Raw genomic sequence first — 144,179 nt, 5'->3', positions numbered from 1 at the left:
TGTTTTGTACATAGAGAGATACCATATATCCTCTGTAGGTAATTGTGAATGATTGCCAAAGTAAGGCATAAATTCAGAAGAAGCTTAGACCGGTAGGAAGCAAGGATTGTAAATCTGAACTTTCTGACATCTAAGGTTGAATTCTCAGCCCTAGTATTTCATAGATAATTTTATAAAGAAAAGGATTTTTTTAGACAGACTGTTGCCCAGGCTGGAGTGCAGTAATGTGATTATAGCTCACTGCAACCTCAAACTCCTGGGCTCAAGAGATCCTCACCCCTTAACCTCCTGAGTAACTGGGACTACAGGCATGTGCCACCATGCCTAAGATTTTTTATTTTTATTTTTTGTAGAGACAGGGTCTTACTATGTTGCCCAGGCTGGTCTCAAACTCCTGGGCTCCAGTGATTCTCCTGCCTCAGCATCCCAAAGTGCTGGGATTACAGATGTGTGGCACTGCACCAGCCTACTTAAGTACTTTTAATGTATTACAATAACACTGTAACTCTCTGCTCTGGCAAATGACTTAACCAAACATATAATATGAAAGAGACAGTAAGAATCCCAGTCAATGGAATGAGTCTTGTGTGTTTTCTACTAAAGATGAATGTACCCTGATACAGGTGTCTCTAGAACCTTACCATAAAAACAAGGTCTATCATAAGTTAACAAGCCTCACCAGTAATATCTATTAGTGTTTCATTGCTATGGGGGACATTGAAGTTTCTAATACCAAAATAAAAATGGCAACCATTTATCAGACACTTACTTTTTGCCAAATGCAATATTAAGAGTTTTGTAAGATTTAACTAACTTAAAATCCTACCATATCCCTGGAAGAATGAAAGTGCCATTATCTTCTTTTTACAGATGAGGGCACTGAACCTCTGATGGTTTAAGCAACCATCATGGTTAAGTCAGTCACAAAGCTAGTAAATGGTAAAATTGGGTTTCAAATCTGACTTCCACGGATGCAATACCATCTTTTAATTTTGCTTTTTAAAAAAATACCATACTTCCTCAATTTAGAGAAGCCAATAGTTATAAAAAGCATTAAGCTGTTTAAGAAGAAGAGGTGGAGGGCAAGAAAAATGATTGCAACAAATAGAATAAAAGCTGCATGTATACCTAACAAACATTCAAACGTGAAACAAAGTGTGTACATTTCCAAATGAATAACTATGACCATTCTTCATATATTGGACCCTGATAAAGTAGTTAACTCAGGGCATTACCCATCTGGCTGGCTGCATGAATGGCTTCATTGTCCTTATGGAAAGTCCCATGGCTTATCTTTCACTCAGTCTCCTGGTCCCCAGTGACCTCCTCCATCACTGGGCTTCAGCCATCCACTCCCAGGGTCCTAACCGTGACAGCTCCACCTCCAAAAATCACTAACTCAGACACACCACTCTGGCCTCATCTCTTCTCCATGTAACTGTGCTCTCCCTGGGACTTGCCTGACTCCATGTTTCTGCCTACCCTGAAGGACAGCAGGGACAAGCAGCAGCCTTTGGGGCTTGAGACCAGGGCACAACCTGGTTAGTCTGGGTCCAAGGGTGCGACTGGACCCATATGTCTGTGAATTTTTACTTGACACCTTCACATGGGGCCTGAGGTATCTCCACTTGCCCCATTGGCCCCAACCCTCTCACCTGATTTCATCCCCGCCAACGTGCTGCAGCTAAGCATGACCACACTGGGGACAGATGGAGGGAGGGTGTGTTTCCCAAGCAGGACTGGCCAAACTCAAGACTGACTCTAATGACAAGCCATGCTTCCCAGGTGTCCCGGGGAACGGCAAGAGAGTGTAAGGAATGCAGAACAGATGAAGGAACCAATGCAGAAGCCCTCTGCTGGAGGCCTGGGCAAGTTTAGGGAATCCTGCCAGAAGATCAAAAGGGATACCTTGGAAACACCATGACCGCCAACCTCACCAAGGCGGAAAGTAGTACCTCACTGTGTTTTTTTTTTTTGTTTTTTTTTTGAGACAGAGTTTCGCTTTGTTGCCCAGGCTAGAGTGAGTGTCGTTGCGTCAGCCTAGCTCACAGCAACCTCAAACTCCTGGGCTCAAGGGATACTCCTGCCTCAGCCTCTCAAGTAGCTGGGACTATAGGCATGTGCCACCATGCCCAGCTAATTTTTTCTATGTCTATATTAGTTGGTCGATTAATTTCTTTCTATTTTTAGTAGAGACAGGGCCTTGCTCAGGCTGGTTTCGAACTCCTGACCTGGAGCAATCCGCCCGCTTCGGCCTCCCAGAGTGCTAGGATTACAGGCGTGAGCCACCGTGCCCAGCCCTCACTGTGGTTTTAATTTACATTTTTCCCTCATGATTACTGATATGGAGCATTTTTTCATATGTTTGTTGGCCATTTCTATATTTTCTTTTGAAAAAAATCTGCCCACTTTTTGATAAGGTTATTTGGCAGGGGGTTTCTTACTGATTTGAGTTCTTTGCATATTTCTTTGTCAGATGTATAGTTTGCAAATATTTTCTCCCACTCTGTAGGTTGCCTATTCAGTCTCTTGATTATTTCTTTTGCTGTGCAAACTATTTAGTTTCATTAAGCACCATGTATTTATTTTTGTTGTTGCTATATTTGCTTTTGTGGTATTAGTCATACATTCTTTGCCTGGGGCTAGGCCAATATCCAGAAGAGTTTTTCCTACATTTTCTTCTAGAATTTTTATGGTTTCAGGTCTTACATTTAAGTCTTTAATTCATCTTGAGTTAATTTTTGTATATGGTAAGAAAGAAGGATCTAGTTTCATTCTTCAGCATGAGGCAATCCAATTTTCCCAGCACCATTTATTGACTAGGGCATCCTTTCCCCAATGTATGATTTTGTCTGCTTTGTTGAAAATCAGTAGCTATATTGCTTTATTTCTGGGTTCTTTATTCTGTTTCATTGATCTATGTGTCTACCTTTACATCAGTACGGTACTGTTTTGGTTACAGTAGCCTTACAGTATAATTTGAAGCCAGGTGATGTGATACCTCTAGATATCATTTATTTATTTGTTTGTTTTATTTTTATTGTTTGTTTTTTGTTGTTGTTTGTTTGTTGCTTCAGATTGCTTTAGCTATTTGGGCTCTTTTTTTATTCCGTATAATATTTAGCATTGTTTCTCTAGATCTCTGAAAAAGGACCTTGGCATTGTGATGGGAATTATATTAAATCTATAATTCACCTTGGGAAGTAGGAATATTTTAAAATACTGATTCTTCCAATATATAAGCATGGAACATTTTTCCATTTGTTTGTGTCATCTATAAGTTCTTTCATCAATGTTCTGTAATTCTTGCACAGATCTTTCAGCTCCTTGGTTAAGTTTTTCCCAGGTATTTTATTTTCTTTGCAGCTATTGTAAATGGTATTGAGTTCTTAATTTGACTCTCTGCTTGATTGTTACCAATGTGTAGAGATGCTACTGATTTTTGTACATTAATTTTGCAACCTAAGACTTTACTGAATTTGTTTATCAATTTTAGGAGTCTTTTGGAGGAGTCTTTAGGGCTTTCTAGATACAAGATCATGTCTATATCTTCTAAAAGGTTTATTTAGACAGTTTACTTTCAATGTTAATATTGACATGTGTAATACTGTATCAGTCATTATGTTGATTGCTACCTAGCTGCTTTGCTTTTTGCCTTTTGTTCCTATTTTGTAAGATCTGTGAGTTTTTACTTCCAGTTGTTTTTACACTGTTGGTATAAATTGTCCTGTTCAATGTTTAGAGCACTTTTAAGGATTCCTTAAAGTGTAGGGCAGGCCTAGTGGGGATAAATTTCCTCAGTGCTTGCTTGTCTAGGAAAAACTTTATTTCTCCTTCATTTAAGAAGCTTAGTTATGCAGTATACAAAATTCTTGGCTGACAGTTATTCTGTTTAAGAAAACTAAATATAGGACCCCATTCCCTTCTATATTCTCTTGTCTTCTGAGAATTCTGCTCTTAATCTGATGGGTTTTCCTTTGTAAGTTACTTGATGCTTTCATCTCACAGCTTGTAGGATTTTCTCCTTCACTTTGACATTGGCTAGTCTGATGACCATATGCCTTGGAGATGTCCTGTTTGCAATGAATCTTCCAGGAGTTCAATGACCTTCTTATATCTGAATGTCTAAATCTCTAGCAAGACCAGAGAAGTTTTCCTCCGTTATTCCCTCAAGTAGGTTTTCCATGTTTTTTGTGTTTTCTTTTTCTCCCTCATGGATATCTATAATTCTTGTGTTTGGCCCTTTTATGTAGTCCCATAAATCTTGAAGACTTTGTTCATTCTACTTGATTTTTTTTCTTCGTTTTTGACTGACTGAGTTAATTCAAAAACTATGAAATTCTTTCTTGTGCTTGGTCTAGCTTGCTGTTAAAACTTTTCATTGTATTTTGTACTTCCCTAAATAACTCTTTCATTTCCAGAAGTTCTGTTATTTTAAAATGATCTATCTCTTTAGTGAATTTTTAATTCATACCCTGAAATTATTTGTTTGTTTGTGTTGGTTTTCAACTTTCTAATGGACCCCATTGGGCTTACTTGTGATCCATATTTTGAATTTCATATCTGACATTTCAAAAATTTCCTTTTGGTTGGAGTCTATCCCCCGAGAGCTAATGTGATCTTCTGAGGGTGTCAAAAGAGCCTACTTTGTCATACTGCCAAAGTTATTATGCTGGCTTCTTCTCATCTGGAACCTCTTCTCTCAGCTCAAAACAGACAACTTTGTGGTTCACCTATTCTTCTCTGCATGTAACTCTGCTGCCCAGCATAGAGAGGGAATAATAGAATCCAAACTAATATCACTTACTTATTAACAAATACAAATACTTATTAATGAACTTTATAATAGAAAAACCTGAAAAATACTATCTTAACCAAATGATAAAAGTTAATATAACCTGAAATGTGACCTTGTCTCTATCCAGAAATAGGGCAGAATATAGCCCCCTCCTCAAAGTGTTTCTGACAAACATGCATAATCAAAGAACATTCTATGATATAACTGACCTATACTCAGAAAAGTCAAAATCATGATAAAGAAGAAAAGACAGGAGTTGTTCCAAATTGAAGAAGACTAAAGAGACATTATAGCTAAATGAAATACATAAATCTGAATTGGATCCTGAACATCATTAGGACAACTGGAAAAATTTGAATGGGTTTTGTGAATTAGACAGTGACACTGTATCAATGTCACTTCCGATTTTGATGGCTATAGTGTGGTTATGTAGAATTGCCCTTGTATGAAATATGCCCTAAACTGGTAGTCCCCAACCTTTTTGGCACCAGGAGCCAGTTTCGTGGAAGACAATTTTTCCATAGATGACAGAAGAGGGATGATTTCAGGATGATTCAAGCGCATTACATTTATTGTGCAATCAAACGTCTCTGCTAATGATAATCTTTATTTCCAGCTGCTCTCCAGTGCTGGCATCACTGTCTCAGCTCCACCTCAGATCATCAGGGATTAGATTTTCATAAGGAGCCCACAACCTAGATCCCTCACATGCGCAGGTTACAGTAGGGTTCACGCTCCTATGAGAATCTAATGCCGCTGCTGATCTGACAAGAGATAGAGCTTATGTGAGGATGTGAGCCATGGGAAGTGTCGATAAATACAGATGATGAAGCTTCGCTTGCTTGCCTACTGCTCACCTCCTGCTGTGCAGCCCAGTTTCTAACAGGCCATGGACTGGGACCAGTCCTCAGCCAAGGGGTTGGGGACCACAGCCCTAAAGTATTTAGAGGTGACAGGCAGCAGGTCTGTAACTTACTCTCAAATGCTTCAAGGAAAAAGAAAGTAATAATATGTACTTTATATGCATTTATAGAGAGAGAGCCAGAATGATAAAACAAATATAAAAAATAGCAACAATTGCAAATCTGAGTTAGGGGCATGCTGGAGGTTTTTGCAACTTTTTACAGGTATAAAATTATTTTTAAAGAGTTAAAACCCACAAAATTGACACAAATAGAAATGTCAACCTCTAGTTCTTTCCAAGCTGGACAGTCCTATTCTCAACCAGATTATGTTGAAAGACACATTAAGAGACACAATAGTGTTTGTGTGCGACCTTGACATTTCTCAGGATGTGTGAATTTTGAGCAGAATCCTGATACAAATTTACTTTTTTAAATCATGGAATAATATCTTTACATGTAGATTTATTTTCAGGGAGAACAGTTATGGTGTTATTGTCATTAACATTTAAATGTTTTCCCTTTCCAACTGTGAATCATAATTGGAAAGAAATTTTTCTTTTGTACATAGTTCCCTTATTAACAGTTTAGTTTTGTAGCAGAACATGAAACATGGTGCATACAGATGGAGAAGTCATTTCCACTGTAAGCAGAGAAAGTACCTAATCTTCTCTCATTTTTGGCAATGTTATCATTTAGATTTTTCTTTCCCTTTGAGGAGAAATAAATATGTTTCTGAAAAACAACCAAAAAAATGCACATGCTGTCAACTCCTGTATATCTTAATGATTTGCTAGAGTTTTCTCCTAATCATATAGACAAATTTGTTCATTCTGCTTGCCAAAATACAGGTTTATTATGACTTGCAATGTAGTAACTTTCCTCAAAGAGAAAATTTTTACAGCCTTACCCAACCATACATCTTTATGCACCAGGCAACAACACAAATCACTGTCTCAGGAGTCACTGCATAAATAGAAATGCTAACATACTGGGTCACAGATGCAATTGACTTAAATGTTTCTTTGATCTGCCTTTTAAATCCTGCCCTCTTTCTTGTGCCCTTGTGTCTATAGATCACATTTCTCTAAATTTCACATCATGGTATATACTCAGGAATAAAATATGCAGATATGTAATTATAATTTGCTGGAATAGCATGTCAGCTGGGAGCATTCTTTTTTGTGGTTGTCATTATTGTTACTCTTAAGCTAATACCACTTAATACTTACATGGCATTTAATACATGCTGAAGCATCTCTGTCCCCTAAATGTTACCCTCCTCCTGTGTCCTCAGTCTCAGCAAAGTTTTCTAGCCATTTGTACATAAAGAAACTTGGGAGTCATATATGTTTTCTTCCTCCTTCCCCTGTTGATTCAGCCTTCACAATGTCTCTCCCATCCAACCCTCTTGTATATTCCTGTTGCCCTGTCTTTGTCCAGATATGCACTCTCTCAGCCCTCCCTGTGTGATATGTCTGATGTCCCTGCCAGCAGACTGTCCCCTTCATAGTGTGGGCAGATTTACAATATTCTGATGATCACATCAGTCCCTCCCTTAAGCCTTTTAAGGACTCTGTTTCCCTACAAACTACACACTCCCTATCTGATCTAAAATGATTTTCAGTTTCCTCTCCAATCCTGGTTATTTCAGCATGTAACCTTAGGACTCTATATCCCTAGACTTCAGCTATCATGAACATCATGCCTTTTTCTGAACATGTTCTACTTCCATACCTACATTAGTCTCTCTGTGATACCTTTACTCCTCATCACTGACCCAGTCCACTTAAGTAGTTTACCATCATAGTATCTCTTCTACTTTATTGTACCTAGAAGGTAGCATTGTCTTATCACCACTTTTGAAGCCCTAACATCCATAAACAGTACCTGGCATATACTAGTCACTCAATATGTAGACAATGCCAATTCTGTACCTCAAAGTCTAAACTGGATGTTTTCTAAGTGACACCAAACTAGCTGGGCTATAAAGTGACCTGGTTAGGGTGCTAGAGATGCCTAATCAAGGTAATAACTAGACACTTTAGTCAGGAGTTAGGATACCTAGGAAAAACAATTGAGAAATTTTAACATAGGGACACAAACTCAGAAATAATAGTCAAGGATATTACCATGTAGAAAACCAATGAAAAAGCAAGTAGAACTAGAAAATAAGATATATGCAAAAGACAAAGGCCAAGAGTTCATACCAACCTGGAAGTATGGCCTGGACAAAGACAAATTTGGAACATATAGGACACAGGCCATGCATGGGACAGAGCTAGCAACTATGTGAAGCCAAGAACCAGGAAACTGATGGAAGGAGTTGACCAGAGGCAGACAGAAGGACAAGAAGCCTAAGGACAAAGGCTCCTTCTGGGGTGGTGGCTCAAAGAAATCTATCCTGCTCAATGCCTTGACTCAAAAACACTTCACCTTCATGCAACCAGGAAGCTAAATCACCTTCAATATGAGCATCTTCACTCTTGGAAATTCTTCATGCTTTGAAGGTTTGATTTTCTTTTAAGCACAAGGTTATTCAATGCCAAGTCTAGTGAATGAGATGGGTGACCAAGTTCACAGACACTCTTTTTGTCAGAAACAAGCTATGATCTTAAAGTAATAAGATTGATTTTTCTCTATATCTCTGGCACTAAAGGGAATTCCAAAAGGATAGTTTAAAAAAAAAATTCAAACTTTAAACATCTTAAGATTTAGAATAACATCACTGGAATAAAAGTCCAGCCTCCCAAGGTGACTTCTTCCAAATGGGAAAGAATATACTTGGATACACATTTCGATGTGTTTGCTAAAAAATTAGTTGCATTACCATTAGGGACTTTGCCCAGGATATACACTACAGAACAATAGTGCCATTGATATCAGGCAAAAAGAATGTTTCTGTGGACATATTAGTCTGGGAAATAATGAGTTAAGTCAAGTCACTTTCCTGGCCTATTTTTCCTGGTCTTTTATATGCTGACAACCTGTGACTCTTCTCACAGTACTAGGATGCTTAGTTGGTGATTTGACCCTTTCATAGAACATCTCATAGGGCCACTGATCCACAGAACATTCTTTGATGAAGAGCTTCTATGGAAAAAAGATAGACCATAATCAAATTCTGAGTTTTAAGCAAGTTATTTTCCAAAGTAAAAGTCAAAATGTATGGCAAAATTATATAACACATTAATCTGTGCTTCACTTCCTCATCTGAAAAATTGAGATAATAATGCCTACTTCATAGACATATTGCTAATTAAATGAGCTAATTTATGCCAAGCACAGTGTCTATGAGTGCTCAATAAATGTTAGTTACTTTTATCTTTATTGAAAGTAAGGAGAGCGGGGAATTGGTACTTGGAGCCTAATGAGAAAGTCAAGACTAAGGAACAAGGAAGATGAAGAAGAGAATGCACATGCTTATAAGAGGTAGGGAAAACATGGAACATATAAGAAAAGCAGAAAGGAAAAGCAACAGTAGCCAATGCTGTTTCACACCTGGACTCAGACATACTTCATCATGGCGGGTCAAGAAGCTAAATTACCTATGACATGAACATCTTCACCTTTGGAAGCTCCTTATTCAGATGAAAGGTTTGGGCACTTGTTGTTTTTCAGAGAGTTGTGAAGATTATAGTTATTGAACCCTCTAACTTTTCTAAGCAAAGCTTGCTGAATACAAAGGCATAGTCAGTAGCCATCCATAAAGTATGAGTTGAGGGGAGATGAGAAAAGGCTTTCCCAACAAACCAGAAAACCTCCAGAACTTGCCACTATAAATTAAATGTCTGCTCAACATTGGAACTATTCCTTAAAAATTAATCCACAAGGAAGGGAGGAAGAAGCAGTTTTAGTTTTGCAAAATGAAAAAGTTCTAGAGAGCTGTTGCATAACAAGGTGCATGTAGCTAACACTTCTGTAAAATACATTTAAAAATGGTAAAGATAGTAAATTTTGTGTTATATGTTTTTTACCATAATAAAAAAAATTGTTAACCCACAGGATCCTCTGGCATGTGTCAGAGTGAGCAGAATATAAAACCTGCATTTGAAAAGAGGGGTTGATTAAGTGGAGGAGAGAGTAAGAGAGTGTAAGTGTGGGTCATTTCCCACTCAGAAGGAAAATTCTATGGAAGGACCTAGGCAGCCAGCAGATCATAGGAAGGTACTAGGTGTTGTTGGGGATGAGAAAGTGGGAAGGATGGAAGGGAAGTGGCTAGTAAACAGTGCAGGTGAATCAATTCAGCATTTGTTATCCTGTTTATTCAGTTGACTTATCTGAGGTCCTCTTCCTCCATCCATCTTCATGTATATCTTTACCAAGTCTATAAAAACTAATTTTCCAATGTAGGAACACCATTCTTTGAACAAAGATATGGAAATAGCAATCCCCTGCTGGGACTTCCAAGTAAACCCTCAAGCCCATTTGTTGGAATCCATAGAAACCACTAACATTTTTGCTTATGTAAGTACCTACCCTATATTTTAAGTTTTGTACACCTTATCTCACTTAATTTAAAAAAAACACTATTATCATTATTATTATTTACACATTTATGTAAGGAAACAAGATCAGAGAGGTTAGGTAAATCTATTCAATATCACTAAGTTAAAAAATAACAGAGCTGAGAATTAAATCCAAATATATTTGACAAAAGTCCATGGTTCATTCCATTAATGGACAAATACATAATCATTTGTTAAGGAATATTTGTTGAGTAGCTACAATCACCAAGTATTATACAAAGAAGCATGCCTTGTGGAAAAAACAAAAACGTATAAATCTAATGTGAAGCTGAACTATACACCCATAAGAAGTTGGTTGCCACAAATTCAAACCAATAATTGTCAATGGCTGTATCCATTATTACTGGCACAATAGGCTGCCTAACAAACTACTGCAAAATGCAGTGGCTTAAGACAATTGGCATGATTGTCACCAGTGTGTTGGTCAATGATTTAAACTGGTCCTAACTGGACTAACACCCACGTCTGGTAGTCAGCTGCAGTTTAGCTGTTCTGGGATGGCCTCTGCTTGGATGGCAGGGGGATCTGGCATCTGTTTGTGCCATTCTCCAGCAGTTCTCATGGTGGGGCACAAGAGGCAGAGAATAAATGCAGGAAATGAAAACACATATGCACTTTTTCAAGCCTCTGTGAATATCCCACTTGCCAATGCCAGCTGGTCACATGACTGGACTAGGATGAAATGTGGGGGTCATAGGCTCCAGCTCTGTAGCCAAAGGAACTGCAAAGTCACGTGGCAAAGAGCACAGACATGGGAGGTAGAATTGGGGTCAGTAGCGCAATTGTCCTCCCACAAGAGCCAATGATGACTTTAATAGATAGTCTGAGCATTTGCCTTATGGAGGGCACCATTCTAAGCATTTGCCTTATGGAGGGCATTATTAATACATGGTCTCTTAAATAATTCTCAAACCTATTCTATGAGGTAATGATGATTATCTCCATTTTATAGATAAGGAAGCTGATGCATAAAGAGGTCAATTATTAATATATAGCCAGTGTCAGTAAATGGCAGTGCCCAATTTAAACACTGGCATATCTGACTCCAAATGCCTCTTTGTTTCAATTTGGACTTAAGAGAAAATTATTTAAAACAATGTTCAGACTATACCTTTTAGGGATCATTTCTACAGCTCATTAAAATAACATTAAAAGGGTGACTTAAAATTTAAAACCAGTTTGAAAAAAAATGAAATTTTGTAAGAATTCTAATCCATAAGCTCTACATTTTCTAAAAAGATATTTCATAGCTCTTCTTTAATAATATTTGATAAATACATCAGGCCATTGAATATTTGTGTTGGACATAAATGTATCACCTTATTTGCAAAACTTTTCATGAGGATTAATGAAAACAACGGTAAACCTAACATAAATACCAATTCTCTTCAGGCCTGGAAGCTAGGAAATATTTGAGGTTTATAAACTAAGCAAATGATAAAAAGCACCTGAGAAAATGTGCTATCTGGCATGGTTTTACATGTGCAAATTCAAGAAGGTACTACAATGTATCTTTTTAAATGAAATTAAAGCTTCTCAAGTGGTCAGAACACCATCACATTGAATTTATAATAGAACAACCATAAACAGGACAGTCACTGGCCATGTCATTTGCCAACACAGTCCATTACATTTTGTTCATTACTGTGTGTAGTTATTACCAAGAGCAGTAAATCATTGAGAGCTATAGGAAAATCTGGCTTCTGAAACAGATGCAGTGGCAAAACTTAGCACAAGATTGGATAAGGCACTTCCCACACAGCTAAGAAATTGTAGCTCCCTTTTGGCAACAGCACACTTTGAGTTCCTTTTCATCTTTTTGTTTCTTATACTGCTGTGTTTGTATCTCTTAGTTTGTGTTACACTCCCCCAGTCTACCTAGCAACAGGCTTGGGGGGGGGGGGGAAGAGAGGAAAACCCTAAGATTCTTAAATTACTGGTCCTGTAGGAAGTGCTAGAGGCAAGAAGGGCACAGAAGGACTTTCAAGAATGGGATTCTGGTTTGCAGTCCCACCAGCAGTGTAGGAGTGTTCCTCTCTCTCCACATCCACGCCAGCATTTGTTATTTGGAGACTTTTTGATAAAGGCCATTCTCATTGGAGTTAAGTGATATCTCATTGTAGTTTTGATTTGCATTTCCCTGATGATTAGGGATGGTGAGCATTTTTTCATATGTTTGTTGGCCATTCTTCTGTCTTCTTTAGAAAAGTTTCTGTTCATGTCCTTTGCCCACTTTTTAATAGGGTTATTTGATTTTTTCTTGCTGATTTTCGTGAGTTCTAAGTATATTCTAGTTATCAGCCCTTTATCGGATACGTAGGATGCAAAAATTTTCTCCCATTCTGTAGGTTGTCTGTTTACTTTCATGACTGTTTCTTTGGCTGTGCAGAAGCTTTGTAGTTTCATCATGTCCCATTTATTTATTTTTGTTGCTGCTTTGATTGCCTTTGGGGATTTCTTCATAAACTCTTTGCCTAGGCCGATGTCTAGGAGAGTGTTTCCAACATTTTCCTCTAGAATTCTAATGGTTTCATACCTGAGATTTAAGTCTGTTATCCAGCGTGAGTTGATTTTTGTGAGAGGTGAAAGGTGTGGGTCCTGTTTTAACCTTCTACAAGTTGCTATCCAGTTTTCCCAGCACCATTTATTGAAAAGGGATTCTTTTCCCCAGCATATGTTTTTGTCTACTTTGTCAAAGATTAGATGGCTATATGAGGATGGTTTTATATCAGGATTCTCACATCTGTTCCACTGGTCAATGTTCCTGTTTTTGTGCCAATACCATATTGTTTTAATTACTACAGCTTTGTAGTATAGTTTGATATCTGGCATATTAATGCCTCCCAATTTGTTTTTGTTGCCTAGAATTGCTCTTGATATTCGGGGTCTTCTTTGGTTCCATACAAAGCGTAAGTTCAACCTCTGTGGAAAGCAATATGGAGATACCTTAAAGCGTTACAAGTGAATCTACCATTTGATCCAGCAATCCCATTGCTGGGCATCTACCCAAATGATCCAATGACACTCTACAAAAAAGACACCTGCACTCGAATGTTCATAGCAGCACAATTCATAATCGCAAGGCTGTGGAAACAGCCCAAGTGCCCATCAATTCAAGAATGGATTAATAAAATGTGGTATATGTATACCATGGAGTACTATTCAGCTCTAAGAAACAATGGTGATATAGCACATCTTATATTTTCCTGGTTAGAGCTGGAACCCATATTACTAAGTGAAGTATCCCAAGAATGGAAAAACAAGCACCAGATATACTCTCCAGCAAACTGGTATTAACTGAGTAGCACCTAAGTGGACACATAGGTACTACAGTAATAGAGTATTGGGGAAGGGGGGGAGGGGGGGCAGGTATATACATACATAACGAGTGATAGGCGCACCATCTGAGGGATGGTCATGCTGGAGACTCAGACTTGTGGGGGGAGGGGGGAAAGGGCATTTATTGAAACTTTAAAATCTGTACCCCCATAATATGCCGAAATAAAAAAAAAATAAAAAAAGAAAAAAAGAAAAAAGAAATTCCCACAACTTCAAAAAAAAAAAAAAAAAAAAAGAATGGGATTCTGTCTCTGGTTCCCTGGGTGGACAATTGCTTAGGCAACAGCTTGTTGATAAGCCCTGCATTTTAGATAGCAAGATAGAGACAAGTCTGCTACAGAGCAGCCGGCACTCCCTAGGTTTAGCCCGACAAGAATGGTGAGTATTCCATGGGCAAAGTGGATCTCCCAGATGGTAATTGGCTTGAGCCATCTTGCCAGTACCCACCCAAGAGAGCTTCAAGCAAAGAGAGCTTACTGAGAAAGAGTCTTTGCAGTAGCCTTGGGAGCTAAACATGCTGACTGTGCATAGGAAGGGACTATCCACAGAAGGATCTCACAAATCTCACTATATCCTCCAAGGGACTTACACATTTGCCCCAAAGGAGCCAACAGTTGGACACTTGCGACAGAAAGAACATTGAACAGCAACACCTAACACAGGATTGCAATCCCACGTAAGAAAAAGAAAAAATGTATTTTCTCCTGCCATCTCCAACCCCAGAGAAGCTAGAGACACAGTGGAAGGAGGAGAGGCACCAGCAGACCCTGCTCTCTCTCCATTCTGAATCCTGCATGCCATGTCTGGCCCGTACAAGGAGGAGACAAGATGATTACCTACATTAAGACTGACGTTTTAAATTGGCCTAGCCTAGAGCGGCATTGTTAATAACTGAAAGTGACCGGAAAGCTGTGGTATAAACCTGAGATGTCATAGAGGAATAGGAAAGGCAGGTTCAGCTGAGCATGGATGAAGGCAAAGATTGGAGAAAAAAATAATATGATTTCATCTCAGTTCCCTTCCTAAATCAGACTTTTCAATAAACCTGTGACTCTTATCTGGATCTAAATTTTCTCCTCTCAAAATCAGCCCCTTTCCAGTTCTAACATTCTCTAGGAGCCAGGCTCTTTATCTACATGACCATGTTTTTCATGTGACAATTGGACGTTCTAATGCTGTATATAATGTGTAAAATAGCCACGTTCCATCTTCAAATTCCAGGTTCCGCTATAGTTAAACAAAACTAGCAAAATTAGTATTCAAAACCATCAGAAATGAGTAATGAACATTCACCAATGTTGACATCATCGTCATGGACCTCACCCCCTCGGAGTGTGAGAAACTCATCCAGGTGTCAAAACATGATTAGCATTGGTCCTGCTTCAGAATAAATTAAGTTCCTTAGTTTCCCTAACTCTTCAACCCAATATATGCAATTAGGCTTCTGACAGTTGTTTAACAGATGTAGTGAAATTTTACAATGTTCTGTTTATGCAGCTAATAATGCTTCTTGTGTCGAGTTTTCCTTCTGGGGGTGATTTCAGTTCTTCATGGAAGGCAATAATGAACCATTGGTCTCCCACTAATAAGTAACAAATCACTTGATCATGTATTTCCCTCATGACTATTTCTGCCTTTATTAAAAAGTGATAGCAGAACCTATGTGTTCTGAGTTCTAATGGGATCCTTTCACTGGTGAGAATTCACTGCTTTTTTTGTGAAAGTCTGGCAAAGTTACCAATAAATCAAGTATATATATATTCATGTTTGTGATTAAAAGGAATCCCATATAAAATTATTTTATAAAGCAAACCATCCCTAGTCTATTTTCTTTCCTAAATTCCATTTCATATTCATTGGGATGGCCCAAAAAATTAAGCTCAGCTGATTTTTAATGCGTTGTTGTTATTGATTGAGCTAAAAAACTACTGGCAGCTCAACTACAGAAGAGGTTGTTCTAGAATCGGGCATCTCCCTGGACTCTGGGATAGATGAAACAGAGCACACTGGAAGGGTGAGCCTGAATTGTATTTTCTTTCCCAAACCTAAAGCCTAAGAGCTGATAAGGAGTTCATAGTATTTTGGAAGGCAGAGGCCCTTGTAGCAGGTCAGCCTGTGAGCAAAACATAATTGAAGGGGGTGGCCTTAATGGCATAGGAGTAAGTGACCTAATAGATCATGTTCACATCCATGTAGGCATCCATGCATGACAGCAGTAGTGCCTTGGAGGAACCCATGGAACATGGGGATAAATGGGCCATTGTTTTTACTCAGCTATAACAGGTTTTATATTGTATAGTATAAAACAACTCAGTTTATTTAGGATTATTTAAGTTTTTCCTCTCTAAAATCCAATCTAACTATACTTACACATTATAAGTATAATGGTTTAATTCCTACCATTTAAGCAAGTAATGATAGATAGACCCTCAATACATTTTTATCGAATGAACAGGTCACCCAGCCCTGAATCCTGGCCCAAAAACTTTGCATTAGTAAGTAGAAAAGATCTGCTTCACACCTACTGCAGCTACTAAGAGCTGGGCTCACAGGGGCTGCTATGGCTTGAATGTGTCTCCCAAAAGTTCATGTGTTGGGAATATAATCTTCGATGCAACAGTGTTCAGAGGTGGGGCCTGACAAGAGGTAATTAGGTCAAGAAAGTGGCTCCCTAATGAATGGATTAATGTCATCATACAAACTGGTTAGTTATCATAAAAGTGGGTTGTTATAAAGTGAGTCCAGCCCTTGGTCTCTCTCTTTTTCACACATGCTCACCTGCCCTTTTGCCCTTGTGCCCTTTCACCACGGGATGATGGAACCTGAAGGCCCTCACCAGGTGCTGGCCCCTTGATGTTGGACTTCCCAGCCTCCAGAACCAGAGCTAAATAAATTTCTCTTCATCACAAAGTATCCAGTCTGCGATATCCTGTTATAGCAACAGAAAATGAACAAAGACATAAAATCGGTTCTGAGATTTGAGGCCGTTGCTACAACATATGCCTGAAAATGTGAAAGCAGCTTTGGTGATGGGTAGAGGCTGGAAGAATGTAGAGGAGGAGGTTAGAAAAAGCCTGAATTGCCATAAACAGAGCATTAAGGGCAGGCTGGTGAGGGCTCAGAAGAAGATGCCAGAACTAAGGAAAGTCTGAATCTTCCTAGAGATTTCCTAAGTGGTCATGACCAGAATGTTGGGAGAAATATGGACAGTAAAGACCATTCTGACAAGGTCTTAGAAGGAAATGAGGAGCAAGATATTAGAAACTGGAGTAAAAGCCATCCTTATCATAAAATAGCAAAAACCTTGGCTGAATTGTGTCCATGCCGAGGGCTTTATGGAATGCAGAACTTAAAAGTAATGAGTTAGGATATCTGGTGAAGAATTATCTAAGCATCAAAGCATTCAGGCTGCTACCTGGCTACTTTTAATCACACACCGTAAGATGTGAGAACAAGGAATTTCTTAAAGACAGAATTTATAATTAAAAGGGAAGCAGAGTAGAAAAATTTGGAAAATTTGTAGCCTGGCTATATAAACAGTGAGAAAGCCTGTTTGGAAGAAAAAACTAAGGATGTGGCCAAGCAAGTGTTTGCTAAAGAGATTAATATGGCTAGAAGGGAGCGGGCATTATTCATCAAGACAATGAAAGAAAGACCCTGAAGGCATTTCAAAGAACTTCCAGGCTGCCCTCTCATCACAAGCCCAGAGGTCTAAGAGGGCAGAATGGCTTCAGGGGACAGGCCCAGGGTGCCCTCCACAGGCTTGCTGCCCAGAGCTACCTCCGGTCTCTGTTCCCCACATTCTGGTGCAATGATCCCTGCCAGCCCAGCTGTGGCTGAAGCAGAACCAGGTGCAGCATGACCTGCTACTCTGAAAGGTACAAATGGTAAGCCTTGGTGGCATCCACATGGTATAAAGTCTGCAGTCATACAGAATGCAAGACTTATGGGGACATGACTTCCTGCACCTAGATTCAAAGGATGTCATTGCAGACAGCCTGGGTGCCCAGGCAGAGACTTGCCACAGAGGTGGTCCCATAGCAAAAAGCCCCTACTAGGGCAGTACCTAGTAGAACTATGGGGGTGATGGCACCCCTAAGACCACAGAACTGTAGATCTACCAGCATGAAACACCAAACCAAGAGAGCCAAAGCGTGGGCCAAGCCTAGCAAAGCCATGGTGCAAGGGTGCCTAAGGCTTTAGGGGCCCAACCCCACCACCACCAGTGTGCCTAGGAGCCAGAACATGGAGTCAAAGGAGATTATTCTCCAGCTTTAAGACTTAATGTAGTTTTCCCTGTTGGGTTTTGGACTTGCTTGGGGACTGTGACTCCTTTCTTTTTGCCTATTTCTCCCTTTTGCACTAGGAATGGACCTATGCCTGTCCCACCATTGTGTTTTGGAAATTGTCAACCTGTTTAATGTCACAGGCTCAGAACTGAAAGAAATTTGCCTCAAGATGAATCAGGCCTTGTGTTTCATGAACATCTGATTATATGAGACTTTGGGCTTTTGAGTTGATGCTGGGATGAGTTAAAGGAATGAATGTATTTTTTTACTGTGAGAAGGACCTGAATTTGGCAGGGAGGCAGGGGAAGAAGGCCATGGTTTGAATGTGTCCCCGAAAAGTTCATGTGTTGGAAACTTAATCCCCAATGCAACTGTGTCAGGAGTTGTGGCCTAACAAGAAGAGCCCTCATAAATGGATTAATGTCATTATCATAGGAGTGGGTTAGTTATCATGAGAGTGGGTTATTATAAAGTGAGTCTGGTCCCTGGTGTCTCTCTCTTTTTTGCATGTGCTCACTTGCCCTTTGCCCCTCTGCCATGGGATGATGAAGCCCAAAGGCCCTCACCATATGCCAGCCCTGTGGACTTTCCATCCTTTGAAACCATCAACTAAATACATTTCTGTTCATCATAAATTACCCAATCTGTGGTATTCTGTGACAACATCAGAAAATGGACTATGACAGGGGTTTACCCTCCGCACTCTCAGGGAAGAATTCTCTTAGCCATCAAAGGTCAACATCACCAAGAAATCCATGTGGCTCAGTGAGCTACAAACATATAGCTACAATAGGTAAAATATTAAAAAATGACATAATCATGGTGCTATACTCATTACTGAAGAAGTAGTCAGGTACAGTGGGGGTTAAAAAAGCATTCCAACCTATGCATGACTTCCCACTTAGGACTAGACGCTCAAAGGATATATTTTCATCCAAGGACCAGATAATTTCAGCTCAAGGTTGTCCTCTTGAGCTGTCTCTTTTTGAGTCTCCCTAGCTTACACTCAAGAGACACCTGACAGTATTAGTACATCATTTAGACTGTGATATCCAGGTATTACTCTTCAGTTAGCATAAGTGAGGCTAATCAGGTTAGAGACAGGTAGACAGACAAGCAGAAAGAGAGGATATTATGAACACAGGTAACCAAGGGGATACTGTGCCTTACAAGTTAGCTTTTAAATGAGCAAGTCACCCCCGGGGTTCCTAAAAATCAGTGCAGCTACTGATGTCAATAAAATATATTGTTTCAGGGACTGTACTACTAAACCACTAAGGCAGTAGCCACCACTTGGGGGATCACCCTTGTGCTCTGAATGCAACAACAACCCCACCAGGTAGCCCTACACATACAGTGTTGGGTGATGTGATTCTTGCCTGTCTAGAGTGGTGAAGGCTGGACCTGCTCCAAAGACAGGGGACCAGTCAGCCTGATGGCTCTCTCACTTTCCAACTTAGAATCCCTTCATGCTATGATCATCCATCACTATAAAAACATGTGCTCTCTGTGCTACTTGAAACCAATTTTTTCAAAACTTTTCATTGATTTTTCAAAGTGAAACACAAAGAATAAGCAGTAAACCCATCGTTTATTGTTGGTGAAGCATGTAGGGAGTGTCACATCTAATTTGGGTGAAAACTCCAGTTTAGTGGTGTTTGGTATGAGTGTAAGCAAAATGCAATGATGTTTTAGAGCTGAGGGGACATCCTCATTTTACAGATGAGGAACCATGCTCCATAGGGTAAAGAGGTCCAGGCAATGAGCGTGTTGCAGAACTAGAACTGAAACTTTGGTCTATGTACTGCTCATTCCCAAGCCTCTGACACCACTTCAGGCTGGCTCCACCTGTTCCACAGGTTAGATCTACCACTTGCTAGTGGAGATTTTGCTCAGCCTCTTAAGCAACTCCACCCTGGCCTGAAGTATATGCTGAGAGCCACCTAATAGGGTCACCCTCTCCCTCCCTTTCCCACAGTCATGTTTCCTTAAGACTATAGATTGATACCTATGAGCTAGGAGATTCAAAGAAGGGTCATCCTAGATCTCAGCCCTCACATCTCATCTGGCCTCACCAGATTTTTCATAACTTTGATTTAGCAATAGGTTTATATAACATTCTTTCATTATACCTTCTCTTAACTATTGGGTTCAACGAATATGAATACTTTTTCTACTTAGGGCTCCTGTTCCACAATGTTAAGATTTCCACAGGAGGCCTCAAGTAACATTTCTCCCAGACTGACCCTATCTGAGGTTCATCTACCTGATTTTCCTAGTGCAATATTTGCCGTTGGTACTTGCCATGGTCTGAATGTTTGTGTCCTCCCCAAATTCTTGGAGTCCTCATGAATGGAATTCATTATAAAGGAAGCTCAAGAGAAATCTCTTGCCCTTTCTGCCAAATGATGACACAGCAAAAAGACAGCAGTCCATGAATCAGAAAGCAGGCCCCCACCAGATACATAACCTTCTGGGACCTTGATCTTGGACTTCTCATACTCCAAAATCATATGAAACAAATTTCTGTTATTCATAAGCCACTCAACCTATAGTACTACTTTGTTATAGCAGCCCAAACAGACTAAGACAGTACCCCACCCAGATCATCCTTACTACGCTGATATATCCACCCAGCTGTTTAGAGTATACGAAGTTGCCCCATCTCTGGATAATTACCCAGGAGGCGAAGAGAGCAGAAGGATTAGTCCAAAGCCAATGATTGATTCATGGAGCATATAAGGCCAGCCCTTTCTCAGGGGTAGACAGCAGCTATAGTGTGTGATTTGGTTTAGGTTCTTAATCCTCTCTTTCCCCATGGACCATGGACCATGCCAAAACTACTGAGTCTTGTAGGAATTTTGATTCAAATTCAAATTCTGGGATTTACTAGTTACCTAGAGTTGGCCAAATTATTTAACCTTTGTAAGCTTTAATTTCCTCATCACTAAAAGTAGATACTAGTAGAGAATTATTGTAACAATTAAAAGTTATAATGCTGCTAGACATTTCTAGGCTGCTGCTAAACACATTTCCTCTGATATGTTAACATTAGTAGTAGTAGTAGTAGCTAATATTTCTTGGGCACTTACCAAGTTCCAAGCCCTGTGTTAAGCACATTAACATTCATTATTGTATTTAATTCTCACATCAGCCCTTTGAGGTTGGTTCTACTATTACCTCTACTTCACAGATAAAAAACTGAAACCTCCTAGCACTCTGGGAGGCCGAGGCGGGTGGATTGCTCAAGGTCAGGAGTTCAAAACCAGCCTGAGCGAGACCCCGTCTCTACCATAAAAAAATGGAAAGAAATTAATTGGCCAACTAGTATATATATATATAAAAATCAGCCGGGCATGGTGGCTTGTGCCTGTAGTCCCAGCTACTTGGGAGGCTGAGGCAGGAGGATGGCTTGAGCCCAGGAGTTTGAGGTTGCTGTGAGCTAGGCTGATGCCACGGCACTCACTCTAGCCTAGGCAAGAAAGCTAGACTCTGTCTCAAAAAAAAAAAAAAACTGAAACTGTAATTTGACCAAAGTCTCATACTTTGTAAGTGGAGGAGCTCAGATTTGAACCCAGGTTGTCTGATAGCAAAAGACATGGCTGCACTTTGTCTCCAGTAGCATGATATCTGCTTTCTTGTAGCCACATCTTCCCTCTCAACTCCATTCTAAATCTCCAATTCCTGTGTCTCTTAGGACACCCTTGCATGTGTAGTACTTTACAATTACATGTTCACATTATCTTGGTCTCCATGCCCCAACAAAACGTAACACTACTGTGTCCTGTCCTGCATTGGCTAACTTTGATGATCCCAGGCTTGCACAAGTATTATATGACCAAAGACAGTGGTTTTATGTGTATAAAGCCCAGACATCCTTTGTGCTTTAAACTTGTCCTTCAATGACACCTCCCCAAGAAGTGCATAATGTCATAATGTCAGGCATCTCGATGGGTCAGTAGAAGACAAATATTAGCGGGCAGGCTGTTTATTCCCAATATTTCACAAATCCTCCCACGTTGGTGATTGCCACTTTCTCTCTGTAAAACATTCCAAGCCAAACCCCTGCCTCAGAGGGATTACTCACCTGATCACTGTGGGATCAATTTTCCATTAGCTCAGCTGGACAGCTCCTATTCAGTCATCCATGCCATCATAAACATTATGTATTCCTTTTTTTTTTTAAGGCAGAAACACATTTTCTGAAAAGCACCAGAGTCAGCTTCAACTTTTTCCTTACAAATAGGGGGAAAGAGGAAGAAAGAGAGATGGAAAATAAAGATTAGTTAATATCCTCTCTTTGATATTATGTCTCATTTTATTTTAGTTCATTTGCACCAATGTCTAGATTATGCTTAAGCAACAAATCTCTCTTCTTTTGCAGCTTCTTGTAGACTTTTGCATTAGGTAGAGAAAAGAAAGGTTAAGAAAAAGTTCCTCTGAACGAATGAGCCTTTCAATGGAAATTTTCGTTAGGCACACAGCTCGTTGAATCTAATCAGAGAGATTTAAACGAGGGTCACACTTGACCTCAGCCCTCTTCCACTGGGGTAGACAGTGGGTGCTCAGCCTGGCCCTCAATTTCTGAATGTCAATTAGAGCAGAAATGTCCATAAGACATGCTTACATGGATTATGCGTAATGAAATGGGGTCTTTAAATCTGTTTCTTCTTCTTCTTCTTCTTCTTCTTCTTCTTCTTCTTCTTCTTCTTCTTCTTCTATTCCCACAGGGAATCCAGTAAGTTTCCTTAATAATCAGAAAACATGCTTAGCAATTCCAAAAAGCATTACATGATCACATTTCAGATATAATGGCTAAAAATCACAGCAAATAAGCCAGAAAACAAGAGCCTCAAAATAAAAAAAAATCAGATAACAAAAGTTAATAGCCTTAGATAATTAACTTAAAAATATAGCCTTACAAAATAATATGTGTTATTCATTTTGGTTAAAAAAATGCATATATTTGTATAATACAAATGTGGTTTTTAAAAAGATCTGAAAAAATATGCAATAAAGTGTTACCAATAGTTATCTCTGAGTGGTGGGAACTTAATTTTTTGTGGGTTCAATTATATCTCCCAAAAATATATGTTGAAGTCCTAACATTAGGTATTCCTAATACCTTGGAATGTCACCTGATTGGACATAGGGGCAATGCAGATGTCATTAGTTAAGATGAGGTCACACTGGAGTAAGCCCTTAATTTGATGACTGCTATCCTTATAAGAAGTGGGAGAAAGGCATGGAGGGCAGGGGGCCATTTGAGGACAGAGGGAGAGATTGGAGTGATGCAGCCACAAGCCAAGGAACACCACGGATTGGTGGCCCCGTGAGAAGCTAGAAACAGACAGGGAGGAATTCTCCCCTAAGTGTTCCAGAGAGCCACTCTGCCAATCCAACACCTCAATATTATATTTCTGGCCTCCATGACTGTGAGAAAATAAATGTTGTTTTAAGCCACTCAGTCTGTAGCACTTTGTTATGGCAATCCTAGGAAACTAACACAATAATGTTTTTTAAACTTTTGCTTGTCTGTAAGTTCCTACTGTCAACAAACCATATATACTGATTTTGTAATTTTGAAATGATTATCTTAATAAAAGAAGGAAGGAAGGAAGGAAGGAAGGAAGGAAGGAAGGAAGGGAGGGAGGGAGGGAGGGAGGGAGGGAGGGAGGGAGGGAGGGGAAGAAAGGAAGGAAAGAGGGTGAGACTAAATATTCTTATTGTTAACCCCCTGGGATGATGCCATGGGGAATATTTAATAAAAGGATAATAAAATCCATGGCTGAGATGCCAGCAGCATAGTTTGTGAGGGTCTCTCTTTACCCCCTTGGTCACTTCATTCACTGATGCCTAACTATGTCTCACCCTCTGTTAGTTCCTCCGAATGCTAGCAAAGTGATCCCTGATCTGCTACTCTGAAACTCTCTCCTACCCACTGTCAGTCCCACTGGCCCAAGACCCTGCTGTCTGCATGACAGCCTTTTATTTATTCATTCATCAATCATGTAGCCAGCACTATGCAGGGCTATGCAACGGGCTGGAGATGTAAAAATAAGTAAGAACAGCCCTTGTCCACACAGAGTTCACAGTCTAATGGAGCAGAAAGGCAAGAAACAGAAAGCTCATTAGAGTGGTGGAAGTGACTCGATATGTAGAGTCTTGCAGAGTCGGGGGAGAGTGGGCTGGGGGCCTGGAGCGAAGCCCCTCTCCAGACCTGGAAGGGGTGGAGGCTGCAGTGGAGCCAAGTGTTCGAGCTCATGTTGGGTATCAGGCCAACAACAAGAATAGAGGGAATTTGCAAATAAAAAAAGGAAGCAACCTGCACATCCAGAAATGCAAGAGACCCAGGGTGAATTTGGAGAAAGCTTGGGATGCAATTGGGGAATGGTGAGTGAGGCTGCTGGAGTTCCAGGAGCCAGGGTCAGAGATGGCCTGAACTTGGCCATCAGAGAAGGGCTCTGAACTTGGCTCTGCTGGCTGGAGAAAGCACAGGTGGATGTTAGGGAGGCAGGGGTTACAGGACCAGAGTCGGGTTTTCGGAAGATGACTCTGGGCAGTGAGGGGCAATATTTGGAAACAGCAAGAATGGAGGCAGATGGAATCATTGGGAAGCCAGGCAATGGTGATGGAGTCAGAGAGAATGAGCTGCAGCAGTTGCACACAGCAGTGTGGCAGAGAAGAGTAATTCTCTGACACATCCCAGGTGTGAATCCTAGTTCTGCCATTTACTTTTTGCATAAAATTGGACAAAAACTGCTTATCTTTTTGTGCCTCAGTTTTGTTACCTCTAAAATGAGAAGAATTATAGAATTTACCTCATTGGGTTATGGTGAAGATTAAATGAGCTAATATGCATCAAATGCTTTAAAACCGACTGTCGTTTATTATATAGTCAACAAATGTTGTTGTTATTAATACACACCCACTCACCTATGTGTATGAATCAACAGGCCCTTGTGAATGAATGTGGAGAATGAGGGTAAGAGACAAATTCTAATGCAATTCAAAGTTTTAACCTGGGCACTGGTGTCTACCTACCTTGCTTCCTTTGTCCTGGCTAACTTTGTTCAGGCATTTTCTTACACGTGACTTCCTCCAGGAAAGCCCTCCTTATTGCTTAAGTCTGGATTAATTAATCATCCCATGAGCACAACACACTGTCCCATCACAGCAGTGACCACATGACCCTAGAATGGTTCTTGCCTTGTCCAAAGCGAACCCTTCACTGTACTACAAGCTCCTGAGGACAGGACCAACGCCATGGTATCCATCACTGTATTCCAAATGCCCAGCTTGGTACTGATGTTTAATATATTTATAATGAGTGCATGAATAATTTAATTAATTAATCCAGAAGACGAGTAGAAGACTGTAAGGTCAGGATTGAGGTATCTGTATAATAGTCAAAGGACATTACCTCATAGACAATTGAAAACAGGTTTATAAAGCTCAAGAGAGTATGTTTGGACTGACAACAGACAGTCAGCATTAGCAGCCTCTATAAGGTATCAGAATAATGAGAAAATTTGGGGAGAAGAGGTAGAAATATTAGAAGAGATTGAATGAGTGAATCACAGTGGGTTGGTCTGATGTCTTTGTACTGTGAGGTGTTGCCCTGACATTTAACAAAACCAATGGCAAATCTCTTACAGATGATGGAAGTTTCCAGAAATTCTTTTTGTACATGTAACTATCTTGGAGCCCCTCAAAATACACCATGTGGACAGCCATGTAGTCTACCTGTCTTAGTTCAGGCTGCTAGAACAGAGAACAGATGGTGTTGCCTTACAATGGTTGAACTTACAATTTTTGACTGTACAATGGGCTTATCAGAATGTAACCATATTGCAAGTCAAGGAGCACTTGCACCATGGATTAGGTGGCTTATAAACAGCAGAAATTTATTTCTCACAGTGCTGGAGGCTTGAAGTCTGAGATTAGGGTGCCAGCATGGTTGGGTTCCAGTGAGAGCTTTCTTCCAGATCTCAGACTTCCATCTTCTTGCTGTATCTTCACATGATGAAAAAAGAGTGAGAGAGCTTCCTGGGGTCCCTTTTATAAGGGCAATAATCCCATTCATGAAGTCTCCACCCTCATGACCTAATTATCTCCCAAAGATCCCACCTCCTAAAACCATCACATTGGAGGTTAGGATTTCAATATATGGATTTTGGGAGGGGACACAAATATTCAGTCCATTGCTCTACTACCTATGGATTAGCCTATCTCTAGTACCTAATACTGATTGAGTGCTTGATATGCACCAGGTACATGCTTTACATGTATTATCTCATTTAATCCTCGCACTACCATGAGGCAGGTCATATCATAATCCCCATTTCACAGATATGGAAACTGAGACACTGAGATACAGTCTATTGTGATTTCCTCTTAAATCATAATGGTAGCCCTCTAGATACATCAGAAAACAAAATTGTCTAGTTGCTAAAGCCAACTATTCAGAGAATGAGAAGATTCTCCAAGTCTATGAGTTCCACATGGTTTTCTAAAACATCTGAAGGCTTCATCCATTAAGAGCAAAGCCCCATCCTCCCTTAATAGAAATGCCTCTTCTTGATTTTGTTCACTGGCAACATTTCCCTGGCACCCATTCCTGACAGCTGATTGAACACATTAAATCAGCCCACAGGAATAAGTCAAACTCTATTAGTCACTCTGCAAAAATGCTAAGTCTATTTATTTATTATGAGTTATTCATAAACATCAAGACTAGACTCTATAATTTAATACCACCTGCAATGATTCCTGAAAGTGGCTGTATTTTACCACTACGATCTGATTAATTGACCTGTTCAAACAGAGTTCCAAATCAAGCATAACTTCTCTTTGACAGAAGTGTATTCATCTTCATCTCAAAGTCTCAAAGCCAGCCTTCTTGACTCATCAAGGAAGAACAAAACAGGTCACCTAAGGGAATCTATTAAAATCATCTGAAATAATATAGACATTCCGCTAAAGAAATATTTGTAAGTTCTTAGTATTTCCTTTCTAAAAAATATACAAAGGAGTACACACTTTATGATTTCAATCATATATGTTCAAAAACCCACAAATGTAATTCGTGCTGTCAGAAGTCAGGACAAAGGTTTTTCTTGGTGGCAAAGGCTGGGAGACCCAATACATTGGGTGGGGCGTGAGAGTGGTCTCCGAGGGACCAGGTATGTTCTGGGTGTTGGTTTCATGGCTGTGTTCACTGTGTGCAAATCCATCTTATGCATACCTTTCTTTATATATGCTATATTTCAATAAAAGCTTCCAAAAGTTACGGGGGGGGGGAAGTAATTCATACTCAGGCAGCAACACCAGCCAAAGTCTTAACTAAAGATGATACTGTCCCGATTCTTGCATTTGGATGGGCAAGTCATGTTAAATGAACCTCAGTTTGCTCACTTGCAAAATAGGAATAATGCCTATTTCATAGATTAAATATGACTATTTAAATAATACATAGTCATACTATATATGACTATATGATACATAATATATTAAAAATTAAATATATATGTGATATGTATGTTTATTTATACAATCTGTCAGCTTGTAACTTGCTATGTAAATTACATGTTTTTGATTAATATTATTATTATTATAATTATTATATAATTCTTAGTTCCAACAATGGTGCATACCACTCTTCCTGAGTGGTTAACATGTTGATTTTTTAAAAAGTTAACATGTTGATCTTTTAAAAAAATTTTCTATGTAATAGTGAGAGGGTTTAACTAGAAACCGATATTTTGCCATTGTCTATGATATTGTAATCCCACTGTTTGTGACAGTCCCAGGCAGGGCTAGCCTTTTACCTGTTCAAGTTAGCAGTCCCTCTCATAGGACTCTTCCAGACCTTTATTTAAAGCCCTGACCTAAAATTTAAACACGAGTGATTCCTTTGATCGACAATAGAGAATACAGTTCACAATTTGGAAGACAGGCTCCAGCAGACCTTTCTCAACGTTTTCTTAAATTACTAACCTTTTCTTAAACTATTAAATTGTCCAGCCACTCACCAGGGAAGCAGGATCTGGGTGAAGAAAAATGAGAAAGGAAGGTTTGTATCTCTAGAAGATCAGATAAATGCTCCACAATTATATACTGAATGTGTAGGGGCCAATATCTCTCATCTTTTTTGTTCTTAGGTCATTTCCACAGACAACTGCCTTCAGATGGACTCATTCTTTTCAACGATATGTTAATACAGTCAAATAGTCAGCAGCTTTCATTCCACAAATGATTATGAATATGTGTCATGTGCAGAGATCACTGCTGAGGAAAACCAACAAGCTCCCTGCCCTCACTGGGCTTACAGTCCAGAGGAGGCTGTCGAAGGGTTTCATGCTCAGGTAAGTGTGATGACAATTGCATACTGGGTCCCCCTTAGCAAAGAGTCACACTATACATTAGGGGTAAATGAACTGAACTCTCTTCTACCATCGTGTTTCAATCTCATTGAACACTTTGATCTCAGCAGACCCATTAATTCTGGAACCCAGAGAAACAAGTCACATAGATTAATATAGTTCCAAGAATTCAGGAAAATATGAGAGTAGTAAAGTCCAGAGTAGTCAGAAAGGCTTAAATAGAAGAAATAAAGCTTTTCCTGGATAACTTGATTCTTATTGTCAGACAGTTTGCCCTAAAGCATCAAGGATGAGTTTCAGCCTCCACTCTATTAAACCCCCAATGCAAACAAGCTTAGCCCTTAGCTGACTCCCCAAGGAGGTAGCTGACCCAAGCCCACCTGCAGGGCAATCTGGCCATGTTTATCACTTGACCTTCCTAGAATGAAGCAGGAACCTCAAGGAGGAGGCCTAACAAAGGAGTTTTTCTACCTATAAGAGACCTTAAAAAATCATCTAGCCCAGTGTTTATGAAACTGTGATTGCAACCTATGAGTGAAATCAATTCAGTGAGTGTCAGTCAGCCTGTTTTTCTCAATGAGATAGGATGGAATAGAATGGATTAGAAAATATCAGCACATCAGGCCCAGAAAGAATGATTATTTTCTCACGAAACATTAATTTATGTTTATGCATCTATGCATACACACACACACACTTATACTAGGTTATAATGTAAAATGTATTGCTTACTATGAGTTGTAACCAAAATATTTAAAAACCAGTGGTGCAACAGAATACTCTCTTTTTATATGTCAGTATACTGAAGCCCAGAGAAGTAAAGTCACTTGCCTAAAGACAGATAACCAATTAGTGACAAAACTATAATTAGAATCTAGCTCCTCTAACTCCTTGTTAGGTGTTCTTTGCATTACACCAACTATTCAAAAACAAAATACACCTCATTTTCACCTTTTAAAATAGCACATTCCTGCCTATAAAACTTGTTTAAAGATGTATTTACAATAACTCTGTCTCATTGCCTTAAACAAAACTCTAAACAAGGTAATAACATCAACCTTTGCTGAGATCTATGCCAGATAGACACGGAGCCTGAGGCAAAACCTGAAGGTGTTTAATTTTTTCCTTTGTAAATTTTCTCACTGAATATGACAGAAGGGAATATAGCTGGAAGCGCTATAAAACTCCCATTAAAGAATGTATCCCTTAAATAGGTACTGCTTACAAAATAAACCATATAGTCCCATTTTCTCCTTTATGATCTAATTTTCTTGTCAGCAGAGCTTATATATTTTTTTGTAAGAAGAAAAAAGATGATTTCAGCTGCAGTGGTGACCTTACCCCCCAACCAACGAGAACTCGTTATAAATAATAACAACGTGATCCTAAGGTTTATAATGGCCTAATTTAGATAGCACAGAATTCTCTCAAGAGACTAGAGTCAGGGAAAAAAAAAACTGAAAATATTGCATTTTCAATTAAGCTGCTTACTGGCAAAATTTGCTAAAAAAGGAGGAGGAAAATGAATATGGGTTTTCTTTGTTTCATCTTTCTCTTTAAATCTTTTACAAATAATTATGCAAAGAACTTCAAGCTCCTTAAATTGAACTCTGAGCCTGCAAAAAATGTTTACGCTCATGTCTCTGAAGAGAAATTCTCTAAAACAATACCCAGCACATAAGAAAATCCATGCTGACAGGTATTTCAAAGGCAAGAACTTTTATTTTTGTTTTGTTTTTGTCCCCCAGGGAAAGTTTGTGAGCCATGATTTTTTCTTGCAAGATTTCTCTCCTCTGGGGTGTTCCACATATAGACTATAATAATAAATGAAATAGATGCAAGTCACAATGTATATAAGGAGGAATGTGGACAGAATAGGTTGCATCAGGATCCCACAGGACTGTCCTGTGTGATGGGAAGACTTTGCACTCAAATGCCCACTCCACTGAGTCTATGTTATGTCCAGAGGAAAAAGATCTGTCCACCCAATGTCCATCCTATACCTGACTTGCGGGCCCACAGAGCAATTAGGCTAATTAATATGACAAAATGACTTTGAATAGATCACTCAATAGAGCCTGACACAGCTCCAATAAAGACAAGTCCAGACTTTTCAACATTTGTCTTTCAAATGTTTGCTTTTAATTTGTTTATTTGCTGCTAGACTCTCATTTTCCCATTTAATAAAAAAAAAAGTGCAATGCTCATAAAAATATTAAAAATAACAATGAGTTAATATTTATGAAGTACTTAATTTGTGCCAGTCATTGTTCTAATTGCAGTACATGTTTTAACTCATTTAATTTTCAAAACAGTTGGTAGAGTAGATAAAGGCAAGTTCCAAGTGGGCAAAGATTTTTGTCTGTTTTGCTCACTACTTTATCTCCACCACTTAAAATAGTGTCTGGCACATAGGAGATGCTCAGTAAATATCTGTCACCAAAAATCCCCATTCTATGGATGAGAAAAGTGAAAGGTCTTGTCTAAGGTCAAATAGCTAGGAGATGGCAAAGCCCAGATGTTGTCAAATGAGTCCACAACACACACCTGATGGCTCACAGGGTTAGTCCATGGTGGCTTGCTACCAGTTATTTCTATAGGCTATAGTTTTCAGAACATTGGTTTCAATTGATGTTTGGGTTTTTTTGTATTTAAGAGCTCTTACCATAGAAAATTTGGGAAATTCTGAAGATATAGAAAATTAAAAATTGCCCTTTATCCTATGCTTGAAAGAAAACCACTGTTAACATTTTTTGAACTGTTTCAACATCTCTGTTAAATTTCTATGAGTGTAATTACTGGATTAAAGGATATGATCTCAAAAATATGCATTCTGAGTTTGGAATGAACATGACAGAGAATCCTGTCTACATGAAAAAGCAGGAATAGCCTTGCCCAGGGATGGTGGAGAAGGTGGGTAATTGCCAATGCTTTGCTAGATGCACATCTGTACAAACAAAGCTAACTTTCTCCTATAGTCAGGATTCAAAGTGTCCCAGCAACCATTCATATGTATGAGCCATTTTTAAGAATGTTATTTATAATGGAAAAACCGCCTTCACTAACAAATTTAAATAATGTGAAAATGCTTTTAGAGCCTAAAAGGAGGACTGGGAAGATTGGATATAATAGAGAGACGTCCTGATACGTCAGCCGACACTAGAATACAGGCTTCTGACTTCAGATTCAATATTCTTCCTACTGTGTTGCTTTATGTTAGTACAGGATCATTAGTACACATACAGTGTAAAGGGAATGTGGCCCAGGTACATTTTGATGGGTATTTTGACTTCTTTGAAGAAGTCAGAACTAAAGTCTAGAGCTTTGAGAAGGTTACTGAGTGGCCAAACACATGGCTAAAGGCCTCACACAAGGACAGCAAGAAGCAGTGGGAGAATACACTGCTCTGTTTCTAAGTGCTGATTGTCCTAAGCAGGGACCTGAGGGTGCCCGGCCAATGAGTAAAACACCAAGGTCAGCTTCCAAAGGCAGAGATGAGCACCAAGAGGAAGAGTCCAGCTGCCACTGACCCACCTATCTGAGAGCGACTGAAATTAGATCGCCAAGTAACTGAATTCAAGTTGCCAGGAAATTAAGTTAGTATCAAAATGTGTGCAGACATGAAGAAAATGCATAAGGATGTTCAGTATTCAGTCACTGACACAGAATTACACCTGCGGCCTCCAATTTTATTGTTCACAAGTATCAGCAAAATATTTTTAAGCAAACATTTTTAATATAGGCGTTTTCATTATGACATATATACATGGATCACTGTATTACTATATTATAGATAGTACATATTGCTTATAAACATTATAAGCAATATTTTTGATGACATGAAAATAGTTTAAAAATATTTGTTTGCCTTTAACACATCATTTTTCCCCAGAAGTAGATTTTACTGGGGAAATGAAATGAGAGGAAGAGTCCTTAATACATAGATGAAGGATGCCCTAAAACCCTTCCAGAAGCTCCTCACAGAAGAAGACTATAAGCAGTGAGGATGCTGTCCTGTTGGTCAAGGTAACATATTCCAAGAGATGGAAGTTTCAAGAATGTCAAATGATGCCCCAAAGTAATCTTGTAACTTGGCACTATCTTATTTGTCCATGTCAAAGAGCTTTGCTTAACTTGAAACTATCACATTCATTTCCCTCTTGATAATTTTTAAATTACATTTTTGAATATTTCCTAGGTATTACTTATAAAAATCTTATGACAAGAGTTATTTTACAGAAGAGGAAACTTCTAGTTATGTAACTGTACATTATGACTTTAAGATTAAATACTGAACAACTAATTCTGAATTCATTAGTTTTCCTATTATAATCAGCAATCTCTTACTGATGATGTTTAATGTTAATACATTTGCCTTTAGTTATCATTTAAAAAGTAAGTGTTAATATTTTTCCCACATACCAATGGATCACTGCACATTATAGAATACACTACCTTCTATTTGGAAACCACTGATAGGTTGAATGAGGCCATCTATGTTTTTAACTAGTATGCTTGTTTCTTTTTAATCATGTTATCTTTGTCTTAAGGTGGGTGGCCTTGCTAATGGTAGTAACTATCATTTAATTTTTTATGATCACAATCTTGCCTAATCTAGATTATTTCACACAAAAGTCAACCATTGGCTGGTCCGAGTGCAGTGGTGTTTATAACTAACTGATCACAACCAGTTATAGATTCCTTTATTCCTTCTCCACTCTCACTGCTTCACTTGACTAGCCTTAAAAAAAAAAGTTAATAATAGCCAAAATGCTATACTAAGTCCCACATCACAAGCTCATTTCATGTTGTTCCCCAAAGCCAGAAGAGATTAAGAGAATTCTCCTCTCACAAATCGAATGAATATGTAATTTGCTACAGGCAGAAATAGGCAATTCAGAGGAGAAATAAAAATAATCAATCAAATCATGAAAAGAATAGCTGAAACTATCTTGAAAAAGAACAAAGTTGGAGGACTCATACTTCCCAATTTCAAAACTTACTTCAAAGCTACAATAATCAAGACAGTGTGGTACCAGCATAAAATTGTACAGTAGTGTCTCCTTATCCTCAGGGGTTATGTTCCAAGACAACAGATCTCTGAAACCTCAAATAGTACCTAACCCAACTGCCATCAGTTGGAACATGTTTCTGATCATATCTTCCACCTGCAAATTTCATGCTTTTTTCATCCTAACTAAGCACTCATCATGCACCGTGGCCATACTTTTGCAGTTTGAGGTGCAATAGCAAAATCAATACAGATTTCTTTTTCTTTCTTCATAATTTCACAGATAGAAGATTTATTCTTACTATAAATCTTAGCAACCTCAGCGTACATGGTTTTCTTACCCCCACCCCCTTTCCTTATTAAGTAGAGAATTTTCACATTTTCACTTAAAGGAAGCACTTCACAGGTTCTCCTTGGCATATGCAAATTGCCAACATTACTACTCTTGTGCTTTAGGGCCAATACTAAGTAGAATAGGGGCAACTTAAACCCAAGAACTAGGATACCACAGTAGTCACTCTACTAACCTAGATGGCTACTAAGTGATTAACAGACAGGAAGAGTACACAGCATGGATCCACAGACAAAGGAAGGATTCACGTCCCTGGCGGGATGGAACAGGATGGCTGAGATTTCATCATGTTACTCAGAACAGCAGGCAATTTAAAACTTATGAATTGTTTTCCATTTAATATTTTTGGACTACAATTGACCTTGGGTAACTGAAATAGCAGAATGCAAAACCATGGATAAGTGGGAACTGCTATATATATATCAATGGACTAGAATTGAGTATCCAGAAATAAATTCATACATTTATTATTATTTTTGGTCAATTGATTTTCAACAAGGGTGCTAAAACTACTCAGTGGGGAAAGAATAACTTTTTCAACAAATAGTGCTGAGACAACTAATTGTTCACATCTCAAAGAATGAAGTTGGACTCCTCTCTCATGAAGAGCTAAAACTATAGAACTCTTAGAAATTATAAAAATATGTTTAAAATCACTAATAATTAAAAAATTTAAATTTAAATTATGAAAAACTATTTTTCCATTTCTCTAATTGACAAAAGAAATTCTAAAGACCAGTATAGGCTAGGCTTGGAGGAAAAGAAACTCTGATACACTTTTTTAAATTTTTAATTATTATGAGTACATAATAGTTGTATATCTTTATAGGGTACATGTGATGTTTTGATACAAGCATACAATGTGAATTAATCAAATCAGAGTAATTGAGGTATGCATCTCCTCAAGCATTTAACATTTCTTGGTGTTAGGAACATTCCAATTCCATTCTTTTAGTTATTTTAAGGTATACCCTAACTCATTGTTGATTATAATCCCTTTGTTGTGCTATCAAATATTGTTCATTCTATGTAACTAATTATATTTTTGTGACCATTAACCATTGCCATTCTATACCCCACACACTTACCCCACTATATCATTCTACTCTCTGTCTCCATTAGAGCAATTGTTTTTAATACTTAGCTCTCATATATGAGAGATTTGTCTTTCTATGCTTGGCTTATTTCACTTAACATAATGTTCTCCAGGAACTTTTATACCTTTTTGATGGTTATGTAAATTGGCACCTTCTAGAAAGCAGTTAGGCAACATAAATCAATGTTGGAAAGTGCATGCACTTTGATTCAGTAATTCCACTCAAAGGAAATTATCCTAAACCATAGTTGACAAAGATACAAAGTTGTATACACAAATATGCCCACCTAAATTTTAAAGAAGAGCAAAAAAACAGAAGTAAAATAAATTTCTATCAGTTAGGGTTTGGTTAAACATAGATATACAGGAATAATAAGCAATTAATTATTATTGCTAAATTATTATTGCTATTTTTATTATATATTAAAAATTATTGATTAATATGTATATTTGATTGACATAGAAAAATGTTGAGAATTTATTATTAACGTAAAATAATTAGACAACTAAATTAGTATTTAGTATAATCCCATTTTTGTAAAAAGACAGACTCTATCTCAAAATGTTAAAGTTGGTTATATCTGGATACAGCAATTAGAGGTGATCTTCATTACCTTCTTTTACATCTGATTTTTTTAGTTTTGTGCAATGAGTTTATATTACATTTATAATAAAAAATATATGAATGACATTCAGAAAATAATGATTCCTTAATAAATAGGTATACTGCTATATATATATATATGTATATATATATATATATCTCCTCCTACATCTCATTTGCAAAAATAACATGGAATTGGAAGTGTCTCCCTACTCCTACAATTCTACCCTCCCAGTAACTGAGACTGAAATTTCTTTAAGAGAAAACAATACCCTAGAGCTAGATATGACTATAAAATTACATTTTTCTAGGAAAAGCAACACCTAAGTCAAGGGTGTATCTTATCTTATTCTTACCCATTCTTCTTAACATCTTTCTCTCATGCCTTCATTCCCTCCTCAATACCAGTATACTTTGCTCAGTTAGTGTCTATTGCATGAATTAACAACCTCAACATAATATCTATAATCACAGCATTTTCTTAAAGCTGATTTTGTCAGGAAGGTATGGCAAGAGCCCAATGTATACCTAACACGAGGAAAAGAAGAAGCACCACAGAATAATAAGAAGCCATTACAATTTTTAATGAATATGTACATTTTTATCAATATGAAAAGTGTCCACAATTTATTATTAAAGTAAAAAAAAAAAAAATGCATCCTGGCCCCAGATGGTGAATACAAAAAAGGGAATTGGGTGCTCCAGTGGGAGCACCGAACGTGCTAAAGTTGAACTTAACTTCCTTCTCTGTGTTTTCTTGGGGCAAACCTGATTCTAAACTTCCTTTAATATGCTATAGTTTGATTTTCGTCTTATAAATATTTTCAAAAAGTACATCATGCACTCCAAACAGCTTCCTGGCTAGAAGCAGTCTGTACATTGAGACCAACAATTATAGGCTAATGCAATAATTTTAGATTGGCTGGTAGATGCCTCGGAGCATCATTAGACAGCTTCTTCCTGTTACTCTAGCCTATGGCAAGAGGCTCTAATTTTGGATAATTGGGATTGATGACCCTGAGTTACTGGATAATCCCAAAGACTCTAAATCACTTAATGCAAAAGAAATAATAACAGCCAACATTCTCAGCTAACTGGTGGTAATCCTTTATAGCATAAAGCATGAGCCTAAGAAATCCTTCCATGTTCACACTTAGTTGGAATTCTCTGGAGAAAGGGCCTGTCTGACCCAGAGAAGAGATGTATTTTTTTCCCTCCCAACAAATTCCCAGAAGACAAGTATCTGTCAATACAACTAAAGCCTAACCCACCCCAAATGTAGCAAAAATCAATAGCTTTTCTTCCTATCTCCTTCTAGAGAGTGCTTAGAGCATTAAAATAGCCCATAAAAGATTAGAGATCAACTGTTTTATCACTTGTCAGCTGCTTGAGCTACATTTCATAACAACTTTGTCACACCTCCAACAGCCACACAAAAAAAGGTCCCTAGATGCACCACATTATGCAGGTGTTCAAGGTACCAGGCAGCTTGTAAAGTCCCAGAGTGAGAAAATGCCAAGGACCCAGCCACCTGTCTCAAAGGCTCCCCTTTCCCTCAAGCTAACACACACACTCGGATAAACTATCCGTGTATCGCCTGGGCACAAATGGGACTGACATTTCAGGGAATCAGCCAAGTGTATACTCAGTTTCACTTCTGAAATGCTCAATTAAATGTGGCTACAACTTCTTGAAATTTAAAACAAAAAACAAAACTTGAGAAAAGTGCATGTTCCCAGCAAGTTTCATATCTCCAAGTGTCAGCTATTTCCCAAGGTGGAAGAGAAAGATTGTCGTGTAATTTTAATGAGGAAGCTTTAACTTTCTTTATTTCATCATTGTTTTTTTTTTATTTCAGCATATTACAGGGGTACAAATGTTTAGGTTACACATATTGCCTTTGCCCCACCCAAGTCAGAGCTACAAGCGTGTCCATTCCCCAGACGGTGTGCATCGCACCCATTAGGTGTGAATTTATCTACCCCCTACTCCCCCTCCACCTATATGGAATGTTACTACTATATGTGCATTTAAGTGTTGATCAGTTAATACCACTTTGATGGTGAGTACATGTGGTGCGCATTTTTCCATTCTCGTGATACTTCACTTAGTAGAATGGGCTCCAGCTCTATCCAGGATAATACAAGAGGTGCTGGGAAGATTTAACTTTCTATTTTGTCCCTGTCATGAGAACTCTGGCTCTTCTGGATCATTGGTTATGCCAGCTCAATTATCCTCAGATATTTACATACACACACACTTTTGTATTTTATCTTTTTCTGTATCTACCCTTCCAATGGATGGATATAGGACATGGAATTTTTGAAGAGAAACACTACTTAGTTGCTGCAGTTGGGGATAGAGGTATTTAATAGTGCTGCATGGGAAGCACCTGATGCCCATATTTCTATCTAATCGTGGATATTAGATAGAAATATGGGCATTTTGAGCTCTAACCCTGATCAGAAAGTTATTTTTATTGTCAACAGTGGTGAAAGGAAAGGGCAGATCATAGAAAGTACAATACAGGGGCAGATGGCCACAGCCTTGAGAGCAATTGGAGGATACAATGAAAAAGCTATAGGGACAAAGAGCTATTATTAGAATTATCCCATTCTTGGGATAATAGTAATAAACAACAGACAGTTTTCAGAGTTAGCTGTAGGTAAGGAGCTTCATTAGAAATACAGTGTTTAAGAACTATAAATAAAAGAATATTTTGCTTCTTTTTAAAAACAAAATCTTTTGTTTTTCTGCCACTGGGTCCATGATAGAAGCAAGTGAAATCTCTGGATATATCAGTATGGGGGGAAAAAAACAGCTTAAGAAATTCTTCACGGGATGATCATGTTTTATGCAATGGAAGAAGAGATGTCCAGACAATACAAGAACAGGGCCCCTTCCCTTTACATTCACTCATAATTTTTTCTTAGTGAGGAAGAATTAGAAGTTTCTACTAGAACCCTACTATGATCACTTTTGATGTGTTGTATGTATTGAAGTATATAGAAAACCCATATGGCTTTCACTCCAAAGCATGAGTTCAGTCATTATGAACGAATACATCCTCACAAATTTCTGAATTACAGGCTACCTCCAGAGAGCATGGGAGGAAGATATTTGAACATGGGGGGCCCAAATAACTACAGCAGCCTAGATTCCAGCACCAAGAGGGATCAGCGTCAATTGCATAAAGAATGTTACTCTAGAATATCACCCACCTCCTAATATGTTACCCTAACAGGTTTTTAATCTGTCTGGGAGGACTTTTTGCATTTAGTTGAGTTGCTTAGATGACAAAGATGTGATTCTGATTCTTCTTTCTAAGCAAAGCCTAGAAAAGAAGGCCTGTTCTTAAAAACCTTATTTGCCTGTGTGAACAAGCAAGGTTTCCAGCAGAGCTGAGATCTTTGTACTTCTTAAGAAGTAACTCCCTTCACAAGCATAGCTGGTCTCCGAGCTAAACAATAGTTTGAGAGGTACCTGGACAGGCAAAACTTTTCAATGATGTAGCCACAGTTTTTTTCCTTCTCCTCCTCTTCTTCATCTTCTTCTTTAGTGCGTCATTATTAATGTTCAAATACTGCCTCAATTTCTAAATCAAATGCCAATTTTTTTTTTGAGACAAGAGTCTCTAGCTCTGTAGCCCCGCATGGAAGGTAGAGTGCAGCGACGTCAGCCTAGCTCACAGCAACCTCAAACTCCTGGGCTCAAGCAATCTTCCTGCCTCAGCCTCCCAAACGTACCAAAATGCCCGGGTAATTTTTTCTATTTTTGGTAGAGATAGGGTCTCATTCTTGCCCAGGCTGGTCTCGAACTCCTGAGCTCAAGAGATCCTCCTGCCTCAGCCTCCCAGAGTGCTAGGATTACAGGCATGAGCCACCACGCCTGGCTACTAATTTTTATTGTCTGATTTATTAATTTAATTGTCTGATTTGTTGATTGATTGATTGATTGATTTTATTGTCTGATTTATTGATTTAATAATTTTATTGTCTGATTTATTTATTAGATGAATTGTGTTACTGCTGCATTTGGAAGAAGAGGTAACAGATCGGTGTTTCACCAGCTTTTTGTAGCTGCTTTGCTCAGAGGTCAGATTCTTGCCCCTTTCTAAAAGTATCAGTAATTGTGCAGTAGATCCCTAAGCGTCTCATCCAAGAAGCTTGTGTGAAATACTACTATGTGCTAGGCACTGCATGCATAAAATTTTATATGCATAAAAATGAGAAAAACAAAGTGCCTCCCCTCCAATAACCCTATGAGAAATGGTCAAAACACAGACTGCGCTACAGAAACATTAGTGCCATAATACAGTTAAGAACAAGGTCCACGAGAATACAGAAGAGTTGGGGATAAGAGTGGCTGTTCCACTGTGGTTTACTAACTATAGATAATATTTTGAGGCCTAAGGAATATTTTTGTGCCGTTGCTCAGCGTTCTGCAGGAACGCATGCACTTTCCCTAGGCAGGATTTTACTGCCGAATAGGATTTTACCGGCTCGGATCAAGCATAATGCCATTATTACTATTCATCAGGCGGGAGGGTCATTTTTCTTGAATTCATCTTTAGGTATCCCCTGTGCTAATTCAATCTCAGTGAAGTCTTTGGCTCCATAAGGATGTGAAGCAATAGAGTTACGCAGGCTGGTAGATGAAGAAAAAGAAGTGATTCCAGATCGTAGAGTTAGAGAAATTAGGATGAAATGGGAAAAAGAAATGAGGAGGGTGGTTAAGAGCTCTTTCAGAAATTTATTAATAATGTGCTCCAAACTGCTATCTGTTCAATCATATCTCCATTTATGTATTATATGCCACCTTAAAAACTGGACTGTGAATCAATATTTGAGTTAAATTCTATTTCAAATGTACCCCCAAAGCAATGGAAAGAAATAATTCGGAAAATTTCACTGTAAAGCAGAGATTCCTTTATCGTGCAAATAATCACTTCCTCATTTTATGTCTTGTAACTTGGAGTTTTGTCAGCTTTGCTTAATGAAAAGCAAACTGCACTTTATATTTTATGTTAAAAAAAATAAGTAGTATTGAGAAAATGGTAATATGCCAGCAGACTTTATATGCAGTCTAGTCATCAGGTTCATGAGATCAGTTCTAGTTTTGGATCACTTGTGCCAGATAGACCAGTATCCCAGAAAATAGCCAGAATGGGAAAAGGCAGACTCTTCCCCAGAAAATCTCAGTTTAAAAGAAAAAAAAAAGTATCATCAAAAAAAAAAAAAAGCCAGCACTTCTCAAACTTTAGCACAGACATCAATCACCTGGATTTTGTTTAAATGCAGGTTGTATTAATAATTCAGGAGGTCTGGGGTAAGGTACAAGGTTTTGCATTTCTAACAAGTTCCCAGGTGAAAATGCCAATGCAGCTGGTCCAGAGACCATACTTTTAAGCAGCAAAAATCTAAGCTAAACTGCTGAAATAGACAGCTAAAAGGGGGCTGGGCATGGTGGCTCATGCCTATAATCCCAGCACTTTGAGAGGCCAAGCTAGGAGGATAGCTTGAGGCCAGGAGTTTGAGACCAGCCTGAGCAATGAGTGAGACCCCCGTCTCTACTAAAACAATAAATAAATTAAATTTTAGAAATAGACAGTTAGAAGCATGTGTTGTATGTTGTACTGTGCACAGTTTACTGGCAACTTGAATGCCCAGGCAAATATCTTTGAGGTCTCCAAACAATATGAGTAAGGGAAAAAGACAGAAAAAAGGGGATCCACTGAGGCAATATTTCCTGTTCCTCATGTGTTTTCTCCTATTGCACTCTCATCCCCACCCTCACTTTTGGGGGGAGGGAGGATAGGGTGTCAGCTACCATAACATTCCAGGAGGCAGAGTCATCCTATTTCAGAGTCATGCTATGAAAAAGCAGGGCATACAGGGAATGGTCAAAGGTTTTAGCTTTGATCTTACTCTATGTCATTCCACTGTGCCTCTATGCTCACTCTTTCAAAAATTAATGCAATGCCTTTTACTCTGGCTTCTTCCTCTCTGGAGGTATCTCTGGAACAATAGTGAGATGCTGGATATGTAAAGTTTTTCCTTTGAACTGAGGCAAGGGGAGTACATAAGCCCCAGAACACCTTTGGACTCTAAGCACTGTATCAACTTTGAAACTAACAAGACTATAGTTCTGTATTTTTAGAAACACATCTTTACTGAAAAATTGTAAATATGCCATTGTACCAATTTTTTAAAAGCCATGGCCCAGATAAAAGAACATAAGGAACTTCCCTCTATTTGGGCCTCGGGAGAACTTCTATATGTTGGTTTTCTCGATAGTCAAAGAGTGAGCAATCCATAAGAAGATGTACATCACGTTGCCAGTATAAGGCTCCCTTTTCTCCTTGGGTTAGAAAACTCCTTAAAACCACACATCAGCCATAACATTCCACAGTATTAAATTTCCAGTCAATAGAAGTAAACTGGCAGAAAGGGTATTCAAAATCAAAATATTTCCACTTAGAAATTGCAGACAGGGCCAGGCACAGTGGCTCATGCCTGTAATGCTAGCATTCTCAGAAGCCTAGGCAGGAGGATTGCTTGAGGTCAGGAGTTCAAGACCAGCATGAGCAACAATGAGACCCCGGTCTCTACTAAAAATAGAAAAAAAAAATTAGCCAGGCATGGTGGCGCATGCCTGTATTCCCAGCTACTTCGGAGGCTGAGGCAGGAGGATCGCTTGAGCCCAGGAGTTTGAGGTTGCTGTGAGCTAAGCTGATGCCATGGCACTCTAGCCCAGGGCAATAGAGCGAGACTCTGTCTTCAAAAAAAAAGAAAGAAAGAAAGAAAGAAATTGCAAATAGCCCTTCTCCAACCTGAAAAAAGAAAAACTTCAAGAGGAAAAAGTCTGCATACCAGAATTGTTGTTTCAAAGATATATCAGGCAAAAGGAGGACACAAGAACAAAAATTCTTTCACAGTGGTATGCCATGCCAATTAATTCTATGTTTATTTCTTCTCAAAATCTCCTTTTGTGTGATGTATATTTTATGCTTCAAAGGAAAGCCAGGGTATACAAAACAATTTCTATTACTAAACATTCTTTCTGTGTTCATAAAATTACTATAAGGGAAAATATAAGTAAAACCACTGTAAGAATATATATATTCACTTAGTATATATATCAATATTATACATACAATATTCTCTAGATGCTTGTAAATATTAGAGATATGCAGAGAAAGATCCAGGAACATAATTTTTACGTTACATTTTTACTCACACAGTCTTTATTGTAAAACATAATGTGTGTTTCAGTAGATATGACATATCTGCCCTCTGGTGGAAAAATCGGGATTAGCATTGCAAGCTCACTATTTCGGTTTCCGCAACAGAAATTTGCCTGCAACTAGAGGGACATCTTTACTGAACAATTACTAGCAGAAGAGTAGGGCTCCATCCTGACTTGATGCTATGTTGTGCTAAGAAAAAGGCACATCTGGGTATGTCTTTCAGGCTAGTTGTGTAGGTTCTGCAGAGATATGAGATATAAAAGACACAAGAAGCGTGGTGGCTCACACCTGTAATCCTAGCACTCTGGGAGGCCGAGGCGGGCAGATTGCTCGAGGTCAGGAGTTCGAAACAAGCCTGAGCAAGAGCGAGACCCCGTCTCTACTAAAAAAAAATAGAACGAAATTAATTGGCCAACTAATATATATATAGAAAAACTAGCCGGGCATGGTGGCGCAAGCCTGTAGCTACTTGGGAGGCTGAGGCAGAAGGATTGCTTGAGCCCAGGAGTTTGAAGTTGCTGTGAGCTAGGCTGACACCACGGCACTCATTCTAGCCTGGGCAACAAAGCAAAACTCTGTCTCAAAAAAAAAAAAAAAAATACACAAGAAGTGGAGAACCCTTGGGTAAGAACTCATCCTATGAGAAGCCATCACAACCACACACAAGGTCCCATGACAGTGTCCTAGAATCCAAGGTGGGGATCATTTTGAGTACTGCAGGTATCTTTCACTCCAATTGTCCCTATGGCACAAGGAGCCTTATGTTAGGATTTTAGAAAGCTGAGAACTGCTTATGAAAACTGAAGATTTATTTTCCATGTTCTTCTGGGAGCAGAATGTTGCGCTGCCCTGGAACTAAGGGGGTGTGACACAGAACAGGGGAAAGGATGTCCTCTCATTTCATCTGTCAACATAGCATCGTCACATCAAGGGGGCCAGACAGGAAAGGCCTTCAGCAGTACCAGTGTTTTTAGCAGAGGGCTAAGTTATGCCCTTTAAGGTTGACATGGCACTGTTTCAGGAGCCAAAAGCTAATGTTGGTAACCGGAGCAGCTGGGCCAACAGCAGCACCAGAAGCAACAGCCACAAGGCATCGTCACAAGGTTCCACATCACTAAAGACAGTGGAGAATATGTTAGGATATGTTGTTGAAAAGAAGGAAAATGAAAATGCCTTATAGGGGATAACATTGTATTCATGTATAAGATTTCTAGAAATTTCTGAAGATTTCTAGAAATTACTGGCTGTTGGAGATCCTGAAATTGTATGATAGGAAAGAGCCATAACAGTAGTATTAATATTTGCACTATTAATGTAAGCAAGCTAATGAGGCCTGATAAAGAAACCCACATCAGTCTTGTGCACAATCTGTAACCTTGCCCTGACTCACCGATATGCAACATAAATATTCTTGGTGATAAAACAGCAACAGTTCTGATAAATGTACATGGATCAAGAGCCAAGGAAACAGAATAAAGCTGGAAGAAACTAAATAGTTCAGTTAAGACTGGAACAACCTAAGATCTATAGAAACTAAACCCTAGAGGATCTTTAATTGTCTAAATCTCAAACATACAAGGAACCTGTCAGCATCTTCATTGTATTTAATCATTTCCACCATGGGAATTCGTGTTCTGTGGGTATATTTCAATCAGGCTTTTAATTTGGGTATCTGATTGCCTCCTTCCTCCAAACTCCTTATCATCATTCATGTGACATTTATCCCACAAGTTTTCACTTGTGAATTTTTCCATACCACTTGTAAAATGCTATTTCCTCCACAATATCTAGTACAGAGTCAGGGGCCAACATGTTTTAAATAAACATATTTTTATGAGTTTATTATTTTCCCAAACACAGAAGGCAAACCATTTTATAAACGCATGTGGAAATCAGGCTTTGGCCGGGCACGGTGGCTCATGCCTGTAATCCTAGCACTCTGGGAGGCCGAGGCGGGAAGATTGCTCAAGGTCAGGAGGTAGTAACCAGCCTGAGCAAGAGCCAGATCCTGTCTCTACTAAAAATAGAAAGAAATTAATTGGACAACTAAAAATATATAGAAAAAAAATTAGCCAGGCATGGTGGCACATGCCTGTAGTCCCAGCTACTCAGAAGGCTGAGGCAGGAGGATCGCTTGAAGCCCAGGAGTTTGAGGTTGCTGTGAGCTAGGCTGACATCATGGCACTCTAGCCCGGGCAACAGAGTGAGGAAAGAAAGAAAGAAAAAGAAAGAAAGAAAGAAAGAAAGAAAGAAAGAAAGAAAGAAAGAAAGAAAGAAAGAAAGAAAGAAAGAAAGAAAGAAAGAAAGAAAGAAAGAAAGAAAGAAAGAAATCAGGCTTCACCTCACTCTCCCTTTTTCTATCTATCCCTTTAGAATTAATAGCATATCAGGACTATCCCAAGAATGAGACACATCTAAATCATCATATGTTAAGATTCTCATCCATAATTCCTGCATTATCCAAGCTTTCTAAAAAATAAGCACGTATTACTTTTATCATTAAAAAAGATACAAAAATATTGAATCCTCCCTGCTTGTCTTCTTCCAAGCATTTCCACACGCTCCCAATCACCTAGTGTCAAAACCTTAAGTTTTTCTGTATTCTTCCTCTCTCTGTTGCTCACCACCCATACACAAATGGTCTCCAGATTTTGTTTTGTATTGTTTATTTTTCCCCCTTCATGAAATCTCTTGCAAACATCTTATTTTCCATTTTCTCTGCCACCACCCCATTTAAGATCCTATGACCTTATGATTAGATAGGTGCAAGTTCCTGTTACACTTCTAGCTTCTCCTTCCACATCCTGAAAATATTGTAAGGTTAAACTTAATTTAAAAAAACAAAAACTACACATACATATATATTTGGTTTTGGTTTTGAACAAATCACTCCACTCCAAACTATCACTGGTCCCTCATTGCCTTGAGTAAAAATACCAAATGTTCTAGCCTGACAATTAAAGTTCTCTCCAGCTTGGCATCAACCCCCCTTCCTAAATCTACACTCCCCTCATCTACACCCCCTCTACCCTCATCACCACCTTTTATGAACTCTCTGCTCAAACAAATAGGCCTGCTTTGTCCTCTGCACAAACCATCTGAGCTTCCCCCATCAGATTCATACTCACTCCTTTTCCCACACTTCAGCACGCTCTCCCACCTCTTCTCACCCATACAATCCACCTCTTTCTTCAAGGCCTAGATCAAGGCGCCCCTCTTCAGAGACTCTCTCCCTGAACCTCCAATTTCACAATGATGCTTTCTTCTCTAAACCTAGAACATGTATAGTCCACATTACACAACTGGCTGTCTTCATTAGTGAAGCCATATGTTATGACACAGTTATGGTTTGTACTTGTATTCCTGGTGAAATACTTAACAAAACCCAAAAATGTCCCAGTCTGGATGATAAAATGTGATCATCCTATTTATCAAACCCACCTTTGCAAAAATTCTAGCTTCCTAGCTGAGCTGTAAATGACTCAATGATGGGACTGTGTCACATTCCTCTGTACCCCTTCTGCACATGCTGTGCTTCGCCCAGAGGAGCAGCTCGAATGGCACTTGAAAATCAACTGATAGTATTGTCCTTGATAATGGGGAATGCTCATTTAGCTTAAAAACAGATAATTCTATTGTCACCATCCTCTCTTACAGACAGAGAGAGACAAAAGGAGAGAGGAGAGAGAGACTGGCCAGAATACAAAGAGAATTTAAATGTCCATAGACACCATCTTATTCTGCCTCTCCTTCCAGCTGGGCAAGGCAGGGCAGGGATGGGGATCCTTTGTGCCTTGCAGAGCACAGAACCACACGTCTAGATTTCAAATGTCCTTACTAGGTTTGGTCTGAAGCAAAATTGCAATAGACAGTTTGTCATCAGTAACACTCATTTCCTCTCTTAGCACATCCACTGCCTCCTTCATTCACAAAACAATGAATGAACATCTGCCATGTGCTAGATACCAGAGGAGGTGCTGTAGACCCGAAAAATCAGCAGGCAGCCTTTCCCTCTAGGAACTTACAATTTGGTGGCAGAGAAAGAGAGAGACACCCAAACAGTCAGAACTTACATGGTATGAGCTAGTGAGAAATGTATCCTGTGCTAGGGGAACACAGAGGAGACAGTACCTGATCCTGATTGGTCTTCTTGGATGAATTGGGGGAGGTTACACAGAAGTAATATGTGACCAACTAGAGATTTAGGGGGAAAAGGTACACCAAACAGAATTGCAAGGAAAAGGTCCTGGAAACATCAACTGATTAAGTGCATAAGCAACATGCCAGGCTAGATGGGGGGGGGGGGATGGACAGAAAACATGGTTGAAAAGGTAGAATGGAGCCAGACAGAGCCTCAGATAAGATGCTAAAAGTTTTGGGATTTATGTTAGAGAGAGAGAGAGAGAGAAAGAAAGAAAGAAAGAAAGAAAGAAAGAAAGAAAGAAAGAAAGAAAGAAAGAAAGAAAGAAAGAAAGAAAGAAAGAAAGAAAGAAAGAAAGAAAGAAAGAAAGAAAGAAAGAAAGAAAGAAAGAAAGAAAGAAAGAAGAAAGAGAAAAGAAAGAAAGAAAGAAAGAAAGAAAGAAAGAAAGAAAGAAAGAAAGAAAGAAAGAAAGAAAGAAAGAAAGAGAGAGAGAGAGAAAGAGTAGAGGTTTGTTAAGTTGGGAAGTGGTATGACTCAGTTTATGTTTTAGGTAGCTTGCCCTTACAGAGAACTCCAAAGTTGGCTAACAAAGGGTTAAAGGCTGTTTTCCTCTAATGAAAGGTTGGATGGGGAAGCTCTGTTTGATGTTTACATGGGAGTGAGTACAGTATGTTTACTGACTGGGAGTGGTGGTTTAACAGAGATTATGAAGAAGCTAAAGCCCTCTCTACCAAATAAATATCCATTTTACTCATTTGGCACGTACCATATATATGGTTGGATTTTGAGGGGAGGGAAGCAGCCATGATAAGGCATAGGGTGAAGGATTGAAAGAAATGAAGAGAAGCTTCTAGCTGGAGCTACTGGATGAAGAATGATGCCATTAATATAGTTGAAAAATTTAGGCAACCCAGATTTGCAGGCATATAATGAGCTTGGTTTCGGACATGCTAAATTAGAAGTGTTTGTAGGAGTTCCAGGTGGATAAATCCAATTGGTTATAGAACTATATTAAAAGAAAAACTTAAGACAAATTAAATTTAACAGAGTTTAACTGAGCAAAGAACAATTCGAGAATTGGGCAGCTTCACCCTACCCCAACCTGAACGGGTCCAGAGTGACTCCAGGGTGCCACATGGTAGGATAATACTTATGGACATTAAAAGGAAAGTGGGGTACAGAAACAGCTGGATTGGTTACAGCTTGGCATTTGCCTCATTTGAACATGGTTTGAACAGTTTTTTGCCTGCGATTGGTGGAAACTCTGTGATTGGCACAAGGTTACAGTCTGTTTACACATCCAGGTAGATTCCAGCTCACTGTGTATGCAGAAACCTTTAGACTGAACTTAAAATGTGTAAGGAGGCAGGTTTAACTTAATTCAACAATTATTGATGTTAGAGATCAGAGGAAAGATTTGTTCTGGAGATAGAGACGGGGGTGTTTTCAGCACCTGAGTACTAACTGAAACCGTGGGAAGGCATGATGCCATCCAGGAAAAGGACAGATACCCAGATGAACCGGCATGGAGGGCTGTCGGAGCGGCACAACTAAAGCGGGCTGGAAAGGAGCTATCATCCACTAGGTCGACTTTGATCAATCGGCAGTGTCCGCTTGGAGCCCCCAAGGAAGATTCTAGGCGGGCAGTCAGGGCGCCAGGATGTTAAGTGGGTGGGGGTAGGGGTGGGAGGGGCAGCACCCCAGATTTAGGAGGCTGATTGAGGAAAAAGAGGCAGTGCGAGACAACGACAAGAAAGCACATCAGATAGAAACGTTCGCCAGGGCCGAGTGCCTCAGGGAGCTCACACAGAATTACGTGGGGGACAAAGGGATGCTGGAGTCTGGACACCTGCGATTGCATTGAGAGCGCTACAGCGGGGCGGGACGGAGGGGGTTAAGGAGTAAAGGGAGGAGTCGCGATGACCGGGGAGGGGATGAGGCCCTCAAGACGTCCCGGTGTCTTCCCCACACCCTGCAGCGTCTGCCTGCGGGCCTGGCAGATGTCCCCACCCCAGCCGCCACCCAGCGTGTCTGCGCTTTTCCTGTCTCTCCGCACTCGCCCACACCGCCCGGCCGTGCCCCGGCACTCAACCACCCTTTGATGACTCAATCAAAAAAGAGATGGGTTTTCAAAGCTGGAAGACAAAGGCCAAAAGGGCACATACATCCAAAAGGAAAAGGACACACACACGCCCCTCCCCCGACCAAGGGCTCCTTCACTAAAGGAAATAGTAACAGGAAAGGGTGGCCAGGGACAGCTAAAGGGACGTCAGAGGACGGCAGGCCCCTGCCCACCCTGCGATGTTCCCTCAAAGGACGGTGGGAGGGGGCAGCCGCCGGGGTTCAGACAGAAAAGGTGAGAAGCAACACATTTGAAGACAGCACTCCCGGCCCTAAATTTCGAATTAGAGCTGCGTTTGGTTGCAAATGTTTAAACTCATATTAAAGGAAAATGGCCATCAAGGGGATTGCTTCTGGAGCCAGGCTCAGCACGAAGTAATGGGACCGTTGCCTCATTAGAGTGAAATAGGGACAAAGCTGTGATGCAAAGCGTAACGATCGCGCTCCGCTCCAGGGCCCGGCCTTGGCCATTTTTTACGCTGCACCGACCCCTAGAGGTGCTCCCTCCAATTCACAGCGAGCTGGCGCCGGGCCGGGGGACAAAAATAAATAAACAAACTAAGAGAAAAGGTTGCCTTGCTTCCTTACAGTCAAAAGGGGTGCGGATAGTAGTGGAAAGGAGGAAATGCGATCTCGTTGCCAAGTGCTATCAATTAAAACCGCCTTAATAGGAGCAAACCTTGTCAGTGAATTTCTCACGCCCGGAGCGCCGCCGGCAGTTAAGCTTGCAACAGCGCTAGTGAGACAGATTGGGAACAAGCGCTTGCATTTTAAACGTGCGTCTTTGATTCTCTGCACCATGTGGCAGCTGAGACCCTAGCCCAGCTGCCAACCCCCAACAGTCTCCTTCCGTTACAAGGAAGGTGACACGGGAAGTTGTGGCCCTGTCTGAAGCACCGGTCGCCTGGACTGCCTTGTCGCTTGTCACCTTGCCTAACTCCTCACCCAGAGAAGGCTGAGTCCCCAGAGTGCCCATGTGCCACATGAAGTGGAAACACGGCATTGCATGGGCAACCAAGCTGCGTCATTGTGATGGGTGGGGGTAAATGGTGTGGTATGTCTAGTTCTCGCAAGAATCTTAATGACACTCTTCTGGCAATGAAAAGTTTGGTTGTTAACTCACAAGCCACCCAGGGATCTGCCCCCTTGCAGAGGAGGAAGGGAAGAAAATCAGGCATATGGAACATTAGGAGAGCTGGGATCCCTAATCTGCAAGTGTGACTTTGGCACAATTTTGAGGGCACATGTCCAGGGTTGCCGTAAGGATTAAAGCCCTCTTAAGGACAGACTGTCCAGAGCAATTGGAGATCCAACAGGAGCTGGGACACATATTCTAAAACTCAAATGATCCACAGTTGTGGTCAGAGAATCTACAGTGTCCCAAAAGAAAGAAAGGAAAACTGTAAGGGCTTTTGGAAACAATGGATGGGAAACAATAGCTTGATCACACTCTAAACATCATGTATAGACTTTCTTTTTCTCTTTGAAGCAGCCCAGGTCTAGCTAAAGGAGCCCTGCTCTTCTAGGACAACATCTCTGGTTTTAAAGTGGCTTCGTTTGCATGTGGCCCAAAATCAGGGCTTAGGGTGACCTGATTGCAGCTGGGTGCACCCAGCTCCGTAACTGCCCTGGGGCCAGTGGGAGAAGCACGTGGTGTTCCTCATTCCCTGATTGTCTTTGTCTGAGCGTGCAAGAGTTCCGGTGAGACTCCTAATCGATTTTCCTCTGGGTAGTAATGGTCTCACCTACAAGACAGCTACCTTAAAGCTCCTTTCCTCCCAGGTGGTAATCGTTACCATCTCAAACAAAGCCAGCCTCTCTCAAGAGCACGCACAGGGGAAGAGGCTGAATTTATTGAAAATTGGTGAGCCTGAGAAATATAATCTCAAGTAAATCTCTTTATCTCCATGAGCTGTGGAAGAAGCATTTTTAAGCCTGTACTATATGTGGATGAATTTTTTTTCTTTAAAAAAATGAGTACCTACAAGGAGAGAGAGTTATTTCTAATCTAGGTATTTGATTTGACACCAAAAATAAAAACATGGAAAGTAATTGAACAACTCCCATCCTGGGGCTAAACCAGTTGCCTGTTTCATGAAAATTACAGTTGTGCCTTAAGTGCTGGCCCAAGCATTATTCATCTGGAATCTCAGGCTGTCTTTACTACTGATAATCTAATAATTGATTGGGCAGTGATCTGATTTAATGGGTGAGTTAGCTGAAATAATTGGATTGACAATTTCCATAGATGAGGAGTTCACTCACACACCATCTTTTGCCTATTAGGATGTCATGCATTTACTCCAACAGATTCAAAGAGCATCCTAATTATTCACAAAATTTTCCAATTTCCCATTGCAGCTGTCATTCAGAAAGTATGCCAAGAAGCTAAGCAAAAGAAATATACAAATATGTAAGCATGTATTAAATGAGTCACCTCACTGTTGGCAACCTTCAGTCTGAGGAGCTCCCATTTTCATTTACTTAAGGAATCTCGATACTGTCCTAAGGCATGTAACGACTAGTTATACCTTAAAATATACCTCTTTTCCCCTACACATACATTGAGTTTTAAAAAGGTATCAGAACAAACACAGGTTCATGGTTACATCTATAATTTCTGAAACACTAGGAGAACACAAATCTTCCCAGATTACAGAAAGGTGCGATTTATACTTACTTTCCTTTTTAGCTGTGTTTTGTCAATTAAGCATCTTTTGCCCAAAGGAATAAGGCACTTCTTGTTCTCCCAGGAGTTGGAAGGTGAAAGCAAGTAGAGATAAGGCAGCCGCTAGGGGCCTGAGAGGGAAGTGCTAACTCCTGTTCCCGCCCCAGCCCAAGGCAAGTGTTAACAGCTCCTTTAAGTTAATCTTTTGACCTGGAAATGACAAAATGTTCTATTTAAAGAAGCCCATTGACAATACCATTGTTCTTTGAAAGCCTAGGAAAAAGTAAAAACTTTATTGAGAATGCTTCCCCCACCCTTTCAAAATGTTGGCTCAACATAAAATGATATGACATTGTAGAAAACTTAGTGATATTTTAAAGATTGTTGTTTGTCTTATTAAAGCAGTTTCTGATTATTATTCAACTTAGAAGCAATTGTCATTGTCCATACATCCCAGTCAAAATGGAAAGGTTGAATTTAACAGAGGTATGGGAGCTGCTTGAATACATGATTGTATTACAGAAACACAAAACTATGGACTAAGTGCAGGTAGAGGGTGTTGATTACTGGCAGTTGCCAACAGTGGCAGGCATACACAGCAAGGGCTTTTATAGAACTTTCAAATTCCTTCCCAGTGTAAATCTGGGGTAACAGTGTATGTTATGTCAACAATTGTAAAGATCCTTGCTTGATTCTACAGGTAAAAATAATATGGTTTGGAATCTTCCCGCCTAATGAGATGAGGAAGAAGAGTCAGCTGAAGGAGCAGTTGAATTGAAGGCACACTACCAGATTTGAATTCTGGCTTCCCTGTATGCTAAGTCTGACCTGAGTTACTTACCCTTTGTTTGCCTCAGTTTCCTCACATGTAAATATTATCTCCCTGAGCGAGAGAGAGTCCCTGTGAGGATGAAATGGTTTATGTGATGCACTTAAAACAGTGTCTGGCGCATTGGCAGGGCCATACAATGCTATATGCGTGTTTGTTGAATACCGAGACAAAAGTTGGAATCTCGTTACTTACAGGAGAAGGTCTTGTGATATGAACAAGAAGAAAACCCTTCATACATCAGCCAAAAGTTAGATCCCAACTTTTTTGTGTGCTTGACAAACTTTTTAAGATTCTGATGGGAAAGTGGAAAAGTACTCACAATGTATAATATAAGAGGTTTTGGCATAGTTCACCATTGTTTTATACGTAATATTCTGAAATTTTAAAAGTAAACAAAGAAAATTAAAAATAAAGCATAAGAAGAGAATAAAACACTATGAATAGTTTAAAAAGAAATTTGGCATGCAATTTCAGCATGTTTATGGACCTTCCCAAGCACTCCACGGGCTCTGGATGAGAAGGTTTGCGTTAAACTGAAATCATGTGTACAGTGAAAAAATGCTGACACAATGAATGTTCAGATAAATTACAACAAATGTCAACATCTAAGATATGGTATCAAGTATTTATGGTGTCAAGGGTAGAATTGTATCCCCCCAAAAAAATTCATATGTTGAAGTTCTAACCCCCAGTACCTCAGAATGTGATTATACGTGAAGATGGGATCTTTATGGAGATCATTAAGTGAAAATGAGGTCAATAGGGTGGGCCCTAATATGGCTGGTGTCCTTATAAGAAGAGGAAATTTGAACAGAGACAGGAACAGAGGGAAGACTGTATTAGGCGTAGGAAGAAGATAGTAGTCTGCAAGCCAAGAAGAGAGGACTCAGAAGGAACCAACTCTGCTAACACCTTGATCTTGGACTTTCAGCCTCCAGAACTGTGAGAAAATTAATTTCTGTTGCTTAAGCCACCCAGTCTCTCAGACTTTCTTAGGTAGCCGTAGCAAACCACTGCTAGAAATAGTGGGAGCAAAGAAGTACACTGCACCAAAGAGTTGAGAGAGTAGCAAAAATGAGGAAGAACTCATTTTTGAATTGCAAAAGATCCCAAGCTTTTTTTTTTTTGCATTTTTCCTTACCATTTTCTGTCACATATATATATTTAACATATATATTTTTCTATTCCAAGCCACATTTTCTCACCTTTCTCATTCTTTTCATTTCCAATTCTCCTGCTCCTCTCAAAGTATAAGTTCCTTTATACTTAAATGTGTAAATATTGAAAAAAATAAAAGAAAAACTGTGAATTCTACTGAAATTATGTTATTATGAATTCCATTGGGACGTTGTTTTAAGATACTATATCCTTTGAAATTTCTAAAATATTACAATGTCATACTATATAAAAGTGTCTCTGTGAGCCACCAATAAATGCAAAGCTTTTCTTATCCAGATAAATCCATTAGGTAGTAAGAGGAAAAGAATTCGTAGGCAAGCACTCACGAGCATGAATGACATAGATGTACGTATGTATGTTTGGGGGAAAACTGTGACTGTCCTTTGTCAAAAACCCTAGATGGTTTGGCCAGGAAGCAGAGATTGTAGCTCCATGTACAATGCTGACACCACACCCCGGACACGGTGTCTGCACAATGCAATTATGTCCCCTACATACTCGAGGGTAATGGTGGGGCTGTTCCTTCATGTTCCTTCAGAGAGACGGGGCATGAATGTTGACACCAAATATGGCCTCAAGGAAAACAATAGCGCAATTCCGTGAGCCCAACCTAGATTGTTTTCCCTCTTGTAAAGCTGCGTCTGCAATGAACTGTGCACACTATGATGCTGACTGAAGAGAGAAAGGAAAGCTATGAGAACAGGAAAGGAAAGAAGTAGGGAGAACAGCCCCATCGTAGAAATGCTTCCCTTTGATCCAACCTGGGCAGTATTGACACTCCAGCTCTCGAAAAGAGAATCAGGACAAAAACGTCTGAGAGGGTGTGGGAAACGTGAATAGAACCTCAGAAGAGTTGTTTTAGAAATCTAGCGGTGACTTTTTAACGCCTGCTTCGTGGAACACATTTCATTTTAAGTATTTCGGGGACATTGATGAATGAGCTTGCAATTCTCATCTTAAATTTCTTGAATAAAAACAATTCAGCAGCTAGCTGGCATACATTTTTTATATTATTTTTAGAAGGAATGTAGCATTCAGGAAAGATATTAAATTGATGACTTATTCCTGAGAGTACAGAAAGTTTCTCATTTACCCTGCCTGGGTCATTACCTCAACTTGGCCCATCGGAACCTGAGCTATCTCGACAGCTAGGAAAAAATGAAAGCAATGAGGCTGCCTCTGCAACCAAAGGCTAGAGAAAGTGAAGCATTAAAGAAATAAAACAGGCCATTTAGGCAAAGATGCAAAATGCTAAAGAAGCAATATTTTCTAGGTTCTCTAAATGTGGCTTTTTTCACCATGGGTCTATTGCCTCTATTTTTTCTTTTTCAACCTTTGACACAAGCTGTTTCTTTGCATTTTTCCTTATCGTTCTGTTTTAAATACACACACACACACAGATATATATATATATATATATATACACACACACACACATATATATACACACACATACACACACACACACACACACACACATATATATATGCGCTATCCCAAGCCACATTTTTCTCACCTTTCTCATTCTTTTCTTATTCCCAGTTCTCCTGTTGCTCTCAAACTCTCTGTTTTCCACTTGTTAGAGATTATGTTATTTCTCTAAATTCTGGGGTTTTTACCAGAATATTGCCCAAAAAGTTGGTCTCTCCCTTTAACATGGCCCATCCTCTGCAGGATCATGGTGGTTCCCATGCCATCATTTTTCTGAATATGCTGAGCCGACCCACAGGGAGAGAACAGAGAGGTGAAGACAGTGTCTCACGGGAACCCTGGCACCACGCCGCCTGGATTCAAGCCCTGGATCTGCTGCCCAGTGGCTGAGTGGCCCTGGTGAAGGTTTTCTAGGACTTGGTCTTCTCATCTGCAGCTAGCATAGGGATAGTAGTATCTCCCTTGGAGTGTTATTATGAGTCTAAACTGAGATGATGGATATGTCTGGCATTATTATTAATATGTCATGTGCCAGCCTCTGAGAGTTCTTTAACTCAGTAAGAACTGAGAAACCTTTTCTATTGAAACAAAAATGGATGAGAGCAGCAAACAAGAAAGTAATGTTTATCCTGGGTGTGTTTGACCTTTTGTCCTTTCCCAGGCCTGAAGGCTCAGGCTTTGCAGGATATCATCTCCTTTTTCCAATGTGGCACCTTAATGTGATCACAGGGGTGACCCTGGGCTCACGCCCTGTGCATCCTTCCCCTTCTCATGTGTGTCTTCACACAGAGTTCTAAAAGGAGTTCTATCTTTTGCAATCACATCACTGGGGCAAACTGAGAGCTATGTACCATGCCATTAGTCCAGACTGCTGAGTTTCCATTATTTAGGATCACCATGAGGATGAAATCAGATTCAGCATTTTTTTCCTCACGTATTAACCAAAAATTGTCCCCCAAACAATCCAAGAAGGCAAAGCAACTAGTCTGCCATCAAGAAAGGAAAGAGGCCGGGCGCGGTGGCTCACGCCTGTAATCCTAGCACTTTGGGAGGCCGAGGCGGGCGGATTGCTCGAGGTCAGGAGTTCGAAACCAGCCTGAGCGAGACTCTGTCTCTACCAAAAATAGAAATAAATTAATTGACCAACTAAAAATATATATACAAAAAATTAGCCGGGCATGGTGGCGCATGCCTGTAGTCCCAGCTACTCGGGAGGCTGAGGCAGTAGGATCGCTGAGCCCCGGAGATTGAGGTTGCTGTGAGCCAGGCTGACGCCACGGCACTCACTCTAGCCTGGGCAACAAAGTGAGACTCTGTCTCAAAAAAAAAAAAAAAAAAAAAAAAAAAAAGAAAGGAAAGAAATGAAAACTGAAATGGATTTAGTAATGAAGATGCTGTCATGACTTACAAGTTCCGTATTTGACAACCAAGACCAAATGGTCTGCCTTTCCCCAGAACTTCAGGAAGGCCACACATTGATAAATGAGAAAGGCAACACACCCTTTTGTGGTCAGATCAGCTGGATCTGGCCTGTGGGTCAGTGGTATGGCAGATGCTGTAGCCAGAAAGCTCTCCCATCCACCACATTTGTTTAATATTAAATACTAGGATATGCTGGGTGCAGTGGTTCACGCCTATAATCCTAGCACTCTGGGAGGCCCAAGCAGGAGGATCGCTTGAAGTCAGGAGTTCAAGACCAGCCTGAGCAAGAGTGAGACCCCATCTCTAATTAAAAAATTAAATAAATAAATACTAAAATAAGCAAAGACATCCTCATCTCTAAAGATGAAAGTCACTATGACAAGAAAAATATCAGTCAAAAATACTAAGGAAATGTGAAAATGAACATGAGGATTAAGATATAGTTCCATAAAAATATAATTAAGATTGTACTATATTGTTTTCGTTTTCTCTTTAGTCGCACAAAGATTGTGATTACTGTGCAAACAGTATTCCCATGTCATGTCGGGTTAGGCCAGAGAGGACAAGGATGTTGTCTAACTGATTCTCTAACAGAACTATTTTTTTTTTAATTTTTAGAATTATAGTAAAATATTCATTATATAAAATTCCCCATTGTAATCAATTTTAAGCATACAGTTTAGTGGCGTTAAGTACATTCTCATTGTTGTGCTACCATCACCACGGTTCATTCCAGAACTTTTTTATCTTCCCCACCAAAAACTTTGTACTCATGAAACATTGACCCCCAATATCTGTTTCCTCAATCCCCTGCCAATCACCATACTACTTTCGGTCTCTAAGACTTTGACTATTCAAGATATCTCAAAATTTCCGTTCTACAGTATTTGTCCTTTTGTGACTGGCTTTATTTCACCTAACACAACTGTTACAGTACCACTTAAAAGTTAGCAATCAGTGTTCTCTGGTGACTCACGCTTGCCGTTCATTCAAAACTATCTGGTTCCTTCTATGCGAAGAACTGTGGGGAATAAAAATACATTCCTTGTCATTACAATCTGGTTATGAAGATGACACAAAGAGATAGTTGATTAGAGCAAGACTGCATAGAATAGCACCCCCAAGTGATTATAATCAACTGCCAGAAGTAGGATAGATACACACAACTGATGTCATGGAGAGTGCAGGTGAGGAAAGATCAAAGTTGACCAGAGTAAGTGTGAAGTGACTCATGGAGAGAGGACCTTGCAGAATGGCTTAGGTTTCAGTGAAACCAAAGGGGAAAGAATCTGATACAAGAACAAGAGCAAAACTAACACAAATAGAAAGGCAAGACGGAAAGAAAATAACACTAACGGGGTGTGCCTCCTCCTATAATCCCATCTTTCTCTACCCTTCTTTTTTACTTTTTAGATTTTTTAAATTAACCACAAGACACTTTACATATGTGTAGGGTACACATGAGTATTTGTTACATGCATAGAATGTGTCAAGTCAGGGTATTTGGTGTATCCATCACCTTGAGTATTTATCATTTCTATGTGTTGGAAACACTTCAAGTCCCCTCTTCTAGCTATTTTAAAGTATATAATACATTATTGCTAACTGTAGTTGCCCTACTCTGCTATAAAATATTGGGGCTTATTTGTTCTATCTAACAATGTTTAGATATGTATGTTTATACCCACTAACCAACCTCTCTATCCCCTACCCCCGTCCCACTCACACACCCTTCCCCGTCTCTGGTATCTATTGTTCTATTCTCTATCTCCACAAGGCCAGTTTTTTAGCTCCCATATAGGAGTGAGAACATTCAACATCTGTCTTCCTGTGCCTGACTTGTTTCCCGTAACATAATCTCCTCCAGTTCTATCCATGTTGCTGCAAATAACATGATTTCATTCTTTTTTATGGTCAAATAGTGTTCCATTGTGTATATGTAACACATTTTCTTACCCACTCACCTGTCGATGGATACTTAGGTTGATTTCATATATTTTTTTATTATTAATACAAAGTATTAAGGGGGTCCAAATGTTGTTGGTTACATGGATCACTTTTGTAATTCTTGAGTCACAGCTGTAAGTGTGCCCATCACCCAAATAGTGTTCATTGCATCCATTAGGTAGGTTTCTGGCCCTCCCCTCTTGCCCCTTCCCTCCTGCTTGATTTCCACTGAGTTTTACTTCCCTATGTGCACATGTGTGCTCATCGGTTAGCTCTAGCTTAATAGTGAGTACATTTGGTGTTTGTTTTTCCATTCTTGTGATACTTTGCTTAGGAGAATGGTCTCCAGTTCCATCCAAATTGTTGTAAAAGGCATTAATTCATCCTTTTTATGGCTGAGTGGTACTCCATGGTATGCATGTACCACATTTTGTTAATCCACTTATAAATTGATAAGTCCACTTATAAATTGATAAAATCTACTTATAAATTGGGAACTTGGGTTGATTCCACATCTTTGCAATTGTGAATGGTGCTTCAATAAACATTCAAGTGCAGGTGTTTGTCATAAAATGACTTTTTTTCTTTTTGGTAGATATCCAGTGGTGGGGTTGCTGGCTCGAATGGTAGATCTGCATTTAGTTCTCTGAGGAATCTCCATACTGTTTTCCGTAGAGGTTGTACTAATTTGAAGTCCCACCAATGGTGTATAAGCATTCCTCTTTCTTTACATCCATGCCAACATCTGTTAATTTTGGACTTTTTAATAAAAGCCATTCTATCAGGGGTAAGGCGATACCTCATTGTGGTTTTAAATTGCATTTCCCTGATGATTATTGATATTGAGCATTTTTTCATATGTTTATTGGCCATTTGTCTATCTTCTTTTGAAAAGCTTCTGTTCATGCTTTTTGTGCACTTTTTAATGGGGTTGTTTGTTTTTTCTTGCTGATTTGTTTGAGTTCTTTGTAGATTATAGATATTAGCCCTTTATCGGATATTAGCCTTTTATGAATATTTTCTCCTATTCTCTAGGTGGTCGATTTGCTTTGCTGATTATTTCCTTAGCTGTGCAGAAGCTTTTTTGTTTCATCAAATCCTATTTATTTATTTTTATTGTTGCTATGATTGTCATTGGGGTCTTAGTCATAAATTTTTTGCCTAGGCCAATATCTAGAAGAGTTTTTCCTACATTTTCCTCTTCTTATGGTTTTATGCCTTATATTTAAGTATTTTATCCATCTCAATTTAATTTTTGTCAGATTCCATGTCTTTGCTATTGTGAATAGTGCTGCAATAAACATACAAGTGCAGGCCGGGCGTGGTGGCTCATGCCTGTTATCCTAGCACTCTTGGAGGCCAAGGTGGGCAGATAGCTCAAGGTCAGGAGTTCGAAACCAGCCTGAGCAAGAGTTAAGACACCTCTACTGTAAATAGAAAGAAATTAATTGGCCAACTAAAATATACATATAGAAAAAATTAGCTGGGCATGGTGGCACATGCCTGTAGTCCCAGCCACTTGGGAGGCTGAGGCAGAAAGATTGCTTGAGCCCAGGAGTTTGAGGTTGCAGTGAGCTAGGTTGACACCATGGCACTCTAGCCCAGGCAACAGAGTGAGACTCTGTCTCAAAAACAAAACAAAACAAAACAAAACATACAAGTGCAAATATCCCTTTGATACAAAGATTTAACTTTCTTTCGATAAATATCCAGTAGTGAGATTGCTGGATAATGCCACAGGGGGCTGATCTCTGCAGATGACATCACACTTGCCTTCCCACGTACTATTGGGTTCCCCCACATGTCTGGTCTCTGGGTGTTTAACCAGCATTTGGTTGGAACACTGCCCACACCACTGCAAATAGTCCTTTCATTGAGTCCCTTCATCAAGTAACTTTTAGTTAACCCCTTTGAGGATGGCATCAATTAACTGCCACACCCTGACTATTATGCTAGGATGTGCGTTGCATTTAGAGACTATTTTGTATTTTCATAATTGTATCCAGCACAATCCTGAGCATATATTAAGGTGAATGAATGCAGCTCTCTAAAGCAAAAAACAGAATGTTTGAAAAGAGCAATTGCTTCATATGTGTATTTGACTTATATTGAATTTGGAACTTCACTGTATATTAATATAAGATATGAAGCTATTCTTTTGTTTGATCCTCTCAACAATAAACCAATCTTTTAGGATATGTTAAGGTTATTGAGGGGTTTTGTTTTGTTTTGTTTTTGTTAGCTCAGACTAGAGTGCAGTGGTGTGATCATAGCTCATTGCAGTCTCGAACTCCTGGCCTCAAACAATCCTCCCACCTTAGCTTCCCAAAGTGCTGGGATTACAGGTGTGTGCCACCACACCTAGCCTGAGTTTTGATATCAAAACAGAATGGAGGGCCGGGCGCGGTGGCTCACGCCTGTAATCCTAGCTCTCTGGGAGGCCGAGGCGGGCGGATTGCTCAAGGTCAGGAGTTCGAAACCAGCCTGAGCAAGAGCGAGACCCCGTCTCTACTATAAATAGAAAGAAATTAATTGGCCAACTAATATATACAAAAAAAAATTAGCCGGGCATGGTGGCGAATGCCTGTAGTCCCAGCTACTTGGGAGGCTGAGGCAGGAGGATTGCTTGAGCCAGGAGATTGAGGTTGCTGTGAGCTAGGCTGACGCCACGGCACTCACTCTAGCCTGGGCAACAAAGCGAGACTCTGTCTCAAAAAAAAAAAAAAAAAAAAAAAACAGAATGGAGTGGGGGGAGGGGGGGAAATGGGCATTTATTGAAACCTTAAAATCTGTACCCCCATAATATGCTGAAATTGAAAAAAAAAACAGAATGGAGTATTGTCCTTCAACAGGTAAAAGAATAACAATGGATAAACAAACATCTGCAGCAATAAAATAATGAACTTATGATACATGAATTATTCTCAGGCGCATTGTGCTAAGTGAAAGAAGCCAGACCCATAATGCCACATACCGAATGATTCTTTATATGACATTCTGGAAAAGATGAAACTATAGGAACAGAGAACAGATCAGTGGTTGACAACAGATCAGGGTAGGGAAGGGGTTGACTACAAAGGAGTATAACAAGGGAATTTTAGGAGGTGATAATGCAGCGCTGTGTAATTATGGTAGTAGATATATGACTCTATTCATTTGTTGACATTCAAAGAACTTTATGTCAAAAAGACTAAATTTGAATGTATATAATTCAAAAAATGAATATGTAAATTGTTTATAAAACAAACAAAGTGGCATGTAGCCCTTCAGGCATACAGGAGTACTTTAGAATTCTTTACCTACGCCCTGCCTCTTTACCTCTGGAGATTGACATTTACCTGAAAGACAAAATAAAATGCTCAACTATCTCCATATAGCCTTAAAAAATTCTTTCTTTAAACCAGGGTTTGGGCACTGTTGACATTTGTAAGGGCTGTCCTCTGCATTGCAGGACTTTTAGCAGCATCCCTGGCCTATCTGCCCTGGATATCAGTGACAAACAGCATTCTTATCTCCACATTGTGACAACCAAGAATGTTTTAACATTGCCATATGTCTGGGGGGGAAGGATGTGACAATTCCCTAGATTGAGAATCAACTGCTTTATACTAATTTTTAGAATTATCTTATAAAACTGCATATGCCAAACTATATATGGTATATGTTAGACGGGGTTTAGAGAGTATTCTAGGGTAATTTTGACCGGATGGATGGAGACAAAGAGAAAGAGAGAAAAAAAATGTTTTCACTTTATATGACAACTTTGCAACCTCAGGACTCCCCACATATGATTCTATTGTAGAAATAATATGTGTCAAGACTTGTCCTCCTTTCCTGGAGCCTCACATGGTTTATCCCTTTTATTAGAGTCATAAGATTATAACCAACATAATTCTAATATGATATAGGTAAAAGGATGGATAACAAGGTCTAAAAATATTGAATTAAAGATAGGAAAGACCTATGGCTTTGTAATTGCTGCAATACTTAAGTATTATTGCTGAAGTTTAATGGAGATCATTGCTTTTTCTTTCCAGGAGGTAAAGTGTTTGCAAGATTACTCAGTCTATGTCCTTGTTGTTTATTCTTAAACCATTTATTTCCTCCAGATTAAGAAAAAAGAAAGCAATTATGTCTTAATGATCTTATATAATTTGTGAAGAAAGAGCAATAAAGAGGTGCTCTCGCTTATTTTATGATTGCAAGGAAGTATTCCTGCATAGCAAAAGAAGAGTTGAAAAATAAAGCTTTAGTGAAATGTCATTAAATGCTAATTGCTCTTAAAGTATGCTCATTCTAGAATATCTAAATATTAATTTGATTATCAAGGGATTTTTTTCCAAGGGCCCTAGTAGTAACCAAGTTAGTATCTAGCTACCAAAATACTTATCCCAAAGTGTGTAGTAAGGAATTTGGCCTTGCCCAAAGAGAACAGTGGTTTTTGCCCAGCTTCTGGGGGCATTGCCTAAGTCGTATCTGACAAGAATGTCTTTTTTGGAGGGTGCAACATGGTCACACTGAATTTTAGGGTGGGGTCAATCACATCCAATAGGGTGTATCAGGGTAGGGCATGGCTACTACAGAAACCTTATGATGTAGGGTGGGGATTTTGGGTAACCTAATATCAGTCCACCAGGAAACTCAGTTCAACCACATGAAAAATCAATCAATTGATCATGCCTACAAGTGAAGTCCCAGTAAAAAACTCTGAACATCAAAGCTCAGTTGAGCTTCCCTGATTGGCAATACCCTGTGCCTATCACATATCGGCGCCAGGAAGATAGTACTTCCTCACTCAACAGGAAAAGGATTGCAGAGGCTTTGAGTTTGGAACCCTCCTAGACTCATGCGTCTATTTGGCTCATATTAACTTATATTCTTTCCCTGTAATAAACGTCAACCATGAATATAATAGCTTGTAGTGAGTGCTGTGAGTACTTCTAGCAAATTACCAAACTTGAGGGAGTTTTGGGAATCCCCCTAAACTTGCATTTGGTATCAGACATGAGAGTGGCTTTGTAGAAAGGACTATGCTCTCAAACTTTGCAGTTGGCTAATGTCAGGCACTAAATTGATGAACTCATCCCCAAATTCATTCTTTTTAAAAGTCATCATTTATATCCTGGAGGAACTTCGAACGTATTTAAGATGAGAAACATTTGAAGAATAGACAATATGTAGTCATATAAAGTATGTTGAAAAGAGTTATGTTACCAAGAAAGGACAGATTGAAGAAAGGAGTGCATTTGACGAGACTTTAGGACAGAAATGTGATGCTCTTGGGCTTAAAGAAAATATAGGATCTGGACTGATTGTGAGAAAAAGAAGTTAATTCTACAAAGGAACCAGTAAAACTGAAAGCACAAAGGTAGGGGAGAGCATGACACAAATGAATAGTAGGCAGTTTGAGACAGAAGATTGAAGCAGGTATTGTGGTTGATTGCCCAACAGCCATATTGCCCTTATATGACCAATCGAAGCCATCTGGGGTAATTCCAACCCCCTTTCTCCGTGAGTGGTTTAGGAATGGGCGTGTTACCCAATTCTAGCCAATGAGGTGCAAGGGAAAGAGATGGGGGCTTCTAAAAATCAAGCATAGGAACAAAACAGTCTGTCGTCTCCCTCTGGCTATTGTGCCTGAAAGTGTCACCTGCATCCATCCTGCTACTGACCTCAGGATGAGGCTTACTCATGGAGGAGAGGGCTTGGCTAGAGGATTACACAGAAGCAAAGCTAGAGCCCTGAGGTTTTGTATTAAGGATCTGTCCTCACCTAGGATTGTCTTTTGGATACATTTAATATAAATTTCCTTATTGCTTAAATCATTTGAGACTGGTTTTTTTGTTACTTGTAGCTAACAGTGTTGGCATGCAGAAGGCCCCTTCTCCAAAAAATATCTATACCCTAATTCCTAGGAACTATAATTATGGTAGGTTACATGGACAAAAGTGACTTTGCAGATACAATTAAGGTTCCAGACCTGAAAATAGAAAGATTATTCTGGATCATCTAGGTGAACTCAACCTCATCAAATGAGTTCTTAAGAGCAGAGAACTTTTTCTGCTGGAGTCGAAGACATGAGGCAGGAGGGGAGGTGAGACAGATAAGAAGCATGACAAAGGGGACCATGAGCCAGGGAGTGTGGGAAGCTTCTAGAAGTTCAGAACGAGCCCCGGCCATCAGTCAGCAAGGAAACATGGACTCAGTCCCACAACTGCTTATACCCGAATTCTATAGTAACCTGAATGCACCTGGAAGCAGATCCTCTCACAGAGCCTCCAAATAAAATCTCAGCCTCGTCAACCCCTTCATTTCAACCCTGTGAGACACTAAGCAGAGAACCAGCTTAGCCACACTGTACCAGGATACACAGAAACTGTGAGATAATAAATGGGTGCAGTTTGAAGTTACTAAATTTGCAGTCATTTGCTACAGCAGCAATAGAAAACTAATACATAATCTCTCAACTTATTAAGGATTTTCACAAGGAGTATTCACAGGTGAGGTGTGCAGACTAAGGGCCAGGATGCCACCTGAGGAATTCAGACCTGGTCCAAAAGGACAAAAGCCCACTGTAAATGTGACCTAGAACATCAGATGATCTAAAGGACATATGAGAAAGATCTGGTGGCAATATGCAAAATGGAATGGAGGCTGGAAAACTAGGGACAGGGAGAAAGATAGAAATCACTGTAGCAACCCAGGCAAGGATAAGCAAAAGCCTACACGTAAGTAGTAGCACATGAAACCATGACAATGAGGAAGGAAATTGACAGGGCTTCTGGTGACTAATTGAGTAATAGCATTCAAAGCTGAGTCTAGAGTTTGGCTATGTACCAGTTAACATTAGCTTAAAAAAAATTTTTTTTTAATTAAGGAGATGTGTTTATGTATTGTTTATTTGAGAAACAGCACAGAAGGAAGTATTTTTGGAATTAGTCCAAGAATTTACCAATGTCATTGAGAACCTGAGCTCTTGCTGACTTTCCAATCAACATCCTTACAGTATTGGGTTTCCATCCTCTTGATTTGAGGTCGCACAATGGCTGCTGCAGATCCAAGCATCAGGTCTTAACTGGGGGCAGAAAGCTGACTCCAGTACATCCGTGAGTGGCTACTGGGTTAGCCACCTTTCTGTGTGTGCCACACTTCAGATGGTTAAATAAGAACACGGAAAAGAGGTGTTGCTTTTTATTTGAGGATATGAGCTAAGTTCAGTTTTAGACATTTGAATAAACAAGAGAGTACTTCGTAGACGTGATTGTGAAGGTATAAGTTCTTTCATTTTTTTCATTTCTTTCCTCCCCAAATCTCCTCTGAGATATCCTATCAGTAAGAAATCTCCCAGAGTAGTTTGAATTATCTCCATTCTTTTATCTCTCACCCGAATTTCCTCTTGCCTCTCCACTGATCTTTAAGAATATGACAATAGAGACTGCGGGATTTCATTAAAGAAAAAAAAAAAACAGAAGAAAAAAGATTGTGGCAATTCCCTGAATGAATGTAAAGTTCCAGGAAAGTCGAGTGTTTTTGACTCACTGAGTAATAATGCATCCTTTCCCCCAGCCCCCAGTGTTAAGTGTTTTCAGTATTAGGTGACTAATTCATCTTTCTCAGAGCAGCTTCTGATAAAAGCCACAGTGGTTTTTAAAATAACAGTCATAGCTGTAAGATTGTATGTAGTTTTCTCACTTATAACGCTATTCTAAGTGACTCTGCATTTTGGGGAAGACAGAGAACGGGGAAGACAAAGGTTTAAAACAAGGTGTTCATTCCCATCATAAATAGCACATTCTATGTAATGTTGCTGTTTGTGTCCTTCCCTTCAAATTCCCAAATGTTTCTATTTTCACACAAGCAGCTACTGTTGGGACTAAGGTCTTTGTAGAACTCTTGCTGTGTCCATCAAGCATATTCTTGCTTGTGATCAACCTCCCCAACATACATGCACGATTAACCCCTCACTTTGCTTCTCTCTCGGTCTAAGGATTATCCATCCAGTCAGCAAAAATCCAGTTCACTCCCCTAAAAGCATATTCCAATCCCTAAAAATTTACCAGGCTTTTTTTTTTTTGAGGGAAGACATTACTACCATTTGTGAAATATGTTATCACATGCAGGGCTCTGTGCTATGTCCTTTTTTTATTGAACATTAATACACTAAGTCAAAATGGAAAATCAGTTCGAGCCTACCCAAATATCTCCCCCCAAAAAAAGAAAAAAAGGGAAATCAAGCTACAGATGATCTGAATTTGCATGTGCCAGCCCTTTAGCCTGGTGAATGGAGTGAAATCACTAGACCCGCCCTCAGTGGCTCATTCTTCTCTCATAAATACATTTTATTGAACATTTTACAGAAGCTATGGGTACTATTCCAGGAGAAAAGCGTATGGTCACAAAATTTTGTATACAATATCAAGAGGTTGGCAGGCTTCTTGTTTCCACGGGCATAAAGACCCCAGATGGGAATCCTGCACTGGAGCAGTGGTCTCAAAACTCCTTTAATAATAAATCCTTTCCAAAACAAAAACATATGTCCCAAATTTATGGATATTTATGTACAAATCGTATGCATGTACTACTCTCCTAATACATTAGTTGTATAAGGAAATATTCAAAAGTTAAAACCACAAAAGGGTGAGATAAGAACAAGTATTAAAAATATTTAAATATTAAAAATATTAATTTAAAATATTTAAAACACCCCTGTGAATGTTTTCACACATGCATGGTCCCTGCTTCAAAGACTCTTTCCCCGGGGCCTGTGGTCAGTCTTCTCATAGCATCAAGTTCATAAGGCAAAAAGCTGAAAGTACTATAACAGGAAAAAAAAATGCTAACCCTGACATATAAATAATTTCCTACAGACTGTGATAAAGAAGCTGTACCTATTATGTAAGATAAATAATCCCAGTAAAGATTTCTCAGAAGAGTTTACTGGAAAAGCTTTGACTATTCACACACAAAAGGACTGGCTTCCCTATGAAGGATGGCTCTGCCCTGCGCAAGCTTTCAGGCCACAGGCAAACTGTACTTGCTGCTCTTTGTCACAGAAAGGCAGCTTAAGACCTAAGTGCAGAATAGCATCAGAAGGTCGCATGGCATTCTAGAAGCAAAATCTCCACATTTAAGTTCCCCTCGCTGCACCTTACTAGCTTGGGTAAGTTCATTTAAGCTGTCTAGGTCTTAGAGTCCTTAACTCTTAAATGAGGCTAAGCAGATGAATATGTACATATTAAATGGCTTGTATGTAAATTAAAATTCAAAGATGACAGTAATGGAGGTGAAAGTGTTCTGCAAATTATAAAATGCTATACAAAGGAGAGGAAATAAAACCTTTTGTCCTCCTGTCATAAAAAAACAAAAGCCAAATAACTGAAAAAGTAACATTATCAGGTAAAATTTGCATGTGCCCTTATAAAGGAAGTAAGCACACCGATTCAAATTGTAAACCCTACCCAGCCCTGTTGAGACATGCATATGGACAGCCCACTGCCCCAAGTCCCAATCCCACAGCTGTTCCTCCCTCATCATGCTGTGACTGATGGATGTTCCCTGCCCCACCTGTCTATGGACTTTGTAGAGGCAACTGAAGTATATTTTGTACAAGAGTTACCTATGCATCCCAGAAGTGAAGGCCGGCAGGGTGAGGGAGACCAGGCAGCCCAGGTGGAGGCTGGGAGGCTGAGGCCTCATGAGGTCCAGGACAGCCTGTCCCTGATTCTGTGGAGAACCCTTTCAGCCCTTTTTGTTCACAGAACAACTGAACAACAGCAGTGATGAAGGTAGTGTCGCTGGATAAGCTTGGAAAGCTTTGGGGCCCCACACCCCAGTCTGAAGTCCCTTGTGTGCAGGAAACACAGGCCAGAGACGTCCTTCATGGATTAAGTCATTGACGATGACTTACACAAATATTTTTAAAGCTTCAAAATTTATTGCTGTACATTTTCTCATAGCATTTACTATGGAAATACTGTTAGTGCAAATATTTTTGGACTTCATAGCATCTGAGAGATCACAAAGCTTTTTGATATCTTTTGCAATCAGTTATGAAGATCTATATTATTCAACTTATTTTAAAAATTCAAACAAATAATCCTATACTCAAAGAGATTACACAACACTCTCTAGATCACCTCTCTAGAACAACAACAACAACAAAAAACCCACCCTGGAAGCCACCAGGGACATTCCCTTCCTTGATAATACATACAGCTTCCAACAGCTTTTCCAACGGCATGGCTCTTTGTTCATTCACAAATTCATTTGACAAATATTTAATGACAAGCTATTATATGCCAGGCACTGTGCTAGGCTCTGGGAACGTTAGGATGAAAAGACGCAATCTCTGCTTTCACGGTGCTTACAGTCTAATAGTAGAAACAGACATGCAAAAAAAAATTTATAATACAATACAATAAAGTGCTTCCACGGAGGTATTTACAATGTGCAGAGGGAACTTGGAAGGGGGAAAAAGAACATCAGCCTGGAGAAATCAGGGACGACTTCACAGAGGAGGTAGCCATTGAGCTGAGACTTTACCAGCGATTAGGAGTTTGCCATGGAGACAGGCAGGCAAAGGTTGTTTCAGGCAAAGGGAACATCAGGTACAAAGATAATGGAGGCCCAAGGGGACACTTCAAAGGAACAAGTAATGCGTTTTCCTTGAGCCAGAAAGTGCAACGAGGATAGCAGCAGGATGAAGCTACACGGGTAAGCAGCTATCAGGTCATGAAGAGCCTTTTGACCATTCTTCTATTTATTCAGCAAACATTTATTGAGTGCTTACTATGTGCCAGGCACTAGGCTAAGCGTTGGAGCTATAACAGGGAACAAGACAGACACACCCTTGCTCTCATGGAGCTTACATTCTAATAGAGAGAGAGAGACAAAAAAGTCAACAAATAAAATACAGATTTAGAAAATTTCTACAAAGGAAAAACACAGGGTGGTGAGGTGGAAAATAAAGTGTTACAGAGATAGGGGGTAGTTAGAGTTGTCAGCAAATGCCTCTTGGAAGTGATGGGACAGTGACACCCATGGGGATAATGACAAGAGCGTGCTCTCATGTGAGCACCCACTATGTGCCGGGCATTGTGCTACATACACACTTTATAGACAGTGTCTCACTGAAGCCTCACAACAGCTCTATGAGGTAGGTATTATTATTCCTATTTCACTGAGGAGGAACAGGCTCAAAGAGATTAAGTAACCTGACGAGTCACACAAATGGCAAAACCGGGATTCAGACACAGGTTCTCCTAATTTCAAAGTGCTTGCTCTTAAAAATGACTCTAAACTGCGTACAAAGATAAGTGAGGGATTCTGAGCAGGGAAATGATACGGTCACATTTGCTTGTTTGGAGGATCATTCTCATGATTTTATGGAGGAGAAAAAAGGGGGATGGAGAGAGGGAGAAGGAAGGGATGGGACAGTGGACAGGTGAACAAAAAAAGGAAGCCATAAGAGTGCGAAGGAGAGGAAAGGAGGTTCACGTGAAGGTAGAGGTCATGGAGGTGGAAAAGAGACATACTCGTAAGAAGTGCAGTTGATAGTTCTATCAGGATTGGGGGGGACTCGGAAGCAAGGGTGGCATCTGGGATCACTCCTGTGCTTCCACCTTGGGCAATTAGAGATGGTTTGTTTCACCCGAGTTAGGGAATGCAAGATGGTGGTAGGTTTTTGGGGGGATAAAATGAAGAATTTTGGGCATGTCCAGTGGATATATTAGGAACACCCTGGACTTATGGGCTGGTCCACAGTGGAACACCATGCAATGGCTTTTATACCTTGTTCTCCACCTGAGCAAAGTATATAAGAAAAAAACCCCAAATTTTGTATGTGTGTACATTGTGTTTTTGCTTTTACAAAGCTGTTTATAAAGGTACATATAGCTTCGTTAGATTGCTTTGTAAAAAGAATATATGATCACCAAGGTGCAGTTACTCGAAGCCTGATTACAAAGGAATAATCAGGGACGTGGGGGAGGAGGGGAAAAGCCCTTGGACATCCATTCTAACTAGTCATACTTTTTCTCTGAAAAAGAAATCAATATGAACTCCTACCCCCACCCTAGCTGGGACAATTCTGATGGGCCCAGCGCACTCACTTTCTTCCAATCGTTCTCCCAGAGTCTGCAAGTTTCCCTGTTCATCTGCCATCAGGGCTACTCAAGGAAACTGGTGGCTTTAGGCCCAGGGATCAAAGTTGAATGTAAATCGGGAATTTCAAGAAGCATTTATGTAGTTTGGCATAAAGGTCCAGGAAACACAGCAGCCCAAACCTAGCCAGTCATAGTGGTGTGCTACTGCTCTCTTCTTTCCCTTCCTTGGGAGTTGGAAGAGAGCTGGAGGTAGTGGTAATAAAATGTACAGGTGCAACTGATGTGGAATTGATCAGATCCTTGACTGCATCCTTTCAGGTCTAATTTGAAAAGAACTCAAGAGTTAATAAGTAAATATATCCTTCCTATAGAATGACTTTATTTTTGCACTATTTCTCAAAAGTTGCTTATAACCACTCCCTCCCTTCCTTGGAATTGATTAATTTAAGTATATTTTAATTTTAACGCTCATTTAATAATGCGATTCCAGTTTTAGTAATTAAATATCAAGAAATGTAAGTGATAATGAAAGTTACGTTCATGTTTCAACAGAAAAAAAAAATGTTAATACTTTGGAGGCCAGGTACTGCTGAGGAAAGTATTACAAACTGGTTCATTAAGCAACTCTCCCTAGAAGATGTTTCTCACTGTGGCAAAGAAACTGACTTGCACCTGTAATTAACTTAGTAAGGTAGTGCATGTTAGAAAGTGCCAAACATTCTAAAAAACAAAACAAAACCAAAAAAAAAAAAAAAAACCACAACAAACATGGACTTCTAATAACACCTGAAGGGTACTCATGTACTTAACTCATGCCCAAGGGGAGAAAAAAGCTTTATTCTTATAGAACTATCAAAAGTATTAGTCACACAGGCAAGGGAAAAGAAATTATACATGCTAGATGACAACTTAGAAATTCTGGTGAAAGCACAATTCTCACAATGTCCAGAGGCAATAGCTCATACTTGCTAATGTATGAGCTATTTTCCGCTACCTCTATTTCAAACCTAAGGCCCAGGGATCAAAGATGAATGTGTATCGGGAATGCTAATGAAGGGCTCTTTATTGTGTATGTTCTTTAACAGAAAGAATTCCAATCAGTCTGTGAATATAATCATTTATTTGTCTTTACAGTGACGATGGAAGAATGTACAGGTATCCTCTTTCAATAAAGTATAAAAATCTGTTTATATACAGTGAAGTCACAATAATTTTTAATTGGGAAATTTATTTGGTACTCCTGATCTGCTCATATGAAAACTGGGGGGGAAACAAATATTTCCTGTAAGTGCTACATTTCCAGTAGATTGCACCTGGCATCAAAAGCTCAGCTTTATCTTAAGGGTCCAGCTCGATATTACAAAAGACTAATTTTTAAGTCCTAGGACTCAAAATAAACATCATCTTTTGAATAATAGATATATACATCAAAAATACATCTAAAAAGGCATTGGTTAGTGCTATTAAAAAGCTCTATTCGTGTGCTCGGGTACATTTTTTTCTTACAGGCAAAACCCAGTGGAAACGTTTTTGTTCAATTTCTAGAAATTTTCTCTTGGGGAAAGTCGGTCGAATGTTACCTATAAGAAAAAAAGAAAAGCTTTAGTAATTCAATGATTTCTCAGGTGAGATATAGACAAAACTCAAAGTAATTAGAGGCTAAATTTCACTTAGAACCATGTTTTTACAGCCTTGATTAGCATTCAGTTACAGCACTTTATAAATAAAAAGTGCTCAACACTATCCCCTCATTGTTTCAAGTGTTTTATTTTGATGATAGCCTTTAATACCCATTTCATTTTCCAAAGAAATCATATATCCCTTTGTATGTTTATGCAAATATTTCCTATCTACAGTGAACTAAATCAGCATTAAAAAAGAATTCAAAGGACATACAAATGAAAAAACATAACAGATACAGACAAATCCAAACATATTTTGAGAAAATTTAGGAAAATTTCTATTCATGGTGACTTATTTTACTTTAGAGCATTTATAAATGATAGATATCACTGAGTTTTCTTACTGTCTAACCTGGGTGAAATGATACTGTGTAACTGCAAACTGAACTATTCGTGTATTTGGTGTGATATCTCATGTGTAGATATATTTTAACACTACATATTTTAACACTGTTTTTATAGTTTTCTTTTTCTTGCAATCATTCCTAAAATGTCTGTCTGAGAACCTGGACATTTCTCCCTGATGGTAAAATCTAAGTAACACAGTAAATATCAACCTGTTATTTAACTAACTAAATAAACATCCACTTTGTTAGTAGGAAAGATTAGAAAAAGCTGCAGCATGAGGTTGACAGATCCCAAGGAAACTGGGTTCCACCTCTTATGAGCCATGTGAAGTTGGCCATGTCCACCCTTTGCCAAGCTAAGTCCTACCTATTCCACCGGTTATTATGAACATCTAATTAAGTCATGTGGCCAGTCTGGTTTAATAAACATTTCAGGCATCTATGTGGCTAAATGAGTAAGTTAAGTAAATTTAATTTTCATAACTAAGAGGTACTTGTAAATCTTCCCCAATCTACAAGTCTAATGGCCTGGTCTAATAATGTCATTCTCAAGTTTAGAATATGACATACATAATTTGAATCTCTCCCTATCTAACATGCCAAAATAATGGCTACTTTTTAAGAACTGATTAAAACTCTAATGACTCAACATTAATTAGTTTGTCACTACCACTATCCACATTTGTGTAAGGCAATGAGCAGTTGTCAGCTTCTATGTAAGAATAGTGTCTAACACATTCTTGCTCACATAAATAAGAGTGTGGCCTTAATATCAATCTGCGAAATAATATGCAAAGGAAGCAAGGGTCTAGTAAAGCCTCAATCAGGTGACCCTTGATTACCTAAAAGTGATTTCATGCACTGAAGAGACAGCAGGCCTGAAACCTCAGACAAAAGAAACACACTCCAGACTTCTTTCTGAAAGACCTCACACACATTAAGTACTCTCATCAAAACCCCTAAAACACACCCTTGCCAGCTTGGAAAGCAAAATTCAGAGTGTCAACACAGCATCTTCCTCTCCTTAGTAAGAAAAAAAAAAAAAAAGAGTTAAAATAGTACTGAACGGAACTGGATTCAAATGGTTCAATATGGTCAGGAAACTGTGTGACCCAACAGTGCCGCTGTCAGTGGACATGGAAACCTAAGACATTATATTTAGGGTATCGCTGTGGCATGAGCCACTCCTGAATTAAGAAAAAAACATGCATGGCAAGAGAATTATATGTTAAAAATTAAACTCACCCTCCCTGCACACTCCTTACCCTCACTCTGTTCCTCTCCCAAACAGAACTCCCTCCCACCCAGCTCAAGTGATGGCTCCAGTGAGAAACCTGAGGCTCACTCCTCACCACTCTCTCACCCTCACTTCCGATTGACCACCTGGTCAAGTTGGTTCTATCCCTAAACATATCTCAGATATACTCTTTTCCTCTTCAACTCCCCACTCCTCATCACATCAACACCCTCCTGAAGCCATCATCATCTCTTCTGGACCACTACAACATCACCCCAACAGATCCAAACCCTGATCCAAGCCTTCCCTACTCTAATCCTTTTTTTCATGCAGCAGCCAAAGGAATCTTGTAAATAAGCAAATCTGACCAAGCTACTGGCCCTTCCGTGAATTCCCACTGGTTTTGATGATCAAGCTCAAAGTCCTTAACAACCCACAGGTACTTCCTGATTAGGTTCATCTCCCTCATGCTCCCCCACCCTTCCGCAAGCCTGCTGCATTCCAACCACAATGATCTTTTCTTAGTGCCTTAAAGACACCAAGTTTCTCCTTGCTGTTCCTTCTAATTGGAACACTTTGTACCCAAATGTCCCCTGGCTCACACTTATGCGTCTTTTAGGCTCAATGTAAATGTCACTTCCTCAGAGAGGCTTTGCTAACTCTTTACATCACATTAGCCCCTCTGTCCCTCCCTCTCAGTTTTTGCCTCAAAGGAAACTAATAAATAATCAGTTATGGATGACAGAAAGTAAGACAAGGCCTGCCAAAACAAAGCAGGATAGAAGTTGGGGAGATGCCACATGAAGCCTGAGAGATTTGAGTGTGATCACCTAGGGAGAATATACACCCATGAACCTTGTATGTGAGTTTAGAATAAGATCAATTTTGTGTTTTTAAGGTAAATTATTTATTATATTTTTCAACGTTCCTTCTTGTTCTCCTTGCATGAAGTCCATGCTAGGGAGAACCTAGAAAGAGAAAGGGATTTTGCCTACTTTGTCACCATAATTTTTAAGAGACAACACGGCCAAGAAGGCTGGTGGGGTGGAGCTGACAGCCACCTTCCTCTCCTGCAGACATCCTTCCCTACCTGACATTGTCCTCTTCTGCTTTTCTCTAATGACACCTTGGAGGTTTTCCACCTGCTCTTAATAAAGCAGACTGTATCCCTTGCAAGTGGCTGCAGAGTGTGAATGTCCTCACAGAATGAGAACAAAGGATGCATTAACTCCTGTCTCTGGCCCTCAACACACTTGACTGCCACACTACAAAAAAACATTTTTTTTTCCTTAGGGCAAGGGTGTTTTATTATGAAAACAGAATAAAAACTTTGAAACCAAACCATCCTTTCTAATTTAATGGAAAATTTGTTATTTTTTATTGCTTTCTGTGTGTGTTACATGCAACTTGAAAAATAGTTCATGCGGCTCCCAAGGTGAAGAGACATGAGTTACATATGGTTCACGAGGCCCCAGGCTCAAAACGAGTGTGAGTTAAATGCAACTCACAGGGCGGTGAATGTGTTAAATCCAGAGAGAGGAGCCAAACAACAGCACATGCATAACCTCACAGTGCCTTTATTCACTGCTGAGAGGCTATAAAGGGAAAATAACAAGAGAATAAAACATCTTAAGTTCCAAGTCTCTCTCTCTCTGGTGTCAGTTTACCTGATTAGATTCTTAGGCTTCATCTCCACTGTCCATTTCAATATCCATCTCTTCTGTATCAGCAGCGCGGGACAAGATGTCCGCCATTAGTGCTTCTTCCAATTTCTTTCGCACTTGCTGTACTCGCTCTTCCTGTTTCCTTTGGAAAATTAGAATAAAAGGACACTGAAAATTTCGCAAGTAATAAAAATATGAAACTGCTACAAAAGTCCATCCTTACTTCAAAATCATTAAATTCCTAAGAAAAATACACTTCCTTGTCAATCTTCGCAAAGTTTGCCTCTGCACTCAAACCAAATCACACCGACGAGCCTTGTCAAAAAGAGAGAGGTTCACACAGGCAGTGATTCCTCCTCTCACAGAGAATTCTGGAAGGAATAGATTGACTTCAGTGACCTTTTCCTCAACTTCAAAAATTGTAAGTATGCGAAGACTTGGGTTTATGCTTACAAAGTATAATCAGAAATAACTTGGAAGCAGGCATAAAAGAGGAAGGGAACATGAAAAAGGAAGGAAAAGCTACTTGTTTCATGAAGTGCTGAGAAAGACAGAGGAGACAGAGACGCAGTAAGCTGGGATTTGATCTGGCATTCTGTGGCAAGGTTAGCAGAGGCTCTCTCCTGGGTTCCCAGGTCTGCAGGCAACGGGTCAGCATGTAGGAACCACAGCCACATTATTTTGCATTCAAAGGACAGGGACTGAGAAGCAGCTCTTCAACTGAGAGCGAGTAGCTGAAGAACATCCCACAAGTGTCTTTGTGTCTCAGTAATTGCAAAGGGACCTCAGAAGTGAGACTTAGTAACTCCAAGTCATAAAAGAGGCTCTGAACTGTTAGATGGAGAACAAAGCATGGGAAGAAAGGCTGTTGCAGCACTTTCTCTTTAGAAGGCAGAAAAGAATTGAGAGTAGTTCCCGGAGACAGCAAGAGAGAAGTTCCTAAAATGTGTCTAGCAAGCAAAGCACGGGAAAGAAAAATTTACATCCAGAACCAAGCAGAGAGGCAAAGGTTGGTTCAAAATCACTAAATTTCTAAGAAAAATACACTTCCTACTCAACCTTCACAAAGGTTGCCTCTGCACTCAAACCAAATCACACCGATAAGCCTTGTCAAAAAGAGAGATGTTCACATAGGCAGGAGAGGGGACTGATAAGTAAAGGTCCTTGGGAGAACAGGAACTGAAGAGAGGCAGAGGAGGGACAGTCAGCCTGGAACAGAAAACAGGACCCTCGTCTCCTGCGACCAGAGCAAGGTGGTCAGGATGGATGTACTGTGAGAGATGGAGCAGCCCAGTGGCAAGAGATGCAACAAGGTATGTACTGAGGGCTCTAGTGAGGGAAAAAATGATTTTTTTTCTACCAATAAATGAGGAAGACAGATTGTAGCACTGCCCCAACCTGGGACAGCAGAAAGGTAGAGGAGCAATGTTATAGGCGATTCCATTAAGGGCCACTGAGTACCCACTCCTGGGGGCCTCAACCAACTGCAGAGTTGCACTCTCATTCTACCCCAGAGCATGCTGCTGTTGCCCAAATGGGACTGTGTGCAAGGTGGTGAAGGTAAAATATATGTACTGTGAAGCCACAATGTTAGGTATCTTTGTTGAACTCCTAAAACAGCACAAAGAGTGAAAAGGTATGGACTTCCACTTTTTAAATAAATCTTCAAAAAGAGCAAGGTTGTCACTGAGCCAATCTGAGCTCTGTACCTTCTGTCATATGAAAAGAAACTGGAGTTCAGCAGATTTTCACGTAAGAGGAGGTCAAGGAGAACACATTTGTGTATCTCATGTAGAGTTAGTCTCACCTCCGTCTCAGTGACTCAAAGTTTATGACAAATGGTAAATCAGTCTCACTGGTGTCTCTCACTCCTGATAAGAGGGCACAAGACGCTGCACAGCTGCCCCAGAGTGATCCATCAGGAAGACGGTGTCAGTGGAGCGAATGGTGCTTTTGGATGGAGAAGTGTATCTTTAAACTCTAACATTTGCCATTGATTTTCTTCTATCTTGAGCATTACTCTTCACATTTATGACAGCCAAAATTAAAGCATTTGCCCATTGTAGTAGGCAGAATTCTAAGACTGTCCCCGAGAGTCCCCCTCCCCCAACACTACCCCCAAATACACTCCTCATGATCTATACTCCTTATATAATTCCTTCCCCTTAAGGGTGGGCAGAACTTGTGAACATGATGGGATATCACACCATGATCAGGTTACTAATCAATTAACCTTGAGTTAATCAAAAGAGGGATTACTGGAGTGGACCTGACCTAGTAAGGGCCCCTAGTGGGGCTGGACCCTTCCTGAAAGAAGCATGGAAAGGCATATGGAAAGAGCCATGTGGCAAGGAACTGCAGGAAGCCTCTAGGAGTTCACAGAGGCCTCAATCCCAGAGCAAACAAGAGAACAGAGGCCTCAGCCCTACAACCACAAGGAAAGAATTCTGCAGAAACCATGTGAGCTTGAAAGAGAACCCCAAGCTCCATAAAGGAATCCATTCTAGATGGTACTTTGAGTTCAGCCTTATAAGACCCAAGCAGAGAACCCAATCACACTTGGCCCAGACTCCTGACCCACAGAACTGTGAGCTAGTAAATGGATATTATTTTAAGCTGCAAAGACTGTGAGAATTTGCCATAAACTATTAGAAAACAAATACACCCATTGATGACAATATTATCAAATATGCTGAAAATGTATACTTGAGATAGATCTTGTGTTGAGATCTTCAGTTGGAGGTTTAATATAAACAGAATACTGGCTACATAATTAGAGTAAGAGTAACAATTCCATTTGCAGTAATTTATTTTGAATCTAGGCTAACTCTACAAGGAATGTTTGCTTAATAATTTGTTATTACAATTAAATTAAATGATCGATTTGTTAGACAAATTTACCCAAAAAGGAAATCATCCAGAGTTGGCTTTGAGATAGTTTCCTTTATTATCAAAAGACCTGGCACTGAAGCCACCAACATTCCCCTGCTGTAACTCGGAGAACCTCAGTCAACACCCATAAGGACCTGGCAGAATCTCAGCTGATTAACTCAGCACTCGTTCTGAGACAGAAGAGAACTGTGTCTCCTGAGTAATTTTCTTCCTCAAGGGTAAGAACAATCCAAAGAGAAAGTTGATTCCTTTCCTTGATTTCACACTGTATTTTGTTTTTCTTACAAAATAAAGTTGGTCATAAATTCCATGCAATTCAACTTTGAACCATTTCATATCTTAGGAAAAGGAATTACCTTAAAATCCAGGGTTTTCTAATTATAAACCTAACTAGACTTATGCACTTAAAAACATTTTCATGTCAACTTTTTATGGACATAGAACAAATAAAATACAAGTATAAAGCATATTTTAAAACTATATATGATTCAAAAGTGCCATCTGCTGGTTTTGTCTAGGAATGATACTCCAGTAAAACTTTGATTTACATTCAGAGGATAGAAAGAGTGAAATGTGCACACTGTCATATTTTTAAAGAAAACATAAAACATACCTTACAGTATCACTGTAAGGTAATGATACTGAGGTCATAAATCCCTCATAAGAATATCTCTGGGGTCTTACTAACTGGAATAGTTTTATTTCTCCTGACCATGGTTTGCTTCTACTTTCTGGGCACTATCGATCTCAGCTGATGTTTGCCTTTTGCCATTTGCTGCTAAAAACCCAACCTGTGGCCCAGCCTTAGCAAGAGCAAAAGGTGTCAATAGAAGCAGTTTGTGTCCTTTCTTACTCCTGGCTCTGTTTCACTCTTTTACCCTTGGCTTCATCCTTCACATTTGCTTCTCATCTTGCTCTACTGTGTGTGCGTGCGTGCGTGCGTGTGTGTCTTTGAAGCCAATTTAAATCTTTATTTGAAACAAGGTGAAGTAGAGACAGATAAATCTCTAAATTGAGCTTAAGTGAGGTAAACAATCAAAATAACCAAATTGAACTGTAAAAACCCAAATGAGCTTAAAGCAGCATGGCTGTCATCTGCTTTAAAGAGAAATTTATCTCCAGACAAACCAATGAGGGAAGAAGTCATAAAATGCATGACCGAGGGAAGGGCATTCTTTAGAGCAGAAAGTCAGAAACCCAAATTGCAAAAGACACTGTAAAAATGATGTGTCGGGAACAGAACTGATCTGGTGCCTGGCCTTTGGACGTGACCACGATGATACCCCTGACACGCAGCATTTATACCTCTTCCAAGCGTGTATTTGTATGAAGGTCTTTTATCACCTTCCATCAGTTTCTGAAAAGTTCTGTAAGAAAAATGGACAACTTTCTGGATCATTTGTAACTTACCAGATGTGCCGCTGAACCTAATGGGCAGCATAAAATTTACCCAAAGGTAGAAACCAATTTTGTGATTAAACTGACTTACCTGATATCCTCATCTGTGACAATGAAAGCTTTGCAGAGGGGTTGAGATGTGTTGAGCCAAACAGCGGGGTTCTTTTCCACAGCAGCGGAGACTTGCCCTGTGATTGGTGCAGAGCTTGTGTGCAAAGCACTGGCAACAGCAGATAAAAGGGTCTCATCGTTGCTACCTGGACCAACTCCTGCAATTAGAAGTAAGTACTAGTTAAAGGAAACTTCTTGATGTGCTGAGCAAACCTATGTGACCCAAACCAACTGATATTTTTATATTCATTTGGGGCTATATATGTAAAACTGACAGAAGCCAAAGCAGCAAAGGATAATATCACATCTACTTAATAGACAGTACACACCAAAGAATTCACATTGAAGAAATAGTAACAAAATAGCTGAGCATGTTAATACAACTTTAACAAAACTTTAAAATAGGTTTCCTTAGGTACTAAACTTTTAAAAAGTTGGCTGTATTTCCTCAAGCAAGGTCAATGATTTTAATGATGTAAGAACCTTGTAAAGCCATTATATTCTAGTATCCCTATTAATGTATCCTTAGTGTCCAGGTATAGTTCCTCTTTGTAGCTTTTAACATTAATTTCCAACAATATAGCAACACTTATCTTCTTTGTTTCAAGATTTCAAAAGGAAAATCAATGCAAGCTGTTCCTGTAGCTTCAACAGCTTTTTTCAAATCCCTAATAAAATCTCCAAATTCACAGAACTAATAACTACACACCTTGATTACTTACAGGAGAAGGGCACCCTGCCCACATTCCATTGCATTGCTAAAAGTCCTACACTTGTTTAACTAGTTAAAGCAATAATTTCCAAGAACATAAAGGGATGAGACAATTGTCTAACCATAAATTATGAGGATTTTTGAGCAATCTGCAATATATCAAGATTTAGAAGCTGAAGTTCTAATACTCGAAAAATAATGCTTCTCTAAAACTTGGAGAGTCACCATATGATACAACAAGTAGACCAGTGATTGGGTTCTCCACCCCATGTCCCACTTGCTGCTATTATTGGACCAAAGGGCATCTGTTCCCACTGCCACTCACGGCCGGCAGCGGTTTGTGGAAGGAGGGGCAGAAGGAGAGCTTCGAGCTGTTCCTTTGGTAAGAGGATGAGAGAAAGAGCAGTGCTAGGGCCAGATGCTGCTGGAAGCAGGAAGCTGGGGAAAGGCTATTACTCTTCTGCATTCAGTGCTAAAAGCAGCACATTGATTAATTTATATGATGAACCTAACCTAAAGTCAAAATTTTTACACATAAAAAAATCAAGGTAATCTACTACACTGAAGCAGCCCTGCAATAAACAAGTGTTTCATGTACATTTTGCCTGGGTTTACTAAAACACAAGAGATATGTCATCCAGCAAGGTACACGATCCCCAAAGCAAAGACCTGGTGTCAGTCATTGCTGAATCCACAGCATCTAACACAGTGCCTGGCATACAGCAGGTACTTAAGAAATAGCATCTAACATAGTACCTAGCATACAGCCAGTACTTAATAAATATCTGCTCAACTGAACTTAGATAATACCTTGAAGACCTTTAGGTAGTTCCATGGTTTTTATAATTTGTTCTGTTACATCTGATGCACTAAGTCCTTGTAGCCTCTTCTCCCAGAAAAGCTGTAAGGCAAAATATCACTGTTAATGGATACATTCTTGAAACAAGAAAGTAGCGCATCGATGCTGTTGAATAATGAAATTTAAATCATTTCAGTAGTTTCCTATGATTTCCTCCTTTTTTTTCCTTATAAAATGCTAAATGATACTCCAAACATGAATTATTTCAATACATCATAATTCTCTTAGATGACATTAGTCAAAAAATGTTTTATGCAACCTATTTACTTGTCACAGTACTATAGATTGTTATATGCTATATAACTATATACAGTTTTTTATAAGGCATCTTCCAAAGAATATCATTTGAATTTCTTAGAGGTTCATTTGGCATGAAATTTTAATGTTACAATTTATCAGGGAAAAGAAAACAAATTAGATTATGTATTACCCTTTTACTCAATACCATTAGGGAAATAGCTACTCCACATAAGGGATTTTTCCAAGCCACTGAAGTTTAGCCCTTTAATTTAAAAGGGAAAAGACTATATTTTTATGGAAACTTTTCTAAAATGTCTTAGATACCCCATTGATATTTAAACTGAATAACATAATCATGAGTGACTTTCTCCCCGCTGCACAAGGCCTGGGTCCCCATGCCCTCTCATGGCCCCAGGTCATCATTATGGGCATTGGTGAGCACACCAAAAGCCTCTTCTATCGTGGGGGTGACTTAGGCACATAACAGCCTATTCAAACACTACACAGTTGAAGACAGTTGGGCTTTTATATTTTACATACTTTATATGTTTCATTTTCTCTCCCCATTTGCTATTATTCATCCATTCAACCTATATTTACTGAGCTCCTACTAGGTTCTGTGCTCGCCCTGCAGAGATGACAGTCGATAGGAGAGGCACTGTCCTTGTCCTCAAGCCTCATCTCTTTTCTAGTCTGCTTCATATTTACGGCAGCCAGAAAAACAGATAAGGGAATTCTCTACAGGACTCTGTATATCTGCCTTTAATCCTGGCAAGGGCCTGTCACACATTTGGTACTGAAAAAACATTTGTGTGAATGACTGCAAATGGGAGCAGCTGGACTGGGGGGGTGAAGATCCGGGGGGGCACATGGCCCATGTGGAAGCCCCAGCTGTAACATCCTCTAGATGTAGGACCTTGGAAAGGCTCTAGAACCTCTTCCAAAGCTTCGATTTCCTGTTCTGTACGTGGGCCAGCAATGGCTATGACACAAGGTTACTTGTGGGGATTAGTAAGGCCATATATGTAAAGCACCCGTTATACAGTAGGCATAAGGTTTACAGTATTTACTTTTAGCAAATCTTGGCCACTCCAAGGGCTTTGGGGGCATATATTCTGATTTCTGGATATATGTGAAGTATCAGATAATTGCCCTCTAGACAAATGAGAAGATACAATTAGTATAATCCTATTTATGACAGAAGAGTAATATGTTGGATTTATAATAACCTCAATGCTAGCCCAGACCTTTGGTATATGGTAACATCTCCTCACATCTCCCTCCCTATGAATCATATTATCAGTAGACTATGTGGTCAATATAAACAGGTCAACAATAAGAAGACATGAATACATTAATCATCATGGATGAAAAGTGATTAGGTAAAACTAATAATTGATGAATGTGACCAATGTCTCAAGAACCCCTGCCTGCTTTCTATCTGCTCTATGGTAGAATAATATCATCTGTGTTTTGAATATCACAGCTACAGAAAAAAATAAGGAAAACCAAACCCAGTTAAATTTCTAATGAAAAATATCAGTGAGGGAAATCAGTGAGTATAAGATTACTAAGTGCTTTTATAATTAAATTGTATATGAATTTATACTCAATTAATTATATTTAATCATAAAAGCACTTACTAATCTCATACTCACTGGTTTGTAAAAATAAATCAACACAACAAAAACTAAAAGCATGGGAATTATGGATATATACAATTGCTAATATTTTACATCAAAATATTCTAATTCCAGATATTCCAATTTTTTTAGATTCTATCATTTTTAATTCTTAATTTTTAAATTTCTGTCAATAAGAAAGAAAATATTACAATAATTTAGAAAGAAAAATTCAATAAAATAAATCTTGGATAGAACACGAGTGCATGGGTCTAGATTACATCATGTCCTGGTACCACCATATATCAACTGACAGCCCTCAAATGCAGCTGAAGTTAGAATCTGATATGCACAGATGCCCTCTGTATAAGAGAGGATATAAGAAGCCAAGAGTTTGCACATATTCTTTTGATGCTAAAACACCATCTTCAGAGTTCAGATGCAGAAAAAATAAAATGCTTTATGCCTTGAAAATGGGCATATATGTATTTACGTATGCCTGTGTGTATGTTTGTACCCACCCCTCATCCAGGGCAGAAAGGGAGAGTAGGAAAGGTTAGAGAAGGAAAGGAGACTAGTTTGAGAAAAGAAACATTTAAGTGATCAAGGTTACTTCCTTTCCATCCTTCTACCACTCACTCAAAGCTAACATAAGCTCATCTAATTTCACGGAGAACAAAGAGTCCTCGTGAGATAAATGTCTGCTTACATCTCAGTATGTTCCTAACTCACCTGTTTTGTACATCCATTTTCTAACATTCTTCTCTATCTTATTTGTTGGGGTAGGAGGTGATGAGGGTTCTTTACATTTTAAAATACATTTTAAATGTACAGACAGCTGGCATTATGCAAAGTGAAAGAAGCCAGTCTTTTCTATTCTGTGTGATTCCATTGCTATGACGCCTTGAAAAGGCAAAGCTATCATATCATATCAGGATGGTTGCCAGGGATTGGGGTGGAGAAGTGGGCTCCAGTGACAAAGGGTCACCATGAGGGGTTTCTTTGGGATGCTGCAGTTGTACCCTCTGGTTTTTAATACACTCAAACTTTATTCCGTTGATACAATGATGATTTTCTTTTTCTTTCCAAGCCAGTTCCTCAGCGAATGATCAATATGCACTATCTCGCTTCCCCAGCTCATTGCAACATTATTATCCCATCCCCCTTTCAATACAACTTTCACTAAATCTGCTGTAATGGTCAGCTCCTCTCACCCAATTCCATGATTTTTTCTCATTATCTCTGACCACCTTTTAGCCCTCAGTGCTTGGGAGGGACCAAAGGGAGAGATCTTCTGCCTAAGTTTAAAATGTCCTGATCTAGTAATTTATGAGCTCCTGGTTTTTCCAGGGTGATTGTGTTCACCTGGAGTTCTCCCCACTGCCTTACCTCCCCCAACTATCAGAAGTTTAAAGACAGCAATAGTCAAGAGATAAGTCTCTCTACATTTATAAGAAGTCCCCCTCTGTGGCAGCTACCTAGTCTCTTTCACCATGCTTCATCAACACGACAGGTATCATAAATCCTAACCCACCCACTGAAAATCTGATTTCACCTGCCAAATCCGATAGTTTTCTCAGCTTACTCTTGCTGCCTGGTGTGAGGCCAAATAACCAATAAATATAATACTTACAAGGGACAGTGATTTAATATTTAGAGAAACTCCAAAAATGTGCTATCACCTTCAGTTATTACATCCCTCTTTAATCCCCATTAACCAGATTCAAGTGCCTCTAATATCTTCTTTTTGTCACCTTCCAGGATATTAGAAAATTGGGTAGCTCCACATGTGCATAAGCTTATAATGACAATGGCCTGGTCAATGCTCTATGGAGGCAACCAGATGTCTGAGGGACAGGCACAGGATGGGATTAAAAGTCATCTAAAACCATGAAAGTGCCTAAAATATCGGTGACCGGGCAGGGCAACTTTGTAGAAACCATCTCACTAGTCACTGGAGTTCATCTCTACACCTTTTCTCTTCACAGTCCTCTGTACTTAGTACATCCAGGACATCAATGGAAGCACAGAGGCAGGCACTTTATCTTAGTGACCTAAAGGACAAGCATGATGGTATGTGACAACAGCTGCTTCTTTAGCAAGATCAATGATCAAACCTGTTTTCTGAAAGTAAGATTAACCCAGAACACAAGTTTAGCATTTTCTTAATTGCTGTGGATTTAACTTGAGCTTTGGGGGCTTTTTTCAAGAATATACAGAGAAGAGAAAGAGAAGTACACAGGGATCACAGACGATTCCTCATAACCACACATAAGCATAAACCCCTCTTCCGATGATCTGGAAACTCAGGCTGACAATGTTTATTATCTTTCATCACCTGAGCTTATTAATATGTATTCTGAATAGGTTTGTGTTCTTTGAGGAAAATCAAAAGAGAATGGCTTATTAGAAAAAAGTAATGAGAGGATCAATAATATTCAACAAATATTCTTTGAGTGCCCATTATATGAAAGGCATCTTGCTGGCCACTGGGGACGGTTGGCAGGATACTAGGTGACCACTGCTGTCAAAGAGCTTACTTACTATTAGGTGGAAAACAAGCAAAACTGTACAAGGCAGACTGCAAGCACTGTGACAGTGAAGATACAAAATTAACTCCAATTTGGGAGAAGGCTTCTAGGAAGAGGCAGCTCTTGAATAATGTGTAAGAATTCTATAGGCACATAGAAGAGGAAAGACTATTCCAATCCAAGGAAACAGCTTAAGCAAAGGCAAGGAGGTAACACAGAGTGTACAGGCCAGTGTTTCTAAATGATTTTCTAAAGAACAATAACCAGGGTGGCTTATTTTAAATGTGTATCCCAAGGCTTCATCTCCAGAAGTTCTATTCAGTAGGTCTGGGGTTAGGGAGCTAGTTTTATTTTATTCTTTTATGTGATTCCTTACGCGATTCTGTTGCAGACTCAGGGATCTCAGTATGAGAAAGACTGGTTTGGTTTGTGTTGAGAGAATGGTAGTGTACATGTAGAGGTGGTACACAGTGATCACCAAAATCTCCAAGTCTTATTCCTAATTATGCTAGAAGATAAAAAATACATCATTCTATACTCTTCCTTGCAGAGCACAAGAGGAAGGAGATATTTGCCTCCCTTTTATTTCACTCCAAGAGGACGTATTGAAGCATATTTAAAATGTAATTGTTTAGATTTAAATAGAGAAAGGGCTCGCCCAAAGTTGTTTTACCCAGGGACATTATGCCCCAGTCATGTTGTCTTGGTGGAATAGGGGGAGGAAGAGGAGGAAGCAGAAGAGGAGGGCAAATACCACTTAGCCATCAAGCCCTTCCCATAGGCCTGGCACTGTGTTGAGTGCTTTATGTACAGGAATTCAGTTAATCTTTCCTAGAGCATTTTGTAGAGGACATTATTACTCCCATTTATACAGATAAGGAAACTGAAGCTTGGAGAGGTTAAGTAACTTACCAAAGGTTACATAACTAATCAATGGTGCAGCTGAAATTAAAACTCAGGTCAGTATGATTAAACAGCTTGCTCTTAACAGCAAAAGCTCTGAAAGAGCATTTATGTCGTTTATGTCATCGGCTCTGCATTAGATCATATAGCACAGGCAGCCTCAGACCCTTCTATTCATGACATCAAAGGCTAAAGATAGATCAATAAATGCGAAGAAAACTGTCGAATTACTATTAATCCATCTAACTGCTAAGCAATAAATACTGTGCAAGTTGACAATCATAAGCAATCTATGCCTGATGCCTGCTTCCTCTTTATGCAAAATGAAGAAGGCCAGGCTTAGTTTTGAGGCAAAGACTGGCATAAAGTTTCAAGCTGATACAAAAATGTAATCTGGAGGCTGGGCGCGGTGGCTCACGCCTGTAATCCTAGCACTCTGGGAGGCCGAGGCAGGTGGATAGCTCAAGGTCAAGAGTTCCAAACCAGCCTGAGCAAGTGTGAGATGCCGTCTCTACTAGAAATAGAAAGAAATTAATTGGCCAACTAAAAATATATAGAAAAAATTAGCCAGGCATGGTGGCACATGCCTGTAGTCCCAGCTACTTTGGGGAGGCTGAGGCAGAAGGATAGCTTGAGCCCAGGAGTTTGAGATTGCTGTGAGCTAGGCTCACGCCATGGCACTCTAGCCTGGGCAACAAAGTGAGACTCTGTCTCAAAAAAAAAAAAAAAAAAAAAAAAATTTAAAAAAATGTAATCTGGAATACCTCATATGATAAAAATCGAAGAATTAGTGTAACATATATTACCTGCAAATTAACTTTCTCAGACCCCAGAGGAAAATATCAAGCACATGGACACCAAATTTTTATTTGGTGGGTGGAAATGAAAGACTGAGACCCCTACTGCAAGAAAATACTTCCAGATAAGTGACATGAACAATGGCATGAAAGCCAGTATTTCAAAAATGGAAGGAGAGAGGGAGTGACTTACTAAGCATATATAACTGCAGGCTTTTGAATTTCTTCTATAAGAATATTGTTTTAGATTAATTATACTAATAGCTACTTCTTAGAACATTAAAAAGCATCTACATCAAACATACCAGCATTATTTTCATCCATCATTATATTCAGGCAGGGGGCCTTTCCTTCAAAGTGAGGGGCTCTGTTAAGCTTCAGGCCCTGTGCATGAAGCTGGTGTTGGTAAGTATAGTGCCGAGGTAGAAAGAAGAAGGGAAGACTAGAGAAAGGAGACCCCTATGCTATATGCAGCAGTACTGAGGCAAATGTGATGTGATCCCATCCTGTGAATTTCTTAAAAGGAGGAGGACAGCAGAAAATAGTTCCGGCTGGATCTATGCAATACAAAGGAACCTTCCTATAATTCCTCATTAAAATAACCCAAGGACTTCCATCCCTGTTGTTCCTCATCAGGAGGGACAGGATCACGGCCAAGGTCCCCACAAGGGAACAGTCTGGGTAAGGGAGGAGGGAAGCCCAGGGAGTGAGGAGACCACCATGGGAGGAAAGAACTGAAGCCTGGAAAAGGATCAGAACTTTGTTCTATTTAAAGTCCAGTGAATAACATGGATAGCTTTTAATTAAAATTTCCTGAAACTGTAATTTTCTTGTTATTTTTAGTCCATCTAGTTCCATGTTGTGATGATAGTAATGCCCTTAGAAAAACCTCAAAAGGGCTCTGAGCTTGTTTCAAGAATAGAAAGTAGGAAAGAACACAGGCTACATTTCTGTGCTGCAATGAATCAAGGAGGAAAAAAAAAACACCCTAACCAGTAGCAACGGTCTGGAGCAGCATTTCTCAATCGTGACATTTCTTGACATTTTGGGGTAGCTGTTTAGGAGCATGTTTGGTCTATACCCACTAGATGTCAGTAGAACCACCCCAGTTGTGACAAACAAAATAAATCTAGGGACATTCATTGCCAAGTATCCCCGAGTGGGGTGAGGAGGTAGAGAAGAAGGAAAATCGGGTCTACTTGAGAACTACTCACTGGTCCAGAGAAAGAGAAAGAGGATAGAAAGACAGCAGGTTTGTAACAGCTGGGCAGAAAGGACAGCCTTTCACTGCATATGCCAATCCCTGCAACCAGCTCCTCTCAACTTTCAAGTCTCTGTCTCAGCTCCTCATTCCTGGGCCTTGGAAGAAACACTACATGGCTTGGAGCTGGGAGCCTCTGTTTTCACTGCCAGACAGTGAGGGAGTGTGAGGCACCAGGCATACTTGTGACTAGCATAAAGCACGAGTGGGAGAAATACTTCTTACCTTGGAAATTCAAAGTCAATGTGTTTGCTGATAGAACCATAATTCTAAACAGTAATTATTTTTAATAAATCAGATATACTTTAGATTAAATGGTCATTTATAGATGGGTCTGGGATGATAGTATCTTTTTTTTTTTTTTTTGAGACAGGGTCTCACTTTGTTGCCCAGGCTAGAGTGAGTGCCGTGGCGTCAGCCTAGCTCACAGCAACCTCAAACTCCTGGCCTCAAGCAATTCTGCTGCCTCAGCCTCCCAAGTAGCTGGGACTACAGGCATGCGCCACCATGCCTGGCTAATTTTTTCTACATATATTAGTTGGCCATTTAATTTCTTTCTATTTCTAGTAGAGACGGGGTCTCGCTCTTGCTCAGGCTGGTTTTGAACTCCTGACCTTGAGCAATCTGCCCGCCTCAGCCTCCCAGAGAGCTAGGATTACAGGCGTGAGCCACCACGCCCGGCCTGATAGTATCATTTTTATTGGAAGATGTAAAAGTTCCAAATAACTGAAACAGGAAATTTTATATCACAACCCATAAATTAGAAAGCCCTTGCATGTACAGATTTTAGAAGGAGCTCTGGTATTTACCACAGGCTCAGGGATCACATGCAAATCTGTCCCTGACTACCGAGAAAGGCATGTGGCTCCATTTAGAATGACTTCAGGTGTTCAAGTATAGGCACAAGAGCAAAATAGGACAGACAGGTTGATTTTGAACATGTTCATTTCCATAAATTCTCAGGATGTAGCAATCAGTAGGCTTGGCTAATTCTAACACAAAATTCAGAGAAAAAGCATCTCACCAAACTGAATTGTAGGTAAACTTAAAACATATTTTAGCTCTCATATACTGTCTAAAAAGGCATCTTCCTTTTTGAAGTTATAATCTCCATTAGAACAAAATTAAACTGAGCATACAGAAACATGCTAAATTTCAATAATAAAACTAAGTTCATCTAAAACTCACATATACCCAAACTCCTATTTCTTATTGTTTAAACACTATATGCTGACTATCAGTCCCCAAGGCAAGAAGCCTGTAAGAATTGACTCTATAAGAAACCAGAAAAGCCAGAGCCCAAGCCTAAAGGTCCTGAGCCCCTACAAATATCACCCTTTCTCCCCAGCCAGCTTTCCTCCTGCCTCTGAGAAGTCAGTACCCGCTGCCTTCCTAGGGTCCGCCCTGCCTTGTTGCTCACATCGCCTCCTGCCTCCTCCAGATTCTGCCCATCCATTTGCCCAACTCCTCCCATTTCCCATCTCCCCCTTCCTCTCCTTGGGCTTCTCCCCTTGCAGTGACAAAGACACTTGAACACAGACAACATGAACGTCCATATTCACACTGCTTCCCCTTCAACCTGTCTCTGTCTTCCTCCTACTACTAGTACAGAAACCTTCTAATTTCCTCACTTTCCACTCAGTATTTTCCTTCTAATCCAGGCTCTGCCCCTATGATTACACTAACACTGACCTTACCCAAGTTCACAGTAACCTTCTAATTATCAGATCAAACTCCTAACTCAACCCCCTCTGCCCTGTTCACAGTTGCATTCGCCTGCTGTCAGAAGCCTTAGGAAAGTCTGCCCTTCACGATGGTTCTCCGTATGTTTCTGTATTCTCTGCTGCTGTTAGGCAACAAATTTAAATGTCTAACATTAATTGTCAAAGAATTAAGACTATATGCATTTTTTTCTTTTTTCTAGTAGAAAATATTTAAAACACATAAGATAGGTGATATGCTTTTGAAAGTATGTGAGGACAAAGGTATTAATACTTGTAAAATAGAAAAAGCAATCATTACCATAAATATCTCACCATGTTTATAACTATTATGTACCTATAATAATTAGAAAGAAAAAAAATCTCACCATTTTAAGATTTTTTTTTTTTTTTTGAGACAGAGTCTCGCTTTGTTGCCCAGGCTAGAGTGAGTGCCGTGGCGTCAGCCTAGCTCACAGCAACCTCAAACTCCTGGGCTGGAGTGATCCTTCTGCCTCAGCCTCCCGGGTAGCTGGGACTACAGGCATGCGCCACCATGCCCGGCTAATTTTTTTTTTTTTATATATATATCAGTTGGCCAATTAATTTCTTTCTATTTATAGTAGAGACGGGGTCTCGCTCTTGCTCAGGCTGGTTTTGAACTCCTGACCTTGAGCAATCCGCCCGCCTCGGCCTCCCAAGAGCTAGGATTACAGGCGTGAGCCACAGCACCCGGCCCATTTTAGGAGTTTTAATCTGCATAGTCTTTGTCTGTCAAGAGCATGATGCTAGACACATAGTTGGCACTCAAATGTTTGTAGGATGAACTTATGGCTAAGTAGGGGGAGTACATGCTTTAGTCCTGGCTCAATCACCAAATAGATGTTCAGTCTTAGGCAAATTACTTAATCTCCTTGGATATATTTTCACTAGTAACCCAGAAATAATAATAATGGTCATATCTGTCTCAGAATATTATCAAAACACTAACTAACAAAATATGAGAAAGTTATTGGAAAATACAAACTTTTTATCAAATTGCTCAGAATTTTTTCTAATGTTAGGATTTCATAAATTCAACGAATCTTATTCACTTGCATAAGGCATTTACTAAATCTAATCAAAGAATAAAGAATCCTGTTACATAATTATAGACTACAGCAAAAGCCAGAAAATGTGCACTTTACATTCACAGACTCTTGAAAAGCTAAATATACAAGACTCAGGGTTAGGGATATACAGATGAACAGTGTTTCCTGCCGAGAAGAAATTCACACTGTCCAGTTTACAAACTGCCCTATTTCAAATCAACCCCATAAAATGTCTGAGTAGTCTAGTTATGATCAGCAAAAACAATTTAAATACCATGGACTGCAAACATCAAAGGTCAAGCATAAGTTACCCACTTCTTCTGTCAGGGTAGCCTCAGAAGAGAGGGCTAGATAATGACTTGAAAATTATTACGTAAACCAAGGGAAAGCCTCATTCATGTTGCTGTGCAAACTAATACGTGATCTCTTAAGGCAAAAGATAACAATTTGGGCTAAAGCAACAAAGCAAAAGGCAAAAATTAGGGTTGATGAAGATGGAGGTACAGTAACCATCTGCTATAGTTGTTTTTCGAAATTTTGCCATGAATACTCTCTAACATACACACAGTATGCATATAAAACTTGTCAAATGCCCGAAAAGGTATAATTTTCCTAAGATGACCATGGCATAAGAATATCATTCATGGCACCTAAATTTTTTATGTGCTACTCCCACAGAAAAAGTTATAATAATAATTTTCTTATTGATACATCAGTTCATAGAGGGTCCTAGGTATGCCCCTTCACTACTTTTCACATATTTGTCACATGTCAGCATACTTAGAATTATTTGTTCAGTGTTGGTTTTTCTTAATAGATTGAAAGTTTTATGAGGACTGCGTACATATCTGACTTTTGTTTATCCTGCATCTGTAATATAATCAATAATATATGCTGTTGAATAAATGAATTAATGATTTCAAAACTCACGCAATTATAGGAACTTTGATCTCTAATATATAAAACTCTATTATTAGCTGTTTATCAGAAGAGATGCCCTTCAGAAAACCTTTCTTGAAACTAATTTTAATAGTATAAATTAATTCTGAATTTTTATAGTCAGATACTAAGATACTATTTCCTTTTTAATACTAGCAAATCAAGAAATAGAAGTAGATACGTACTATTTAAATATGATATTAAACAATTACTAGAATTAAAATCAAGTTATAAATCCTCAAAATTACCAGAAGTATGAAGTTAAATGGAAAACCCAGACCACAGAAAATAGAAATACCAGAACTGACAACAAATATTTAAAACAGTAATATAATAAACATAATGATAGAATTAAGACCAAACATATCTGTAATAGAATAAATGTAATGATAAATTCACCAATAAAAAAAATGACCTTCAGATCAAATTTTTAAAACAAAACTCAACTACATGTTTTATACAAGAAAAGTATCTAAAAATAACGAGACTCAGAAGCTGAAACTAAAAGGAAAATGCAAGGAAATAGCAAGCAAATATAAACATATAAAAAGATCCCAATATTACTGCAAAATTATTTCAAGGCAACAAGTGTCACAAAAGACAAAGTACAACCCATTATAATGAAATGCTATCTACAAAATAAATGTTTTCATCAATAAATTTGATAGAGTTGGAGTTTGACATTCCTTGAGGAAAAACTCATATATAAATTCAAAACTTGTTAGGGAAGGTCTCCCTAATACCTCATTCAATCTTTCATTTAGGTACTACCAATACCAGAGAAAATAGGATATCAAAATAAATATTACAAACATTTAAAATACTGTTAGAAAATACATAAACAACCTTATACCACTAAATTTGAAAATTATGAAAGGTACAAATTCCTAGAAGAACAAATTATAAAAAACTGGTAATAAGAAGAAATACAAAATATGAATATTCATCCATGTATCTATTTAAAACACTAAACCTGTAATTTAAAATTTTCCCACACAAAAATTAGGCTAAGATGTCTTCCCAATTAATTCTTCCAAACATGTAAAAAACTAAAACAAAAACAAAAAAACCAATTTTACAGACACTCTTTCAGGGAATATAAAAAAGTGGGATCAACGCCCAGCTCATTTTGTAAGGCCAGCAAAACCTTGATATTAAAGCATAAGAAGAAAATTACAAGAAAAGGAAAATGCAAGTCAATCTTGATCATGAATATAAATGCAAAATATCTTAAACCAAATCAGCAAATCTAAACAGTGATAAAAATGATAATATATCATGACCACAGTGGGCTTGATCCAGGAATTCAAAGTCTGTTTAACATTCAAAATAATCAAGTGTGAAATTCATCGCATAAACCAATCTCCCATAATTCATTATATTAACAAAATAAAGAATAAAAATTATTTGATCATTTAACTAGATAGAGAAAAAGAATTTAACAGAATTCAATATTCTCTCATTAAAAATATTCTTAGTGCAATAGGAACAGAAATGAATTTCCTTAATCTGACAAAGGATGTTTACAAAAAACTTATAGCAAGCATCACATTTAATGGAGAAACATGAAAAATGTTCCCTGGGGTCATGAATGAGTCTAGAATATCTATTATCATCAATTCTATTTAAGATTTCTATTGAAAGTCCTAGCGAGTAAAATAAGACAAGAAAAATAAAATCAAATGTTTAAGAATCAATAAGGAAGAAATGAAACTCTGACTGGAAGATGACATGTTTGTTCATGTATAAAGCCCAACAGAATCACAAATGATTTAGTAATAAATTTAGGAAGATAATTGAATATAGAGTCAATATTCAAAATCAGTTTATTTCTAATGTTAGCAACAGATAATTAGAAAGTAAAAATTTTGTAAATGATACTATTTTCAGTAGCATCAAAAAACATCAAATATCTCAGGATCAATTAAAGATGTATAAAATCACTAGACTGAAAAACGATAAAACCTTAACAGAGGGAGGGATATACAAGATTTGTGGATTGTAAGACTTAACATTACAAAAATATCAATTCTCATTGACCTATAGATTTAAATCTTAGCAGGTTTTGGAGAAAAACAGACAAGCTAAAGTATACATGGAAATGCACACAGCCCCAAATAACAAGATAATCTTAAACCAGAATAACAAAGCTTCAAAACTTATACTACTAGATATCATGACTTTTTTATAAAGCTATAGTAATTAAGACAGGGTAGTAGTAGGAAAGAATAAGCAAAAAGACCAACAAAATAGAATACATAGCTCAGAAACAGATTCACATGTATAAACAGGTCAAAGGAATAGAACAGTTAGTCCAAATATTGACTTTCACATTTATAAGCATTTCATTTATGACAGAGGTGCCAATGCAGAGCAATGGAAAAAGAATGGTCTTTTCAATCACTGATGTTGGTTCAAGTGGATATCTATATGGGAAAAAAAAAAATCCAGTTCACATCATACACAAAAATCAATTTCAGAAGGATTGTAGATCGAAATGTAAAACAAAACTTTTAAAAGATAACATAAGGGAATATATTGATAACCTTGTAGTAAGCAAAAATTTCTTAAACATGCCACAGAAAAATAAAGGAAGATACTGATAAATTATGCTCATTGAAGTTTTATTGCAGAAAAGTGTAAAGAGCATAAGTGCACTGCTCATTGAAGTTTCACAAAGTAAATACACTCCCGTAACAACCTCCCAGCTCAAGAAACAGAATACTGGTAGCACCCCAGAAGCACCACACCCTTTCCAGTTTCTCTCCCACCTCTAGACTTTCTTTAAAATTATAAACTTATATTTCTCAAAAGACAGCATTAAGGGAATAAAAATATAAGCCACAAATCTGGAGAAAATATTATGAATCATATCCAAAATATATAAAGAACTTCCACCAGTCAAGAAAAAGATAAGTAACCTAATAGAACAATACATGAAAGACTTGAACAGGCACTTCATAAAAAAGGACATTTATATAGGCAATAAACATATAAACAGCGCTTCGTGTCACTAGTTACCAAGGAAAGGCAATTTAAAACCATAATAAAATACCCCTAAACACTATCAGAATGTTTAACATTTTAAAAACTGACAATACTAAGCACTGACAGGGATTTGAAGCAACTGCATACTGTTAGTAGAGGTGTCATTTTGTATAACTACTTTAGAAAACTATGTCTTAGTATCCAATAAAGCTGAACAGAGGCATACCCTATGACTCAGCAATTCTACTTGTAGGTATAAACCCACAACTAAAAACATGCTAAGAATGTTCACTGAAACAGTAATCTAACAGCCAACAAGAAAGACAGAACCCAGAACCCAAAACAAACAAGCAAAAACAAAACAAAACAAAAAAACAGTCAACGCAGAGAGCAAGAAAAAACCCTAACATTATACAAACAAAAATCTCTGTAATTAATATACTCAAAGCTAAGAGTAGAGGTTGCCTCAATGAAACAAAAACAGCATAACTTTATATCCAAAGGCCAAGAAAGAGCTGCTGGAAATTGAAAATATGATCACCAAAATAAAAAATGTAAAGAAGGACTAGAAATTAAAAATCAAGAGAAAACATCTCAGAAAGTAAAATAACAACAATATGGAAAATACAAAAACAGAGATAAGAAAATTAGAGGAAAATTCAAAGATGACTAATATCCAGTTTACACAAAGAAAGAATGGAAAGTTGGGTGGGTTCAGGGGAAAAGGGAATTATAAAAGAAAGGACACAAGAAAACTTCCTTAACAAAGGACAGGAATCATCTATAGATCACCTACTGAGTGCCTAGACAGTGAAGGAAAAAGGCCTTCATGGTACATACTAGTGAATTTTAAAAAATCATAAATATACTAAACATTTTCAGGGGGGGGAAGGCCATAAAAGAAGAGAGATTCAGCATGGCATTGCACTTCTCATCAGTAACACATAGGTAGAGGAGAATGAAGCAATGCCTTCAAAGCTCTAGGGAAAACAACTTTCAATCTAGGTTCTTATACTTAGACAAACTTGATTGTGCCCAGGTGAAATAAAGTTATTTCTAATGTGCAAGTTCTCAAAAACTTTGCCTCCTATTATATTTTATTAAGAAGCTACTGGAGGATTTGTTATCAACGGAGGAAGTATTATGACAATGGAAGACAGAAATCCAGAAAACAAATTCCAACACAGAAGCACAGCAAAGGAAAGGAAGTCCGACCTACAGCTGCTTATCCAGACCAGAGAACTAATCCAGACTGCAGTGGGATCAAAGATGACTCCAGGAAAAACATAAGAAGGAATCCCATCAATTTCAGCATAAGGAAAATATTATTGATGGGCATGTGGCAGAAATTTTAAAGCATGAGGAAATATTAGCTATAATTATATAGAAAACCTAGCATATAATTATTAAGATTAAAAACAACAAGGAATTATGAGAGTAAGGAGTGGTGATGATAGGAACTTATTTGTCCTATCCAGGAATGTTTTCAATCTTAATAAGGCAAACCCTATTTCACCTATTAACTAAAACTCTCATACAACTATGCTGGGAGCATGAGAGCAGAGAGAGAAAACTGTACTCATCTACCATTGGGGGAAGTCAAGAAAGAACATCTAAAATTAACAAAGACTTAGCCTAAGAAATATATTAATTAGAAATATGAAGGCAATTATAAAGGGAAATGACAAGAATTAAGAATAAATTCTTCTGGGAATGAAACTAGAAGATTTAAAAAGCTGGAGTAGGCCAGGCGCGGTGCCTCACGCCTGTAATCCTAGCACTCTGGGAGGCCGAGGCAGGCGGATTGCTCAAGGTCAGGAGTTCAAAACCAGCCTGAGCAAGAGCGAGACCCCGTCTCTACTATAAATAGAAAGAAATTAATTGGCCAACTAATATATATATAGAAAAAACTAGCCGGGCATGGTGGCGCATGCCTGTAGTCCCAGCTACTCAGGAGGCTGAGGCAGTAGGATCACTTGAACCCAGGAGTTTGAGGTTGCTGTGAGCTAGGCTGATGCCATGGCACTCATTCTAGCCTGGGCAAAGTGAGACACTGTCTCAAAATAAAATAAAATAAAATAAAATAAAAAGCTGGAGTAGTTGGCCGGGCGCTGTGGCTCACGCCTGTAATCCTAGCTCTTGGGAGGCCGAGGCGGGCGGATTGCTCAAGGTCAGGAGTTCAAAACCAGCCTGAGCAAGAGCGAGACCCCGTCTCTACTATAAATAGAAAGAAATTAATTGGCCAACTGATATATATAGAAAAAATTAGCCGGGCATGGTGGCGCATGCCTGTAGTCCCAGCTACTCGGGAGGCTGAGGCAGAAGGATCACTCAAGCCCAGGAGTTTGAGGTTGCTGTGAGCTAGGCTGATGCCACGGCACTCACTCTAGCCTGGACAACAAAGCGAGACTCTGTCTCAAAAAAAAAATAAAAAAAAAAAAAAAAAAAAAAAAAAAAAAGCTGGAGTAGTAAAGTATGTTTTGAAAAATAAGTTTTTTGACACTATTTTCTTTTTCATTTATATTCCTATATCACTTAGAGAAATACAAAATTTTCAAAAAATTTCCTGGATCCCTTCACATGACAGTTGTCATATTTGAAAATGAACTAGAAAAAATACATGATGATTAGAGGTGATTATGAATGAATAAGCTATGGATTTCTTAATTTTTTAAAAATCCACATATAAAGTTTCAGCTATAATCTTTACCTCCATAAAGACTGACCAGTCCATATCTCCAAACTGGTTTTTCTCTCTTGAGCTCCAACCCATTACTTTTTACTACCTGCACATCCACTGTTTACTTTAGAAGTGTAAATTTTCTAATACTCAAATTCATATTTTATTATTATTTTAAAAAATACTAAGCTATCCTTTAGTATTCCATATTCTTGTCAATGACATCATTTCCCCAGTTATCTAATTCTAAGACTTTTCATACAGGCACAGCTTAACAGTCAATAAATTTTGTTAATTATTTTATGACCAGCATAAAACAAGCCCTTACCACTTGTGCTCCAACCTCCTATAAGAGTTTCTTCAATGATCTCCTAGCCTTAAGTTGGTTCTCATACAACATACAATAGCTAGATTAAAAACTCTATTTGGAATGTTCTCCCCATATTCTGCTTTTGAGGACCATTTATTCCCTCACTCCTGTAGAGTTTTTCTCTTGTACTTACCACAACATGATACATTATATGCATATATATTTGTCTGACTCTCTCCCTATCACTGCTTTGTTCATTGCTGTATCCTCACTGCTTACAAAAGGGCCCTGGTACACATTGAAGGCTCAATAAATAATTTTTGAATAATGAATAAAGTAATTTATTAATTCAGCAAATGTACATATTAAGCCCTGACTTGATGGAGAAACTATGGATAAAGCAATGAATAACTATAATACCGTTATAATCAGAAAGGAGAAAGAAGAAACACTAAGAAGAGTCTCTAACACCAGACTTGGTGAATCAGAGGTTTTCTGAACATCAGATGAAGTGACATCTAAGCTCAGACTTGAGAGATGAGTAGGAAATAGTCAATTGAAGGTGGGAAAGGGAACAGCATGAAACATGGTCAAGATACACAAGGGCAAGGGTGTGAGATAAATGGCACATTCAAAAGCTGGAAAAGTTCTGTATGATTCGAGTGTAACACCAGAGAAGAAAGGGAGGCCAGGGAGGTAAGCAAAAGCCATATCATGAAGGACTTTAAAAACCTATGTTCAGGCCGGGCGCTGTGGCTCACGCCTGTAATCCTAGCTCTTGGGAGGCCGAGGCGGGCGGATTGCTCAAGGTCAGGAGTTCAAAACCAGCCTGAGCAAGAGCGAGACCCCGTCTCTACTATAAATAGAAAGAAATTAATTGGCCAACTGATATATATATAAAAAAAATTAGCCGGGCATGGTGGCACATGCCTGTAGTCCCAGCTACCCGGGAGGCTGAGGCAGAAGGATCACTCGAGCCCAGGAGTTTGAGGTTGCTGTGAGCTAGGACGCCACGGCACTCACTCTAGCCTGGGCAACAAAGCGAGACTCTGTCTCAAAAAAAAAAAAAAAAAAAACCTATGTTCAGGTGTTTTGACTTTACCCTGAAAACAACAGGAAGCATTAAAGAATTTTCAGCAAAATAACATTATCACGTCTTCATGTCAAAAGAACTTTAGGCTGCAATATGAAGAATGAATTGAAGGGAATAAGGTAAGAAGAAGAATGATGAGATGAAATGATAGTTACCTGGTATAGGGATGGAGCAAGTGAACATTCAGGAGATAAGGTCAATAGGACTTGTTGGCTAACTAGATGTTTGGGGTGAAAGATGGGAAGAGTCAAGGACAATGCTCAGGTTTCTGGTGTAGGCCGTCAAGTGGACAGTGGTCCTTTTACTGAGCTAAAACACATAAGGCAGGTTTGATAGAATAATGAGGGAGTTTATTGTTTTGTGTTTGTTTGCTTGTTTGTTTGAGACAGAGACTCACTCTGCCACCATGGGTAGAGTGCAGTGGCATCATTGTAGCTTGCTACAACCTCACACTCCTGGGCTCAGTGGATCCTCCTGCCTCAGCCTCCTGAGTAGCTGGAACTACAGGTGTTTGTCACTAAGCCCAGCTAATTTTTCTATTTTTAGTAGAGATGGGGTCTCTCACTTGCTCCGGCTGGTCTTGAACTCCTGAGCTCAAATGAACCTCCCGCCTTGGCCTCCCAGAGTGCTAGGATTACAGGCTTGTGCCACCATGCCCGGCCAATGAAGGAGTTTCATAAGATAAATTAGAGGAGCTAGTGAGACCTCCAAGTGGACAATGTTAGTAGGTGAACTGATACAAACAACTGAAGCTCAGGACAAAGATACACATTTGGGAATCATTACCATATGGATTATAACTGAAGCCATGGGAATGAATGAAATCATCTATGGAGGCTTCACATACAGAGAAGAATGTCTATTATTCCCTGGTAAACCCCAACATTTTAAAAGACAAAGAAATAAGAAACTAAGAAAACAAGTATGGAGGAAAACCAAGAAAGTATAGTGCCAGAGAACAAAAAGAGAGTGTTTCAGAAGGCAGGGGCAGTCGCAGTGCCTGATGCCAAAGCAGGCCAAGTAATTTCAGGACTGAAACTTGCCCATTCAGCTTAACAGGGATCATCAGCAATGTGATGAGAACAGTTTCGGTGGCACAGTGAGAACAAAAGCTATATTTCAGAGACAGAAAAATTGAGAAATAGGTAAAGTAGACAGTAAATACACACACCACCAAGAAGTTTGACTATAGTAGGAAAAGAAAGAAAACAAATGCTAAAAGGCAATATGAAGTAAAATGAATAATTGTTTTAAGATGGCAAAGATTTGAATATATTCGATGCTTTTTGGGAAGAAGCCAGTTTAGAGAGAGGTTGAAAATAAAAGGTAATTCACATGCTCTATTGGGTGAGGTCTCTGAGAAGGCAGGAGGGAATGCACCTGCGGAGTACAGATGTTGGAAATAGCTTTAGGCCACCAGAAGATACCTTTAAGTTCAGTTCACAGGAGTAATAAAAAAACTACTCCCTAGTTCAAAATTCTCTAAACACTTCTCATTTGTAGAATTTCACACAAATCCCTTAGTCTGTTCAACTTCACAAATGTTCAAATACATGTAAATTTCAGATGAAGTAACTTCTTAAACTATTGCATTACCCCTCAAAAAATATCAATAATACTCAATGCCATAGAAGGTAAGCTAAAGCTGAAATGCACATAACTTGCTGATAATATTTTAATTTTGTACAACCCTTTGAAAATCAATTTGCTGTTATATGTCAAAAATCATAAATATCCACACTAATTATATTTCTGGAAATCTAGCCCAAGGACACAATGTAAAATATTATTTTAAAAAAATTTTTACATTGTAAAAAAAAAAAAAGTCCAGTATATGCCTAATACCTTGTCTAAAGACCTCAAGCCTCCTAGCCATTAGCAACCTCACCCTTGTTGAACACCAATAGCACTTGCCTGTGCTATTTATTTGGCACTTTGTATGTGGCATCTTCCCAACATTACTCAGAGTGATGCTTTCAAGTAGTATAAGGCACATGATCTATTTTCCCTGCCCAGGTAACCAATTTCTCTGTACAGAGAAAAGGAACATAATATTCTCTGTGGAATACTGTGCTTTAGCTTTTCTATTTCTCAATCATAAAAAAAAATTATAATGAGACTATACTATTAACAAAAAAATATTGTCAGAGATTAGAAGAAAAGTAAATGTTGCTAGAATGCCTGGAATAAATAGTAATTTTCAGTTTATAAAATAGTTTTCAGTTGGGTTTTAAAAACTGAAAACTATTTTATAAACTTTTTACACACAATGTCTTTAAAATGTACATTTTAAAAATTTATCTTTCATCTGAAAAATTTTCTTCTAATACATTTAAAAACACTCATTCTAAAAGAAAAGTCTGGCTTCTGGAAAAGAGTAAAAGTAAGTTTCATATCCTTTCAAAGAAGAATTAGCAAAACAAAAGAAAAAAATCTAAGATCAAGTGGAAGATTCAAATCCACTTCTTCACTGGCTTTAAATATTCACTCCTACAAAAAAGTGAATATTCCATAAGAAATGTAATTAATATACAAATACTATCAAAAGCACCAAAAGCCTATCAGCCTCCTATAATCTAATAATTAAAATAAAGAAGTTATAGCTCAAAGATGAAGTTTCTTTGACTTAAGAATAAAGAGAGAAAGAAGCTATCAAGATGCCAGACAGTATCAAAGATGACAGCATGGAAGAAATAAGAAAGAAACAGAAATGTGAGTTCTTCATATATTGGAAGAGGTAAGCTAGGAAAGACATCCTTACCAACAAAATCACAATTCCATTAGACTAAAGAGAATCTTGAGATGTGTTTTATGTATCTGGCTAAATAAGGACATTTCCATGATCTTACTGTTTGGGATAATAGTCTGACAGTTTGTAGAGTTCCCTCTTCCTGACTCTAGGTGTATTTTTAGTCTAATGAAAAGAAAAGCATTCATCAAATTTGCTGATGCTATATTAAAAAATGACTGGCTATTTATCCTATCCTAACCAGGTTTTACAAATTCCAACTCTACCCTATGACTTTAATTATAGGCAGAAATCACTGCTGAATTCTGTTTTAATGCCCTTTCTCTTAGATACCCTAACTTGTACTTCCAAAATTAAAGCATTTTCAAGGAGTCAATACATTTGAAATTCATAATTTATATATTTTCTAGAAATTCAAATTAGACTGCCATATAATGACCTGGCCATAGGATGTCCGTTATAAAAAATAGAATTGTTATTTTTAATGATTGCTTCTCAACTAAAATAATCACTTCAAACCTATTCAAGGTAGAGCCTAGGTTAAGGTTCAGAAACCTAATCCTAGTTCTGGGCCTTGAAATTCAACACTCTAAAAAGAATTATAATAGCACTATCTTGAATATATTATTTAAAAATGTGATACGGCTAAAGAATAAAAACATATCTATAGAAACCTCAAAAATAGAAACCTCACTGTCTAATTCATTTATTTACTCTATAATAAAAATAACTTCTCCAAATGGAATATTTAGCAATTTATATTACCAATCTAGTTCAATGAATTTAAGTAATGGGTAGCAAAATTGGAAGAATCATTTTGCTTATGTATATTTTGCCAACTGTCTCCTCAATAATAGTTGATTAGCAGTTATCTGCCACATGTATGTCAAATATAATTAAAACCAACATCTTTCCTTTACCAATAAACCTGAATCTAAACTGGAATAGTCAGGATGATAGATCATGGTTTTAAAAACATTAATATAAAAATTGTCTTTTTTATTATTTTCCTATATTTTGCTCGATGTACAGTTTTATATTTTGGGATCTTATTGGTGAGATGGTAGTCAAATATTACCCCAATTCTTACACTGAAGATAAAGGAGGGGGAAAGAAAACTAATGTCTTAGTATAATCAAAAGCATCTAGCAAAAATGTCAGGTAACATGAGGATAAAGTGAAAAACATCCCAAGCTTTTGGAGAGGTAGCCTGCTAAATATTTTTAAACACTTTCTGTTTATGCAAGCTAAAAGGAAGATTAAACCCTTAAAAGATGTGGGTTAAAATGACATACTTTTTTTTAGGAGGAGAGGGAGGAAATGGGACCCAACTTTTTGGACACATACTTTTCATTTAAGAATAATCTCATCAACCATAATCAAAGAAGGAAAAGTTAAAACTACTCAAACATACCAAAGAAGAAGGAGCAACTGGTCTGGTTACTCCAACTTTAAAATTTCTAGGTTACCAAAAACTCTACAGCCAGATAAACACCCAGTAAATGATTACTACAGTTTTTAAAATGTGTGACTGCATTTACGTGCAGAAAATAATTAAATTATTGCTAAAATGACCAGAATTTGCTAATCAATTGATCTTTAAACAAAACATTTGGGTTTACAGACTATATTGAGAATGATTTGGCAAAGAAAAGATGAGGATAAAAATCTATTAAACACTATCTGTTCTCAGTAAGACAACCCAAATTTCCAATATGGAACGTTATTATCAGTTAAAGATTACATTCCATCATCTTTACCTTTCAGAATTTTTAAAGCAAACTGTTTTACCCAATTACATACTTAAAAAAATTTCAGTTAATAAATATCTTTGTGAGGTAATGATTTTTAAATCACTACAAAGCCAAAGGACAAGATGTTCAAGACTTTAGACAGTATCTGAGAAAGAATATAACCAGGGAAGGGCTTTATCAAGGTGGGCAAAGTTCAGAATGGCAGGATTCCTTCCCTGTTGTAATGAATATACTAAAACTTCCGGGGGTTTGGTGACTATCACTGGGTGTGGTGGTAAAACAGAAGGGAAAAGCCTCACACAGAAAGCTGAATGGCCCAAAGAAAACCTAAGTGGTGACAAGAGCCTAAAGGCACATGCAGGTACGCATCTTTTATATTGGATGTGATACACTTACATGGCCCCTGTTGAATCTCTTGGGGACCAACAGTAAAGCAAGTTTAGAACTTCAAATCTTGAGACATCTATAGCAAGATGCTGATCCAATGTGGCTCCAAATATCTTCTGTTTTCCTGGCTCACCTGAAGAGGAAAAAACACTACAGAGGATGTGGGAACTGAATTTCTTTTTAGGTAGTTTCTTCTAGAGCAACTGTCTGAAAGTTTTGGCCCAATCCTTTTTGAAGTCTGGAGATGAGACACTTGAAGGACTAGTGAAAAACAAAATTCAAATGAAAAGGTGGAGTGAGACATCTAAAAGGGGAATATGAGAGCAAAAGATAATCCTCGTAGGTAAATCAGTGTTTCTAATCTTTAGGTGGGAGGAGGCAGAGAAAGGAGAGAAAAAAAAATGCACAGATGTTTCTCCCTCCACTCCCTCACCCCAATTGCTTCTAAAAATTCACAAACTACCTAACCTTTTAGACCACAATTAGGGAGTGAATAAGCAAGATTACTTGGAAGGATTAAGCATTTTGCCAAGTCTCCCTCCCCTGGCTATAGGGCATTATTAAGCAGCAGGGAGGCCTTGCAGATAATACTTTATTTTTTTTCTAAGAAAAGATTCTGGTGGAATACAGCTTGAAGTGATAAAGAGAGAGAAAAATAATTGAATTTATACAAAAATGGAAGTCACAGGACAATATACCATATTGACAATGTTTATCTAATTCTGTTTTTCAAAAGGGGTGGGACAGATTTCATGAAATGAGAAAATAGAACAAAAAGTGGTTTTAGCTTCCAAATAATAGAAAATATTTTTAAAGTAAGCAGCACAAACTACATGCTTCATCCTTCTATGAAATATTATCCTTGGAAAGATAATCTTTAAAAAACTAAGATTAGCAGAACCAAGTCTGATGTAAGTTACCACACAAAAGGCATAAAAATGTAGTCAATAATATTAATTAGATTCATTTGTAATTAGCTTCTTAAATTTATTTCTTAAAATATTTAACCTAAATTTTATATTAGAGTTATTCTCCGGCATTCACGTAATAGCCTAGGACATAAAACAATTTTCTTTCCCAATACATTCCATTTTAACCAGAATTTACTTAAACTATGTCTGATAAAAATACCAGAATTATCTGAAAAATAAAATTGGAGAACGAATTAGATCCTTACCTGACGTGGCTGTTCATTCATTCGTTGTGGGTCTGATTTCACTTTATTACTAGGATGATTTGTGACTTTGGTTACTGGTTGTTTGAAAATTGATGCTGTTTGTCTAATTGGCAATGTCGTGTTCAAGTCTGGTTTACCCTGTGAATATAGGTGTGTTTTTATTAATAAATATTACATTTAAACACAATTTGATGATTTTTAAAAATCAGTATCTATTACTATAAATCAGATTATTCCAAACTTCTCAGTCCATCTCAGCATTTTAAATCCTCTGTAGTTCATTTTTAAGCACTTTATTATGTGAAACATGCAGGAATTTTTCTCATAAAAATGACAAGTTTTTTATATACTTTCAAGTGTAAGAAAATTCTCAACATAAAATTCATAATTAATTTGATTAACAAGATATGAAGGACTTTTAAATAAATAAGTATGTTGGTTTATACAAAAGGAAGGAGAACATTAAGGTGAGATGGTGGCCTGTCCAGGTTGAGTCCTTACCTTGTGCCCTGAGCTGTAAGGAGAGAGAGGTTCTGGCCACTCTTGACTCTGAACTAAGCAGGTAAATAATGATCTTACTTGTTTTTAGTAATCTATCTTAAATGTACCTTGAGCTCACATTTGTTTCAATGCTGAACATTAGAAGTGTTTTGGTCTTTATTTAGAAGTTTGGTGATGTTTTTGTGACCAGAAATATGCCATAGAAATTGAACTTTTGCTTATATCAATTAGCCTATGGTAAAACTGGTTTCGTTGTATGTCACTTTGCTTAATTCACAGTTTCCCAGAACCTATCAATGACTTAAGTGAGGATTTACTGTATATCACATTTAATACTTTTAAAGAAGATACTTAAAACTGAAGCTTCAGAAAGCCATGTAATATATTTATCTAATTTAAATCAACCAGTAAATACAATGTAAGATGTGTTCTAGTGAGGTCAAAATGTGGCACAGAATTGCTATTAAGTTCATTTGCAATACTCTAATGAAAAAGAAAAGGGAGAAAACACAATTTAATCATTGTGTGTTGTGATTCTGACAAACAATATAAATGGTCATATATATCTGAAGACAATATACAATATACATCCGAATTCTTTCTTTCTTTCTTTTTTTTTTTTCAGAGATGAGGTCTAACTCTGCCACCCAGGCTGAAGTGCAGTGGCATGATCATAGCACACTGCAGCCTTGAACTCCTGGCCTCAAGTGATCCTCCTGCCTCAGCCTCTTGAGTAGCTGGGATTATAGGCACGCGCCACAGCGCCAATATACTTTTGATATGGAAATATACCTGATGAATTTACAGGATATTTAATTAACTTTTATCCAGACAGAAATTGTAATGTTGACTTTCATGCTCCAAAACAGTATCAAACATGGGAATGTATCAGAATCACCCAGAGAGCTTGTTAAAACACAGATTACTGGGCCTCACACCCAGTGATTCTAGTTCAGTAGATCTGAGATGAGGCCTGGGAATGTGCATTTCTATTAAGGTCTCAGGTGAAGCTGATGCTGATAATCCAGGGACCACACCTGGAGAAGTACTGCTCTAAAACAAAGGTTGCAGATTGGTGGCAGGTGGACCAAGACACACCCATAGATGAGTGTTCAGTTTTCAGTGCCTTTAAAAATTAAGCCAACTTCTAAAAATTTGGAGTCTTCACCTAAAACCCAGAATTCTAGCTTGTCTTAAAAACCTAAAGATTTGGAAACATCGGGCTTGGTCTGGAAACAATAGGACATGATTAGCAATGGCCGCCCACTAGAGGCCTCGGGTTCTCCTTTTGCAACATTCCTCAACAAGTCACATTTGCATTACCTGTCTGGGCCCTGTAGGCATTGAGTTTGTGACCTCTGCTTAAAGAACATTAGCATGCCTAGAAAGGTAAGCATCACAATAAATTAATCGGACAATTACAACTACAGTAGTATTTGGAGCCATTATTAAACGTGTCCTCACCCTTTGCCTTCCCAACACAACACACACCTCTTCTCTGTGTGCACTATGAATTCTTGTCATTCCTTAATCTCAATTTTCTCCCAATGTACATACTTACCTTTAAAAGATATATTCACCTCGAGTGACTCTAACAATATTATTTCTCAGGTATTTGGCTTTATCTTTATGGATTTAAAAAAAAATTCAAAAATGTACAAATTTTCCTGACAGGCTGCAAAATAACCACTTAGGATGCCACCTCTATGAAATGAGAAGCTCAGGAGTGTGCATTTTAAAAGCTCTTCTGCTAATTGTGTGATGCAAAGGAGGTTTGGATCACTTAGGATGTCTAGAGCAGGGGTCCTCAAACTTTTTAAACAGGGGGCCAGTTCACTGTCCCTCAGACCGTTGGAGGGCTAGACTATAGTTTAAAAAAACTATGAACAAATTCCTATGCACACTGCACATATCTTATTTTGAAGTAAAAAAAAAACAACAAATGGGCAAAAACACCTGCATGTGGCCCGTGGGCCGTAGTTTGAGGATGCCTGGTCTAGAGCATTCTGAGGCCCTCAATGAAATCACCTAACTTATAAAATACAGTAGTCAATATTCAATCCTAAAGAAGCTTAACACATAAATGACAGGAGAACATTTCCTGTCACTAGTTAGATATAATCAGTATGTATCACTAAACAATACTTTGGTTTTTAATGTTTTTGTTCTTTAATAAAGGATATGCTCTGCTGCTGTTAGAACAAGGTGGCATCAGGAGACAGAGAAGTATGCAACTGTTTGCATGAGCAAACATATTCAAGCCTGTGAGAGTCTCATTGTTACAAAGGTTAACTGGAGGCAGCTGGAACTATTCTAAAGTATGAATCCTGAATCTGCTAAGACTGAAAGGAAGCATGGAACATGTGAAACTATTGATGCTACACTGGTAAGACTGATGTTTTTTGCATGAACCGAAGTTTTGGTACAATAAAGAAAAATTAGAAGAAAAAAACTGGCTAAAATATTCAAGATATACAATTAACTTTTCATTGTCTAATGAGACAGTTTATTCTCCAGGGCACGGAGTGAAAGACATTATTCAAGAGTGTGCTGTATTATTCTTCTCTCAGTCTTGTTTTGGGTTTTAGTGTTTTTCTCCTTTTTACTGGCCTAGAAGCTCTGATAGAAAAAATATTTTTACTATTCTAAAACAGTATCATGTAAAGTTGAGTAATCTGTTAGGCTAGACTAACTGGTTTTCCCAGAAACTGACACAAAAAATAGTAAATTTTATTACCACCCTCCCCTGAGGACTGTCAAAGAGTCACTGTTAATTCATGCCCAGTTGCCGCGTGTCTGAGTTTTTCTAAATAATCAACCTGTCATAAACAGCTAAGAAGCAAACAGTTTTTAATGGAACAATATCAAAGCTGTTTATGTATTTGAATTATCCCCTTTCAATATAAGAAAAAATGAAGCATAAGTTCTTTATATTACAAAATTAAACTGGCAAACACATACATTCTAATATTGAAACTAAAAGTTTCCAAACTCTGACAAATTTCCTAAGTGTACAGGCTAGCTCCCAAATCAAAACTTACTAAATTTTACAACATGTATATTAGGCATAAAGTACTTACTTTTCTTGAAGATCTATTCTATCTCCCTAGTTGCTGGTAGGAACATAAAATTAATCTCTTTTAGCTCAAAAAATTTTACTTCATCTCTTTCCAGGAAGTATTTGAGGTGTATCTTTATACTCTCACAAAGGACAAATATGCAATAAAAATTAATTTTTAGAAAGAGAAAATCAAGGACAAGGAGAAAAAAAAATTCCTTTTGAAAGGTCAATAGTGATACTAGAGCTGAGCATCAAATGTGGATCTGAATTTTCTAGCAGCCTGGGCAAAAAGAGAAACATTAAATTATATAGGTACCATGTCAGAAAGGAGAAAGCATACCAATTAATGTCCTGGTATTAAATCAAGAATTAATAATGGGACTCAACATCATAACAAATATTAAGCAGATTTCAAATGCTTTTTCTTTCTTCAGTGATCTTCCATAAAAGCCAAGAACTTAAGATTGAAAGGACAATTCAGTGAAAGTGATTCTGAAAGGGCCTAAACCAGGAATATGTATCAACCAGTGGTTGTCAAGTATTTTTTTATATTTCTACCCCCTAAGTGAATTCTGAAAATATATATACTCCACCTGCATTTTAAAGTTGATATTAGGAATATTTCCTATTTTATTTAATGTAATTAGTTGCAAAGGATGCACTTATCAGAAGTATTTTAAATACTGATACTTTAATAATATACTTATATCATTTAAAATGTATCTAACAGAATCTCTTCAAAGGTTATAAATTTTATTTCACTCTTTTTTCTCTTTAAATTACTAATTCCATTTCAAAGTTATTTCCTATTTTAAACCTGAAAATCTTTCATTGACCATTTATAGATCATGAAATTATTTTTTTAAACTTTCTGTGACCATAAAGCTCTTAGTGATAAAACAAATTTCTTCTGGTTTGCTACAATTATTACTGTATAACCCAAAGTGACATATTATAAAATTTAATATATAATCCTTAAGCATAAAAGATAAATATTTGATACATAAATAGATTAATGAAAAGAATTTTTGAAAATAACTTTATGTTCTTGGATGAGTATTACTAATCTCTAGAATGGAACAAGATTTAGCATCTATTTCTATTCTTTATTTTTTATAGGTGTAGCACTAAGAAACCTTGTTCACATAAATGAGTAGAGTTTTATTCCATGTCACTCAAATCTCTGAATTTCTTCTGAGTTATGTTAAAATAGCACATAGTGAACCATCCAAAGATGTTCATCAGTTGACATCTACATAAAGCCCTCTAAATTTTGCTGAAAGCAAATTGCTTCCTTGTAGAAAGAATTGTTATCTAGTTATCATTTTCTCAATCCAACCAATATTTCAAATTGTCTTGTTAGTGGAAATCAAACTTTATTTATTTATTTATTTATTTTTTGGAGACGAGGTCACTCTTGTTGCCCAGGCTAGAGTGCAGTGGTGCAATCATACCTTACCGCAGCCTCTAACTCCTACGCTCAGCAGATCCTTCCACCTCACATACATTCTAATATTGAAACTAAATGCTGGGATTACAGGCATGAGCCACCATACCTGCCTGAATTCAAACATTTTGTACTGTGCTAATATTGCAGACAAGCGAGAAGTCTGCTCTTCTGTAAAATGAGAAGCTGACTGTAAAGGAAAATTAGTGGAAAAAATTCCAGGTACTGCTATCATAGGTACATTCTCAGATCAATTGAAAGAAAGAGTATACATGGAATTTAAAGATATTAAAATGGATTCCTTGAAAACACTTCATGTCTATGTATACCATGTAAAACCTTCATATAGCATAATTGGAACACCAGAGACTTATACCATACTATATTCTAAATACCACTCTGCTCAACCTGGCTTTGAAAGAAAGCTGTGTAACAGTTCAAATTGTACATATTCTAGGGCACAAGACTTGAGGACTCATTTTATCTTTAAAATTCATGAAATTTTTGTACTTTATCTTAAAAACTAGCCAAGTTTAAGGTAAAAGTGTTGCTCTAACTTCCCAAAATGTTCAAATAAAACTGACATTTCTAAGTATCATTCAAGTATCATTTTAATTCTGTGGTACTGCATACACCTCATACCCTTAAGAGATAACTCATGCCCCAATTTGAGAAGCAAAGATTTTGATCTCTATAAGGTCAGTTTCCTCAACTGTGAGTATAATAACTATTGCATAAGATTCTTATAGAGATCAAACAAGATAATGCATGTTATGATGTTGCTGCTGCTAATGCAACTTTCATTCAATCATTGAATACTATATGCAAGGCATTGACTGGACGACAAATATACAGTCATGAAAAAATTTCTCAGACTTACATTCTGAGGGTATGGAGAAGACAATTAACAAAACAGATTTACAGCTTGTAGTCATATTGGCACTTAAATTCTGAATAAATAATTCTTTACCATTACCATGTTATTGAACATGTTATTAAAATTTGAAAACTCTACCTATTGAGCTTTCCCAGAAGTAAAGCCATCCCCTGGTTCAAACCAAGGCATGCCTGAGTGATATCTGTAGGTCAAATCAAGGCTACCTTCAGAAAGTAATTACAGATTTGCTCCAGAATATGCAGAGTAGCCAATAGTAAATGTCTTTGCACAAAATAAATGCCAACAATGAAAAGTGCCTTAGAATCCTTGGGAGAATTATGGAAACAGTCGCACAAATGGTTTTCTGCAGGACTTAATTCTTTCACTGACCTGGAGTCTACAAGTTCGGTTTACTCTTCAGGACCTATAAAACTTAGTGAAACAGACCTTGATTGTCCACAGAAACCTGGGCATCCAAAATAAATCTTGTCAAAGCCATAGCATGGGCAATTATGTCCCCAAATCTACCTTCGGTATTAGCACTATAGCCAAACCCAAGCCCTCTCAAAAGGTTCTATCACACTTGGATACATGTGAAGCACCAACTTATGATAAACCCAATATCACACTGAACAAGTCACTCTCATCAGCAAGCCTATTGGCTAACATGGATAAAGTTCTTCTGTTCACTTTTTGCTTCCTAGCAATCTTTATCCAATCAGTATTTAAATACATGGCTCAAATTAGCCAAAAAGATGGAATAGTGCTGTTAGCTAATAACCTTCTAATTATTTTATTAGCTAAAGACTATTAGCTAAAGATAAATATCCTTTATTTATTCATTTATTAAGACTATTTTTGTATAGATGAGAAAATTAAAAGTTATTTGGACAAGAGAATACTAATTAGCTCTACTGTCCTTTGCTACATCTTACCTTTCTTCATTCATTCATTCATTCATTCATAATTTATTCATTCATTAAACAAGCACTGTCCAAGTCACTATCATCTCTGCTTGAACAAATACAGTAGCTTCCTAATTGGGTCCCAATTTCCACTTCTGTATCTCTGCAATACATTCTCCACACACAGCCAAAGCAATCATACTGCTGCCTATGTAAAGCCCTCAAACAGCATTCTATACCATTCCTTGTGCCTTTGTCTAGTTCTTCAGCCTCATCTAGTACCAGTCTCCCATTTACTAAGCTCCAGCCAACCTAGCCTAAAGTCCTCCTACAGTGACTACATCCTGCCTTAGAGAATTTGCACTGGCTATTCCCTCTATATGGAATGCTTTTCCCTCTGGTTTTTGTATAGCTGACTCCTTGTCATTCAGAACTCAGCTTAAAAATCACCATCAGAGAAACCTTTTCTAATCACACAACCTAAAATAGCCACATAATCACACAATTCTCATTTAATTCACTTCATAGCATTTCATATTTTACAGTGTGTATTGTCATTACACTAGAATATAGGCTCCACAAACACAGATACTTCCTCTGACTGTATTACTACAATTATAGACATCTGTTTTATCTGCCTCAAGATTATCAAAGTAAAAGAAATAATCTCTAAACTTAGTAATAAATCCATTACTATTTAACATTAAGTTATGCTTATAAATAAGCACGTCAGCATCTTCCTCTGAGTCACACAGCAAGTCTCCCATGGGAAAATAATCCAGGCTACAGATGGTGTTTTTGACAAAGTCACTGTCAATCATAGTGCTATTATATTATGAAATAATGAAAAATAAAGGGAACAAAGAATCTAAAGCTCAGCAGACTGTCAACATGGGAAGACATCAAAACATGCTGTGTACGTGGCAGGAAGCGTACGTACCATGTTGCTCTTAGAGAGCTAAGGTTCAGAAAAATATGTTCTTCAATTATGAATCTGAAAACTTAGATCATATCACTATAATTTACCATAGTAACTTTTTATCTGTATAGTCAGACAACAACCTAAAATTATATACAGAGATTTTAGACAAAAGAGAAAGATTATGGAAATTAATATGTTGGGGCAAAATGTAAGGTCAATTAGTAGGAATGTCAATGGGTAAGTTACAAAGATGGAACAGGTTAACTCTTAGATGAGCTGTACAGAATGTTTAACCGGCAAGAATAATATTAATTTGGACATATACAGAGTTAATTGGCCTTAGATACAAATAAACTTTAAAGAGAATCAAACTTGCCCCAAATGGTCAGCCATTCTCCTTTACAGAGATAAGCAAAGGAGTTGAAGGAGGCCATACTCTGCTGAGTAGTTCTGTTACAGATCACCATGTAGGAGGCTGAGAATTAAGGTCAAGAACGAAGACAGGTCTTGTGACACTCAGAGTTCCAGACAGGTCCTAGTTGCACTAAGAAAAGTTTCTCTGTAGAACAGTAATCCAGCAGGGGTATACCTACCTCCCTTTCTAAAACGTCAAGACCAGAACATTTCAACTGTTTCTATACTCTGCTCTAACAATTATTACATCTAATCCCATTACACCTCACATCCCTGTCTACCCAAGTAATGCTCAAAGGGCCAAGTCTCTCAGATCACCCACCACTCATCTCCATAATATGCTATATATCTACCCAATACTTCAGTGGACCTCAAACTGTTTTGATCTCAACTAAGAGTAAAAATATATTTTACATCATGACTCAGTACACACAGTGTGTATTTATCATGAAATTCTCCTAAAACAAACTTACCCTTAGTAAATGTAATGTACACTGACCATGTCTCTTATTTCATATTTTTTTAAATTCTAGTTATGAGCCATTACTGTGATTTAATGAAGTTTGAAAACCAATTCCCTAAACTTATCTATCCCCACCTCCAATCCTTAACATATATGCTCATATATACATAGCAGCAGGCTCTCCTATAACCTCAGTGTTTTCTCGATTCTCTCCAATTCCTGATCTTACCGTAACTTGGCTGTCCCCTGAAAACACTACCTCCCTGAAGTTTTCTCATATGAAGTTTATTTCTCTCCCCCCTCCCCACCCTCTTATAACCACATATCTAAGAGCCAGGAGCGGGAATGTTTCCTCTTTTCTCCCCATTACTACTTCATTTTTCCATTTTTGCTCCCTCAAAAACACTAGTTCTTTTGAAGCCCATGGCATCTGGCTGTACTACCCTAGTCAACACTAGTAAGTATGCCACTTACTAGTGTTGTCATGGCATCTGGCTGTACTACCCTTGTCAACACTAGTAAGTACGCCACTTCCAATGTCTCAATGAAAAATCCAACTCTCCAATTTCCACTTCCGATCCTTGGGGTTCACTTACTCAAGACTGCCTTCTTCGGTTTTTGATCCCATCAAGATCTTCTATCCATTGTCTGTCCTATTTTCTCAATGTTCCCTAAACCCTTCCACATTCTTCCCTAACTGGTATATGTTGCATGGTTCATCATCATCACAATGCAAATGTGCTTAACTTTCCTGACCTCTGTGGTTTCCCCCCTCACACTATCTATTCTCTTTAACCATTCTAGTCTTTAAAATGGGACAGAGATTAACCAAATCAATATCCCTGTCATCTACCATCTAATGATTCTTCCCTCCAAGACCAAGAAAATTTATTCAGAGAATTATAAATACTAACCGATTTTCTCTCTCATTCCCTTTTCAACCCAATCTAATCTGGTTTCTGTTCCCACCAAAACTGTTGTTACTGAGGTTACTAATAGCCTTCATGTTGTCAAACTCAGTGGAAATCTCAGTTTTTCTCCAGTCAACCAATTGGCAGCAATCAACATAACTGACCATTCTCCTCTTTGAAACATTCTCCTCTCCCAAGTTTCTCCTACCTCACTAGCCATTCTTTCTAAATCCACTTGGATGATTCTTTCTACTTTAACCAAATTTTAATTAATGGATTTTCTCAGAGCTTAATCTTGGATCCTTTCCTATATCTGGGTACTCTTCTTCAGTCTCATTACTTGAAATACTACCTATGTGCTAATAACGTTCCAGCTCAGTACTCTCAATTCTAGTATACCAAAACTGCATACACGATACCTCCATTTGGATGTTTACGAGACACCTCAAACTTTGCATATTCAAAACTGCTTTTATCCACTCATATAAATTCTTTCCCCAAGGTGACCTTAGTAAATGACACACCAATTAAACTAAGGCTCACCCTTGAGGTCTTCCCTGTCATGCTCCACCACTAATACATTACAAATCCTCTCAATTCTATTTTCAAGAGATCTAGGATCTGTCTACTTCTATCTCCACAAGCATGACATGTGTCTAGGCCATCGTCATTCCTCATTGGACTACAACACCCGCTTGCTCCCCATTTCCACTTTTGCCCATTTCAATACTAAATTAACAGAAACTTGTATTCAACAGTAGCCCCACACTTATCCCTTGGAAAAACTTCAGGGCCTAGAAATGCTACATTTATCATCTGTGACCTATTCACTTCCTCTCTCTGCTCCCAACTATATCTACAGAGACCAGAAAACAATCCCTTCGGCAAGACCTTAATTCACTGCCAAAGAGAGCATCCACATTTTTGGAAAAGATTTTACTTTCTCCACAAGCCAGGAATGCTGGAAGAAATGAGGTCTTTGTTTTTAGTTTGAATGGAAGAATCCCAGGATGGTAGAAGAGGCAGTTTTTAACACAATATGTCCTATCAGGAGTTGGTAATCAGATTGTTCTTACCACAGGGCTCTTTGGTGGTGGTTATTTGGCCATGAGGTCCTTCAGGCAGAAATAAATTAGCCCACTAAGGTACTACTTTAATAACTAAACAAATCCATGTTCAAACAAAAGCCTAATCTGAGCAGTGACCTGGCTCCTCACCTGTTCCATCACACCTTCTCTCAAGTCTTACACCTTCTCCTGCCTTTGAAACAGTGGTTATTTTTTCAGCTCCAGATTCCTCTGAGAATTTGAAGTAGATTCTCTCTTAGAAAAATGCATAGAAAATATTGCACACAATTCAAAAGTCTTCCTGTGGTATGGACTGTCAGGTTAGGAAACCGCCCCTCCTCCCATTAGTTCCTTCCAAGCTGGTCTCTTTCAACCTTTAAAGCAAAAGTAACCATAATAATGATGTTCCTCAATTGTGCATTCTCTTCCAAATATTGTCCTTTCTACCTCTCATTCAAGCTTCCTAAGAGTAGTCCAGTCATTTTTGTGGGAAGAAGGATAAAAATGCACATATGTGTATGTGTGTGTAAATGCAGAGAAGCTCTAGAAGGATACACAAAAAAACCCCTCATTAACAATAAGGAAGACGACTTGGGCTGAGAGTCAGGAGAGGGAAGGAGACATTTTTCACTTAATAATCTTTTCACTACATGCACACATTGCTCAACCAAATAATGAATCAAAATTTTAAAACTTTTAAAAGAGCAGGCACATTTTGTCTCTAATTTCTCATTTCCCAGAAATTTTCTGGCATTCTAAATATGACTTCTGATCTTTCCATCCCTTGAAACTGGTTATGTAAAGGTCACCAGTTGCCGTCTAATTTGGAAATCCAATGGATATACAAGGACTTTATACTCCTTGATCTCTCCATGGCATTTTATGAAATGGCATTTTGTAGGCTTTTATAATACCACATTCTCTTGATTCTCCTATTTCCTTTCTGGAAGATCTTCTCACTCTCCACAAGGTTAATTTATTCATTTAATCCATAGGCCTATGGTGTGCAAGATATTTTTCTTCTGTTTGTCCTTACGTTGGGCAATACCAATGACAAATCAGTAGGATAGGAATTCTCAAAGTGTGACCTGAGAATCCCTGGGGTCCACAAGATCCTTTTGGAAGTTCAACAAACTTTTTTTTTTTTTTTTTGAGACAGGATCTCACTCTGTCACCCAGGCTAGAGTACAGTGGTGTCATCATGGCTCACTGAAACCTCAAACTCCTGGGCTCCTGCCATCCTCCTCCCTCAGCCTCCCAAGTAGCTGGGACTGTAAGTGCATGAAACTGCACCCAGCTAATTTTTTTTTTTTTTTTTTTGTAGAGATGAGGTCTTGCTATATTTCTTAGGCTGGTCTGAAACTCCTGGCCTCAAGCAATCCTCCTAACCTTGGCATCCCAAAGTGCTGGGATCAGAAGCATGAGCCACTACACTCAGGCAAGAAACAAAATTATTTTAACTCAATCTTCTTCACTCTATCCCCAAATTTGCCCTTCTTCCCCTATTCCCTGACTTTCCTGCCCCAGGTGACCAAAGCCAAATTTGCAACAGGCATAAGAAATTCTCTCTTTATAATCATCAGGTACTTATATCTACTAATACCTTTCCATACCTCTTGCCACAGCATTAATTCAGGCCATTATTACTCTTCTAAACGAAAACAGCCCAACTAGTCTCCCTACTTCCAGTTTCACCCCTTCCCAAATCTAGTTTCCATATAGTGTACACCATTCTATCTCCAATACCCAAATCTGATTCTCAACATCATCACCCATTCATTTAAGAGTTTCTCAAATTGCACAGAAATTGCCTCCAAGATACATGAGCTCTCTACCAAAATGTCCTATTGTTTTCTTGATAATTAAAACAAGCACTTTCTAGATCTGGTAGAAAACCTAGGATATATCCATACAGAATCCAATTCTGTATTTATAATGACAATAACATATTACCACCTTAAACTAATTCATGAGAAATGGCAGACTTAACAGACAACTGATTCCACTCAAGAGAATAAGATACTCATTATTTCCAAATGTATTAAATTTGGGTAAATAGAGAAATGTGCTAAACACTACCTCAGGTTCCTATTAATCACTATAAAGCTCCCAGCTTTCTTTATAATGTACTATCATAAAAAGATATAATATAGTTATTAATTAGCTACAAATTTATTTTCTGCTTTATAGAAATATCTAATGTTGATGTTACTCTAAGAGAGCTTATTTTTAAAACTATAAACTCCACTTTCTGACTATGAAGCTAAAATAAAATCAAATGCAAAAATAAGACCATGCCCCCCAAAATTCGGTTAGAAAGCTTCATAAACAATGAAAATGAAAGGCATTTCAAAAATAATGTATGGTATATTAATTTATTTAATAAATATTTATTACCACTATAAACTTCTGGAATGAGGTAGACAATAAATCAAATAAGCATAAAGCAACATTTATTAAGTACCTACCATGTGCTAGGCTTTAGACTATACACACAAAACCAAAAAAGACATGGTCCCTGCCCTCGTGGAGCTCACAGTCTAGCTGAAGCAGACAAACAGTCACAGATACAACAGCAAAGCACCAGGCAAGCATTATGGAAGAAGGAACTGGTTCTGCCTGGAGCATGCAGGGCAGGCTTCCCAGAGATGGAGACAATGGAGCTGGGCCTTGGATGAGGAGGAGTTCGCCAGATGCAGGGGAAGGGGGGAAGCACACTCCAAGCAGAGGAAACAGCATATGAGCAAGCAGAATCTTGAAAGCGCATGCCATGGTGCAGGATGATGAGCGGTCCAGTGCAGCTAGAGCAGAGAAGTGCACACAAACTAAAGAGATGAATTAGTTTTTCGTTTTTAATGAACCATAAGTGTCAGGAAATACATCTTCATATTACACTTAATGTAGCTAAACTATGATTCTGGTAACAGTAGGGTAATTCGAAAGTATTCTACTCATTTCATACTTGAGCCCCTTCTAGCCCCATCTGTATGTGCTCAGCACTATGGTCAGAGTTTGAAAGGGAAGTCTTAAAAACATAAATCTTAATTTTCTTCTGTATATTTAAGAAGCAAACCAAACCCAGAATAAAGGTTTCCTTAAGCCGAAATCACTGTGCTTCACTTATATACACACAAGGTCCTAACTTTTGCTAACTTGAGCTCCCTCTAACTCCTACTTTTTATCTTTAATACTTTCATAACTATCAACCCAAACTAATCCTACAGTTAAGCAATACAGATGCAATTTAGCCTTCCCTCTCATTCTGCCTTTCTGAACAAGGTACCTGCCAATGCCCCTATGGAAACCAACACAAGGTATTATGATGTGAGGAGGGAACAAAACATTCTGACCTCCATACCAATTTATAGATATTAAACTACTACTGTAAACCAAACTATTAATAAGCTGAATTCTGAATAAAGGCAGGTATGAAGCAAAGACCTTGTGCCCTTCAGAAAAAGTAAAAAGGACAGCAAAGAAGACAGCTTAGGTCAGAAAGTTTCCTACACTGGCTATGGGGCAACACTGTCCACCAAGGCTGCTTAGTGCTCAGGAAGGTGGCAGAATAGGGTAGGACAGTGAGAAAAGGAAAGGAAGTAACATGGGTCAAATACTTTGCTAGATGTTATTATACAAATTCCCATTTACTCCTCATAGTAATGGCAAGGGAAAAAATTGTATTTCCTTAATTTTACAAATAAGAAACGTGAGGTCCATGGAGGTTAGGAAAGTTTCCCCATGACTTCCTCAAGCTAGAAAGTAGCAATGCCAGCTCACCAAATCATGCCTCCCTGGGTCCAAAGCCCCTTTCCACTCTACTATACTGCCTTTGGGTTCCTAAAATAAATGCAGCACTGCCCAGAGACATGCAGGGTTATATTGGTCATAACCTAAGAAAGAAAAGCCCCTACTGCTCCCGCCACTATTTTCACATCATCTGTGTGAGACAACAGTGGTGGCAATACCTGTATACACAGATCCCTGAAATTTAGAGGCAGAAAAATTGAGAAAAAAATGGTATATATGTTTAGTTGCCCTTGGGGAAAATATAGTTTTCTTTCCCAAGATATTGGGTGCTTTAATACAATTAAATTAGTACAGGTTGAGTATCTCTTATCCAAAATATTAATATTTAGGATCAGTTTCAACTTTAGGATTTTTTTCCAATTTAGAATGCTCACAACCTATTTCATAGTTCAAATGGGACTTGTTCAAATTGCTATACAATAAACTATCAACCAAGCAGCTCAATAAAAATAAGAGCTAATGGAAAAATCTCTAATTACAGTATTAGGATGAGAATATTATTCCTAACAATCATTATTTCAGCATCATCAAAAGTCAAAATAAAAACTGCCCTTTCTCAAATCCTGAACCTGAAAATTAATAGGTAATTATAAACTATGTGGTATGGATACTTGTCATTTGAAAATTTTGCCTTCTTTTGGGCAAAAGGAACTATTTTAAGGGGGGAAAAAGCAGACAATTAACATCAACAAATAAATCTTTTTTAAATAGTCCCAATGGGCAAAAAAGTGTGATGTATGTTGGCCTAGAGAGATATTAAGATGTTGTTTTTTACTGTGCACAATTTACTACTGCTCTCTCCATGTAAGTACTACTGCCAAATACCTGAAAATAAACCAGATTTAAGTTAAAAAGCTTCACAAGGCAGGGAGAGGGGATGGAGAGGGGTGACAAACAGATGGGACAAACAGACAACCCAAATTCCAATGTGAGATACTTTTTGGAGAGCTTTTGAAGTAGCATCTATATGCTGGAAGTAAATTCACCAACCTTATTTTGATTGAGAGGATCATTCCGCAGTCTCTGTTTGTTCTTCTGTAATTTACTAGGCATCATCTTTCCAGTTCTGAAGTCAAAACTGCTGAGGTCAACAGTATTTCCCAGGTACCTTGCCAACTGAGGTTTGCTTCTGAACTTCTTACCACTTGGACTAGAAGAAAGATAAACTTAATTTAACAAAAGGCAACAATATTTACCCTTGATCTCTACATAAACCTTTTCTTCATGCCTTCCTCTGCCCCCAATCACTACCACATTATAATTTTAAATATAATTTTTTTGAAAAAACATTAAAGTTTTCAAGGAACTTCATAACTTCCCTGTAAGAAGAGATAATGTGTCAGCTACTGTAACGCTTCCCTCGGTAATCTACTGGAGCACATAAAGGATGTTGCTACAGATTATCCCACTGGTCATTCACCCAGTAACCACTGACAGAAACCAAACACAAACTGCTCACAGAGCACAACATGCACACTGCAAATGTCTTCAATCTTACAAACTTTCTTTCCATATTGACTTCTGAAATGCCATTTTTTTTCCTGTGAGTATTACACATACACAATGCCAAAAAATCAGAAAGAACTTCAAAACAAACTCTTCTGAAGTCAACAACCCTGGTTAAAAAAGCACACACAATATTTGAGTTATGTTTATTGTATGCCCAGAGTTTGCATGAGATTTTTCTCATCATCTTTGTATAAAAAAATTTTTAATTTTTTTAAATCAATAAATATTTTAAACCAGAAAAAAAAACACTTGGAATCCATATAATTTTTGAGCTACCAATTCAGAATTGTAACATTTATAACAGAAAAAAATTCTTAAATTTTGAAAATATTTAAATACTCCCTAATATAACTATTAAAAGCAGAAAAATAAGGCAAACATGTGCTTATACAATACTGACATGAATTTTGTTAGCCAAACTCCTGCCTTAGAGAAGGACATCAAGAATAATTTACTTCTTGTAAGAAATATTGCCAAAGCTGGAAAATTACAAAAGTGCCAGAAATATACAGAGGACTAAACTAGTCTTTCCTAAGGAATTTTCCCTATGTGGCATTAATCTGTAAGAAATTTTTTATAGGAAGATTGCCCCAGAGTCTTATCTAATAAATTTTCTGAGCTAAATGTTCTAGAACAAATTGTTAGTGTGACATGTCGCAAAAAGAGAAGTATGAGAATTCTAGAATATCTCTCAAAGAAGCCAACATGTCACATTTGGAATTTAACCTTGCCCCACATGACCACAATAAAAAAAAAATAACTCAACAAGAAGACAATGGAAAAAAGGCTGAGAAATCAACCAATAAAACATTCCCCTGGAACACAAAACAACTCTCTGGGTCAATCCCAAACCAATACACCCCATTTGTCTAAGGTATTCTGCCCCCACAGACTTCAAGACAACTGAAGAACAAAATTCTTTCTCCATGATCACATGACTTAAGTATTCCTGAAACACAATTCAAAGTATAGAAGTCAGCCAAGAGATGAAGATAGCAACCAGTAACAACAAGAACACACCACGGGAAAGAACATAGGAATATGTATGTGCAAACCTCAACTCCAATTCTAACCTAGATTTCCAAATACGCTCAGTATCACAAAATAAAATAGCAAGTCACTCTCAATATTGTCCAAAACTTGAATCATCTCTGTCCACCAAACATGTCCACCCCCAAACCTGATCTATAATTCCCGATTTCTGTTAGCCGCATCACTATCCACTTAGTACTTAGTCCTCCAGGGTAGAAGGAGACACCACAATTCTTCAGTGGCCCCATCCCTTAGCCACACATCCAGTACCAAGTTCTAAACATCAGAGACTCCTCCATGCTGACAAAATAGTTTCACCTCCTTAAGAAAACATCAAAAACTTGCAATCTGTAATATATATATTTTTTCCAAATTCTTTTCCCATCAGCCTTGGTACCCTACATTCTATATTTAACGTCATCAAGATATGCCATATACCTTTGACTCTTCTAGCCATGTCTTTCCATATGAAAGGATAAGCATAAACAATACTCTGCCAATCAAGGGCCTATTAAATCCTCCAAGCCCAGCTAAAATGTTACCTCCTCTAGATGCCTTCTGAGTTTCTTCAATATAAATGAGAAATTACTATCTCCTAAAATCCTATTTTATTACGACAATTCCTATATATTTTCTTGATGGGTCAAACAACCAAAAATTATAATGTCACTTTTTAAAATCTTCAAATACCATAGAGAAGTTAGCACTGAACAAGGTAACTTTGAGAGAAAAAGACCTTATCATTTGAATAGTAAAGGATGTGTTTTTCATTTGCAGACCCAATAGAATAAATCTCAGGCTCATGCTTGTAATGTTAGCACTTTGGGAGGCTAAGGCAGGAGGATCACTTAAGGCCAGGAGTTCAAGACCAGCCTGACCAACACAACGAGACCCCATCTCTACAAAGAATTTTAAAATGAGCTGGGTATGGTGGCATACACCTGTAGTCCCAGCTACTCAGGAGGCTGAGGCAAGAGAATTGCTTCAACCCAGGAGTTTGAGGCTGCAGTGAGCTATGATTGCACCACTGCACTCCAGCCTGGGCAACAGAACGAGATTCTGTCTCTCAAAAAAAAAATAATAATTAAAAATAATTAACAGTTACACTGCATTTGCATAGAATTTTTTAAAATTTTTTTCATGGTTAATCTGTTACACTGTCTAAGAAATGAAGTATTACTAAATGGCTCGAATTAATTTGAAAAATAGGTAAAGATTACTCTATTACATCACTTATTAATATATAATTTTAATTAATTTTAATTAAGTTATAATACCCAAATAGTCCTTATAATCAGATGCTCAAGTTACTGGTAAACAAGCTTCTGATAAACTATTTGATAGACCTCAAAAATGAAAAAAAAATCTCTGCACAAAATAAAATGACAACTCTCAATCAGATATCCCTCAAATAGATCTCTTTAGTACAACAAAAAGCTGAGTGCAAGAGTGGACCTTGTCTTGACAGGTTAATTTTTCAGAAGATGAAACTATGCAGGTAGTAACTTTTACCAAAAAAGATAAGCACTAAGAAGACGGCTTAGAGACAAATATAAAGCCTTTTTAGAGGAATCAATTGACAAATTTCACAAATTAGACCTGCAATAAGTAGTTCCTTATGTAATAGTTGAAATGTCAGTTATCTACTGCAGCTGAAAACACACTAGAGCCCAGAGCCCTACTACAACATTTCTCTACAGAACAAAACTCATCAGAGATCAATCCATTTTTAGATACCTCTCCCCCAAATGAAGAAAATTTAAATACCTAAGAACTCATTTAAAAGGCTATACTCCCAGCCTGAGCAACAGTGAGACCTCGTCTCTACTAAAAATAGAAAAAATTAGCTAGGCATGGTGGTGTGGGCCTATAGTTACAGCTACACAGGAGGCTGAGGCAGGAGGATTGCTTGAGCCCAGGATTTTGAGGTTGCTGTGAGCTAGGCTGACACCACTGCACTCTAGCCAGCGCAACAGCAGAGCAAAACTATGTATGTATGTATGAATGAATAAATAAATAATAAAAAGTTTAAAGAGGCTATACTCAAATGGGATTGCATGTGTTTATAATCTAGATTAGCAGTTTCCCATGGCTTAAAAATCATTCCCACGTTTCTTGATTTTCAAAATCAAATGGAAGATATTTATTACAAAATATCTGACATACTATAAAAAGGCCTGGCATACTCTAATACTAAACTAAATTAGCAATGAAGGAAAAAATGTAGAAGTTATAATTATTAACATATCTAAAAGAAAGTTGGAATATCACCTATTAATAGTAACAGGAGATTCTTACTCATACTGAATCACTACCTGCTGTCATAAAGATGGAATTTTATGAAACATCTGTATTGGATAGCTACAAGCACTTGTCATATATAATGCTGCCTTCCGAAAACAATACAAGCCATTCTCTTCTGTGTTACTGCAATATCTTGTGCACGGTGCTTTAAGGAAAGTCAACCTAGTTGCCACAGGGGATTTTAAGGCCAGGGACCTTTCTCTGCAGATTAAGGGGAACAAGGAGGAGTACAAGGCCCAAGGGGAATGGTTAAGCAGGAATTCTGCTCATGAGATATAGACCATCTGCAGAGGGACAAACTGATCCTGGAAGAGGCAAACCTGAGGAAGTAAATGACAGATGAACAAAAAGACTGTCACTTAAGTTCTGATCATACCCAAAGTGATTAAGTTATCATCTGTCTACCCCAGGGGTCCTCAAACCTTTTAAACAGGGGACCAGTTCACTGTCCCTCAGACTGTTGGAGAGTGCGCACTGTGGGCCTGGGACAAGTCGGCAGCTAAGCAGGACAGGCAGCAGCTGCAAAAACACCAGGAGGGCCAGATAAATGTGCGAGGCAGCCTGCATGTGGCCTGCTGGCCATAGTTTGAGGATGCCTGGTCTACCCTCTATGATGGCTGTTGTGGGTCTGGTCTCAGAAACACCAGGACTTAAAGTAACTAAGCTTTTATTTTAAAGGTATCAATTCATAACTTAGGGAAATTACTTTTTTTTTTTTTTAACTCTAGTGGACTGGAGAAGAATATTAGTCATTTTCAGTTTTCTCTGCCCAAAGTGATTACTTATAATCCTGATAAGGAAATACTACTATTTCACTTTCAACCACAAAAAAAAATTCCCTACCAAATCCCCCCTAGACATGCCATTCCTGAACCAAGGTGTGATCACACTTTTAACTTTTTCTACCCACTATTTAAATACCCTGAAGTACTAATTAAATGGAAATCAAAACCACAAATTGATATGAGAACATTTCATCACTTAAACTATGTTTTTTACTTCTTTCATTTTTTTTTTTTTTTTGAGACAGAGTCTCGCTTGTTGACCAGGCTAGAGTGAGTGCCATGGCGTCAGCCTAGCTCACAGCAACCTCAAACTCCTGGGCTCAAGCAATCCTTCTGCCTCAGCCTCCTGAGTAGCTGGGACTACAGGCATGTGCCACCATGCCCGGCTAATTTTATATATATATTAGTTGGCCAATTAATTTCTTTCTCTTTATAGTAGAGACAGGGTCTTGCTCAGGCTGGTTTCGAACTCCTGACCTCGAGCAATCCACCCGCCTCAGCCTCCCAGAGTGCTAGGATTACAGGCGTGAGCCACCGCGCCCGGCTTTACTTCTTTCATTTTGATTAAACTATTTAAAGCAATTCTTAAACCTAACTCTATCTTAGAAGTTTTGAAGTATAGATTATCAAAAAGAAATTTTATCCAGCATTTGACTCTCAAATCTAAAAAGCAAAACAAAAAAATACAGTTGAGATACCAGAAAAACTCAAATTATGCTTACCTTAATTTAGTGGTATTCAAGGCCGGGCGCTGTGGCTCACGCCTGTAATCCTAGCTCTTGGGAGGCCGAGGCGGGCGGATTGCTCAAGGTCAGGAGTTCAAAACCAGCCTGAGCAAGAGCGAGACCCCGTCTCTACTATAAATAGAAAGAAATTAATTGGCCAACTGATATATATATAAAAAAAATTAGCCGGGCATGGTGGCGCATGCCTGTAGTCCCAGCTACCCGGGAGGCTGAGGCAGAAGGATCACTCGAGCCCAGGAGTTTGAGGTTGCTGTGAGCTAGGCTGACGCCACGGCACTCACTCTAGCCTGGGCAATAAAGCGAGACTCTGTCTCAAAAAAAAAAAAAAAAAAAAAAAAAAAAAAAAAAAAAAAAAAAAAATTTAGTGGTATTCAAATTTTGTCACACTGTGAACTCACCTGTAATCACCATTACCTGAGCTAGACAACTACAACATGCCCTACTAGTTTATGACACACAAGTTACATATTCAGAATACCTGCTTCTTGCATGTGAAACTACTCTGAAACCAACCTTCTAATAAAGCAGAACATATATTTTCATGTTACTTTGGTAACACAGAAAATCATATTTAGTCAAACCATTATAAAAATAGAGGTCTAAACAACCACAATTATATATCTTCAAATATGAAGATATATAAGCAAAAATATATAAGCAAATTCTAACATCATGAACTGTAGGGGTGGCAGTCATCAGAGTCGAATAAGATGAAGTAGCCTGTAAGTGACAAGAAGTATCACAGATGGCAAATGGACAGCTATATAGCTAAACAGCATGTTCAGAGGTATATCATTCCCCATCAGTATCAGGAAGTACTTTATGGGGAATAATAGAAATTTCCATACTAAAAATTCTAAAACCTACAGCACTGGATAATTTAAGACTAAAGAAACATCAACTTTCTTTTTATTCCTTTAAAAATGTTAAAGCTTATTTGTTACTTACAAGAGTAAGTAAGTGTTCAAAGAAAAAAAAAAGATTTCCCTAATTTTAAATAACAATTGTTTCCAGAAATCAATAAGCTAAGACTAAAAATCTGAAATTAGAATTATCTTTTTGTACTTAGGTACAAAACATAATCAGAAACCCACCAAATCAATAAAAGAACGTATACCATTGCTTAAACAGACACATGCACACACAGACATGCACACACACAAGCACAAGAAAAATGTACCTAGAAGTCATCTCCCACACACCATTCTTTAACTTCTTTCCTATCAACCCTTAAATGTAGGCCTTTCCTACAATGGGCCATCCTCAGCCCCCTTCTATAGCTTGTCTCAGATAGATTTTTATCTACTCTTTTTTTTATCTCCCATATCTGCTAAAATCCTAAATAATCACTTTTGAACCCATCCTTCCTTTCCATTGCCACTGTCCAAATCAAGTTTCTATCACCTCAAATCTAACTCATCATTACAGGCTAACTGATATCTGCTAGTCTCTTTGCATTCTAAACTATCCACACTGCTCTTCCTAAAACACCACTTTGACCACAGATCCTATTTAAAAGCCTTCAATGTACTTTATTCCACTAGCAAAACGGAGCCAAATATCTGAGCCCTGCATTTTGGATCCATTTTCAGCTGGTCTCCCCTTAATGTTTTTTAACCTGACTTTCCACTCCTCTTACTTAGTAACCTTTGCTCCAGCTATATTGGTTTATTCACTGTATTCTGAATAGGCTGAATGGTTTCTATAGTCCTTTGCAAACACCATGTTTTTTACCTGGCCCGTAATACATGACTCTACCCCTAATCTCCAAGAGCCTGGAAATACCAATCCACCTATATCCTACATCTTCCATAAGAAGATGCAGAACCCAACAATAACAATGTTTCCTTCCTCTGAACCCATATAATCATGAACTGACTGTTGGCCTCTCTTCCAGTTTTGAAATACTGAGTTCTATACAGTTATAAAATTTCCACAAGTTTTAATCTTATCTTCACAAATAGCATATTACTTTTTTTTTTTTTTTTTTTTTTTGAGACAGAGTCTCGCTTTGTTGCCCAGGCTAGAGTGAGTGCCGTGGCATCAGCCTAGCTCACAGCAACCTCAAACTCCTGGGCTCAAGCGATCCTGCTGCCTCAGCCTCCCAAGTAGCTGGGACTACAGGCATGCGCCACCATGCCCGGCTAATTTTTTATATACATATCAGTTGGCCAATTAATTTCTTTCTATTTATAGTAGAGACGGGGTCTCGCTCTTGCTCAGGCTGGTTTTGAACTCCTGACCTTGAGCAATCCGCCCGCCTCGGCCTCCCAGAGAGCTAGGATTACAGGCGTGAGCCACCGCGCCCGGCCCATATTACTTATTTATAAATGAAATTCTAAGATGTCAGATTTGCTACAAATAATCATGATTGGGGTCAGGGGTAGACCAAGTGTTGACAATTGTTTAAGCTGGGTAGTTTTTCATACAATTCTCTCTACTTTTGTATGTAGGTTTGAAAATTTCTATAATAAGATGTTTAAAATGTAAACATTAAAATATGCAAGCTTAATACTTCCTCTGAAAGTAGGAAAGCAATTTTTTTTTTTTTTTTTAAGACAGAGTCTCACTTTATTGCCCAGGCTAGAGTGAGTGCCGTGGCGTCAGTCTAGCTCACAGCAACCTCAAACTCCTGGCTCAAGCAATCCTCCTGCCTCAGCCTCCCAAGTAGCTGGGACTACAGGCATTCGCCACCATGCCCGGCTAATTTTTTGTATATATATATCTTAGTTGGCCAATTAATTTCTTTCTATTTATAGTAGAGACGGGGTCTCGCTTTTGCTCAGGCTGGTTTCGAACTCCTGACCTCGAGCAATCCGCCCGCCTCGGCCTCCCAGAGAGCTAGGATTACAGGCGTGAGCCACCGCGCCCGGCCAGGAAAGCAATTTTTTAAAAAAATATCAAAAACTCTGGAAAAGTAAATTTGAGCATTAAAGAATTTCCTTGGCAATGGGCATAGAAGGTAGAAAATTATTTTAAAAGTACTTACAAAGAAAAACTTATCTACAGTTTGGTTGCTAATAAAATATGGCAGCACTTCTCCTTTTCCCTCAATATAAATGTTTAAGGAATCACCATAAAATTTTACATGATACATAAGACTTAACAAGTATAAATAAAATTCTATACCAATCATTTTCATTCTAAAAACTAGCATGTATGTAACAAAAATTATATGCAAACAGTATGTAACAGTATACAACTGTAACTAATTACATTATCTCTATATCATGGTTTGTTAAGAAAAAATTAAAAGCCAGGGTGATTAAGTAGAATGTGAAAAATGAATAAATGTAGAATTTTACCTAATTTCATCCCACTGCCTTAAGGCATTTGCTTTCTGGGAAAGGAAAAAAGAAAAATACTAAATTGTAGACTGGATATCGCTATAGAAATGTCAGAAATTAAATATGTCTGGGAATTATTTCAAAATATAATTGAGGGAAAGGGGTGGGTATAGATTAAATAAGATTGGCCAGGGGCTGATAACTATTAACACTGGATGATGAGAACACAGGGATTCATTATACTTTTCTATCTACTTATGAATATGTTTGAAATGTTCCATAACAAAAAGTAGGTATGTAAAGGGTATGTGTACACACACACACACACAAATATACCCAAAAAACAGATGGGAGGGTACTATGTCCAAATAGTAACAGTGGTTCTCTTTGGGACTATAATAATTATCACCATTAGATCTCTATATGGTTCTATAATTTCCCCATTTTCTACATTGAGCATGGGTTGCTTTTATAATCAAGAAAAAACAGATAATATTGTGTTTAAATCCTGAGGAATGGACCTTTATAACCTAAGATTTGCTCTAATCTCATTTCAAAATACAACAAAATACTATAAATCTTCACATAATTACCAAGTACATGCTTCTACTTATGTTGGCTAATTAAGGAGAAAAGAATATTTCACTGATCTACTGACCATCTACTACATACTAAATGGACTTAATCTCAAAAAAAAAACAACAAAAAAAAACTCCACAAGGTAGAATTCTTACCCTCGATTTATAGTTGAGGAATGAGAGGCTTACAGAAACCTATCTGTTCTAGTTAAAACACTAAAGCAAGATTCAAGCCCTGATCCTGTGAATCAAAAGTCCCCATTCTTTATCCTAAACTAGGACTACCCAAGTGTGGTCTGTGGACAAACTTACTGATCCTCAAATATGTACACAAGTATAGAGAAAGCACTTAGAAACTGCTATGGTAATTTGACAGAGTAAGTTTATGACTGTGGAATACAGTAATAAAAAGTTGCAACATTTTGCACATCCACTTTTCTATTTTTTTTTGCAGGCCACTCTACTTCCAAGATACTGCAACAGCTTCACATTTATAGCAAAAGTTAGTAAAATTAGGTAGAAACATTATCCTCCCAAGATAATACAAAAGCAATTTTTTTTTTTTTTGAGACAAAGACTCACTCTGTTGCCTGGGTTAGAGTGCCGTAAATTTTTTCTATATATTTTTAGTTGGCCAATTAATTTTCTTTCTATTTTTAGTAGAGACGGGGTCTCGCTCTTGCTCAGGCTGGTTTCAAACTCCTGACCTTGAGCAATCCACCTGCCTCGGGCCTCCCAGAGTGCTAGGATTACAAGCGTGAGCCACCATGCCCAGCCTCAAAAGCAATTTTTGATGGTAGATTGTTTTAAACAAAAAGAATTTTTTTAATATTAAGAAAATCAAAAGTTCCATAGATCCTTTCAGGACTAAAAGTCAATACATAATGTACACACATAAACATAACACACGCAAGCAAGTTTAAGGAAAAACAAGAACATTTACTTCAGCTATTCAATATTTGTATACCTGATTTAGTATAATACAGGATGCTGAGTAAGTATAGCAGGGGACACAAGACAGCAGAGGCATAAGGACAGTTAGGCCTATCTACAGCTAACATTAACAATAAGTTTTTTGGGGGGGATTTAATAAAGAAAAGTATTAACTATCTGCTTTATTCAGCAAGGACTTATTAAGAACCTTCCATATACCAGGAACCGTGCTGGATACTGAAGATTCAAAAATGAATCAGACTCGGCCCCTGACCTTGAAGAGGTTTAGAATCTGGTGGGCGACTTGCCAACTATTTATTACTATTAAAGTAAATGTGGTAAGAGTTAACAGATTTATACTCAAAATGCTATAGGAGTTGCCTATTCTGCTATGGGCTTCTGGGAAAAGCTTTTTAAAAGAGATGGATCCCCATTAAAAAGAATTTTAAGGACATTCATCCTTGCTTTATCTATGGATCCTTCTAGTGTAAAAAGAACAAAGCAAAAAAAAAAAAAAAAAAACAACCAAGATATAGCATTCCAAAAAAATCTTTTAAATGATATTCTTTGTCAAAACTGTAAATCATTCATAATTATTCATAACAAATGCTGTGTTCAATTTTAAAGTTCAATTTTCCATTTTATTATTATTTATATTCACACAGAGCTTATGTACATCAAGTTCCCAAACAAATGAGTTTGAATTTATATTATGATGAGAAAGAAGACAGAGCAAAATCATGACATCCACAGATACTCAAATTTCATTCTGTTCCATCCTGTTATTCCCCTTCCTGGGGAAGTTTTAGCTTTTAAAAGTTCTGATGAAATTAACAATTTTCCTAGTCAGTTTCTTACTGGAAATGTCAAAGAGTAATAAAGGAGCAATAAACAAGAGTCGCAAAGGGCTTTAATATTCCAAACCAAACATTAAATCCACAAAATATGAGCTGATGATTTATTTCTAATTCATCCTGCAGGTCATTAGAGGATCTCAAACATGAGTTAAAAGGTTATGAATTTCTATTAGTCCCACTATAACATTTAAAAAACAAAAAAGCATCACCTCCTCTGCAAATCACCCATTTCTGATCCATTAATTAAAACCAAATTATGAAAAATTTATGACTATATAGCTCAGCAATGAAAATTTTAAAAGCAATTTGAAAAAACCATCTATCAATGTGTTAGAGATTATTTTTAGAATGCATATGCATGCATCACTTCCTTTAGAGCTATGCGTATTTCCTCTAGTACAGGTATTGTGGGTATTGTGGCAGGTAAGACTTTGCATGTAAGATCTAAAAATCAGATGTAGGACAGATGGCAATGTTGCACCCTAACAAAAATTCCTCTAGCACATCACTGAAAGACACGATGATATCTTGAGGAAGATGTATCAGAGCACAATTTCCACCATTCTTGTTATGTCTTTCATTTCTGGATCCAGCCTTCAATTAGGCAATGTCAAGAAAAAAAAATAAAAGCAAGTCAAACTGTCTATTATACAATAAGCTCTTAATAAATATTGGATTTCTTTCATTTCTCCAATGAAAGAAGTTTTCTTAAATTGGTCTTTAGGGTACATTTCAACTGTATTTCAACTCTGAAAGAAGAGCAGCAGCAGGATTCTATTATACCTCTCCCCTTACCAATAGTACAACCTCTAGCATATTAACTTTTCCCGTGCTAATTCCCCATCTGTAAAATGAAGATAACTGTACCTATGCCTAAAGATTCAGTATGATAATCCATATAAAACATTTAGTAAAATAATACTAATAGCTGCCAAAATCTGAGAGCTGCGACATGGAATACACATAAACTAAGGCACACAAGACTCTACACTATAATCTATACGATAGAGTCAATGAAATTCAAATGTTGATTTCTTACTCATGTCTGTGCATTATGAGCTTCTTATTTACCATTTTGATTTTATCTCTAATATTCAAAATCCCAGAAAAGGGCTTTCTACCCTTCTACAGTACCCTCATATTAATGATTAAAATTAGAAATTTCAAAATGTTTAGCCTTAATAATAAAATATCTTGACCAATTTCAGCCCAACACACCACCACAGGTAATATAAATAAAGCAAAAGCTAAGAAGTCATTTAAGGCTTGTTTTAAAAATTTTTAAGTATAACATCAATTGGTAAATGCTTCTTTTACATCTGTGTGTTCAGCACTGTGCCTAGGAGGAAGGAAGACAGCTATGTAAGAAAGCTACAGGTTCTAAAGAAATGAATATGACAGTAATACAAGTGACACCAGGTTTTAACTACATAGGAATAACCAGAAACAAGAGAAGATGGTGAAAGACTTTTTATTGAAAGCTAAGAAGACTTTAACATGAATATATAAGAACTGACAATTGTCACATTTCCTCCCCTGGTCCATTCAGCCAATTTTCTCCGAAGATTATGTGGAAGAATCTTTTTTTTTTTTTTTTTAAGGCATAACAAGGTTGGGGGGAGGTTAATTGAACTTTGACATTCTCAATGATTCAGAAATCATACCCTCAAGGTATCATACTAGTCTTTAGTAAGAAATGATACCTACACGTTTTTTATGTTCAACCCACCAACTGAAGTTATTTAATGAATGGTTTTCCTTAATTAGTCCTTAAACATGTCTAAAGCTCAAAGACCTACATATTTCTGGAACTGAATCTTCGTAACACTATGAGGTACAGGTACAATCAAAGCCATTTTACAAATGGGGAAATCAGCACAGGGAAGTTAAGCGACATGCTGAAGGTTCACCACTGGTAAGAGCAGAGTTGGAATACCAACTCCAGACCTTTTAACCCCTGTACCCTGTTGCCTTCCCTAGAAACTTCTTCTTTTATCAGTATCACTCATAATTTTATACACCTCAATTATGTCCCAGTACTTTTCAGATCAAAAAGGTGAACTCTTTTTAGTCTGTCTTCTTGCGTCCTTCCCTGTGATCATTTTCATGTTCTGATCCCATTGTACTCTTTTTCCTAGAGAAGTGATCAGGTGGTTCATAATTTTGATAAAAAGAGTAAAAAAGTTTACTGTTTCCAATATCCAACCAGATGATATTTCATGGCAGCAACTGTAACAGTTTACCATGACTCCCAGACCTTTAACCCAAGTTATAACCAAGAGTCTAGAACCTAACAAGTTTAGACTTGATTTTATAAAAAGCCAAGAAAAAGCTACTAAAGGATTCTATGAAAAAGAAAATAATATTTCAAAAATATCAACTGGCAAGTATTATGTAAGGAACCAAAAACTAGAAATGAAAAATTAAACCAGAAAGAAAATTATTGTTCAAATAGTGGCAATGAACTTTTTCAGAAACTATACCAATGGATCCAATACTTTATCACACCACACCCTTTTTAAAAATACACTTTGGATGATAATATATGAACTGCCACTACACTATCAGTAATCCTGACACCAGGCATAATTATATTGCTTAACTGGCAACCAGAGGCACGCCTTCCTATTAGAACTTGGCAGTTTCAAGAAGCAGCCAAAAAACAGTCTACCAAAATTTGAGGCTTTCTCGATGAGCTTAATTTCAGTCCAATTAATAAGTGTCAGCCACACCCTACGTTAACAGGCACGGATTTGTTTAAATTACTCTCCCTAGGGGCAGGCTAATTCAGGGGTTAGCATTATTAGAATCTGTGTGAACAACTGGGTGCAGGTGTTCACATTACCAACAGAAGAGTTAACTCTTAACCCATCTATTAGCAGATATAGCAAGTGTTTTGTGAACTACTGTTTTTTTTTAAAGGGTGGGGTTTATATGGTGACACTAATATGTAAAGCAATGACAATGTAGATTGAAAAATAATTTGTCCTCCTTTACAATAAGCAGGTAACCACCAGCATTCATCACAAAAAGGTAAAGTCACAAGTCAAAGTAACTACTGTATCATAAATATCACATACTTGTATGTACATGCTACATGTATCCAACTGCCTCAGAATATAACCTCTCAGAGGGAAATCAAGACTGGGTGTTACAATCCTACATAGTAACTAACAGTTTATAGGTAGTCAATAAACAACAGACAATACTCCTTCCAGCCCTGAACATGTGTGGCACAAGTCTATTCAATTCATCCTTTCCATTTTATATAAACAAGTGAAGAACAAACCATACTGCAGTGTCTAAAAAAAAATTTTTCATTTTAGAGAGTAATTATAACTATGCTGGTTTGTAACTTAAGACTTGTTTAGAAAGTTTGTTTCAAATTGATATTAGTTTTTCTACCATAAGATATTTGAGTTCTAGGGGGAGGAGGGGATGGGTATTTACATACATAGTGAGTGCAATGTGCACCGTCTAGGGGATGGACATGCTTGAAGCTCTGACTCGAGGGGGGAGGGGAGGCAAGGGCAATGTATGCAACCTTTACGTTTATACCCCTATAATATGCTGAAATCAAAAAAAAGTAAGAAAAAAAGATATTTGAGTTTGTATAAAAAAATTTAACATCAAAAAATTTACAACGCCTTCATGAAACTGTTAAGTGACCACAAAATAAAATGAGCACTCCGGCAATATGACTTTCTGAAATAACTTTTCCAGCTACCACAAGGAAAACAAGCAAACAAAAAGCTTTGCAATAACCAAAAGTTAGTTTGAACAAATACGTCATCCCAAAACCAAACAAACCATATCCCAAGAGAACTGCCATAGGGAGTGAAATTCAAAGTTTAAGATGCTCTACTGAGAATACACTAGTTGTCTATTCCTCAAGGAGTTCAATCCCAGACTCAGAATACTCTTGACAAATATAACTGCCTACAAGACATCAGCACATAGTTCAGAAGATTATGCAGATTGTCTGCTTAAAAAAAAACCAAAAAACAGAATGAGCTGTTAATGAAATACTCGAAAATGAACAATTGTGAACAGCACTAAATATAAGCAATGAATTTGAGAGGAATAACCTATTTACCACAGTAACTTTCTTAGCACTGAATCAAATATTTAATATAGGGAAATAAAATGTAAGATAATCCCTTTATATGTTTAAAATACATTTTCTATTTTATCATTTGAGATTTCAGGATGAGTGGTCTCAAGATCAAGTGAAAAAATTTCTAATGCAACACCACTTTCATTTATTTTATTTTTACTTGAAGAGGTAAAACATATTTACTGAAACTATTCATGTATATATTTGAGCAACCATCAGGAATGTTCATATTTACATGCTACACCAGCAGCAATCATGTTCTTACATGTACGTATATACGTGTGTATATTTAACTTTTTAAGTCCATTTACGAGTATTCTTAATATATAAATATTATATTGTATGTGTATTGACTTATTTTCCCCAGGGAAATGTATTAAGCTACTTGATGACTGAAGACAGGAAATCCTTCATAACATTATTTCAATAGCTAAATGGCTCACAATTGGTTTCAACACCTATACCCCAAAAAATGCTTCAGTCAGTCTACAAACACAGTCCTCCAAGCCACTGAATGTAACAGGCTTATATTCTTTTCTATAAATGGGATTATAATAAAATTTAGTAAATTTGTCTATTAAAAAAATTTCACTGATATCAATAGCCACAGACACTTTCCTAAGCTTACTGGGTCATACAAACTAAAAACATGAAGAGCATGACTACAGGACTGCAAGATCAGTGAAAAAACATTAATCATTAAGGTGAAAAACCATTAATCATTTAAACCAGGATTTCCCAACCTCAGCACAGGTGACATTTTGGGCCAGATAATCCTTTGTCGTGAGAGCTTTCCTAGGTATTATCAGCTACCTACTAGATGCCAGTAGCACCCCCTCCCCAGGTGTGAGAACCAAAAACGTCTCCAGACTTTGCCAAATGTTCCCTGGGGAGCAAATGTTGCTCTATGAGTCTAGAAACTTAGCGCAGTGTTTCTGTTTCAGAAGAGTATGTTCTGCAACACCAAGGGAGTTCCAAGAAACTTCAGGCAATCCAAATGGCTACTTTATAAGAAAGTTTCATGGATCCCACAAAGTAACTGAAACCTTGTTACTGTAGATAGCTAATTCTTCCACATGTGCGCGATTAAACACTCTTGTGATGATGAATATGGGACAGGCTGGGACAGGAGCCAACAGTGACTGGGGTTTTACAGTTTCGATGAATTACACCTTCTTTTAACCCTTCAGTGGACTAATCATTTCTGCCAGAGTAACCCTTTGCTCACAAAAGACTTTCCCCTACGCCTTCGACATAAGGTGCCCTTCTGTGGGCCCTCACCTTTCAGACACTGCCTCTCACTACACTGGGGTCAACTGTCACCCGAGGGTTCAACCACCTTCCACTACCAGGCCAGTCAGTCCCTGCCACATACCCTCCAGCCCCTGCTCTCATCTTGGCATCCCCGGTCTGGGCTAGCTCTTGACCCTTGACCCCAACCTGACCCCGCCGCCCCCAGGGATGTACCTGAAGTAGTAGACATCGCTCTTGCCGGCACTGAGCCCAGATTTTCGGATCACTTCCTCCTTCTTCCATCCGGGGGGGAGGGCCGGGCAGTCCATCCTCTTCCCGCTCTCCGTGGCCCGGGGTCCCCTGGGCCCCAGCCCCGCGCTCCCCGACGGGAAAGGGACCGGCTCCCGCCGGGGGGCGCCGCCGCCACCGCTGCTGCCGCCGCAGCCGCCGCCGTCGCCGCCAAGGCCGCCGCCGCCACTCGGGGGACGGCCGCGGCCCCGGCCCCGGCCCCGGCCCCGTCCCCGGCCACGGCCACGGCCCCGGCCACGGCCACAGACGCCGCCGCCCCGGCCCGCCTGCTTCCACCGCCCCCGGCCACGGCCGCCGCCCCGAGCGCCTTCCCTGCGCACGCCGCTCACCGGGGACGGGGCGAGCGCGCTGCCCTGGCCCCCCTGCTCTATGGCGGAGTCGCCGCCAGCGCCGCTGCCGCCCGCCGCGCTCTCCCCCTCCTCCTGCTCCGGGCAGCAGCGGCCTCCCCCCGGGTGCGCGCGCATCCAGCCCCCTCCCCAGCCGGCGCTGCGCTTCTTCCGTAACCGAGCCCTTGGAATCCCGGAGACCCGCCCCGCCCGCAGCGCGGCGCGCGGGGGACGCGCGCAAGCATCATAGAGCGGGCGCGCACAGAGCGGCCCTCCTGCCTGGGGCGTGGCCCCGGCCACCGCCTCTTAGGTCCTCCAAGCGCTCTGGGCGGCCATCTTGTCTCCGCCTCCTCGGGGACACGCCTCCTGCCGCGCCCTTCCGGCCCCCGCCCCCACGGGGCGCGCGGAGCCGGAAGGCTATCCGGGTCGAGCCACCAGTGAGTGACTGTAATAGTGACTGCGGTCGCTTTGTTTTAAATAGGGTTAACTTCCACCATTATGTGATTTCACCCTTGTTTGCTTTCTAATTAATGAACAACAGACAAAATAGATCTCAAATTTTATATTCTCTAACTCGACCATTCATAATGGATTAATAGATACCCTCTCCCACCTCTACACCAAGACTTGCCAGGGAGTTCAGATTGAAGGAATGAAGCAAAGTGTCCATTAGATAAATATAAGTGTTTTCCAGAAATATGGACTAATTCTCCTATATTAACTTTGTAAGGAATAGGAAAGGAAATGATAACTTGAATATTCCCTCCAGTTATGGAGTTTACTGCTCCTTAGAATGACGAAAATCCCTGAATCCAACTAATTTTCCAAATTACTTGGGATCTTTTCTTAATTGGACTTCATTTTATAATACAAAAATTAATGACCTTTGATTTGGTAAATATTCCCTCATGTTGAAAGACCGACTTAACCTCCTTTTAGAGGCCTTTAGGAATCTGTGTGGAATTCATTTTGGGTCTGCCAACTCATCATTTAGAAGTGATTTTAAAGGATAATAGCAAATCGATTAAGGAAACTGGTTTGAATTTTTGAGAAGCATGTTTTCTATGAGTTGTTTAACATTTGTAGAAGTATACTATTGAAATTCAAGATAGCGTATTATGAAATGTTTGGAAGACTGAAAAATATAAAGCACATTTTATCAGATTGATGATAAACTATCTTGAGTTCCTATACTTACAGGACCTAAAAGTTGAGGACAAGGTTTAATGTATAGAAAAAAGCGATTAATAGAAGTTAATGAAAAATTAAAATTTTATTCAGTTTTCCTTTACAGTATATGCAAACATTAACTATACTCACAAAACTTGTCTGTCTCTAAGCTTGATCTTAGTTTTCTTTTAATACCTTTGATTTGAAATATGCTAAGTTATGGCTTTCTACATGGAATCTACCTAGAAATGTGGATCTATTTAGAAATTCACCTAGATAAATGAGTTCTCAGGAGAGAGGTCAGTGTTGGAGATGTGCATTTAGAAGTCATTCGTGAAAATGACAGTTGAAGGAGACGCTGCAAGTAAATAAGATCTCCAAGGAAGAGTGTGCAGGGTTAATAATAATAATGATAACAGAAGATCAAGAACTGAATCCTAAGAGATACCAACACTTAAGGCTCCAGTTAAAGAATGAAAGTTAGAGAAAAATGAGATCAATGTTTGGATGACAAACACTCTACAAGAGGGAGTGCCCTGATTGTCATACCTAACTGAAACTAAAGGATAAACATGAACAAAAATCTGAGTAGAAATGGTAGTTGAGACAACAGATGGGAAAAGATACACTTTCAGAAAATTTTACCTTTCCATGTTGTATCTAACAAGACTATAGATCAGATGATATAATGGATATAAAAGCATAAAGGAATAAATTACATGATTTTAAGATCATTATTTTGACTTTTATAACCAGATTCCATTTACTAAATGCCAGTATAGTTTACTGTTTCCTCTGTTAAGAAAAGTCTCATTTAGGCATTTCAAAAGTGTTTTGGTTACATGTGAATTTCTCTGCTGTGATACCACAGAGCAAAGTAAAAAAAAAAAAAAAAAAAAAAAAGCACTTACTTATTCTCTCACTAAAAGAGGAAAATATTCCAATTAAGGAAACAATAAATTCCCATGGGGCCTAGATTGAGATCCTAAAAGTATTGAGAATAGATGCTAAATACCTAAGAGATAGGCCCTTTTGTTTCCTTTACTATACTGGACAAATAATAAACCTTTTATAATTCTAGGAAAGTGCATATTATATCACTCCTTGAAGAAGCATAGCAACATTTTGTTTTCCTTGGGTGATAAAGTTGTAACCAAATTTTTCAATTTTGTCTCTCATACAATGGAACAGGTCTTGTTAGTTTATCTTATGGAAAAAAACAAAAGACAAAAACAAGAGAGGATTATGTATGAAATCTGGTCCACTAAAGGAACAATAGAGATTTAACTGCCTCTGATCTCTGCCTCCCAGGTGTAAAGGCAGGTGCCAAAACACCAACTGTCACCATGGAAGACTATCCATTATTTCAAATACTTTTCCCTTTATTTTCACTAGGTAAAGCTGAGGGCAAGCCATTAAATAAAAGGCAGTTCTCAAGAAAAATAGTGTTAATTTGGATTTTTATTATGAAAAATAGAAAAAATTCAGGTAATGAAACTTAAAAGAACTATTAGAAGGTAATGATTGATTGTGAAATCTACATATTTTATTGACAATATATAACCTTCATTTAAATGTTTGGGCATGATAAAATAATAAAAGAAGAATTTAAATATTAGAAAACCTTACTTTTTCAATGAGCATATTTGTATCAAGTGATTAACAGGGGCATCAGTTTCCCTCTCTTACAGTCCAAACAGTAAGGTCAAAATTTATTAAGACATTAAATAGGAATGAGGGCACAGCCAAAAAAACATTTTCTAGCTCTAATTAGCATGTTTTATGATTCACTGAGTTGGCCCAACTACTGTTCACCTAATTCCCAACTAAAATGAAATGCTGCTGGTGCAGCATGTCAGGAGGCCAAATGACACTTTCAAGTACATGTAATATAAAGTATTTTTTTTAATAACTGCCCACTTGGAATGACTACAGAGGAATCCTGCACTGCTTAGTTCAAACCAAAAAGAAAAGAGTTAATTACTTGAAAACAAGAGAAAACAAGATGGGATAAATTTTGAACGAAGAGAAATTAATTTAAGAAGTGTCTGGTATTTTAACAATTTCTGTTAGTTATTACATTAGTCATATGTAAATATTTAGGATTAAAGGATGGAGAGATTCTTATTTGATTTAACTCCCTATATAAGTAAAAACCACAATACTACTAGTAAAAACAAAACGATCTTTAGGTTTCAGAACCCCAGGATACACATAATATGCTAGACAGTGATTCTTCACCTTAATTCTGGCAGAATGCTAGGACACATGATCCATCAGAAATGAGGGCTGACTATGGCTGCTGTTCAGACATAGAGAACCAGTGGTAACTGAGTACACGAGAAAATACATCTTACCAAGAAAGATTTTGTACCGGTAAGTGGCTTTCCCAATGTCTCACACGTATTTCACAAGTGGCAGAGCTAAGACCAGAACCCAAGTCTCCAGGTTTAGAGCTTTGCCTGTTTGGCTGCTCTAAACTGCCCTACCTTCCTTGTTTTCTTCACCCTCACACTTGCTGCTACCTCAAATTGGAAAAAGCTCATCTGTTTCCAGCCACATTCTCACTCCAACACCTTTCCTTTGGCTAATTCTTACTTATCTCTTAGGTCTCACCTTAGACATCACTATATCCAGGAAGCCTTTTCCAACCTCCGCCCCCTTCCCCTTACTCCTGCACTTCCCCCAAAGGTTGTATATGCTGTGCCCCACTACCACATGGCCATTCTTTGTGGGTTTTTTTGTTTTGTTTTGTTTTGTTTTTTGTTTTTTGAGACTGCGTCTTGCTTTGTTGCCCAGGCTAGAGTGAGTGCCATGGTGTCAGCCTAGCTCACTGCAACCTCAAACTCCTGGGCTCAAGCAATCCTGCTGCCTCAGCCTCCCGAGTAGCTGGGACTACAGGCATGCACCACCATGCCTGGCTAATTTTTTGCATATATATTTTTAGTTGGTCAATTAATTTCTTTCTATTTATAGTAGAGATGGGGTCTCGCTCATGCTCAGGCTGGTTTCGAACTCCTGACCTGGAGCAATTCGCCCGCCTCGGCCTCCCAGAGTGCTAGGATTACAGGCGTGAGCCACCACGACTGGCCACAAGGCCATTCTTTGTATTCACCATTGCATCCCCCATGCCTGTTACTAGATCTGCCTGGCACATGGGAAGGGTTCATTAGATACCTTATGAATAAATTGGATTAATACATCTTGTGAAAACTGTGTACTCTCAAAATAATGAGCAGCACAGTTTCTTCTCAATGAAAGTACATAATCACATAAGAGTGTCAACAGCTCTTATAGCTTTAGAAAATCTGAAAACATTTCCATGCCCCAAGAGACATTTAACAATAAATTTGACTCAATCTTAACTAAAAATGAGGCTTAAATTCATTTTACAAACACATTTGATTATAAGACAGTTATAATGTTGATCTTTAGTCTTTTCTACAACAACTTTAACTTGAACTGTTCCTCAAAAATGTTGTAGAATATATATCATAAAAGACAATCACAAAATAAGATTCTACTTCTAAACAACTGTTTCTGAATTTAAATATCTGTATTTGTGCTTCTGTTCATTTGACTCCTCCTAATATTCTCTAAAATTGCATATACACACATGTATTTCAATGTCATTTGTTTATTTTGGAATCATCTACGAAGTTCTCAGAGTGTTTTCTTTTTGGCTTTGCTAATTTCAAATTTATCCCTAATCTGTGCTACTTTTTAGCATATTTTAAAAAACTAATAGGGTGCTTATGAGGTGGCTTCATGATCCTGTTCTAAAACACCTTCAGACTTTATTTTTCAACCCCTAACCTCCCTCAAGACACCCCAACAAGTTAATCACAGTTGTACATTTGAACACAATTGTGTGTAATTGCTTATCGCCAGGCATCTGTTACTATTGTTACATATTATGCATAGTTTGAAGTCTATCCTCTGGGGTAGTGGATGGGAACAACATTGATCCAGCAATGTTCTCTGTTACCATCTGTGGCAGACACATTGGTTGGCATAACCTAACACCCATTACCAACCTGAGTCTCCCTTGCCCACCTCCACTCTGGAGAATAGAAAATATAAATACTCACTCTCTCAGTCTAGTTTAGGTGAAAACAGGAGAGAGGTTAGAGTGGCTATGGTAAAGTGTTTACTTCTTTATTTAAAAAAAAAAAACAAAACATGATTGGCACTCCCTTCTCCCTTTGTTCCTCCTAGAACATGGATATGATTTCTGCAGCTGTGGCAGCCATCTTGCAACTATGAAGCAAAGAACACAAAGATAAAAGGCAAGCACCCTAAAAATAGCAGAGCCAGAAGATGGAGAGCCTAAATAACATTATTGAGCAGTTGAAGTAAATCTTGCAACTATTTATCTCCAGACTTCTTATTATATGAAAAACTAGACCATTTTTGGTTAAACCACTGTTGGGTTTTTGTATACCCACAGGAGAATACATTCTTTGCTGAAATACAATTTCTTCCCTCAATGAATTGTATAAATCTTTTTTTTTTTTTTTTTTTTTTTTTTGAGACAAGAGTCTCACTGTGTTGCCTAGGCTAGAGTGCCATGGCGTCCGGCCTAGCTCACAGCAACCTCAAACTCCTGGGCTCAAGCAATACTCCTGCCTCAGCCTCCCAAGTAGCTGGGACTACAGGCACGTGCCACTGCACCCAGCTAATTTTTTCTATTTTTAGTTGTTTGGCTAATTTCTTTCTATTTATAGTAGAGACAGGGTCTGGCTCTTGCTCAGGCTGGTCTCAAACTCCTGAGCTCAAGCAATCCTCCTGCCTCAGCCTCCCAAAGTGCTAGGATTACAGGCATGAGCCATAGCGCCTGGCCTGTAAAAGTCTTACTGGCATGCAGACAGCTTCCAAAATTGAGACCCCTGTGTAAGAGGTTGGAAAGAGTAAAGGAGGAAGCCAGAGAGAAGTGGAAAGAGAGAGAACAAGGAAGAGTGGTTGGTAGGCTTTCCCTCTAGTAGTAGCAGACCAAGAGAGGTCTTCCTTTCACATCCTGATGGAAGGAAAAAAGCATTCCAAGAAAACACCTCTTCTTGGGCTCTATCTAATATCCTTGCTTGGTACTATAAAA

At 38.3% G+C, this 144,179-nt stretch overlaps 1 protein-coding gene and 1 long non-coding RNA gene across 3 annotated transcripts; one reads left to right on the top strand and one right to left on the bottom strand.

Moving 5' to 3' along the window:
• Nucleotides 1-71,500: 71,500 nt before the first annotated feature.
• On the bottom strand, nt 71,501-138,188 carry MBD2 (methyl-CpG binding domain protein 2). Of its 2 annotated transcripts, XM_012745505.3 has the most exons (7): nt 137,514-138,188; nt 120,889-121,048; nt 105,524-105,661; nt 81,253-81,343; nt 79,711-79,888; nt 75,333-75,471; nt 71,501-71,979 (listed from the first exon to the last, which is right to left on the bottom strand). In XM_012745505.3, the coding sequence occupies exons 1-6, from the start codon at nt 138,050-138,052 to the stop codon at nt 75,345-75,347; spliced, it is 1,233 nt and encodes a 410-aa protein (XP_012600959.3). In that variant the 5' UTR covers nt 138,053-138,188; the 3' UTR covers nt 71,501-71,979; nt 75,333-75,344. The 2 variants fall into 2 exon arrangements, with proteins under 2 accessions (XP_012600959.3, XP_075849975.1); XM_075993860.1 differs by lacking the exons at nt 71,501-71,979; nt 75,333-75,471; nt 79,711-79,888; nt 81,253-81,343; nt 105,524-105,661 and adding an exon at nt 109,872-118,892.
• A 57-nt stretch (nt 138,189-138,245) lies between these two features.
• On the top strand, nt 138,246-143,573 carry LOC105860622 (uncharacterized). Its single transcript, XR_001149139.3, has 3 exons — nt 138,246-138,351; nt 141,340-141,460; nt 143,303-143,573. It is a non-coding gene; the product is annotated as an uncharacterized LOC105860622 (long non-coding RNA).
• Nucleotides 143,574-144,179: the final 606 nt, after the last annotated feature.

This window comes from Microcebus murinus, chromosome 17 (assembly GCF_040939455.1).
Source record: "Microcebus murinus isolate Inina chromosome 17, M.murinus_Inina_mat1.0, whole genome shotgun sequence".
In the NCBI taxonomy this organism is placed as follows: Eukaryota; Metazoa; Chordata; class Mammalia; order Primates; family Cheirogaleidae; genus Microcebus; species Microcebus murinus.
Note: the sequence above shows the minus strand (reverse complement) of the source record. Positions and strands in the feature narration are given on the sequence as shown.

Excerpts from the sequence above, each read along its gene's own strand:
- MBD2 (XM_012745505.3), bottom strand. The coding sequence starts at position 138,052 with ATGCGCGCGCACCCGGGGGGAGGCCGCTGCTGCCCGGAGCAGGAGGAG. Across the intron at positions 121,049-137,513 it reads AGCGATGTCTACTACTTCAG|TCCAAGTGGTAAGAAGTTCA; the intron begins GTACATCCCTGG and ends TCTTTCTTCTAG. Across the intron at positions 75,472-79,710 it reads GTCACAGATGAGGATATCAG|GAAACAGGAAGAGCGAGTAC; the intron begins GTAAGTCAGTTT and ends AATTTTCCAAAG.